We start from the raw sequence: 144,179 nt of genomic DNA, 5'->3' as shown, positions 1-144,179 counted from the left end.
TTAGATTACTTTTCGAAAAAGTCAATTAAAGAAGAAAAATACTTGGAAGAAGGTTTATTGCATCTTTAAGATATCGCTAAAAAACAAGGCGGAAAGAGGTCAAAAATAAATTTAATAAATATTGAAAAACTATTTGCGGTTTTTCAGGTGAGGATAAATATGTGTATGTCGGTCTGCTTGAACCGTCCTTCCCCGCCCCTAATAACTTTTGAGAGGCTAATCCGATTCGAAGAAAAGTTGTTTATTCGAAAGAGCTCGGAAAAGGACACCTCATTGCCATTTTTTGACTTGAACATTTCTTGCTCAATTTTGAATAGTTAAAAAATTTAAACATTTGCGCCTATGGAGAAGCTTAAGGAATATTTTAAATCTAAACTAAAAGGCATATTTCCTTGAAACCTGCTTTGTTTAAAATAAAAAAAAGAAAGAAAAAAGCTTTAAGCAAAGAATATGTACAAAAACAAACGTTTGAAATAAAAATTTAAAAGTCTTAGTTTTTAACGCCTTCGGTATAATTTTATACCTTATTATCTAAAAAGACAAATAATACTAAAAAGTAGTGTTTACTTCTAAAAAAATAGGAAAAGTGCGTAGATTCTGAATATAGTTTTAAATTTTGGTTTAAAGAAGTAGGGAAAAAGTTATAAATAAAAATCGAAATGCCATCTTTTGTTGACTTAACATAGACTAAAGTTTTAAAATGATTGACTGAATCAAAATCAAGTGAATTTAAAGGGCAATTTATATTTTTAACTTTTGATTTAACCTTTATTTTAGGCAAGGAAAAGTGATAGGAAATTTTCAGTGCCTTATTTTTACCTGAAAGAAAGAGCCGTAGACTTTTTTTTTTGATAAAAATTGTTCATTTTGGTGTACTTTTTCATTAATATTGCTAGCCGCCTTCGGTACCCGGCTCACGCAAGCCACCTGCGGCTGGTTGGAGTACTCCACCTTCGGAGGTGTACAAAGGGCTGCAGACTCCGAAGAAAAATGGCCGACTCCGACTCCTGGATTTTGAGGCGTCCGACTCCGACTCCAACTTATTTATTTATTTATTTATTTCAAATCCCCCCCCCCTCATGGGAAAGGGGAAAACCCCTAAACAGATATTGAATCCTTTTGTGAAATTTTTGCGTTGTATTCCGTGTAAACCTTAGATGCATAGTAGAAAACTACATCTGTCATTCCAACTTACGCAACGTGCGCAACGTGCTTACGACGCGACGACGGCGACGCTGAACGATAGGATCATTCATGGCCCCACTGAATAGAGACAGGCCGTGGCAATCGCTGTTGGCTCTACCACGCATCCCTGTTTCTATTACTTTGCGATTTCCAATGGCGTCTCTTGCGGTCAAAATGGGCGACGTCCAATCAAAAATATAAACAAACTTTATAACATTGATTATGATTGGTGGATGCATGAGCTGCATTGAAACGTTATCATTGATTGGTGGATGTATGAGCTGCATCGGTTTAAACCAGAAAAGTAAAAAATCGTCAAGGCCCGTGATAACTGCATGGGACTGAAGAGCGACGTTGAGTTGTTGAGCTCCTATATATGATACTTTTACTAAGGACAAGTAAAAATGACCGAGACTTAGAAGCTTGAAGTTTATCGTCCTTTTTTTAAAGAAACTTATTTTTAAATTTTGAAGTTTTTGAAAATTTTATTTAATTTCAATATTTATTTTTTCTTTTAGAACATTTGCAGCAAGGTATGAATGTGAGTTAAAACAAAAACCTTTAGTATTTCCAAAACCATCACTACATCTTTTTATAAAAATAGCGAGAATAAAAAGAAAATTCAAATACTACCATTAACAAAAACTAAAACTGATCCAAAGCCAAAAATGTTTATTACTTTTTTTTTGTTTTGTTTTATTTTGTCATATTTATTTAACATTACGATAGCGATCTTGGCAATAGGGAAAATAGTGTTCATTTTGTTTCCAGCTTCACTAAGTTTCAATTTCAAGGCATAAAAACCATGCTTTTCTACTTTTATCAAAGATTTATTTCCTTAATGTTCTTCGCTCTATAAAGATTGCATAGTGGTATACCTTTAATCCTTAGAGAACTATAAAAATATGCTATTTTAGAAAATTTGACGTTAGTCCTTATCGTATTCCGTTTCATGCTCTTTTTTCTTAAATGAAGAAGAGCAGTTTTCAAAATGTTTTTACATCACCTGAGAGATTCAAAAGACTTCTCTGTATCTATTCATAATCTAATATGCTTAAATGGGATGAAATGAAAAAATAATTTTTAGTTTAAAATTAATTCCACAAAGACTACTACGAAATATATATAGAATTCAGTTGAAATGCAATTTCGACTTGCTTAAGTATAGTGATATTTATTTCAAAAATCTCAAGTTTTATTTTTTGCAAAGGGCTCCTGAAATAAAATAAAAAAAATTAGCAATTAGTAAACAGTTTACCCCCTGTTTCCTCTACAATGAAATTTAATTCCCCCTCTCATTGAAAAATTCCCCAAAATAAGGAAAACCGCAACGGGTTTCTCTTCCGGTTCACCGACACAATTTCTCCGAAAAAGAAAAATTAGATGGATAATAAAACTATTTTTAATGGATATTTATAAATAGCAACTTGTTAAGTTATTAAGAATATTCAATGTTATCAGATTTTGGATTTATAATAAACTAGCGGTACCCGCACGGCCTTCCCCGTGGTAAAAATTTCAAAGGACATTCGATTCACCTGTATAATTACAGTTAACTTCTCTTACTCGCATAGTAAATTTGTTTTTCAAGATGTCCACATATTTTCGGTAGATTGAAAATTTTCCTCCAACAACTCCCGGTAATTAGTCTCTTTTACTTCAGCAGCGGTATTTAATGCGATAGAAAAACACAAAACAAAAGCATGGTAGCACGTAAAATATGGCTCAATATTGTTGACTCTCTCTGAAAATGTGTGAACTGTAAAAAAAATTCCGAAATGTTACTGGTTATTTCCGTCGAACGTCTCTCGATTTCACAAGTTTTCACATATTTCCCCGTAAAAACAAGTATCTTCACAAAAAGTTTCCTGAATCGCTATAAGTTGCACGCGTGCAGACTTTTCACTGTTGTGGAAAATATATTTAGCAACCAGTTTAAAGTTTGAATGAGCGTGTTTATTAAGTGTATCGGCTTAAGGTTGCTTACGGCCTGTCCAGATTGACTAAGCTCCCAATGAGAGCGAAAAAGTCAATGGATAGCTACAGCTTTGCAAGACAGGAATTGCAGGCAAGAGATATGCTTGGTTCCTTCTTGCATAGCTTTGGCCGTGGTCGTTCTGATTTTTATGGAGCCTTCTTGGTAAATCAAGAAGGTTCTAATCAATTACACTAAACCTACTTAACTTTTCTAGAAGGTTCTGGAGACATGACTGGCTTTAGGAGGGGAGATTTCGCACTTCTTCAGAAAATTTCAAGGTTAATTTCAGAGAGGTTACTGACTTTTAGCGGAAAACGTTCCTGGTTTTTTTCAAAATATGTTACTGGAAGAAATTGGGCACATCAGCTGCTAATTATTTTCGATGAACGTTTCTGAATCGTTTTTACAGTGTGCTATTAAAAAAGCAAAATTAGGCCAAGTTCGTTATTAATAGAGGAAATTCTCACCAGGTTTTTTTTTTTTTTTTTTGTTAGTTTGTTTTTTAAATCATTTGAAACTGATGTTAATTTTCAGTTATCTATGGGAAAGGTGATTTTGGGACTCTCTGGTGGAGATTCCATAAAGCAAAATTGTAAGCTACTGTGCTGACGTTAAGGAAAGGGAGTACCTAAGAAGAAGGGGTTCAGGGAACGTCCCCCAGGAAAAAAAAATAATTTAAATCTTTTAAACGCTATTTTAGGGATAATTTAGGGAGAAGGAGAGGAGTTAAATTAAGGAATCTCCATCGAAAATGTTTTGAAATTTAAAGCTCCTAAAATGTTCTAAACCTGTATTTTTGCACCTCTTTCCAATGAAATCAAAATTTAGTCGATAAAATAATAATTTAGAGTTGAAACATCCATTTTTGGGTCAAACAATTAAATTTTGAATTAAAAGAAAAGAACTATTCATCGAATTTTTTGCGAAACGGTCTGTAAACCTTTGCAGAACTAATCTTGACAAACTGAAAAATTCAACGAAATTTTCGAGTTTACTCCGGACATACTAATTTGGAGTTTATTATATTTGAGTGTTTTATTTATATTAAGACTAGAAAGTCGCCCATCAAGGTATGACGAATGAAAATTGCTTCTACTCTTCTACATTTGAACGAAGTCATTGCTTGTTTGATGATATTTCGACAGTTGAAATTTTAACCCCAACACCAGTAAATTAACCCTAAAATCCAGTAGATAGCGTTAATTGCTTTCGTTTCTTCATTCCCTTGAAATGAGTCTTACCAGTAAAACAGTTAAGTTACCGGATCTAGTTCAGCCTTGCACGGTAAAGCCATTCCCTGCGTGTTAAACATTACCAGAACATATTATTAAATAATCCTGCCGTGGCGCGAATTTAATTGTTGAATCACGCGGGTTACTCGATCATCGGCTGTTATTTATATCAGGATGTGCTCTTCTGATCTGCTTTGAAAACTGATCCAAATACATTTTATTCTATTTTAAATAAAAAGTCGCTTGTAAAAGAAAAGAAGAATAGGGATGCAAAAAATGCTTAATCCCTCCTCCCCCCTCCCGTTTAAGTTCCAGATCTATTAAATCTCTAATAATTTCAGAGGGTAAAATTCAAAAGGAAAAGGAATTCTCGTATCGGCGAATCAGCGGGGACACCTAGTAAACGCTTCACGAAATATCTCGCTTTATGATCTAAGTCTCAGAAAAAGAGTTAAGCATTTTACAGGATGGATCTACGTTTATCACTAAAACGTTTTGTTTTCATCCTTTTGGGAACTAACTTTTTTTATGACTAAAGTGAATAGTAAAAAAATGACAAAATTGGTCTCTTTCTCTTTTTTTTAGAAGAAGCCCTCGTGAATTACACCGTTGAAAGTGGAAAAATAGCATTGTTTTTAAATTTTATTAAATAGCAAGAAGGGTTCGACTGCACAACAAAGAAGCATTGTCGCAGAACATGTGAAAAAAAAAACTGCAGTTAAATTTAGTTTTAAGCTTTTCACAAAAATGCCTAGGGAAATTCAAGCTTTTAATAGAAAAATAAATCAGAAATGGTTTAGTCTGGTGACGAAATAAGATTACTGCTAGTTGATTTGCTTCGGAGACGTATTAACTCTTTCGAAGCCCAATAGCTTCAAAGGAGCCACTTTTTTCCCCCAACTAAAGCAGTGGCTTCAAGAATTAACTAAAAGCATTCAAAAAAAAAAGGGGGGGGATAGCCACTTTAATGAATTTAACGTAAAATATAACTGAAATTGTATGAACGCCTAGATCTTATATATGAATAATAATACATTTGATTTAAATAAATAAAAACAAGAGTTCAATAAATTATGTAACTATATGTTGAACATATTAACAGACTAGAATCACCAGCACTGCAGCAACAATTGTAAGTTAGAGTAAGATGACAGTAACTGAGGCGTTCTATTTCTTCGAATTTAGTCAAAATGGAAGAGATAGTTGCAAGCTTTTTGGTGTTCTAAAGCGCATCCTACTAAAAAGATAAATTTAACATCGTCATTTGGAGGAGAAATGCGTCAATGCATATTTTCAAATGCAGCATTTTTTTCGGTTGCACCTTCAAAAATTGCATGTAAATTAATTAATATTAATTTATTTTTAATTAAGAAAAAATCCAACTGAAGTGTTGTTTAAAACGCTTTGAAGTTAAAACTTAGTGTTATATCGCTTAGAAAGTTTTAGCATGTATGACTCATTAAATCAGTTCTATCTTTCAAGCTGACTTTTGTTTTATATACTAACGATCTGGCTTAATTTCGAAAATTTGGTAAAATTTAGACTGACAAATTCGACTTTTTGTTGCCATTTTTGACATCGAAGAAGAAAAGAGCGTCAAAATCATAATGCTTTTTGAACTTAAAATAATACGAAGTTGCTTATGATGATCAAAAGGTGCTTATGATGATTCATATTTTTTTTCATATAGTTACAGGTATGTACATTGCAACACCGATTTTATGTCCCTCGAATCTACGTTTAACATTAAACCCGAATTAACATTATTTTCACCATGTTCCAGTTCTTCCGTATAGTAATAATGTTAATTTAACCGGGATTGTAAATTTGATGTTTATGGAATTTACTGCATTTTGCGTTTTTCCAGGAAAATAAAAAGAAAAGAAAATGTTGAAAAATGAGCAAAATGTTTCCTCGTGCTTTTTTAATGTCAATCTATGTTTCTGAAAGTTAATTAAGAAAAAAACAGAAATGCATTCCGCAAACCCCTACCTTCTGTCTAGGCAAAGTCAATCGGCTCCATTTACTTAGAACTCATTGACTAAAAAACAATCTACTACTACGGACTATTTTTAACCTAAACGCTAGGATTCGCAACAAAATGTAATAAAATAATCTCAAATGTTATGCACAATAATGTTCTTCTTATAAAATATAGATATTATACCTTCTGAAAGAGCTATCTTTACTATCTTTAGTTTTATATATTTCCGAACATTATATTTTCCCCTATTTTACGCTGTTTTAACCCAGCCCCTTGAGAAACGTAAAATCGGGGTTTCTCTGTAATTAAAAGTTTTGGCTTACAAGAAATCAATCAAATTCTGATAGTGTGACCCCGGGAAACATTTATAGCCAGTGTTGGGTCGGTGTGGATTGCGTTTATTACAAAACCGATCATAAAAGTTGGAGCACACCAGGACGGTAGAGGTGGACCACATTTAATGTCGAACAAAAATAACAAGAAAATCTTAAATCTCAAACATAGCTTTTGAAGAATCGGATTAAAGAAAAGTAGTAAAACATATATAAAATTTAAAAAACAGAAAGAAACAAAAAGCAAATTAAGAAGAGAAAACTTTTAATATTCGCCTACCTAGAGCTCCGACATGTATATAACCATTTAAAGAATATGGAATGACGATGATGACTATCGAATACGCTGAAGATTAGAGGGTGAGCAAATATGTAGGAAGTAGCAAAAATTACAATCAGACGAAACAGAAAGTAGATTGACAGTAAGTATTTTGTTTACGTTGGATTCATGAAGGGTAAATGTTCTCAAGTATTACATTTGAATCTATTAATAATTTAAGAAACGTATTAATCCAAAGATAATGATAATATGTCACGCAAACATAACATTACGTACTTTAATTGTATGTTAATTTAATTTTTGTGTAACGAAAGTTAAAACATAAATTTAATGTATATGGGGGGAGGGGGGGTTCTGATGTACAGTTTTTAATCATGTTGTAAGAACCACCAGAGGTACTGCTACAACTTGGATCCAAAGTTAAAAGTTTAAAAATTCAGGAAGAAGTTACTTAAAAGATTAGAACTCCTGCAATCTGCATTAAGATTTTTTTTTAAAAACAAACTACAGCATGTACTGTATGTATAAAGTGAAAATAGAAAGTTATGCAAATAATTTGTACATGTACAAAGAAGAAACGTCACCCATCTCTTCCGTTATTGCCCTAATTGTTAGTTTTTTGAAAACTTAAGAATGTGAAATTCGTAGGGAACGTTTAATTTTATGACTGTCCATTTGTGAACACACGAAAAACAAGAAAACGTACCCCTCAAATCAAAGCTAATAGAAAAATACGGAGCAAGATATTTTGTTCCATTACCATTACTGATGAGAAACCTAAATGTTTTAAGATTACACTTAAGTTATTTAACCAATGATCGAAAGTAAAAGTCATATTTTTTATGCTTGCCAGTCAATCAACGCTTGTATTTTCGGGTTTAAAAATAACAATTTATTTTTGAATATCTTCCTGATAGAGTATTTGAATATTCCATGTAATGCATGAAACTGACTGGTTCATTTTCCTTTGATTATGGCAAAAATATGATTTTCTTTTTCTTCCCATTTTAGAGTTGCATTTCGTCAAAAAATCCAATTACCTTTTGAAAACACAATAGAGTTTTGCGTTCCAATACTATGAAAAAAATCTCAGTACATTGAACTGCGATGTATGAATATTTGTGTTCGTCTAAAATCATTTTCCATGTACAACACAAATGTTTAGTTTGCATTATATTCTGCATGAAGGTGGTCTACGATGCATATTGATAAAAAAAGAACAATTTTTCCCAACATGTCAAACTGCTCACTTACGAAAAGGGATTTCGCTCTATCAGACGATAATGTTCCTTTCCCGAAATTTTAAGAACTAAATCCCGAAACTTTTGAACATGAGATTCCTACTTGTCGAAATACTGAAAGTTTAAGACGTAGTCTAGACTTTATGAAGTTTGCAATGACAGAACATAAAGCTTACTTATACAACCCAAATTCAAAATAATAGAATATCGGAACTGTTTGAAAACAACATGTCCCTGAGTCGGAAAAAATGAACACATGCAAACTAAAAAGACTAAAACTAGTTATTCATGAATGAGTAAATAAATTTAAACAACTTTTCTGGTATTATTTTTACAATTTATGGATCATTAACTCATTGGAAAAATAGATTTTTATATGGGTCAAAAAATTAGAATAATCTATTCATTCTATGTGAATTTTAAAAAGTAGCGAAAATATTTGCATACCTGTTGTCCTATAGTTTGTCACAAGTATGGAGTTTGGCGTCCGGATAATTTTACGCTCTTTTAAAAGCCTTTTATTATTCAAAATGGGTCGTCAAGGTGGTAAATAGGAAAAAACTAAGTTACATATTGTATGATTTCTTAAAGTTAGAAAAAAAAACTATCCAGCTCAACTCAAATGAACGTTTTACGATCTATGGTACGTAACATTTTAAAGGAATAAGAAAGGACTGACCAACTAAAAAGTAACCAAAGTAAACGAGGTAGAAAAATTGTAACACCGGGCAGAGATGATTCCAAGTTAAAGTAACTTGTCCAAAATAATCGTTGAAAACTGCTTCTTACGTCCATAAGTGTTGGACAGAATGTATAGTTATCTTATCCACGCCAACAACACTTGGACGGTTGTATAAACTGCAGTTTTAATTGCGGATCTAAAAAGTAAGATCAAAGATAAACATGATGCAAAAACTTGCACGACTCTCCTGGAGCAAAGAGAAGCTCTTACGCTCAACAATGTTGGAAAATTATTATATTCACTGATGAATCTTTTTTTTTTTTTTTTGGAATATCTGTGAACAAAAAAAAGTTGTTCGGGTTTGACGTTTAAAAGAAAAGCGTATGAAAAATCTTGTGCGAGAAGTTCTCTCCACTTCGACACATCCTTCTCAGTTTGTGGGTGTATCAGGGCTTTTGGAATTGGGAAGTTATATATATCTGAAAATAAAACAAAGCGTGACTTCCGTTGTTTATCAATAATACTGCATGATACTTCATCTGAGGCACAGCAGTTACACATTTAGTGATACATTTCATCTTTCATCAAGATTCTACTCCGAGTCACATCGCTAAATCGACTCATAGATTTTAAACAGAAAGAAGTTCGGTATTAAACTGGTCAAGCAACTCTACAAATCTCAATACGATCAAGATTTTGTGGTACCATCAAATCTAAAGAAATCGGTTCAAGACCTGGTGCCTTCCAAAGAAATTGATCTCGTTGCCGCGTTGAAGATGGGGTCAGAAACGATTAATGCAAACAGGAGGCAGAATCCGTGTGAGAAAGGATTAAAGCATTGAATCCAGCAGAAAATGACGCATTCTAGAATTGATATTGTTTCTTTTGAATGTGTTTTTTCCCCCTTTAATTTGAGTATTCTATTTTTTTGACTCAATGTAAATGTTTATCACTATAAACTTTTGAATTATTCTCTCTAAGATTATTTTTAATTGAGTATATTTGAAATGAAATGCATGCTTTAAGGTCCAAGAAAGGTGGCACGTCCATTTAAATACCTAATTTGCACTTATATTTGATTAGAATAAACGTTTTCCCAAAAGGTGGGAAGTGTTCTATTATTTTGAATTTGGGTTGTATTCTTCATCAAGTATTTTATTTCGGCCTTTGTTTAAGAAATAGAACATATTATAAATCTTTTGTCTTTTCTGGTTTTTAATTTACAAAACCTTTGAAGTAAAAAAAAATTTACGGATGCCATTAAAGAAAATTTAACACTACATCTATTTAGTAATTCAGGTCATAACAAGATAGTTTCCGAAAGGAGGTAGGTATGATGCTATTTATATTTTGAATGTTTACAAATTTTTGAAATGTTTGGCTGATATCAACACCATTTCTTTTGTAAATTTAAATTTAACGTAGTTCCATTCCCTTGAGTAGAAGAAAAAAGCTTTGTTTAATTCTAGAACACGTGCATTAGGGTGGGCCGAAAAAAATGAAAGTTTGATTGATTTGAAATAACCGCCAAAAGATGTATATTTGTGTAAGTACAATAAACATATAAAATACTATCAAGTTTGAAAAACCCCTTGAGGCCTCTACCAAGGCTTGAATTTCCCTAAAAATAGGAACAAATGGTCAATTTTTAAATTTTTTCAATGAAAATACAAATGCCAAAAATTTTTGTTCTAATACCATTCAAATGCTTCCTTTGAACATTCTTTCCAGATATCTTTATAATTATTTACATTCTTTACTGTTTTTAGTTCACATGTAAGCCGTAAAGCTTCGCGAAATTAACCAAAAATTCAACATTGCAATATTTCTTCATTTGTTGCCCAGTTAGTATGTTTTTGCAATGAATGTGCAGGATTCAGCTTTTAGTTGGAAATTATATAATATTAGCAATTATATTTTGTTAAAGTAACAGCCCAGAGGAGGTGGTCACATTTCGTGTTCCATTCTACTCTTCATATACAAGAAAGCAACTTTATCTAATTCTTAAACTTAAAAAAAATATATGAATTAATAAACGTATCGTTCTTATAGTTTTATTTTCCTCTTTCTTTTAAAAAATAAACGGATAGCTATTTGAGGGGGAAAATTTTCAAAAACAGAAGTATGCTTTTTATAAAATTATTTTCTTTTTTTAAATTGGAATCTGGGCAAGGTCGGCATTTTGTCGGCAGAAACTGGTTATAACTGGTAAAAAACGACAGAAAAGGGCAAAAACTAAAAACCGTCTTTAATAGTCCTTGTAGTCTTTAATAGTGGCCACCTAGCTTGTTTTCATTTATTGAAAGCTTTAGAAGCTTTAAAATTTTTCATAATAGGGTTGTTTCCTTTAGAGAAAGTACTACTTTTAGTCACTGAAACCGATAGAATAAACAATAAGAAATAACATGGAGCCAGAAAAAACGTTTATTTTCCCAACAGTTTTTTTTTTTTTTTAATTTAATTTAGTACGTCCGATTTTGGAAAAAAAGGCGCGATCTTTATGATTACTTATAAAAGTACGTCACAAGTGATGTACTTTTGGCGCACTACTCCATTGGCGCTTTGAATGTTTACGCTTTGCTGTCAATCGCATTGCCTGAACGTAATTATAAAGAAGCGAATTAAATATTGTGCTCCACGCTTGCTATCACCCGCGTTACCACTACATGAGAGTAAGGAAGCGGCTTAAAGATTGGGCTCTGCACTAATGGCATCAGTGAATGGCATTTTATCACTTGTGACGTTATGTGCAGAAGCGTAAAAAATTAAATTCAATCTTCGCACCGATCAAAAATAGTTGCTAAAAAATTAAATTTTGTTTAATTATTTAAAAATAGTTGAGTCCCACATTTTTAAGTATGCTCTATCAGAAAAAATGCTTTTAAAATTCCCGAAACAAAACAATTGTCATTTAAAATTGTAAGCTGCGCACGTGCATACAATACTCGGAGCAGTTTGAGCTGAATGGCGTTTGTTGCTTTAAAATTATATTTGTTTATCTGAAAAGCAGTTTTAATTTTTCATGGTTGAATTTTTTAATTTATCTTATTAGTTTTTTTATGTTTTCAAACGGCCCTTTCAATGTAACAATTAAAACAAATATTATTGTAAAAAATAAAACAGATTAATCACCATTACTGTAGCTTTTTATATACTAATGTTTCTCATTTTAGGTATTTTTAATTTAAACACCTACGCTCAATCATTAAGTACTTCGAAAAAAGTTTTTATTTTTAAGTACTTAACTTTTATTGGTACTAAAATAGAGTTTCTATGAGTTTCTTACTTTGTTTATAATCCCCAATCAACTGCAGAGTTTCGTATTTGCTTTTAGCAATTAATTTTATTTTACTCGTAGCTTTTGGAAGAATGAAATAGCAAAAAGTTAAGAAAAAATATTACTAAGTTTTTTACAATCAGTCAAAGGAAAAGAAACATTTAAACTGTTTTTAAACAAAATCGGTTAAAGGAAGCAATAAAATAAAGTACGTAATTGGAAGGTACTAAGAGCTAGAAATGTTAAGATTTTGTTGAAATTTCAGCTAGAAAACGGGTACTGTAAACGATGCAACGTTGCTATAGCAACTTGGGTCAACGTGGGTTAATTAGATATGCGAAAGCGTTGAAAAGCAAGTGTGACTTTTTTTTCGCAGGTTAAGCATGATTTAAATTAAGTAAAATAAAGTACTTTCTGAAGAAACTTTTGAAGTGTTTTGCTTTGACTGAGCCAAACATTTGAATATTTAAAAACAAGACCAAACATTTTTTTACCAATGGAAAAGTATCATTTAAAAGAAAGGTAAAAGCACTCAAGTTAGATCAAAATGATTTAGAAAGTTTTCAGGTGAAAATATCAATAGTAACTAGAAAAAAAACCACGGAATAATAACAATAAATATTATCGTTGAAGTTTACTTTTTTCTGATATTACGAATATGATTAATGTGTCATTAAAAATACCATATACTAAGCCCAAATGTGAATTGAACATACAATTATCATTTTAAACTTGTATTTTAAACACTCTCCTAAGGAAATCAGGTGTCCAAAACACTTTCCAATAGCAATTTAATATTGAATATATTTTTTTTTAATTGCAAATGGCTTGTTCGACCACTTGAAAAAAAAAAAAAAAAAAACTCATAAAAGCCACACGTGGCGTTTAGGTCGCAGGCCGTGTTGACTTGAAAATGTTCATTCCGAAACTTCGTTGGTAAATGCTGTGTAAAAAATTCTAACGATTTGAAGCAAAATTTTAGTTTATAAAGAAAGTTTTGACTCCAAACAAAAGTATATAGGAAGCGCACCAGCATTCGGCCGGTAGCCAGAAGTTGGTCACAGTGCATAAAACATCCTATAAATATACAATATATAGTATAACTAGCTGCCCGCGCGAAGCATCGAGAGTGGTCATTCAAAAATCCGATTTTTTGTTTGAAATATTTTTTTGAAAAACAATAAAACTTTGAATCGTCTTTGCTCTTCGTCGATGGTGGTGAAAAATATTTTTAAATCACACCCCTAAAATACCCTTAAGAATCATTATTTATGCCACTGCGTGTTAAATTCTGATTTCAATGCAACACCGCTTTTCTGATTTCAATGAAAACATCACTGTAGTTCAGAATCCTGTAATTATTTTAGATTCTAGTCTTGGATATTTGTATCAGAATTCGCCCAAAGAAAAAAAGTAATTCAAAAACGACATTTTCTACCTTATGTCGGAATCGAAAAAGCGATTTTCGCGTTCTTAACCCGACTCAAACCAACTCAACTAATGGGCCACACTGTCTCTGCATAAGTTATATTGCGATTTACCATTTTTAAATAAATATTTTCCCTTTTTCGATTTTAATACAACATTACTGGGATTCCAAATTTTGCGAAGAATTTAAATTAAATATTCAAGAAAATTTGCATTGGAATTTCACGGAGGAAGATAAGTCATTCAAGAACGAAATTTTTTGGCCCATGGAGGATCGAACCCATGACTACGCTTAGTAAAAAAAATAAGACGATTCGAATTTCTCGAAAAACCACCGCGTTATGAACCGATTATTTTTGACCGAGAGCAGTGAAAAAGATTAAAATGACACCTTACGTAAGAAGTTTGATAAATTACACTAATCAACAAAAAAGAACTTTTTGTATGCATCCTGGTTTTAAATAGTCAATCCAGACTAATTTTGGGTCGAGAAAAGCGAATATGGTAGTGGATTCTTTTTATTAAGCTCTTGTTTTCAAGACACACAAAAGCCCCCCGGAGGAAGATGCACAGCAACCACACTCTGATTTAAAGGAAATGTTAAAAAGGAAAAAAAAAGAATCCTGTACTATAAATGTTATTAAATAGTTCCTGTTTCATTATACAATGCTTACTTTTCGGAAAGCAGTGGCTGCTTTTGTCTTATTACTCTAAACGCTTCAACGCTTCATTTTCGATTGCTTTTTTTTACGTCAAAGAAGAACCATCTCTTGTAATAATTCAGCAGCATTTGGTGAGCATTAACTCAGCCCAAAAGTGCTGATATCTGCGTTCCATTTTAAAGATATCTTGGTGAAACCTTTCCTCATCGTGATCACTGATCATAGCTAAAATTTTTAAACTATCCTGGAAGAAGCAAACAAAATAGAGTTTCAGAGACACATCATTCAATGGACACACAACTTTTGAAGGGATTGATTGACCAACTGTTTTTAGTTCTAGTCTTCTCTTATGCTTAGAAATACTTGTAATACACCCTTAAAGGCTTCCGAGGTGTTTTTTCCCCCCTCGCATTTTTTTTTTTTTTCCAAAAGTGATTTTCATAATTTCGCGTATTTGTAGAACCGTTAAAATTTCTCTCCTTGACCCTAGCTTCAATATATCCTTTAAATTTCCCTCTAAGGTATCGAAAAATATTCTTTGTTCACAGCTTTCACGAAGTTCTTCATTATTCTCAGCAGAATGAGCAAGGGTGGAAGCAGAAATGGGTGGATCTACTAGAGGCTAATTTTGGCCATTTCTCTTCCCAGAATTAAAATATCTTGAAGTCTATTTCCGTTTTTATGTAGTGAGATTTTCTGTCCCAACCTGGGGTCGAAGTTTAGAAGACAGTCAGTCCCATGGGGGGTGTTTCTATCTTCCAGGAAAAAAGAGCATTAGTGAGAATTTACTATCCTAGTTTGCTCTGTATCTTAAAAATTAGAGCTGATCTCAATTTTTTACGGAGATTTTCGTGTTTAGTGAGGCAAAATTCTTCGTAAATAGCTATTTGTGAGCCGGATGCTTTTTTGGTGTTGACTAGTGTTATTAAGGAAGTTAAAACAAGTTTCCACAGAAAATACCTTTGAGAAATAATACATTGTCGCTAAAAAGACAAATGGGCGCATCTCAGAAAAATTAAAAAATGAGTTATGACCTCCACAAACATGTCCAAAGTCTCTGCAAGAAATAGTAAAAAAAGTTACAGTCCTTCACGCTGGTGGCGATTCTCAAGCGATACAGTAAGCTGGAAATCCTTAAATCGATTTTCTGCAAAATGCTTAGATACGCCCATTCGTCTTTTTAGCGACGATATATAATTTAAAATCAACTATGACGCATTCCCGCGTGTATTTACCTATCACCGTCCTTCAGCCTATAGCTGTACGCTGTAGGTAATTTTTCTTAAATAGGTAAAAAATTCAAATTTTGCTCTTAAAAAAGATCGAGCTACACAAGAATTTATTTATTCATTTATAAGCTAAACAGCTTCACACATAGATAGGTTGCGTTCGACGAACCTCACCGGTCGACCGATGAATAACCGGTTACTAACCGTAGCGTTCTATCATCGACCGGTTACCATTTCAAGCTGTTGATTGGTTGATTGAAGCACGTGATCATTAGCTGTCATGTGATCGGTTAACCGGTAGCTACCGGTTGAGCTCGTCGATAAGGGACTGCGTGCGAAGCACCTTGCCTCCGGACACACACAGGAAAGATTTACAACACAAGAGAAGGAAATAACACCCAGGGCACCGGCCGGAATCGAACCCACGACCTCCGGCTTAGGAAAGGAAGCTTTACAAGCTACACAAGAATAGAAGGTAATTCTGAAACCAGATCCAAAGAAATGGTTGTCATTAATTAAGTTTCTAAAACAGCCAAAGATAAGACTGCATACCCAAATAATGACAATACTGTGATTCAATTCTAAAAATATTTAATTTGAAAACAGGATTCTTGCAGTAGACACTGGAAAAATTGAGATTTTAAAGTAAGAACTTTATTGAAACTAAACTAACAATAAAATTATCTTTCTTCGTTCGTGTCCATGAAATAAAAGACATATTAGTATGTTTATGTGAAAAAGTTTATGGGTGTAGTTTCCTTATAATATAAATTGTATAGGCGATGACATTTCCCATTATGGGAATATGATGACACAACAGTGATACATATGTCAATGAATAAAATTTATTTGAAAATATTTGGTAAAATTTAAAAAGTATATACAGTGAAATCCCATTGCAACGAATACCAAAGAAAAAAATATTTTTGTCTTAATTTCCACTCCATTGCTTTAATTCTATCAACGAAATCCCGTTACAACGATCAAATTTTTCGGTCCCTTAACATACTTTATAACAGGATCTTGCTGCATTATTCGGTTTTGATCATCATCAAATTACAAAACTCATAAATAAGGAATAAATTGTCGCCTTTTAAACGCAAAATCATTCTTTTCATTTTCTTCAATCGAAAGATGCCGCAGTTTCGTACCGTCAGGATTAAAACGGAAATCGATACTGCACAGTTGAATAAGCATATGGATTCAAATGTACTGTAAGCTCGATAAGTGTTTGTTTACTTGAAAGTCAACCTTATATCTATGTATTATTCATTGAAAAACATTAGCCTTTTTTTCCGTGACAGAAAGTATGCACGCAATCCAAGAATAATGTTTTCACGTACACAACAGTTCGGACTTCTTAAGAAATACGATTGGCCTATACCGAACATCAGCTTTTGAATCTCGATTCAACGTAGGACACAAATTTCCCCTGGGTCAAATTTTCGTGTCCGAGCGATATGAAAGTGCAAAAACACCACATCCACCCGAATATTTTGTTTTCTTGCAAAATCTTCCGCAAGAGGCACTTTTTTTTTTTTTTTTTTTTTTTTTGCACGTATGTGAATAAACAGAAAGCTAATTTCATGAATCAAACAAAAACATTTCATTTTATATGAATAAAACTGTAAAACACGAAACACATTATCAGGAAAGTATAGCGTCTGCTTTAGGCGAATTAAATGTTTAAATATTATGCAAGTGTTCCTGTATTTCTGTTGCAAGCAGGACCTAATTTGCATAGGAGTTCTCGGGAGCTCAAATCGTGTTCGCTTCAATTTTATGTGAATTTTCAAATTAGGACGTAATTCACATTTTTTAAGCATTGAAAAACCAAGTTTTGAATATTGTAGCTCTCGGGCGCTTTTTCTCGTTAGAAATTAAATCCTGGTCGCAGGGATTCGAAACTTGCCAACTAAGCAATTAAATAAAAGTGTTACTTTTGGAAATTCTTTTCTGTCACAAAAGAACTTGACTACCTTCCGTTTGGACCAGCCGCTGGAGAGGAATGAGTATGCAAAATATGATGACCGAATTCTGTCAATGAATTTTAGTTGAGAAAAGCTCATAGATGAACAATATGAATCATGCCGGTAAAAATCGATGCAGTACATAAAAAGAAGTCATTTTATTGGTTACTTCAGTCATAAATTATAGTTACTTCTAACGGAGGAATTTATTGTGGGTCGTTCCTAATTAAATATTTTAAAAATAATGGTAATTTTTAAAACATTAATTAATCAATAAAATAGTAATTAATTAAGCAAGAAAGGCAAACAATTACTCATTTTTAATTAGACAATCAATATTGATACATTTACACAATGAAATGCAAAATGATCCTGAATTTTTATAATTGCAAGCCATGGTTCGACAATTTACGTACACTTGAATGAATGATGGATGACGGGAAAAGGGAGCGTTCAGAAAGAACGCAAACACCGCCGCCTCTGGTCTATTTAGTCTATTGTACTATCTTCAATAGGACCCTAGTAGCAGAAACGAATTTCAGCAGTTGTCTAACCGACATATCAGTATCTCAGAGCCGGACTAACGTAAGTCCGAAAAATGCGAATTTCCCTTTATTGGAGCATTTTATGTAGATCCCTATTCCGCACCGAGCAATGTGAGCGTAATTCTTTTTTGAAAAAATCCTTTCTAATTGCTTAACAGCGTCAAAAAACCTCGCGTCCCATCCTTTGCCAGACAATCGTTTTCCTTCTTTCCTGTAAAATAGCGATTATGTGACTTATGTCAGTCTGACTCAGTTATAAGGCCCTTCCCAGGGATCCACGCAGTGGTATCCTAAATATTCAAATCTTTGTGCAGGATAATAGTCACATTCCCACAGTACATGAATAGAGCTTTCTTTTGCATTTTGGCATCCTCTACATGATGCATCATCAGTAATACCAATAAATTAAGGTGCCTATTAAGAAAGCAGTTTCCGGTTAGTAGACCACTGGACATTTTAATCTCTTTCCTATTTAAACCAAGCAGCTCCCTGGATTTAAACCCGGGAAGTCGCTGGTTGAGGACTTACACCTGTTTCTGAGGGTCAGACCAAAGCCACCTTCCCAACAATTCACCCATAAGTAGGTTCTTTGCAGCATCCCTAACGGCATAATAGGGAAAACCAAGGGCAGGCTCAGATCCCACAAATGGTTGAATAATGGAACCTTTCTTAGCTAACTGGACAGCCAATTCATTGCGATGTTCACGCGATGTCGCGGTGACCCTGCACAGGGAAACCTTATTGCTACTGGCTAGTCTTTCCAATGGATTGTGGCACTCCCATACTGTCTTGTTGAGAAGCAGTACTGATCAAGAGCTTTTAACGCAACTTGGCCTTTACAGAAGATTCTTATATCCTCACCGATTGCGCCTCGCTCTAGGCAGTTAGTTTCACATACCAGAGTGGCTAAGGTTTCGGCCTGGTATTATACAGTAAGTATCCAGCTTCCCAAGTGAAAGAAATAGCTTTGTGTTGCACCAGAACCAGTTTTGGATGTTATCTTTGATTTACCCGAGAACCAAATGTTGTGTGTTTTGCCAACAGTTTTATGGGTATCCCTCCGTTGTTCTCTGGATGAAAACACAATGGTATAATTGACCTTAAAACTGAATTGTTTTAAAATCCTCTCAGAAAGTATCAGAAAGTAAAGAAACTTAATAGGCTTTGTACAAAGTTTATCATACAGTAACAGGTAATGAGAGGGCTTTCAGAAGTTCACGAGTTTAAGGCGATAAGAACACATGATTGCTTCCATTTCGACTTGCTTTTGTAGTGGAAGTAAACCCTGAAAAAGTTCAAGGCTATGTGATAGAGTTTACCTACAAGGTTGAATTATTGACTCTAACAATGACAAGTCTTAGTCCTTTGCTGCGTACGTAAGTCACCGTTAAGCTTTTCATAGCCAAATAAACAGAAATCAGTTTGTTGCAACTGTGTTTGATAAGCATTTCTCCCAATAAGTGTTTGCACTGTAGCCCTTAATGCAAAAGCAAAGCATCTGGCGTGCATATCACTTTCATCAAATCAAAACCAAAACTTATGTTTTGAGAAATCAGTTTTAATCGAAGTCCATCAGCAGCTAGTTCTTTCCTCGTAAAAATGTATGTGAAAGATATTTCCAACAGTTTTAATTGATCATTATTTAAGTTACTGTATCGCAGTCTCTTTTACTTGTGCATATTTTTGGGCATTAGTGCAAAACACCGAACAAGCTGTAATTTATTTTGAGCTCTTGAAGAGCAAACTTTACAGTCATCAGGAGTTTTTGTCGAATGACTTAAAATTTTGAAACATTGTCGTATGAATCATCGATTTACCTATGTTCTCTTCCCATCAAGCTGCTTAAAAAAATCGCATCATTTTTTTCGAAAAAAGCTTCCGCAAAATTACTGAAAGTATTGAACCATTTTAACCGCGTGTTGGGGAACAAGTGCCATGCCACCTACTATATAAATTTTTAGAGTATTTAAACTAATAATATATTGCTGAAAGTTCCTACCGCAGTTGTTAATAGTTTTGGAATTCAAGAGCGAGTTGTGATTTTGCTGACTTCGTATAAATCCGTCATGGTCAAAGAGATACTTGCAGTAATCTTATATCTCACACAATGCTGATATTTTGATACAAAAACCACTTTAAGATGCTACCATGAATGATTTTTGGAAATTTGTTAAGTCTGTTACGTCTTGCAGTTGCTTGTTGGACGTGTTTTTTTCCTGTTTTGGCAAGAGTATTTTTAAAGTTGGAAAATTTCGTTTTCTGTATGGGATCCAATAGTTTCTAAGTTTTCAAAAAAAAAAAAAAAAAAATCGTTCATTTTCATATGTATTTAATAGGACATCTCCTTTTCATTCAACATTAAGTAAGCATTGCGTAGTAGATTTTTTAGCAACTGCACTGCTGAAAATATTGTGAAGCACACAATCTCCACTGCTGAATGAATTGTCAGCTTTAAATCATTCTATCATACTTTTTGTCCGCAATAATCCTCAGTTGCGTTTTTTCATTCTATTTGTATCCCCTTTAATGTCAGACTATTTCAGGATATAATCAGCATTGATACAGATGTATTCATATTGCCTAAGTATTACTGGAAATAACTAGAAATTTCCCTAAAAAATTTCAATGGCGTAATCTGCGCCAACGCCTCGTCTAGGTGGGCACCCCTAATTCACTTAATCTATCAAATATGAATGTTTGGAGAACCAACATTATTGAAGCGCTTAGCATCAAAATCAGCTGAATGAATTTTCAATTTATTTTTTCTTTTCGTATTTTGATTCTTCTCTGTGTATAATGTATCTTCACAAAGTGATTTGGACCGAATTCTTCTCAATCAGATCGAAAACCGCTGCCCCCTTTCCCCGAAAACACCTGTGTTACTTCAAAACCATTTTAATCTGGCTTCTACTGCATGACTACTATACTGTAATGATAAATGTACGATTAACATCGGCAACACAACTATAATGAATTGTATAATCAACTCGTATTTTTGATTGTGCAGGCCAGTAAATTTAAAAAAAAAAAATAAGACATCATATGAATTTAATTAGAATTATTTTGTTTTAAAAAGACCGATTTATTTCAAAACCAGCTAACCAAACGAAAAAAAAAAAAACTAATCTTTTGAAAAGATCAATCAGCAGAGAGTGAAACGCTCCCCCGTATTTTTTTTAGAAATGAATTGAGCTGCTTTTAACACTAAATGCCTCATTTCTTCATTGACAGAAAAAAAAGTGGCCAATAACTAACTTTAAGAACGATTAAAAAAATCCAAATTTATTTTCAAGCATTTTTTCTTGAATGGAAAGCAGCCAGACAGTGTTAAAATATTGTTTTGGTATTTTGTCTTTTATTTGCGGGCAAACGAATCCAGAAAACTTAAACGCTGTTATGGATTTCTCTAGCTCGGTATTTTTTGGAACAGATTGCCTAAAAGAACTGTTAGTATCAGCACTAAAGCTCTTGCGAAATTTCCAATCACTTAAAAGGAAAGAAACTATTCCCAAAACCTTTTTTTTTTTCTTTTATGTATCACATTTGCATCAGAATACATTCTTGATGTAAGAAAGTAAACAACTTAAAAGAACTGCGACTCGTAAACAGTGCAGTATTGGTTTTTTGTTAAATGTTTCGGAAAACAAAAAATTTTAAGAATATAAGCATTTGAAAATATTTTGCGCAATAAATGTTGAAATCTTGAGTTGAAATTTTTTGTCAGTATTTCTTAGCGAAGAATTTACAACTTCTCTAAATTTTTTCTCATTAAGTAATTGGCTTATAGTCCAGCGTTAGAAATGAAGGTTTCTCTAAAAAAAAAAAAAGCTTTGAAACTTAAGTATAAAAGATGTTTTCAAAGACATTGTATCAGGGTCATTCTCGAGAAAATTGTACAAATCATATAAAAAACTTTGAACTTTGTTTTATTAATTTTAATAATAACCATCTATTAATCATATTTTTAATTGACTGATTAATTGTGCTTTATAAAGAACCAATTATTTGTACATAAGACATTTATAAAAGGGTTCGATTTTTTTTTTTTTTTTTAAGTACAAGAAGGTGAATATTTCGTATTCTAGCTCATTAGCGTCATTCTAGCGTCATTAGTGGTTGAAATCTGATTTAAGATTGTGATAAAATGCAACAATATGAATTATCAGGTACCGTAAGCGATACTTTTACTTACTGGCGCTTTTTTGAGTTTGTTTCGTTTAAACCGGAAAAAAAAGATTAAATTTCGGATATATTTACTAGTACGTGTAGCTACGCTCTTTTTATGTAATAATGTATAAGCACAAACTAAATTTCAATTTATGATCGAGTTATAAATAATAGTAACTGTCACAAAGTCATTCCACCTGATTGTTGGGTCACCAAGCGCAAGGAACCTAAGGCCATTAGGTTTTGGCTCCCAATTTTAACAATAAGATTTTGCCTCATAATTTTAGCTACAAAATTTTGGCTCATAATTTTAGCTACAAGATCTTGGCTCATTTTCCACACCTTAGAGCGGAAAATGAGACAAATCTCGGTTATAAATATCGCGTTTGTTACAAGATTAAATTTGATGTATCGCATACTTTTTAATTCATAGATTCAATAAAAAAGCATTAAGATAAAACTTCTATTTGTTCTCATTTTAATACTTTACGTAATTTTTTTAAAAAAAAGTGTTTCAAAAGAATGAATTACATTGATTACGTAACAGTTAAAATTTAAATGTTTTTAAATTTATACCTCCTTTATTAGTTTTTCCATATTTATTTTTAAATGAAAAGAAGCAATTCAAAACTAAATAACATTTTTTTTTGTATTTGATGTATCATAATCCAAGAAACATTCATGCTTAGTTTACAAGCTTATAAAAGGTTTCTCAGAACGTTCCAAAAATGTGCACTTGTGATTCTAAAAATATACATCGTGTCAGAAAGGAGAACGGTATCGGCAGCTAATGCCTGACATGTTCCATGTGCGAGAATTTGCTAAATATCTGATCCGAAAACAAGGAGAGACTAAGAAAGAGATAGAGTACAGGGCTCAAATCCCCTTCACTTATACTTGGTCGATTCAACTGGCAGGTGTGACGAAGGATTATTTTACGCAAATCAACTCCTTCCTTCTAAGAAGCACGATAAAAAGAAATTGTTCCAAGAACACCTACTTATTCTTGATAAATACTCGATTCGGAATAACCACTTTACTTTGAGTTGCAGAAATGTATTAAAACCTTAACAGAACTTCAGAAAAGTCCGTTTTAAATATTGACATCAGAGAATGCATTTCAAATTCTATTGCTTATTATCAATTGCTACTCGCCATTTTAATGCATAATATGCGCTAAGATTTAAAAAGATTACGCATTTAGTAATTTTACGGAAGGTTACGATGTCGAAGTACAGCTAAATCTTTCTTTAAAAAATTAACGGTTGCATAAATCTTTATATATTAACTAGCAAAAATACCCGGCGTTGCCTGGGTTAGCAATAATTATGAGAAACAATCGTTACTTGCATTTGTTTTCTGTTTTAAGTGAAAGAACTTAAAACACACCTTTTTGACGTGATTTAAAATTTAGCTTCTTTCTTACTCATAAAACTAAAGTAGCAGTAAGTAAAAAGAGCAAAATAGTATTCATTTAGAAACGAAAACACAAAATTTAAGCGTATACAAATTTGAAGAATTTCCGAAATATGAAATTAAACTTCACATGTTTAAAAAGATTTATCAATTAATACTTATTTTTTTTACATGGAGTCTTACTTTCTCTGTATGGCTATTGAAGAACGAACTGTTTAAAAAATGTAGCCGCGCGCCCAGTGATCCCCCTAAACTTGCTTTAGTTATTTTGGAAATTTTCAATTATTGTGGGTTCTTGGTGCGATTTAAAATGTTGCCGAATTTGCGGGAATCGTTTTGGGATGCCTTGGATAATGCTCCCCCTCCTTTCTTGGTAAAACGGTATGTTACTAATTTTTGTTAAAGAGATATTGTTGCCATATGCTAAGATACTTTTGGTCACCATAAAATGGCACTAAACAATTTCATCCGAAATGTTTCCAAAATAAGTAGTAAAATTTGGCAATGGTTTGAATTTGTGCACAAAGTCACATTGATGGAAGTTTTTGTGCTCTTTATGAATTTGCCTAATTTAGTTGCTAGATTATTTTACAGTAAAAAAGTTTTTAAAGATTCTTTGATTGACGATATTTTGTTTAGATGATGAAAGCTGACAAACTTTATTACGTAGTCTTTGACTTCAAAAACCGCGACAGTTGAAAAAACTGCCAAATGCATCCGCTACTGAAATCTGTCTGAATAAATTTTGGCGAGGTTTCTGCTGTTAGATTGGATAATGATTAAAAAATCCAATCAGCACAAATAATAATTAAAAAAAACCATTAATTACACTAAAGTTCCGTTTAAATGGAAAATAATCAACCAAATCTAGTTATTAGTAGACAATCTTGGGGGGAAAAACATTACTTTAAGATTTGACTTGAGAAAAGCCTCAAACAGTCAGACGAAACACAAAAACATTCAACATTTCTTATGAACTGGGAGTTGAGATGATGCACTAAATAATGAATTGGGTTGAGGAAAGCCTTCGAACATGGAACAAAAAAAGCCCATAACTCGTTTTTCATACAACTTAGAACTTTCTAACAGATGCCATCTTCAGCAAAAAAATAAGCGCTTTCGATGGACACATAATTTTAATATGTGCACGTATTTTTTCACCGTCATATTGGGGCATTTATGCGAAAATTTGGACAAATTAGAATAAAAAAGGAACTATCAATCGGATTTTTTTCGAACTGGTCTACAAACCTCCCCAGTACCAAAAAGAACAAACGGTGAAAGTTTCAGCCAAATCTGCCGGGTAGTTTCTGAGATCTTAGGGAACAAATTTACCAAACTCCATTTTTATATATATAGATAGGCAAGCCGTTTCCTTTCGGTACCAATTTCTCCTCTGTTTGCGAACCGATTTCCTTCATTCTTTTTTTGTTCGGTAGCTATTGCCGAGTTTTAGTGTCATCAGTAAACATTTTTGCAATCGAATGCTAATTAACGGAGATATTCATAAAAAACGCATTTTCGTCCTAAATGGCTCTTTCTACGCGAACGGATGGTCCAATTTGTTCGAATTTGATATGGTTGGAAAGGTCTTTAAAAAACACTCCTAACGAAAATATTGTCAGGGCGCCCAAGGTCCAATAACCTAAATCCACTAGATAAAAAGTTATAAGCGTTTTTTAGTTAGCGAAACACAAAAATTTTAATTTTATCTCTTTTTCATTGTTGAAAGTCATTGTTGGAAGCGTGAAAAATGAATTTTTAATCGGTTTTTTAAACCGCTCTTTCTACACAAAAAATTCATTTTAGCACTTCGAGCTTGGTATGGTTGGAAAGCTCGTACAAAATACTTTGAAACACGTTCTACCTGGTTTACCGTTCGAAAACGCCAAACCGCTAGAAGCGCTAGAAAAACGCTAGAAGCAATTAAAAGTTAGTGAAAATTCATTGTTATTTGCTTTTTCACGCGACACAGCGTGAAAGAATTGCTGGATAATATTGCGGTGTTGCCAATTCTCGCTTGAGCATAAAGAAATTTGTTTTTATTATTGAGGCATTTTGGGTAACTACAGGCATCTTATCTTACTACTATTATATATGCGAAAGTTTGTCTGTATGGATGTTTGTTACTCTTTCCCGTAAAAACTACTGAATGGATTTTGATGAAACTTTACAATAATATAGCTTATGCATCAGAATAACACATAGGGTTGTTTTCGTCCCGTTATGGGGGGCAAAACCCCCTTAGGGGGGCAATAAAACAATTTTCGTATAAATTCTCCAATATGGGGATGAAAAAATACTTGCACATATTAACATTATATGTCCATCGAAAGCTCTGATTTTTCTGCTGAAGATGGCACCTGTTCGAAATTTCTAAGTAGAATGAAAAACGAGTTATGAGCTTTTTAGTTCCATGTTCGAAGGCTTTCCTCAACTCAATACAATATTTAATGTATCATCTTAACTCCATGTCGATAGCGACTATTGTTGTATTGTATCTTTGCTTTTCGTGACTGTTCAAGGCTTTTCTCAAGACAAAGCTTGAAGTAAGATTTTTGCACAAAATTGGCAAATAATACATAGATTTGGTTGATTATTTTCCATTTTAATGCTAGTTTGAGGCAATTAAAGGTTTTTTTATTTATTTATTTGTGTTGACTGGGTATTTAATCGATCAGCAGGAATCTAGCCAAACTTTTTTTGTGGAATCATTTCAATAGCTAAGGCACTTGGCATTTGTTTCAACTGTTGCTGTTTTTGAAGCTAAAGACTACGCAATACTATTTTTCGGTTTTCACCATGTAACCAAACATCGCCATTTCTTTAATATTTATTTCTTTAAATTTGTTAACACGTAAAATATTTCGTCAACTAAATTAAGCGAATCCAAAAACAGCACAAAAACTTCCATTAATTTGTCTTTGCACACAATTTCAAACAATTGCCGAATTTTTACTGTTTATTGAAAACATTTCGGGTAGCATCATTTTATAATCACCAGAAGTATCTCTGTATTTGGCGACTCTATCTCTTCGTTGAAAATGAGTAATACACAACTTTACAAAGTAGGGAGGAGGAGCCTCATTTAAGGTATCCCAAAACGATTAACGCAAAGTTAATAACATTTTAAATCGCAGTAAGGGATTACGGGCAGCTCCACTTTTTAAAAGTTTGTACGTCTATAGCAATAAAGAAAAGGTTTTAGACTTATGTTAAAAAAGAAAGAAAAAAAAGATAAATCTTTTTAAACAAGTGAAGTTTAATTTTATATTTTGGAAATTCCTCAAATTTGTATATGCTGAAATATCGTTTTTACGTTTCTAAAAGAGTACTATTTTGTTCTTCATACTTATTGCCATTTTACTTTTATGAATAAGGAAGAAGCACTATTTTTAATCATTTTTAAATCTATTGTTCAAATTATTTAATCAATTAATATTTAATCAGTTAATTTATTTATAAATTAAAAATTATTTAATCAAAGCGGTGTCTTTTGAGTTATTTCAGTTACAGCAGAGAACGAATAAAAGTAGCGATTGCTTCTCATAATTATTACAGATCCAGGCAACGTCGGGTATTTTTGCTACATACAATTAATTGGTAACTAAATAAAGTCATGAAATAGTCTGCCCCCTACCCCCCAGTTACCGTCGAAGAAAGATTAATTTTTCGCCGGAAACGGCCAAATACATGCAAAACATTTTCTTTATAGCATCTTCTGTTCGGAATTTAAAATCATATCTTATGAATATAGATTAACCAAACATTTTACGCAGTTTCATAAATTTGGCAAGTCTCTGCCGAATGTATGGTACTGTGGTCCTTTGGCGATAAATAATGGATTAGGATTTATTATTTTACATCTTAACGTTGCTTTTAATTGCAAGAAATGTAAAATGATATTTTAAAAACTTATTTGATAGGCAGAGTCATGATAACGTGTTCGAAACGAGTGTTCAAAAATTTTGACGCTACAACCATTACAAATGTTGCATTAAAATGTAAAAATTCCGCCAAATTAATTTTTTTAAAAAGATCATTAAGTACTATGAGGTATTGAAGTTAAAATTAATCCGCCAAATTAGTGAAACAACACTCTTAAATAACATTAAAATTAATATTAAAATGTAAATTAATCCACCAAATCCTTTTTTTATCTCCAGTCTTACCAGTAGACTACTTTAGTGCATTGGCGATTATTTAAAAGTTATGAAACTTTTCATTTTCTTTTTTCTTTTTTGTGTGTATATTTTTAAGAGTTAATGACGCTAATTAGGATTTTGGGGAATTAATGTCCCTATTTTAATTGCGACAATGGAGAATATTGTTCTTTCTTTCTTTTTTCTTTTATTTTGTTTTTGTTTTTTTTTTTTTTTTTTATTTGTTTTTTATCCTATGACACCTGTACTGATGAAGATTTTTGGAAATAATCATAACTGAGAAAATCAGAGGGAAATGTTATTTGAAAACGCTGATAGAGACCATTCTAATAGAGACTTTTGGGAATTTTTCTCTTTGCGAAATGAGAAGTTTTTTGTACTATTATCCTCATTTAAATGGGAACTATAAAAAAAAACTGTTGTACTTACTCTGATTTTAATGGTATTTTTACTCTGAACTTTTTCGTATTGTAATCAGGACCGTTTACGTTATTTAGAAACAGTTGATTTCCTTCTGGTGGGGATTTTAAGGGTTTGATGTTCTGACTCTAAAGGGACATTATTAGAAGGGATTCAGGAATTGTAGTGATTGTTGATCCTTTTTTGGGACAATTTCTACGGCAAGAAGTTATACATTATACGATAATTTAGATTGCCGGTGTAGCGTTGGATGTTATGTATTTGACGGAGATCGGGATTATAAGGAACTTTATTTAAGAATAGTTGACCTCACTCGAATTGGATTTTTTGAGAATTACCCGAACTAACTTCTTTACAACTCCTGACCCTTTTCAAAATTTATTTTGTGTGAATTTTTGAGTGTCTTTGCAGTTTCGCCGACATTTCATTTAACCTGATTTTCAGTTTTAATCATACCTTTTGATACATTTAAGGGGGCAGGCAATTTGAAATGTCGTCGAAACTAGAGAAAAACAATTTTTTGGTAAATATTTGACCTCTGCCTGTAACGACCATTAACTTGAATCAATTGAAAAAAAAAACTACATCAACGTGAGCGAAGCCGCGGGTAAAAGCTGGTTTAAAATATTTTCTTATGTTTTCGCGATTTTAATGTTTAAATAAATTATTTTACGGAGTGAGGGACGACTTTCAGTTCCAGCCCCAATAATACCTGCATTTGCTATCACCATAAACAGATCTCAAGGTGAAACTTTTGATAAAATTGGCGTATTATTACGACTTTCAGTGCTTTCGCATGGACGATTATATGTTGCCGTGAGTATTTTATATTTAACGGCAAGATCATGCCTACTTTTACAAAAAATATTGTTTGTACAGAAGTTTTACGTATTAAGGGAGTTTTGCGGCAACATTTCATTCAGAACGACTTCCATAATTGTGAAAATGGCGAACTTTATCCATTTTGGCACCAATGCCAGGACGAGAAATATTTTTCTTTTGCATTCGTAAAAAATGAGTACAGAAATGTCTATTTGCAAGGAACTGACTACGAATGAAGTCCCTCTTTAAGGTGGGGTTCATTAAAATGTAACCGTTCGTGATAAGGCGGAGGAAATAAATGACAAGAGGAACATACATTGGGGAGAATGGGACATCAAGCTTTTTTTTTTTTTTGATAAGAACGTTTATGAAAAACTGTGTGATATGTGGCAAAGGGAATAGGTGTTATGGTGAAGTGTGAAACATTGCGACAAATGGTAGAGAGATTAAAAATTTTGAGAAGTGAATTTTTCAGTTTTCCCCTAAACCGTAAACAAATCACAAACACGATTTTTGAAAAAAGTACACTATTATTGCGACGTCCAGTGTTTTTGAATGGACAATTTTTTAATGTAGCAAGTAGGATTCGTTCATTTGACTGTTTGGAATTTAATAATTCTAACGGCAGAGGTCAAGGCAACTTACTCAATAATATTAATCTTATTAAAAGAAGCATTGTTCATGCAGAAGTTTTACGTACAATCTGAGTTTTGCAGGATCATTTCATTCGGGAAGATTCGATAATTGTTGGATTGGCGGGCGCTCTTCATCTCTTGGCGTCAAATTTTTGGCACCAATTGCAGCTCGAGAAATGTTTTTACTTTGCATACGAAAACAAAGAGTAGGGAAATGTATATTTGCTTACGGTTGCCACAAAATAGAGGCTGACTACGAATGAAGTCCCGCTTTAAGGTGGTGTTCACGAAATAGTAACAGTTTGTGAAAAGGGAGAGGAAAGACATGACAAGAGGGGCATACAATGGGGAGAACGTGACAACGAGCTTTTTTAATAGAAACGTTTGTGAAAAACAGCGTGACATGTGACAAAAGGAAGAGGGGGTATAGTGAAGCGCAAAACATTGTGACAAAGGGGGGAGAAAGTCGAAAACGTTGAAAAATGTGACATCAGTTATGCACCACCCTTAACCATAAACAAATCACAAAGTGACCTTTTTTAAATATTGTACTATTATTACGACGCCCAGTATATTTGAATGGACAGTTATGTGTTGACACGAGAAGAGTTTGTTCATTTGATACTTGGAAATTTATATTTCTAATGACGAAGAAGCAACTTACTCAATAGTAGTAGACGTTTTATAAGTAATATTGTTCATACAGAAGTTTTACGTAGTATAAATTGAGTTTTGTGATGCTTCATTTCATACGGGAAGATTTTGAAAATTTGATAATTGGTGTTTTTTATCCATTGGCGTCAATTTTTTTTTTTGTTTCCAATGCCCGAGCGAAAAATGTTTTTCCTTTGCATACGTAAACAAAGCGTAGGGAAATATTTATTTGCCTAGGGTTAGCACAAAGCAACATGATATCCAAAATAAAATTATTCAAGCCAGCAATTTGTCGACCACACCAATTTCCCAATGGGGTTGTTTCCTTCAATCAAAAGTACTACTTTTAAGCACTAAAATAGATAGAATAAGAAAAAAAAAAACTTTGAGCTAGAAAAAAAAAATTTTTGTTTTCTCCGCAGTTGTTTTTTAAAAACTTTTTTGAATATCCGATTTTGGAAATAAGGCGTGGTCTTTATGACGCTATAAGTAATGTACTTTGGCGCGCGACTCCATTACCGCGCTAAATATTCATGGTTTGCTCTCAACCGCGTTTTCTGGTTATGATAATTTGCGCTGTGGCTAATAGCATCAATGAGTGGCATTTTATCGCTTTTGATGCCAAAAAATTATTTTCAATCTGCGCACCGATTAAAATAGTTGCTAAAAAATATTAAATTTTTTAATATTATTTAAAAAATGGGTAAAACCTTTGTTTTTAAGCATCTTTTTTCAGTAAAATTACTTTGAAAATTTAGGAAACGACCCCATTACCGAAATGTCGCCTTTCATCCGTTTATTTCGACATTAACAGATAAAAAGCAAAATTGGAATAAATTATTGTGGTACTGTGTGCTCGTATAAAAATTGTATGTTTTCAGATATGCAGTAAACATGAGTAAGAGTAGAAATAAAAATGTTGGAAATAGTTAAATCATACAAGTTTTCTCAAATATTCATTTATGAATATGGTCGAATTTTTACCCTGGGCGAACACTAGTGTATATAAATCGATATTTATGTTTTGTTTTTAGAGACATTTCATGTTTTATAGTGTTTTTCTGAGGGTAAAAATGCAAGTATAGTTTGAAATATAGACAGAGAATATTGTAACTGCTACCACTTACCTCCGATAAATTGACCTCCGATTAATTTAGGTTTAAGTGATTCGATTTGATTAAATAAACGCTGAGGAAAGTCAGTTTGTAATGTTTATAATATGTATTAGCAGACTTCCAGTCTATGAATTTCTCCACTTTCAACTCAAACATAAGTGATAAGTGATCTCGTCCAAGGTTAAGCGTTTTTTTTTTTTTTTTTTTTTTTTTTTTTTTTTTTAACATAACATGTGAGTTTTAAATGAGCAGTTAGTAAAATAGTAAAATTAACTGATTTACTGTAAAGAAACAGAGAACATATTTTAGCATATTCTGTTAAACTAGTGTTAAGTTTTGAATATTGATAACTACTTTTTTTTTCTTTTAAGTCCGTACAAAAAATTGGAAAAAGCCTCAGCATCCTACTTATTCACAATATGAATAATTATTTTTATCTCATAGCTTTACTATTTCGCATGAGAAAAAAAAAAGTGTGTACTTTACTCCTAAGTTTCATGCATTTTCGCGGTAGATTTATTCCAATGCAGAATCAACCCAATCTCATAGTATTGTCTTAGATAAGCATGTCTTTTTTTTTTCTTGAAAAACCTAATATGACTTACACAAAAAAGTTGTTTTTAATTATTTGATATCTCAACAGCTTTGTATCTTTGCTTGGTGTTTTTTTCCCCCATATTTTTTTAGCTCAGTTTCATTTACCGAACTCCAATATAACTCCAAATATATGTGTAGTTGGAAAAAATAATGAGATCTTATGGAACAGTTTGAAAATTTCGGAACTGAAGTTAAATGATGTACCTAAAATCAATATTTCTTAAAATTTATTTAGATACATAATTTTCTTATAAAACATTTTATTTTATAACTGGCGTCGATAAATTGCTTTTAAGTAATACTACTGTTTCCTTATAACCAAAGTGCATATTTAGAAAAATAAGAGAATTTTTTACGAAATACGCAAATTTTATGTATATATTTTTTAATTCTTATTGCATTTGTGCACTATTTGTTTTTAATTCTGTGTTATTAGGAAAGAACAAGAGGGTTAAACTATGCAAATAAACACAGGGCTTACGATAGGAAGCGATGAAATTTGACAATTGTGTAAAAGTCACAGTTGAACATAGAATTTCATTAGTAAATATAGAGGATATCTGCGGAGCATGCAGCATTATTCTTATAGCATGTAATCGGCCATAAAATGTATGTAGAGAAAATATCAATAATTCATTTAATAAGTAGTACACAAACTATGTATCCAGCTTAATATGTAGATTTTCTTGATTAATGCATTTTCAAATAGTAAAAGTTAAACTATGAAATGACTTGTCTTCAACAACAACATTACTTGAAAATCCGCGTAAAAAAAAAAAAATTGTATAATCAAATCCGCGTAAAAAAAAAAAAAAAAAACCGCGTAAAACGACGGTCTACTGTAGTTTGTCATCACTTCATACGTGATGGAACTTTTTGTTTCCTTTTTCCAAATTTTCGGAATCAGACACTTAGAGCTTGTGTGCGTGAGCATATTGTTTATTGCTATTATTATTATTATTATTATTTAAGTGCTATAAAAATATTGACTATAATAACTGTATTTTGCAGTAAGTTACCGCCCTAAGCCAGAGCTAAGACAGAAATACATAAAATGCACCGCCAGCTCAGTCATTCTATCTGAGGACTTCAGTTTCGTTTTTTAGCGCTCATCAGCCCGGAATAGGAAGTAACTGATGACCGCAGCAATGGTGCGGTTCAACTCAAATATTCACTCGTCTGGTGTGCTAATTCTATATTAGCTACCAATTTGTTTAGCTTTCTTGACTCCCTTAAGATTGTTTTCGTCTCTTGCTCAGTTACTTCCTATTCCGGGCTGATGAGTGCTAAAAAGCACGAAACTGCAGTCCTCGGATGAAATAACTGAGCTGGCAGTGTATTTTATGTATTATAATAACTGTAGTCATGGACGTTCCGACCTTAAATTTTTGGGGGAGTGGAAATTCTCAATTTGCGGAATGGAACTCCAAATTTCGCCGAATGAGGACAATTGTGCCGAACGAAACACCAAATTTCGCCGAACAATGATAATTTTACCGAATCGAACTCCACTGTTCGCCGAAGGATGATAATGTTTGCTAAATAGAGCCTTAATGTTTGCCAAATGATGATAATTTAGCCGAATCGCCAGAGAAAGTTTGCCGAAGATGGAAATTTTTGGAAGGCCACAGTGACCTCTCGTGGCCTCTCATCGGGGCACCCCTGACAGTAGTAACACTTTAAAAAAAGAATTGGTGTACATGATATTTCTTACGTAGAAATCTAGAAAAACCATTGAAGGTTGTGCAAAGAGATACGCAAAAAGACTTAACTTAGACTCTAAACCCTCATCACGTAGCGTTCATTAAATTGATCGAGTTGGCAGGTGCGGGAAGCAAGATTCTATTTTTTGAAGGGTAATCCTTTTATGACTCGAACATTACAAGGCTTTTGTTTGAAACATCTACCCACGTTACGGATTGCATTGGTCGGAGAAAAACTGCTTCTCAAAATTCGTTAAAAGGAGAAATTCTTCTGAAAGACGAAATATTTAGTTTATACTGTACAGTACAATCCACGCGCAGTCGAGTTCTCTTATAGTCAAATGTTGAGAAACTTATTCAAATTTTAAAATATCAAGTACTGAATGCAAAATTAAAGCTTATATTTTACTTGCATGCTTGATTCATACTAGCTCGTTTGCACATCTAGGTAAAGGTATGAATACGAGACCTGTTGGGTAAAAGAAAAGCTTTTAAAATTTAAAAGTATTTTTTCCTGATCAAAATAATACTTTTAAACAGGACATGATATCTCCTACGTATAAATCTAGAAAACCCATTGAAGGTAGTGCAAAGAGATACACAAAAAGACCTAACTTCGACTCTAAACCCTCCACTAGTGTGTTCACCACTGGTGAACACATACTAGTGGTGCTCACTTTGTACTGCGTAACGTGTTTCTGGGTTATAATTGCGAAACAGAATTCGATTTTTATGTGGGTATCAAGCTCTCGAATTTTGCCTAAGTGCAGAAAAGGTAAACTACGTTGAGTTAGTTGAGGTTAAAAAAAAAAAAAAAGAATTTCATTGTTTCAACTTTAAATCCATCCCTTTCTTTTGGATGAATTGAAATTATTCATTTTGCCCATTGTGCCCAGAGTAACTTGTCATGTGGAAGGTAGGTTACTAAAAAAATCATTAATGAATGTTACCTCCCCAGATATTTTTGATGTTGAGCAATTTAGGTGCTTCCATTTATCCTACAAATACTGCCTTCTGGAGTTAATGGAAACAACTAAATTTTTTATTCTTCCTATTTTTTGAAAGATAAAATATCGACGTAGATTACACTTTTTCTAATGTATTTTGCATCACTTCAGCACAAGGTTTAATTTTTTGTACGATTTTTTCTTTTTTAACCGACTTCAAAAAGGAGGCGGTTATCAGTTCATACCGTATGTATGTTTTTTTTTTGGTTTGTCCATTCACAGCGTCTCACCTAGTGAACCGATTTTGATGATTCTTTTTTTGATGGATAGGGAATGGCTCAACTTAGGTCCCATTACTTTGTTTGACCATATTTGTTCTTTGAAAAAAGTTATGGGCAAAAAAAAGTAAATTTTATGCAATTTCCATATTAAATGATTAAAATGATATGAAACCAATTGTTATAAAAGTTTGGTGCCACATAACAATAACATTAATAGTAATTGTAATAATAATTTTGAATAAAGGCTTCTCTGAAGCAATACAGTGATATAGAGCCGAACTTCTTACAAGGTAACTTCTTACCTTTACTGAAATATCTACATTTACACTAAAAAGAATGAAATAAAACAATTTTGAAAAAAAAAAAATTTTTTTTTAAAAATAGAACCGACTTCAAAATTGCTCTAAAAAGTGAAAAATAATTTTATTCTTTAAACACCATCCATAATACTTTTAAACATAATTTTTGAAGTTGGCGCAAAAACGATCGATAAAATCATTCACAGCCATAACTCAGTTACAACTATAAATTAAATCAGGCCCAGTTTCTTCACTACCAAATGCATTACGCATTGATGGCAGCATATTTGAGTAACGATATAAATGTTTCGTTCCTAACTTTGGATGATTTTTTGATAACAATATGAACGAAGCATGGTTACAATGGATTTTACTTTTTGTTTTTGCGCCAACTTCAAAAATCATGTTTAAAAGTATTATCGATGGTGTTTAAAGAATAAAATTATTTTTCACTTTTTAGAGCAATTTTAAAGTCGGTTCTATTTTTTTGTTTCTTTTTTCAAAATTTTTTATTATGATATCCGCATACGTTTGGAGTCTAGTTGGTGCAGAACAGAGGTTCTCAACCTTTCAGGCTCTACGTCCCCTTTTGGACACTGACACGAGGCAACGCCTGCCCTCCCTTTTTCCACCATTATTCTGTGTTTAACACACGTAGTACAACAAGAAAACTGAAGGTAATTTGGACAGCTAAATCTAGTTAAAAAGTAAAAATCTGGATAATTTCACATACAAAGTTTAACCTTCCTACAGAAAGCTTTATTTTGAATATATTTCACAAATTATAATAAGAGCATGTGAGGTTAAGATGCAAAGAAATAAATACACTTTTTTTGACATAGTTTAGGCTCTGTGTAAGATTGGTATGCTCTTCAATTACTTTCACAGCATTAATGAGGGGTTGGCACTAAATTTAATATTCACATATGACCAAAAAATTCAGTAAATTGGTTTTTTTTCTTTTATTTTGTCTTTTATACACTCATACCTAACTTAATATTTTCCTACGCCCCTCTACGGGGTGCGGCCTTCCCCGTAAATTTGTCTCACCAGCGAGTATTCGCAACGTGGTGCGGTTGTTCGACTCGTGAATTGAAGGCAAAGCTTGGGTAGCAGATTGCATATTAACTTTAGTATAGTCAAACTGCATATTAACTATCTCTTAGAAGCTTGGAATTCATTGCTAAGAAATTTACTGAGAAATGCTGTTTGGAGAAAGTTATTAAATTATTTAAAACGTTGATTCTCAACCCGTGGTTCGCGGACCACTAGTGGTCGGCAAGCAATTTCCGTGTGGTCCGCGAGCATCTAGTGAGAATTAATCTATAACATTTTTATTGTTGAAATTAAATTTATGCAAGAGAACTTTTGGATTCATCTCACTTCACCTAATATAATCGCTGTAAGAATATTATTTCGATCGTATGTGATTCGCTTAGGATTCGGAAAGGTACTTGGTTGTTGTTGTTGTTGTGTGCCAGCTAGGTTGGCAATTTTGGGAGTTGCCCTGCTTCACTTTTCCAACTGTACCGTAATTTAGTTGTAATAAATAGTTAAACACTGGTTTAAATTATAACTTTGAATTATTAAACATTTTAAATTTTTAAATACAAATCATTTGAATCTCATTGTATGTTAACTAACTGGATTGATTTGTTTATAGGAAATTGCATCCAGGATTTTTATACATCCAGGATTTTGAGATCAATTGGTTTTAATAAATAGTTTAAACAACAAAATTATTTCAGGAATAAGTACATTTCACTCTCATTTTTGTCATAATTGAATTTTAGAGAGAGCAAAAACAGCTCCAGATAATTTGAAAATTCTCACTAAAAGGAATAAAAATGTCTTTAAAACAACTATCGCCATAGGGTAATGCTTTTTACAAAAACTTTTAAGAAGCAAAGGTTCAGTGCATATTGTATCGAAAAATGACAAAAAAAAAAAAAAACATTATACAATTGTTTTTGTAATTCAAAACTTTCCTGGGGCCGGGGAGGGTGTGCACATAGTATAGTTCAATGCACGACAAAAGTGATTCGCAACGAAAATCTTTCAATTTGAGCTGTCTCAATAATTGAATATACTTTGAACTACATTTCGTATTGACGTCTTAAGTAATTTATTTTTAGTCATTTAATAGCTCTTGCTTAAAGACTTTTTACTTCTTAGTTGAGCAACATTAATTGAAATACTGATAATAAATCTTTAAGGAATGCAGATATAAAATTTGGAAAACAATGAAATATACCTTTAATTTATATTTAAGTAGCTGCATTGCCCGGCGTTACACGCGCTACCTCGAAAGTAAAAGTTTCATCCAGTGACACATGTTTAACAATCAGGTTTAAAGAAGAAGGGGGAAAAATAGCATAAACATTTCCCGTCAATGCGTAAAAAGCACAATTTTACGACTCAAAACTTAAATTTAGACATCATTAGATGTTTACGTAATCCTTCTGGATTTACTGGCGAAACCCCCAAGGTGGCTCACACAAACCCGATTGGAACGGGAAAAACTTATGTGAATTCCAGAGCATCAAAGGACCGCTGTGCCATGTTTGGGAAAAATCTGACGAAAACTGGATTTGCGTAAGGAAAACCCCCCGTGGGGTGTATTTGCCTATCCTCATATGTAGGCGAAAAATCCTATGACAATTCCTGATCATCAAAGAACCGCTGTGCCAGATTTGGCAAAGATGCGACGAAAATTGGATTTGTATAAAGAAATCCCCTGTGTGAGGGAGGGTTGTGTTCATTGTGAACGAAAACTACCCTAAGTGAATTCTTGAGCATTAAAGGACCTGTCTGCAAAATTTTTGTAATCATCCGACGGAAACTGGATTTGCATAAGGAAAACCTCCGTGGTATGTTTTCGCACCCTGCCCCAATCCCTGATAGGTAGGGAAATAATCGTCGATCCAAATTTGGCAAAGATCCGAAGAAAACTGTGGATTCGTAAAAGGAAACCCCCGGTGAGAGGGGGGGGGTCCCACACTGTTCTATTTGAATTCTTGAGTATCAAAGGACCTCGATGCAAAATTTTGCAAAAATCGGACTTAAACTGGATTTGCATAAGCAAAACCTCCGTGGGGTGTTTTCGCACCCCACCCCCTCCCTCATAGGCAGGCGAAAAGCTCCCTATGAAAATTCCTAAGCATCAAAGAACCGTTGTGCCGAATTTGGCAAAGATACGACGAAAACTGTGGATTCGTATTTCGTAAAAGAAAATCCCCAGTGGAAGGAAGAAGGGGGTTCCGATTGCGAACGAAAACTGCCCAATGTGAATTTTTGAGCGTCAAAAGACCTATTTGCTATAGTTGGCAAAAAGCTGACTTAAACTGTGAATTTGCAAAATAAAACCGTTATTTAGATAATTATAACATATAATTCATTTAAAACTAATATTTTTTAATGATACACGCATTTTTTTTAATATTGATTTTAAAAATGCAATTAATTTTTCTACAGCATATCCAATCCAAAATCCATATTACGAGGGCAAACCAAAAAGTCTTTACGCCTATTTTTTTACCCAAAATATTGCTGTGAATACAAAGAAACATATACATTCCCAGCAGTTGACAGTTCCTTGAACCGTACCAGCCGTATCTGCCTTTTGCTCCAATGAGCGGAGCTGTTGTAAGTCATTTAAGATGGCGGTTGTTCTTCAAACGTTCACTGCTTATGAGCAGCGAAGTGTTATTTGTTTTCTATGAAGCAAAGATCAAACGCCCATAGCAATTCACAGGGAAGCTCCACGTACGGGGAAAAGGGTCTCACTTTGAGAAGCACTGAATGGTGGTGTCGTGAGTTTCAAAAAGGTCGTGAAGAGTTGCATGACAATGTGCGTTCAGCCCAATGGTGATTCCACAGGCCGCCGGAAGAATTCTACCACAGGGGGATCTCTGATTTAGTGCTGAGATGGAACAAATGTCTGAACCGGTGTGGTGACTATGTGAAGAAATAGTGTAAGTGACATAGTTTACTACGTATATTTGTAAATATCTGTATGTATCTCTTTTTGGCAAATAAAAAATAGGCGCAAAGATTTTTTGATTTGCCCTCGTATTAGGTAAATCAATTATCTCATCAATGTCATTATTTCACAAGCCATTTAACTGAAAAGCGAATACGAAAATTTCTTCACTTTTTCAATTCCGGTACTTGATGACGACTCTTAAACTGAAGTCAAAAAAAACAAAAAGCAAACAAAACAAACAAACAAAACAAAAGAGCTGCAACGAACTACTGAAGTAACTTAAAGTATGCTCGTATTCACATTGCTACAATCATTACGGTTTCAAATCCGTTAATGCGTAGAACTTACATAAAAACCCTATTTTCGCGCATGCATCCAAAACATCCTTCATCTCTGTATATGCCGCTTGTCTGACGACAAGAGAGAAATTAGGAAGTTTCAGTTTCGTTTGGGGTGGCCGTGTTTCAATGTCAGCATAGTTTCAATGGTGCCGTGTGTTATGAAGGGGGTTAATATTTTTCCTCTTAATTTCGTAATCAAAGTTATATTCGCTCAGAACTGAGAGAGATGAGTTGCGCTTCTCTAGTGAGATAAATGTGCGACAAGAGTAATCTCATTGGGATTTTTTCGTTTTTTCGTTTTCCGTTTTTTCTTAAGTAACAATAATTCTGTTCAGTATTTTTCGTAAACATTTTATTCAGTGTAATAACAATGGCTTATGTTTCATTTTAACTATGAATCGTGTTGATACCTCAATTGGTTAATTTTTAATCGTTGCATTAAGATGCTTTCTTAAACAATAAACATTCTCTTTTAGAGGCAAACGAGAGGCCATGTCAGCTTTGTCAGAAACTAGGTGCGCGGTCCTTAGAAAGGCTCCGCTCTGAATCGCAGTAGTATAAGTTTTGAAAACTTTGTAGGGGGGGGATCCAGAGACCAAATGACAAAGGGGCAAACATTTACCTTCGGTGACCTTGTTAATTTTTCCTTTTTACTATAATTCAAAATTAAATATTAAATAACTGTTTGAAGAATGCAGGTAATATCTTGAAATTTCAAACACTCACTCATCACACAAAGCTATGAAAGATTATATATTTTTAAGTCAGTATTTTAATTTCTCCGCAATTAAATCCCGTATTTTCTTTTCAAACGATATATAGGACGGATACAAATCTAAATATCGTTATTGCGGTAGTAGATATATATAGATATATGAAGTATATCGGTATATCGCCCTACCCTACCGCCATGTGATGTCCCCGAATTTCAACCTCAAAAACCTCGCTTTTCTCTTAAAAAATATTTTTGTGAATATGTTCTGATAGCACAAATTTTAGTTCAACTTTATCAAGACCGCTATTAAAAAAATACTAATTTAATGATTTTTTTTGTTTCATTCCCCACGCGCAATTAGTTGAATCAAAAGCTGTGATGTGTGTATGGCTTCGGAGTGATAAAGCGGGACTAAGAGTGAAATAGAAAAGTTCTGTAGAATTGTTAATTAGATTTGGAAAGTTCGTTTAATAGGAACTTTTCTATTTTCAAGTCAACTAACGACCGTGTAAAGGTTCAGAAGTGAATTTTTAACTCTACAACATTTAATCCGGAAAGAGGATTTGTGTATTTCAAGTGCTAATTATCGAAAATCTAAGCTATTGATATTCTTTAATGTAATTTTTAGATGCTAGTGAAACTTGTTAAATGATTCTTCATTATATTGTGTGTATAAACAGAAATCTAAAAACTTTAGTGATATGGTAGATCTAGAACGTTTTCGATTTTTAACACTTCATTGTTCATTCAAACCCCTCTATTTTTCGTTCAATGGCGTTCTATCATACATACATCTGGAGTTGAACAATATGACAGAAACTCAGTAACTGCTACTGAAATTACAAATGTGAATAAAACAAATAATAATAAATGAAGTAAAATTATTGATATGTATAACAATGAACAAACAACGTATAGTTATTTTTTTTTACTATTAAATATTATCAAGGGAAAAATAGTTTTTTCAAACACCATTATCGGAATAAATTGAGGCAGTGAGAAGCAAAGAGGTATAAGTGAAATTTTTAAAGTTTCGACTAAATCGCGTTTAAAATTCAGATCCTAGGTAGGCTTTCATCGAATTTTTCTTTTCTAGACCATGCTTTACAGCAGCACCTACTAGGGCTAGTAGTGCTATTTCTTGCCCCTAAGTAGAGAGGTACTCCTATCATTTGTTATGGTTATATCCAAATTTTCATTTTTTCACTTACATCCCTTTGCTTCTCACTGCCTCAATTGATGAATATAACGTTGGTTGAAACAAATCTGCAGTGAAAATTCTGTACCTTAAGACCAGACTTACCTAAATCACACTATCAATCTTTTGCAGAAGAGATTAAAATCGTTTGCCTGGTGCATACAAGGGCTGGGAATTGCGTTCTTACACTACTAGTAAAAATTTTTAAAGATTTAGACATAGCTCAATGCGGCATAAGATTCCACTTATAAGACAGCAATAACCTGAAAATTGCCGTAACGTACATTAGTGTGGTAAATAATTATTGAAACAATCGAATGTGAAATATCGTTGCAAAGTAAAGCTCTATTAAATACACTTAAAGAGGTCTGACTTTTGATTGAGTGTAAAAAATGCATCAGACATAAAAGCTTATTTATTATTTATAATCTAATTTACTACTTAAAATGTTCACTGAAATTGAACAAATTGGTTGGTCAAAAGTGCAGTATTCCAGCACAGTCCCAAAGCCCCGAGGCTCTGGGATCCCTCTCCCCCAGTAATCCCTCGTTTAAAAATAATTTGACAAAGTTTAATAATTTTTAACAATTATTTTAATTGGTGTGTAGATTCAGTTTCATTTTTCACGCTTCTGCATACGGCATCGCAAGTGATGAAATGCCATTCACTGATACCATTAGCGCAGAGTGCAATATTTAATTCGTTTATTTACTCACGTGAACTGGCAACGTAATGGTTGATAGCAAGCGTAGAACGCAATGTTTAATTCGCTTCTTGATTATCATAATCTGGAAACGCGGTAGAGAGCAAGTGTAAGCATGCACCGAGCCAGTGGAGTAGCGCGCCAAAATTCATCTCTTGTGACGTCATAAAGACCACGCCTTACTTGAAAAATCGGACACTTTAAAAAAGCAATTAAAATTTAAACTTTTTGAAAATAAAAGTTTTTCCTCGCTCCATTATTATTATTATTATTACTATTATTATTATTATTAGTTTGCTCATTTTACAAACTTCAGGGACTAAAAGCAGTAACTTTGACTGATGGAAACATTATTGAAACACTAAAAAAAAATCCCCTGAATTTAAGCACTAGCTTGTCTTTTTCAACAAAAATTGTATAAGACCGGACCATATTTTCGAAAAAACACGGTATTACGCTGTATGATTTGTTCATCTGCCAACTCACTGTCAGTGAACATAAAATAACTAGTACCTCGCTACTAAATGTTGCACGGCTCATCACGCCGTTTTGCTCACCTCATTAATTCATGACGTCAAGTACTGATTGCAGAAACGTTATTCGAAAATCATCTCTAAACGATTACAGATAAAGTCGTGACGTGTCAATACATTTTCCCCAACTGCCTGTGAATTGCATTAAATACCAGCGATTTGGTAAGCGAATAAAACCTTCCAAATTCTCAGGTTAAATGTCGCGCAATTCATGTTGTTACTAAATTGCGAATTTTAACATACATTTCTCCAATTAAAATTAATTTCACATCATTCTATGATCTTTTTGCAATCTTTATATAATATAATCTATATCTTTATATAATATACACAAACTACAAATTTGTGTGTCCAGTGTAAACCCGGAAACTCCTGGACTGATGTTGAAATTTTTATAGCTTGTCTAGGTTAGTGGTGGGAAGGTTTACAGACCGTTTCGAGAAAAAATCGATGGATTCATTTTTTATTCGAATTTTATTTTTTGACCCAAAAATGAATGCTTCTTACTGGAAATAATTATTGTACCAACTCAAACTTGATTTTACTGCAAAGAGAGGTAAAAAAAAAAAATACATTTTTAGAACATTTTTCAACAAACGTAACAAAGAACAGAGGTGGTAAATTAATGGGGAAAGAAGTTACAAGCATTTTAAGTGTTTAAAAATCTTTTTTTTTTTTTTTTTTTTTCAACATTTGCATCGTTGCCATTTTAGTTCCAATGTCTATTTCTACATTTTAAACTGATTTCATATTCTATAACGAGGTTTACCTTGATTTTTTACACTCAGATGTGTTTTCGCCAAGACAGGAAGTAATATTTTCGTATTTTAAAACGAGGCGTATCTTAAGTTTTTAAGACTTATTTTACTACTTGTTTTCGACAAGACACTAAGTAATTTTTTCGCCAAAAGGATCTACACTGAAACCCCGATTTTACGTTTCTCAAGAGACCGAGTTTAAAAAACGCAAAATATTGAAAAACGTAAATGGCAGGAAATACATAGAAAGCAAAAATCGAATAGAAAAAAAATAAAGGCATTAAAGATGACTCTTTAAAAAGGTATAGTATCTATATTTTACGAAAACAAAATTATTACAGATATCATTTTAGATCATTTTAACAATTTAGTTGCGAATCCGGGTGTTTAGGTTAAAAATAGTCCGTGGATTGCTTTTTAGTCAATGAGTTCAAAGAAAATTTAGCTTCTTCCAGAATTGAAATACTTTGCAAGTAATTTTGTCCTGTTCTTTATGATAAAGAAAATGGTTTTTCACTATTTGTAAACTCTTCAATGCAATATTGAAAGAAGGGATTATCTGTGCTTCCTGTCCTTCTCGTGATAAATATAGTACTTTGTTTACTCACAATTTTCCTTTTCAAAATGATTGGCATTAAAAAGAATGATTTCACCAAAATAAGATTTGGGATGTAATCTCCTTTTTCAGGCTAAAAGCCATCGATGCTTAACCACATGGGTCTAACCACATCCCCAACTCTCCCCACCAACTTATTTTTCGGGTACAAGAAACTGAATGATCATAATGAGATATTATTAAATTCAAAAGCTATTTTAAATCTTTTCAAAAGTTTCTCAAATATCCGGTATTTTCAGGGAGGTCGTTATTTCCTCCATTAATGTAATGACAATATTTTTCGAGTACGCCCACGGGAAAACTCATGGGGTGAATATCCGAAGTTAAGTAGTATTCCAAGGAACATCATCAATTTTAAAAAAGGAAGCGATTTAATTTTATTTTGACTGCCTCAATAAATTTTTCTGTACCTATCTTTAAATACGTTCTTATGTTACGGCAGGCCTTTTACAGTGGTTTAAGTGCTGTATTTTATCTTGTTGGTAAACCATTAAGTCAAATCTAGCGATTTTCAGTGAGAAATGGAATTTATCTTTCTCGCGCTTTGCAGGTCATTGTCCTCTTACATTGCAGACAGTGGAATCGTGCGGTGTTTTCATTGTCTCACCAAATCTTGAAATTTGGTGCTTTTCTAAAAATTTTGGCTGATTTAAGACCTAATATCAAAATAGGGACACGAGGAAAGAAACGTTTTAAGTCAAAAAAAAAAAAAAAAGTCTTTAAGATTGCTTCCTACTTTGTTCTACTGTTACACTATTCGTGTAGTTCCTTGGTAAGAATTTTAAAGCACTTATGATTTATAAAATGAAGTTATTAGTAGAAATTTAAACAATTTTTGACATTCTTCTTCTATTTAGTTTTTATATTTCTACAAAAACAAATGACTCGCTACACTGCTGAATTCTTCTATCATTACAGCTGGAATAACATCGCAATTTGACCAATACGAAAAACTGATGCCTTTCCGCTCCGCCAATGACTTCTTTACTAATTTCTCCTTGGATTCGGCACTGTCTGGGCAAAGAATGTTACGCAATCGAAGGAAAACAAGATTGCAAAAGTGATTTTTTAGAAAGGGCTTCTGATTAATCAAAATAGCAAATAGAGCAACATATTTTTCTCGAACAGTCTCATTTGATTTTAAAAAAAAATCAGAGAAAACATCGTTAACCTACATTTTCAGCCTTTTGAATATTCGCAGTAAAATTAATTTTTCTTAAATTTTTTGTTTGAACCTAATAACTGAAATCTCTTTCCATTGAATACATTTTAGGAGCTCATGTAATCTGCTATAACCCAGCTTTCTAGTACAATTCAAAACCGGAGCTTCATTTTCTAGCCAGTTTTCAAACGAGCTAACTTTGAGCTGCCATAGGTATGTTGATATTTCTATCAACAGTTCTTCAAAGTGGCCACAATTAACACAATTTATGATAATAAAATGTTAATACGGCTTGTCCCAGGAAGTTTTGAACAGTTTTGCGATACGATTTTGCTTTGCATCCCCTACTTCATCCTAAATGTTGATGAAGTAGACTACATTAACATATTGCACATAAATAAAAGAATTGGGCTTTAAAATAATGTAAATTAGGTTATTGTTCTTTTGTTAAGAAATCCTTATGAATTGAAGGACATAGAAGTGTGAAAAAGTAACATCCAAAATTTTGCCGGATTGGTTCAAAAATAAGAAAAAATCTTAAAATGAATTAGCAATACACAATTGCTGGGCCTCAGTATTTTAGTACTGAGAGTAAGATGACAATCCAGATTCTGAAAAAAGCATTTCCGCTGAAACATTCAGCCGCACATTTCATGTCTGTCCGGGTCTTTGTCAAAGTGACGATAGAAGTTTATTTTTCTTCCATGAAGGCACAATAATATTCACTTGTATGTCAATGAGTGCCTAAGGAAAAGCCTATTTTGCTCTCTCTCTCTCTAGAAAAGCACAAAAGTTACGTAATCTTCGTGATTGATTTAGCCTCTTCACATTACTCAATATTGGCAAACATGGTTTTTCTCAGAAAAAAGACACAATTAATCAGTAGATAAGAAATCCAATCCTTTTAATACTGCTGAACCGCTCCTAGTGAACATATGTGTTGTTATTAAATAAAAAAAAGGATGGAAAATTAGCTGAAAATTTCGCAACTTTCAAGGCATTATGGTTCAAAGGGAGCACAGGATCATATCCTTCAGCCATTTCTTCGCGGCGTCTTAACAATGCCAATCATGGCGTTATTGGGCTACAGTCTAATTTTCTGGGGTTATCAAATCACAGGAAAAATTACGAAACACAAAGACATTTTTCTTTTTGAATTCTTACACTCTTTCAACTACATAAACTAGGCTTTCTAGCAAAATTTACAATTTGTTTGTACTAGTAAACCACAGTAAAACATAAAGAAACAAAATTTACTGTAAAACAAACTCAAGCGACTTTGACAACACCTTTTTTTGTGACAACTGTTGCTACACTTTTACCTGTTGATAAGCTTGGGTTTTTTGATAAAGTCACGATCAAGCTCATTTTTGCTGTCTTATTATAGACATGGGAACTGGTTCTCTGTTCCCATGTCTATGTATCTTACACATAAAAAGGGAGGAATGGCCTCATTGGTCTATGGCTTAATTTGACGCATACATCTTATAAGCGTAGAACGTAGAAAAAAATAAGATTGATTACATTTTATACTGATGACTTTTTTTGCGATAATTATTCTTCCAATCTTATAATCTGAAAGTAATACTCAGAACTTCATAAGACAAACTAATCAAATAAGCATAGAAAGCATTTTTGATAATTTTTTCTGCTTTCGAAAATAATTTGCTGGCGTTGACATCACACGCATTGTAAACTTGTATAGGTATCTCATGCATCACTTTGAAACTTGTACAAAATTATTCTCCTCATCCCAAATTAGATGCCACATTTGAATACTTTTGTACATACTATTGATACCGATGTTTTAATTATATATTTGAACATTTTTTAGAGATTTCAGGGTGATATGCTATCAATTAACAGCATTTGCTTACCAAGTATTTCCACCGAACCGCATTTAATTTGCCCCAACTTAGTTTAAAAAATCTATAGATCCATAACCCACGCCTCATTTTGTATGGCCTTCACCTCCAGTATAATTGAACGTTCAGTTTGATTTCAAATGAATTCATGATTCATTAGTTACCCTACAAGTAAAATTTGAGTTCCCATTTCCAATATAATGCGTAGAAATATTTACGCCTCTGTAAAGGCATCTTTTTTTTTTTTTTTTTAAGGCTTTAAAAATATTTAGTTTTCTCTTGGCGATGTGATCAAAGCATAAAAATATATTGAAACATAAATGAAATTCGAGATACAGCTAGAATTGTTCCAATGCGCGCTAAAATACTTTGCGATTTTTACAGAGGTGAAATTCATTTTGGAAGAGAAAACACGAAACTATTAAACACTTTAAGTCAGGGGTTCCCCAAGGGAGTGTGCGGAAAGGGGTGGGTGCAGTGGAAGGGTCGTAGTATAAATAAGTGTAAATTTAACAAAGATTTACTTGGATGTCATGAGAAAATTCTTATCCTTTAGGGTGCTGCGCATTGGAGAAGTTTGGGAATCCCTGTTATATATGATCAGTTCCACGAAGAAATAAGTTTTACACAAGAATTAGAGGAGATATGGCAGGGTAAGAAAATATGTGTATTATTTATTTTTTTAACATTCAAAATGGTTGCCGACTTGAATGTCAAAAAACTACAGGGTGACAAGAAATAACTTAGACACACATAATACACCATAACTTTAATACTAATGAAAATATTACGACCAACTGCAAAATAAATATGAATACATCATTTCGTCTAATATATTTACAAATTTTCGAAGTGGCTGCATTTAGGTTTAATACAGAGCTTTAAACGTGTCACAAAATTTTCAACTCTGGGCCCGCAACTCACTTACTGATAGTTTATCCCATTCCTTGCATAAGAACTTCTTTAAGAATGCCAAAGTTTTAGGAAGTTTAGCACACAACCTTGTCTCCAGGACCTTCTTGCACTGTTGAACTGCGTCAACGACCCCAATCTAAAAATTTGGGTTGGGAAATGTGATAGTGGGAAAATATCACTTATTTTTGTTGATCAGGGGATAAAATTAGTCAAGAAACATATCGCGAATGCATTTTGGAAGACGTTGTATTACCTTGGTCGCAAAAGTTCCTTGGAAACAAAAGATAGACCATCCAACAGGATTCCACGCCTGCATACAGAGCTAAAGGCACTCAAGACTGGTGCAAGACACATTTTCCGGATTTCATTGGAACTCAAGAATGGCCACCGTATTCCCCAGATTTGAATCCAATTTATTTTTCACCTTTTAAATATATTAGACAAAATAATGTATTCATATTTATTTTGAAGTGTGGTCGTAATATTTTCATTAGCATTTAAGTTATGGTGTATTATGTTTGTCTTAGTTATTTCTTGTCACCCTGTAAATATCATTCAAATGTAATACTCTTAAAATTCAAGTTATTTTTACCCTCATATTCCAGAATACAAAACTTTTATTTAAAACAGAAAGCGTAAAAATTCATTTGATTAAATTTTTGACGCATTTTTCCGATTTTTAATGAGTGAAATAAGCCTTTAAAAGCATTACAAATATCTCTGAACGAAACTTGTCGGTTACAGGTACCATAAAGCATTTGACGTTCTTATTTCATAAAGCAAAACTTTCCTACAAATTTGAAGGTTTTGGGTTAATATAATGTTGTGAACTTTTAGGGCACCAGTTATGATCAAGCATATGATCTTAATGTAACATCCAACAAGTAAAATGCTTTAAATGGTAAACAGTCCGCCATTTCTGATGCAAAGAAATAATTTAACCTTCCAAATACAGTAACTTCAAGTAACAAAAAGCAGTCCTGTTCACTAATAGGATCAACATACAGTTTCTCGATATTTATATCAAATTATGAAATAATCCTCGTATATGTCAATATTAAAGTAACTTTATACGTCACAGCCAGAAAATACGGTATTTAAACCAGTTTCTTCAACCACGATGAGCAAATATGATTCCTTTATCCTTAACCACTTTCACTTTTTTATCCTTAATTACTTTCATTTAGTGTATTTTTAACATATATAGTTTTGATTCTAACTTTGAGTAGTTGCATATTCTGTAATGCATCATGTAACATTCTAACAGAAAACTGAAAATAAATAACCTAATTTGATAGTTATACACCTCCAACGTATTGAATTGTTACAAGCAGAGTATACGCATCCAAATTTATAATTAATAGAATTTTAATATTGTTAATGTAGGTTATATTATATTTGAAATCTGAAATCATCTTGAGATAAATTTTGCAGATTTTTCCTCGTTAAAAATGTATTATGATACCAGTCGGCCATCTGTTTATCCACATGGAAACCATATATATGTATCAACGAATTAAAAATTATGCAATGACTAATTTATGTGATGTACATTTCGTTTACCGTACGAAGAGAGCAGTTACTTTACCTTTTAAGTTCGAACTCGGAAACATAGCTTTTCAAATTGTTTCCGAGTCATTCCACGTCAGCAGACCTAATTTTTCAAATCGCACCCACTCGAGCATCTCCGATTTCGCTGAAATTTTATGGAGGCGTAGATATGCCTTTGAAACTAACCTATGCAAATTTTCAGCTTCCGAGGTCCAAATCCTGAGGATCTAGGATCTCCGAAAAATGTGATCCAAAATGGTGGATCAGATTTTCGGGTCAAAATTGCCAAGTTAAGACAAAGTTTACAAAACATTTTATCACACCGGAAGCCTGAAATTTTAGGCTCTTAAAGTACATTTGGCCTTTAATAAATTCAAGTATTTTTTGTGAATTTGAGCGCATTGGATTTTGTGTGCATGCGCGTGAACTTGTGAAAAAGCGCGATGGGGAAAAAATTTCCTGGATTTTAGGTTATTATAAAAATTTTAACAAATTTTTTTCAATAGCTCATGCTTCGTAATTCCATTGTAAAAATACTTGTTCTTAATGGGATACAGTTGCAGAGCTTAAATATCTTCTTTCTAAAAGATAGAACAGATTTTTTCCTTTTAAAATAAGTTTTTTCTTCGATGGTGTTCTTTCGTTTAAGGATAAGCGAGCTGATGTATGCATCACATGACTTCCTTTTACTCCAATTTAATGATAATAGTAAATCGGAGTATGCAAAGAAACATTTTAAATATTTTCACCCCAAGTTTGTTGCGAACCGAAGCAAAGAAAACATTTTGTTACATATAAATTTTCCCAATATTGGCAGTTTTAATGTGATTCAATGGTTAACTCTCGAAATATGACCAAATTGAAACCAGATTCTTTAAAAAAAAAACCGTCAAATTTGTCGCCAAGTTGGCGATAAAACTTGCCGACCAAAAGCTTGGCGATATATTGCCAAGTGTTTGCCAAATTATAACACCACTTGAGTTTGTATTGAAATTAACTATGATTTGACCCCAAAAAAGTGTAAAAGACCCGCTTTGGAACATCCAAATGCAATTAAAATTGGAGGTGCACAACTAGACGCCACTAGGGGTCTACGTTCCAAATTTCAACTTTCTAGAACATACCGTTTTTGAGTTATACGAGATACATACGCACATATATACGTACATACGGATGTCACGAGAAAACTCGTTGGAATTAACTCGGGGATCGTCAAAATCATAGGCGGATTTACGGGGGTGCCAGGGGGTGCGGCGCACCCCGAAAATTTTTGGTTGGGTTTTGAAAAAAAATTAGTTTAGTATATTTCACTCAGAAACGCAGTTGGGGGAAAAAAATCATAGCTGCTATACTAGTAAATTTACTTGAATCCAGTGTATCACCACACGTCGCTAGTGAAAGAATAACTGTGCTCATATTAAGAATTAAAGTAAATTTATCCATTTGGAGGAAAAAAAACTAATAAATAATTTCATGCAAATAAAGAAATTTCTCAAACAATTTATTGTTCAGTGCTGTGTTATTCTGTAGAATAATTGCATGTTCTGTAATTAGGTATTTATTCGTATATCAATACAAATTCTTCTATTTTAAAACAACAATGGCTAATAAAGTCCAAAAAAACATGGCTATTGCAAGAAACTTGATCAATAAAATTTACACCGAAATCAACCGAAAACCGAAAATTTTAAGGTAAAATATCAAAATTTTTTGAAGGAGGACTTCCGGACATTTTACTGCAGTTGTACATCCAGGAGGGAAGGGGCACAAGACTGGTGACCCTCCCCACAAAATGCTGAGTAGATGTTTTTACAAAAATATTCAGTATTATTGAAGAGAACAGAAGATCTCATTTTGGGAAAACGCAGTTATTTTACGAGAAAAAAAAAAAAAGAAGGTTGTGAAAAAATCTTAATTTCTCTTTCAAAAAGAAATATTGACATATAAATTTTTCAACAGCTTCAGATCATTGGCGGCGAATTGTGTGCCTTCTCGCGCAATCCTCTTTCTTTCATATCTCCCCCTCCCCCCCCCCCCTTTTTTTTCTATTTCGTTTTCATTTTTTCTATTGGTCCTCAAAATGTTTCTTCTCCAAATCTTGGGCTTCACTTTCGCAAAATTTCCAAGGAAGATCTTCTAATCACCTAAATATATCGAAAATCGTTTAAAATTTCGTTTTTGGAGCTTCAGTTTTGAAAAAGTGCAGTACCCCTAACGTTACCAAATATGGTCTTACACTCATGTGTTTAAGACTTTAATTTATGAAAATATTCGAACAAGGGCCTCTCACCCTCCTTTCTCTATTATCATCAAAGAATGTTAATATTTTGGTTTTAAAACTACTATTTCGAAACATTTAAGTGGGAGAATCCTTTTTTTTTAATACCATGGATTATTGCAGAAGAACTTCATTTTTAGGACTTCAATTTCGAAAATTTTCCAGGGGAGAGCTCCAGAACACCAGAACACCCCGTCTGGTAACAGCATCAAAAATTGTCCTCCGTAGTATTTTTGGAACTTCAACTATGAAAAGTTAAAGAGGTAGCGTGGGGGAGGGGGTTACGTATTTCTATCTGCTTTTCAAAAAATCGATTGGAGGCAGTCTATGAGTCTCATTCATAACCCAAACTATAAATATGGACTATAACCACATTTATAAGACTAAAATTTTTAAAAATAGCCTTGGAGCCACACGTACCTTTCTTGCCTCTAAAATATCACCAAGAACTGTAAAACTCCGTTTTCAAAACTACTACTTCAATTTTTTTCTGGGACGTGAATCCCACTCCAAACCAGTAGCTGGATTCACCCATTGCTTCTAATATCGACTTTCGTTTAAGACTTTTTCTGCAGTTTGAAATGTTAAGAATTGCCCATCCCCTAATCTTACTAAATATGGTTTACATCGTGTTTTTTAGACTTAAAAGTGTGTCCCGCCTTAAAATTATTTTCTGATTTCGCCAAGGCCTTGTTATTCCGGAAATACCCCCCCCCCCTCTTCAGATCCCTGTTATTGTTGCACCCCCAAATATTTCGGCCTAAATCCACCTATGGTCAAAATGGATACTTCGGGAGTCTATACATTCTTTGCCATATATCCACGTGTGGTCGGGTTGAAAAAAAAACTCAATATTCATTCGGGAGAGAGCAAAATGGAAATTACAGCCGATTTTTAAGTGAAAATTTTTTCACGATATACAATATTTCTTTTTATTTAATTTTACAAAAAAGGAAGCATTGTATTCGCAAAAAACGTTTTAATCAAAAATCGATCCTAATTTCCATTTTTCTCACCCCCGAATGAATGTTGAGTTCTTTTTTTTTTTGACCCGACCACACGGGCATACATAGAAAAAGCTGCTGTACCCACAAAAGGTTGTACCTACGGATGTTGGTCGGGAAATTCCGGGTATCGTCGAGGAGGATCCTAATTATGGGGTTCAACGTGTGTGTCACATCCCTTTCCTATACCCCAAAAAAGTTTCAACCCTATCAAACGAACATTTTAGATGCACATTTTTTCGGTTTTAGTAGGAAGAAATAACAAGAGCAATTTTTTTTTTTTTTTTCGTCCGCCGTGTACTGTATTATTCATTTTTGTTGTAAGTATCATGATTCCCTATATTTTGAAGGTTTTATTTCCGATTCTTAATGTTGTAAAACTGTGGTCTTGTCGATGTGACTGCCTTGCAAAACCAAAATGGCATACCTTTGTACCCACGGACAGCAATTTTTTTGTTGCCTTGGATCACATTTGAGTCTTCTTACTATGTGAAGTACCTCAAAATGGTGCCTTGTGATCAATGTTCGAAATTTGCTTTTAACAATAATGATGAATTTGAAGTAGGGCTTAAAGATATAGTGTTTAAGTAACCCCCACCTGTTGTAGGATCTTCAGACGGTCAATCCCATCTGTTTTCATTTGATGTCGACTTTTCTAGATTTTTGTTGATTTAATCTAAACTGAGTTTTTTGTTTCGGTTGCATATAAATTGAAGTTATTATGCAGGTAAATAGAGAGCCAGCCATACTATCATTAATCTATTTTTTTATTTTTGTTCAAAAACATATTAATTATTCATAACATCATTAACTCTCTTAAGACTAATAACTTTTTTAAAGAGTTCACTGATGTTAATGATTAAGGAAAATTTAAAAAAAAGGGGAAAAACTTCGATTAATTTTCAAAGTTTAATTTCTGTTGCATATTTTATTAAAGGTTACTTTCAATGGATGTTTGAAGTATTTCAACATAAAATGGCTTATGAAAATGTATTGAGTATAATTGAGTTCCTCCAGACCTAGTTATATATTATTTTTACTTCCTTTTACAAAAAAGGAAGTATTGTATTCGCGAATAAAATTTCACTGAAAAATCGACCTTAATTTCCATTTTACTCACCCCCAGAATGAACATTGGGTTCCCCCCCCCCCCCTCCCAATCGACCACACGTGGATAAGTGCCTAAGAACGTATAGACATGCGAAATACTCGTATCCATAATGACGATTCCCGAGTTAATTACAACGAATTTTCTCTTGACGTCTGTATGTACGTATGTATGTGCGTATGTGCGTATGTATGTCGCATAGCTCAAGAACGGAATGTCCTAGAAAGTTGAAATTTGGTACGCAGACTCCTAGTGGGATCTAGTTGTGCATCTTCCCTTTTGGTTGCATTCGGGTGTTTCTAAAGGGGTCTTTTGCCCCTTTTTGGGGGGAATCATTTTTAATTTCGATGTAAACTCAAGTGGTGTTATAATGTGGCGGACACTTGGCAAAATATCGCCAATCTTTTGGTAAATATTCAATGTGATTCAATAGTCTACTCTCTAAATATTACCAACAGTGGCCAAATTGAAACAGATTTAAAAAAAAAAAATCGCCAAGTTTTGTCGCTAACTTGGCGACAAATTTGGCATTTTTTTTTTTTTTTTAATCTGTTTCAATTTGGCCACTGTTGGTGATATTTAGAGAGTAGACTATTGAATCACATTAAAATTGCCAATAATAGGGAAATGACATTAAATTGAAGTAAAAGGAAGTCATGTGATACAGACATCAGCTCGTTTTATATGTCTATGGGTACAAAGGCACCTGTCCGCGGGGTGAACGGGTTGTTGTACCCGCGGACAAAAAGTTGGTTTTTACGAAAAAAAATTTAAGGTTGAAAGCTTTTAGATTTTCAAACTGACAAAAATTGCCAAATTAGATGATAAACTGTAGATTCTGCCAGAAAATGTTTCCGATCGATTATCCATTCCCAAAGACCAGCAAAAATGTAAAAGTAAATTTAGTCCGTGGGTACAGCAACTTCCCCTACCTAAGAACGTATAAACGCCCGAAATACCCATTTTGACGATTCCCCGAGTTAATTACAACGAGTTTTCTCATGACGTCTGTATGTATGTATGTGCGTATGTATGACGCATAAGTCAAGAACGGTATGTTCTAGAAAGTTTAAATTTGGTGCGTAGACTCCCAGTGGGGTCTAGTTGAACACCTCCCATTTTGCTTGCATTAGGGTGTTTCTAAAGGGGTCTTTTGCATCTTTTTGGGGGAAAACATTGTTAATTTCGATGCAAACTCAAGTGGTGTTATAATTTGTGTCGGACACTTTGCGATATATCGCCAGTCGTCAAGTTTTGTGGCCAACTTGGCGACAAATTTTGCCGGGTTTTTTTAAAATCTAGTTTTAATTTAGCAACTGTTGGTGATATTTAGAGAGTTGACTATTTAATCACATTCAAATTGCCGATAATGGGAATAAAATTAAATTTGTGTAAAAGGAAGTCATGTGATGTACACAATCAGCTCGAAATGAGCTTGAAATTTTCTGTCTGTCGCAACGAATTGTCATGTATAAGAGCAGGTTGCGAAAAATTTGATCACACTAGAAGCCTGAAATTTAAGGGATTTAAAGTACTTCTAGTTGTCAATACGTTCTAATATTTTTATGAATTTGAGTTTTGTGCAGCACGCATGCAAAGTCTCAAGAAAAATGCAGTGGAGAAACTTTCTCCTGGATTTTAGAATGTCATAAATTCTGAAAAAATGATTCAAAAGCTTGCACTTAGTAATTCTATTGTCAATATACATGTTTTTAATGGGTTATAGCTGCAGAGCGTAAATAATTGATTTTTTAAAATATATTGGCACCCAAAGTGGCTGTTAAAATCATTCACATGAAAAATAGTCTATTTTTTAATGCGCTGTAGCTCAAGTTTGTCATCTTGCACCTTCTTTTCGTTGATACCATTAGAAAGAACATATTTTTTTTCCTATTAAAAGAGTTTTTCCTTCACGATGGTGTTCTTTCAGATAAGCGTTTAAAAAATGAGCTTGAAATGGTATTTGTCGTTAGCCGAGAAAATCACGTTCTACAATAAATAAAGAATAATGAATGCCCTGGAAAGCGTCTAATGGGGATTTTCAACTATTATAAGTCAGAAATTGTTTTTTTATTTATCTTTTAAAAAGTTCTTTTGCAAACAAAAAATATGAGGGGAAACAGAAAAAATATCCTGTTCTGGAAGGAGGCTGATACATCAGACAGAACAAGATAATTATCGTTTTCTATCATATTTCATTTCCAAAGTAATTTTTTAAAAGATAAATAAAAACGAATTTCGGACTTATAACAGTTTGCAAGATCACTATTAGTCGGTTTCCATGGCATTCACCATTCTTTATTTATTGTAGAACGAGATTTTCTGGCTAACGACAAATAGTATTTCAAGCTCATTTTTTTAACGCTTATATGAAAGAACACCATCGTGAATGAAAAGTATTTTAATAGGAAAAATATGTTATTTCTAATGGGTACCAACGAAAAAGAAGGTGCAAGATGACAAACTTGAGCGACAGCGCATTAAAAATAGGCTATTTTTAATATTTAATTGCCATTTTGGGTGCCAATATCTTTTAATAAATCAATATTTATACTCTGCAACTGCAACCAATTAAAAACATGTATATGACACAATAGTATTACAGAGTACAAGCTTTTGAATCATTTTTGTTTAGAATTAATGACATTCTAAAGTCCAGGAGAAAGTTTTTCCACTGCGTTTTTCTTGCGTCTTTACATGCGTGCTACACAAAAGTTAAAGAACTCAAATTCATAAAAACACCAGAAAGTATTGACAACTAAAAGTACTTTAAACCCCTTAAATTTCAGGCTTTCAGTAGGATAAAAATTTCCGCAACCTCCTCTTAAACATGGCAATTTGTTTACGACAGACAGAATTTTGGGCTCAATTTTTTTTCCTTAAACGAAGGAAAACCCTCTATGAAAAAACTTATTTTGAAAGGAAAAAATCTGCTCTCTTCTAATGGTATCAACGAAAAGAAGATGCGAGGTGACAAACTTGAGCTATAGCACTTTGAAAATAGGCTATTTTTCACTTGAACGGTTTTGATAGTCACTTTGGATGACAAATCTTTTAGAAAATATATATTTAAGCTATGCAACTGTAACCCATTAAAAACAAGTATGTTTTCAATGGAATCACGAAGCATGAGCTATTGGCAAATTTTGTTAAGATTTTATGGCAACTTAAAGTTCAGGAAAATGTTCCCCATCGCGCTTTTTAACATGTTCACGTGCATGCTACACAAAATCTTACGAGCAAAAAACTAACAAAAATACTTGAATATATTAACGGCCAAACGTACTTTAAAAAGCCTAAAATTTTGGACCTTCGAGTGTGATAAAATTTTCTGTAAACTTAGTCTTAAACTAAATTTTGCACAAAAAGATAAACCGTCATTTTTGGATCATATTTTTCGAAGATAATAGATTTTCAGGATTTTGAATCTAAGAAGCTGAAAATTTGCATAGGTTAGGTTTCAAAGGCATCTCTACAGCGCTATAAAATGTTATCCAAATCGGAGATGGTCTAGCGGGACCCGTAGGTGTCTTGACATGGAAATGACTCTTTCATCAATATATCCTGAGATAGGATCTACTTTTAAAAAATATTTAATTACGTTTGCTGTCCCCGAAACAAAATGTCGCGCTCAATGCAACATAGTTAAAATAAAATATAAAGATTTTATGCTTTAATTATACTACATTTTAATATTTTAAATTCTAATATAAAATATAAATTTTTCAACTATGTGTAAAATTGAAATATTTTACACTTTATTTGGAATAGTTGAAACGGCTAGCGGAAAGTAATTCGTCAATGAAGTAATGTTTGACAATCAGGAATTTGGATATGAAGCTGCCAAAAAAAGCTGAAATAATGTGGTTTATTGCGACAAGATAATAAACAGCTTGTTTTGGGTATACATTTCTGACAACCGTAATTATACCTATAAATAAACAGATTAAAAAGTTTTCTAATCAATTTTTCCATAAATGTACTGTTTGTAAATCTAATTTATGTGAAATTTTACATTTCTTCTCCCCCCCCCCCCCCGAATTCTTCTGCAGCTCATTCTGAGTACTCTCAGCTCATAGGGCTAGTGAATGCGATCCTGAAATTGCAAGCCTAAAACATATCGTAGTTATTAAACTATATCGTAGTTATTAAACTAAGAAAAGCATTAGGTGACAATATTTATTAAGAATTTGGGTTTTACAATCTTTTTTTAATTGCTTGTTCCTTAAATTAACTTTCATGATGTGCACTAAATGGTACACGATACTATACAAAAAAGCTTTCTTGGCTGTCTAGCAATATTTCTTGAAAAAATTACCAAACTTTTGTCTCTCACTCAAAAACATAAAGACAGTGTGTTCTTCTTTACTAATAATAAAGATGAAAGTCTGGATCTCTGGATGCTTCGATGTCTGGATCTCTGTGACGCGCATAGCTCCTAGACCATTCAGCCTGTTTTCATGAAATTTGGCACAAAATTAATTTGTACCATGAAGGTATGCACCTCAAAGCGATTTTTCGAAAAAATTGATTTTGTTCATTTTCTATTCCAATTTTAAGAAGATTATTATCGAACAAATTATCAAAACATGGACCAGTAAATTACAATAACATGAACGAACAAATTACCATAGCATGGGCCAGGAAATGAACATAGCAAATTGGCGAGAAATTCATCAGCCATTATTAGTAAATATACAAGTGAACCAAATGACGTAATAATTTTTTACTATACGGGGAAAGAACACGACGGTGGTGCTGCAGAGGAAAGCGGGGGACATGCCTGCACACAGACACAAACACAAACGCCTACATGCACACACACACACACACCCGTGATTGCGAAAAACATAATTTGAATTCAAGATGTCAAAATGCAAATATTTTTTTTAACTATATTGAAAATTACCTAAAAACTAAGCGCCTACTCACAGAAAAGGAAGCTGGAGATGTTTTCTGGGGTCACAGCCAACGAATTTTAAATAAAATTCTCGGATTAAACTTTTAATTCTGCTACTCACTTTACTTCCTCCCCTTATATAACGACATTACTGTAAAGACATGGTCATTCCACTTTTCCAGTCTCCTAACAAAGCTGTCTAGACTGCAAAATATTTCTTTTTTGCGTAAGGAAGCACTAAATCAGTCTGGAATAATCTCTTTTGTGGAATAAAATCCACCCACTTTGATTGGAAAGTACAAAAATTTGAAATTGAAACTTTGTTGAATATATTTTGCTTAATTCAAAACACAGATAGTTGAAGCGAAAAAGGTTCTTGTGCTTGAAAAAAGTAAAAATAAAGTATTAAAAATGACGGTTAATGTTTATACTTAAAATTAAAGAAATATTTCGATGTGAATAAACAAAGTTACAAATTTTAAGAATGAAGACTTTCACGGCCGGTGTCATTAATGTTGTTTTGCCGTGGTCTGAGTGTTGGTTCCACAAACGTTTCGACCGCATCTGCGGTGGTCATCTTCAGGGTTTACTTGGTCGAAGCTTCCAGGAAAGCAACTTCCTAGCAACTGATGCAGATTTCGACGTGTTGTCTCTATTTTTGTGGGAGGGGGGCTAGGGGAAGGGAAAGCTAGCTCGTCCCAGATAAATAGTGACAACACTTCCAAATCGGCATCAGTTGCTGGGAATTCGCTTCCCAGGAAGCTTCGACCCCGTAAACACTGAAGATAAGATGACCGCCGCAGATGCGGTCGAAACGTTTGGGGAAACAGCACTCAGACCACGGCACAACAGCCAGGAATCTAACAACATTAAAGTTTCAAGTTGTTTCTCCCTTAAAATGCTTAAAATATTGGGAGAAAATACTTTAGCTAAAGATTTTATTGAAGCAGTATTGCTTATTAATCATGGAAAAACAAGATAAATATGCACATAGCGAAAAAATCGTTTATACGTTTCTCTTTATACGTTTTTTATCATTTAAACGTTTTGTAAATTGGTCCCTGCAGAGTCCAATACACATTTACGTATGACTATTATACGTTTTTTTTTTTTCATTTATACGCTTTTTTCACACAATCCCTTGAAAACGTATAAACGGTGCTTCAACGTATCTATTGATGCTTAGCAAAATGTACTACAAAGATTCCATGCAGATATTTTAGAGTTACAGAAATTCGTTTCAAAATAAAAGCTGTGCCAAACTACGTTCAAGGAAAAGATAAACCGAAAGCAAACAAAAAGCTTACAGATGAGTTTTGGCAAGATTTTTCTAAACTTCCTACCAAAGACGATGAGTGTTTTTTTCCCTTCTTTTTTTTTAATAAAAAAAAGTTTATAACTAATATAACAATTGTTTATTTTAAATATTTGCAAAATGATAACTTTTTGACAATTTTTCATTGCATAAACTTGAATTTGTCAGAAACTAATCCTTTTGTTTTTGATAGTTATTGTCAACAGCTAATGGGGGCTAAGGCCAACTGTGCCCAGCTCAATTTTAGCGACCCTGAGGTCGAAACACAATTTTTCTGGTTAGGTGGTTAGCCGGACCGGAAGCCCCCAGTGTTTAGTTTTGGAAACAAGTTCTTTAAATTGGTGGATGAAAAACTAGTGCACAGTGTTATAATAACTGATAAAATTAACCAAGTGAGACATAACAGGAATAACCAACGTTTTGTAGCACAAGTATATAGTCAAAGACGGATCCTGAAAATATTCAAGGAGGGGGAGATTGATTTCAGATACTTCCCTTCCTTGAAAACTATCTCAAATTAGTCTCTTTTTTTTTTTTTTTGAGCAATCAAATTGCTTATTGTTCTCATTTGACTGTTTTGAATTCCTATGATTTTATTTTCACCCAGCCTCCCTCTGCAGCACCACCGTCGACCGGCCTCACGATGCTGCTCCTCTAGCGAAAACAGGGTCTCTAGGTTGCGTCCAAATCCTACACACACACGCATACATACACACACATACACACACATACACACGCATACATACACACACATACACACACATACACACACATACATACACACACATACACAAATACACATACACGCACACACTCGTGATTGCGAAAAACATAATTTGAGTTCCAGATGTCAAAATTCAAATTAATTTTTAATTTTTTTATTTTTATTTATTTATTTTTTTATTTTTATTTATTTATTTTTTTATTTACTTATTTATTTATTTATTTATTTTTGACCTTTATTGTTTCTAAAAAATTCCAGGGAGCTGTACTGAACCCCGTCCTTAACGTCCTTAATGGTGTCCTATAATTGCTTTTCCTTTTGGACTCCAAATGAAAAAACTTTCCAGGGGAGAGCCCAAATACCCATCGAAGATCGTCAAAAATTCAGTTTTTGGAGCTTCGAAAAAATTCATAAACAAAGTTCCGATCCTTTTTCCTATAGTGTTGAGAGATGTGCTACAATTGCGTTTTCAAGACTACAATTTTGCAAAAATTCAAAGGCAGATCCCTCTTATTCGCAACATTATTGAAGATCGTTTTACGGTTTGGAACTTCACTATCGAAAATATGCTGAGAGAAAGTTCCTACATCTTGGCTCAAGGAGGGGGCGATCGCCCCCATCGTCCCTCCCTCGAATCCGTCCTTGTATACAGCTTACTGCTAAAAGACGGATGCTAGGGAGGGGCGGTGGGAGTGATCACCCCTCCCTTGAAGGACTCTGCACCGTCAATGTTTAAGAATTGATGCGCTAAAAACGCAAGTGTGGGCCATCTTGATGAGGACATCTTTGATGATACGGCAACGTATGACGTTCGAAACTCTCTCCCGCGGCGACTTTCGAAACATAAGTTTCAAAAAGGCAATTTCAGGATATCTTTTGTGATAATTTGAGGAGGAGAAGTTTTCAGGCCTTCCCCCAGACATATTTAAAAATTTCAGTCATTAAGTAGCGATTGTAGATTCACGAAGGTTTAGGGGAAAGGATGAGTTTTCAGTTTAATTTTTTGAAATTGAGGTTCCGCAAAAAACGCAAGTTTAGACGATATTCGATAATGCTAAGGTAAGGAGGTTTCGAAACATTATCTTGGAGTTATTATGACATTGAAGTTATAAAAACGCAATTTTAAAATGCCTTTGGAAGCGGAAAATGGGTCCGGAACCTCTTCTCCTCCTCTTTGACTAAATCTCTAAATTTTTGTTGTTTCACATAAAAATTGTGTTGCAACCCCCCCCCCCCCCCCCCAAGCATGTGTAAATCAGATACGCAGTAAGAGGTTTAGAGACAAGTAAAAAAAATCAATCACCCCCTCCTTGAGAAATTTCTGGACCCGTCCTTGCTTACTGCACACACGTATTTCGAGGTTTCGAGCTATCTCCATTTTAATGCAAAATTGTGAGCTTTTCAATATAAAGACATCCAGTAAGTTTGGTTTTATATCCAAAAGCTCACACTTTTACACTGAAAAGGGGGTTCCTTGGAACCCCCAAATACGTATATGCAGTAAGCTATATATTTATGCTACAAAACGTTGGTTATTCCTGTGATTTCTCGGAATAAAGGAATTCAATTATTTCTAAAGTAAAACTTAGCTTCATAAACACTTTTGGACCTCCTGATTGAGGCCCCTCACACCTGCGACATTTTAAATAGACGACTTCTAACACATATAAAACGTAAAATATCGCAAGCGTGTCAAAGAGAGACAAAATTGCGATCTTTATGTTCTTTTATGCAGCTGTCTTACATATCGGGCAAAAATTTTTTCAAAGAGGATTAGGGAAAAAGTAATAACAGAGCTATTAAATGTATTCATATAATTTATCAGATCCTGTGAAAATCTTATCGGATAATACCCACACTGGATGACACTTTATTACCCTTGTTATTTTATTACCCTTGAAAATGCCATATTTAGACAGCTTATAAAACATAAAATGAAAATTTACATACGTTTTGTTTACGAACGTATTTGATTAGATTTGGTTTCATGAAACTGAATGGAATATAATGTAAATAAGTCTGTCCTTTGGTTTATAAAGTAACGTTGCATCCCGAAATGATTTCTCACTTGCGAAATGTATGTTTTGCATCGAAATCATATGAGTAATATTGAGAAGTCGTTCGGAAACAGAATCATTTATTTTAAAGCAAATTACATTTATCAGTGGCGTACCTAGGATGGGTGACACCCTGAGTGGCAATTTGTGGTGACACCCCCCCCCCCCTCACAAACGCAAAATGAAAGAAAAGTCAAAAAATTCTATATAAGCATGAAATTATAAAACTTTCAGTCGTAAGTTCTGACATTATGAGCCTAATCTTGATTATAATATTCAACCCATGTTGTGGGGTTGAAGAGAAGGGGGCACCGGGGGGTTTACCCCCGCGAAGTTTTCAAATTTGTAGAATCAAAAATTCATTTTAGTTTCAGATTTTTCAGAAACTTGTAATTCCACTTTGGGTGTCACCCCTCAGACGGGTAAAACTCGGGGCGGATCGCCCCCCCCCCCCAGTAGTGACGCCACTTCATATATATATATATATATATATATATATATATATTTAAAAAACAACTACGCTGAGCTCTAGTGCGTCAAAAAAAAGTCAACTATCGATAACTCGAAGTCTTATAACTCGAATGTTCCTTTCTCTCGAAGTTTTCATTCGGTCCCAAAATAACTTAGTGTTTTCAATACAAATGTTGTCTCTATATCTAGAACGTTCTCCTTTTAAGTCGAAGTTTTTACAAAAGTTTAGTTTCCATTTTATACATAAAAAGGAAACCGAAAAAAAAATCTTCCCCTTTTGCTTTGCTTATAAGCTTGTGTGAGGAGAATTTATTTATTTAAAACAGTGCTCCTTACTGCGAACAGTTGTAAAATTGAGTGAAAAGTAGCGGAAAGGGCCATTTTTTGCTTTGGCTAACGGCATAAAATTTAATTGCCTGCTAATCTTTGAAAGACCATAAATTTTGATAAAAATTAGAAAAAAAAGTAACCTTTATTTTTGGAGGATTCAGGTAATTGTGTTTTGACGACATAAATTGCCTTCGAAAGAAACAATGCTTAAAACTGCTTTAAAAGCTGTGATTTCAAAAACAGCAATGATAATGAAACCAGGGTTGCCAGATTTAAGAACAGTAAATACGGGACAAGCTTCTAGGAGTGAAAGCGGGGGGGGGGGGATATTTTTGAGGTTTTGGGCAATTACTGGACCTGGTGTATTTTTAAGGGGTGCTTTCCGACGTAGAACGTCACTTCATGATAAATCTGAAAAATTCAATCGTAACAAAGCATTAAACATTACAAAATGTCGCCGATCAAAGTATAAAAATCGTTTTCATTGCGACTGACGACGCTTGCACAGAGATACATTTCCAACATTAGTCAGCGAGCAAGGAGGAAGCAATCATTCGGCTCCTGCCTCCAAAACGAAAAGAATTTTTGCGTTTGTTGCCACATGATTTTTTTATTGCTCTTTATATCACTTTGTGTTTTACTACTTTATTTTTTCCCTTAAAATAATGTCTCTTTTCGTAAAATATTTTTATTAGCCAGAATACGGGACTTTAGCCGTCCCGTATGGAAGTTCCCCGGGACGCAGGACAATTTTTCAAAATACGGGACTGTCCCTTGAAATCCGGGACGTCTGGCAACCCTGAATGAAACTAAAGTGACCGACGAATGAAATCTTTTCCTGAGGGAGAATTTTGCAAATAATTTTACAGCAGTATCCTGCAAAATACCGAAAACGTGGATCAGTCGGAACTGTGTTTACAAATTTACTAACGTTTTAAGATGCGTGTAAGTTCTGAATTTTTTTTTTTTTTTTAAGTATCTCAAAAACATTTCTCTAAATATATTTTTATCTACCACAAATGATTAATTTTATCCAAACTATATGTGTTATAGTCTATGTATTACGTAGTATTTCTGAAAAAAAAAATATTGAGAAAGCTGTGGAATAAAACATTCGATTACTCGAACTACCGGTCACTCGAAGATTTTATTTGGTCCCGTGGGACATATCGAGAATAGACAGTATTATAGAACATAAATTTATTTTGCAATATTGCTAGGTGATATATACCATGAAGTTCTCATCGTTATTTGACTTTTATTAGGGACATTTTAAAAATTAAAGTGTTTTTTGAGATATATAAATGCAGGAACGTGTTAGAAACTAATTGTTCTGAGGGATTTACAGTCAACTATGACTGATTGCAACTTTTCCAGATGAACAAATTATATGAAAAGAATCGTAAGTAAAAGAGAATAAATAAATCATCCAGTAAATTAAGAGTAGATATTTGTTACATAACACTCTTCGAAGGTAATTTTAAGTTTTTCCATTAGATTTTTATTACTTTTTAACTGTTATCAAACGGAAGAAAAATAATGAAAACGCGATAAAACACATCAATAAACCATTTACTTGTACACCAAAAATAAATTCGATTGCAGCTTTTTTAGTGAAAAACAAAATCCTTAGAACTTACTGAGACAATCAATCAATTCCTTATCTCCATCAAAGAACGTATATGTTAAAAACGTAACAAAACAAAGAACGTTTATGTAATGCGTTCAAAAGAATGTATTTCGATGTTAAATAGCTTTTTTTTTTTTCTTTTTTTTTTTAATACGTAGCTTCTCACACCCTTGAGAAGAAAGGTGACACTTATATTCCTGTGGCAGGTTAGACGCGCGTCCGTCATTGTGGCAGGTTGATAAGGACAAGTAATTTTTCAAATGCTGAAAATTTAGTTATTGCTTACGGATAAAACGGGGGCATTTCCTAAGTCATTTTAGTGGTCAAAATCTATTTTTAGCTAATATGATCTTGACGAACACTTGGAGCAGGAATTAGTAACTGGAGGGAGCAAGTCCGATCATTGGCTTAGCAAAAGCTGAGGCAAAGACGCCAGGTCATGTGACTCCACAACGATGAATGGTTGACATGTTTTGCGTGAAACTAGCGAAAGAAACCTAATTTCTTCCAATACTTTGCTTTAAAATTTATCACGTGACTTGGGATCTTTGTTTCGCGAATGAAAGTCTTCACTCTCTCAATTTTATCTCTTCTCAATGGATAAATAGATAGTCAAATCCCACATTAATGATTATGACGTTGATAATTAATTTTTGCGGCTAAAATCTGACCTAGAAACAGAAGTTGGTTTAGAAAACGAATCTGAAGTAGGCCAATTCTTCTCACCCTTTAAAACGAATCAGTTCCTAAATGGAAAAATAACGTAAGAAACATATTTTAGGAAAGAAGAATTTAGGTTTATCTTTTTGTATTCTTATTATACGGATCATTCTCCAGAAAACGCAGCTTTTGAACGCAAATATTTTTTTAGAAGTAACCATAAACAATAGCCCAGCTAAGTTCCAATTATTTTACTCATAAATAAAAAAAATTTAAAAACTGCCTTGTTCACTAAAATAAAAAAATAAATAAATGAACTTTTAATATTTAAAAATCGAAACCAATTTAATAGCAAAGTAGTAAATTTGTTAAATGGTGCAAACAATCAGGTATTTTAATGAATAATGGGAATATAATATTAAACTCTCTTAATTAAAGTGCGGCTTAATTAGAAGTTTTAAATGTATGTTAAAAAAATACTATTTAGTAAATTTGAGGATATACTGGCAATTTATAATTTTGGTTGAATGCCTATTATTGATGTATACTCCATAACAAAAAATCGACGCACCAAGAAGCAATCATCCGATTGCTTTGAAATTTTGTATACATGAATATTTTGATCAGATATGCAAATGATTAAAATTTGGTGTCCAATGAATGAATAGTTTGATCTCCAGCGCATCGAAACTGCGCATCCAGCAGATGCATATAAAGAGCAGTTTTTTACTAGTTGTTACAACTTTCGGTTTGATTACGATTCAGATTACCTTTCAACATTTTAAAAATGCCTCTCCGCATGGTTCGTGCTCATTACGAGAAACTGTCAGAGTTTAAAAGAGGTCATATCATTGAATTGAAAGAGGCCGGTTGGTCCAATCGAAGAATCGCTCGTCATTTGAGTCGAAGCGATGCGGCGATTCGAAGATGCTGGCAACGATGGGCGGAAAATGGCAGAGTTCAGCGTCAGGATTGTAGCGGACGACCTAGGGTCACAATAGATCGTGATGACAGAGTGATTGTGCGATCAGCTGTCACAGCACTTTCTTCATCTTTATGAACCATCAGACGTTCAACCCAAATGCTAGTGTCTATCATGATCATTTACAGACGGTTGAGACAACGAAATCTACGCTCGCGCCGACCGTTACGCCACCTGCCACTGACGCCTACACAAACTGCCGAGCCAGATTACAGTGGTGCATGGCTCGATCAGGTTGGAACGGGGTCGACTATGGACGTATAGTCTTCACGACGAATCCCGCTTCCAACTGTGTCATGATGATCATCGAAGACGCGTTTGGAAACACCCAGGGCAGAGGGGGGATCCTGATTTCACTTTTGCACGCCACACTGGCCCTCAACAAGGCATTATGGTCTGAGGTGGCATTTCCTTTGATAACTGGACCCCTTTGGTCGTAATTAGAGGTACACTTACTGCACAGTGGTACGTCGACGACATCCTAAGACCTGTTTTGCTGCTGTTCCTTTTGCAGTACTCTCGGCTGGTTTTCAGCAGGACAAGGCCAGATAACATACGGCCCGTGTTGCTATGAACTGTCTGTAAGCTTCTCAAACTCTTCCGTGGCAAGTCAGATCGCCAGATCTCTCTCCCATCGAGCATGTCTGGGGTATGATGGGATGGCGATTGCATTTGGCAAGGAATGTTGATAACCTCGTCCGACAATTGGAGCGAATTCGGTCGGAAATACCTCAGGACACCCTCCGGGAGCTTTATCGGTGTTTTGCCACGCCGTGCTTCACTTTGTATCCAGGCTACAGGCGGGTCAGTACCTTATTGAACTTGTTGCTTTAACTCTGACATAAATAATTCAATTGTTCTGAGAGTTGAATCATTTTTTATTCTGTGCATTGTCTTCCTATTCACCAATTTTCGTCTCAATCAGATCACTCCTTTTTGGTGCGTCGATTTTTTTTTTTTTTTTTTTTTTTTTTTGTTATAGAGTGTATTTCCCCTCCATCATTCATTTTCACCTCAGAAATAATGACATTGATAAGGTCTTTCACGGAGGGGAGGAATTTTTCATTAATATTGGCCTAATAGATACATTTTTCAGGGAAAATTTTTCTTTCTTCATTGCTACAATGTGCAGGGCCATTCCATGAAAACAGGTATCTTGATGGTAAATTTTAAAACTCTTTATTTATGAGAAATTTTGGTGTTATTGAAAAGTTAAAATGTTAAATTTAATGTTTTGAGTAAGATATCAAAGTTTCTTTTTTCTGGAATAGCAACACATTATTCTAAACATAAGAGTCCAGTTGCGAGCAAGCATGCTGCCTTTCAGCGTCAAATTTGAAGCTGAGATTCGCATTAAAAAAATCGATTGAATTTTTTAAAGTCAAGTTTATAGGTAAGTCTAAACTTTATTGTTTTCTTATTATTAAATGTTAAGATCCAAGATATGTTCTAATAACTATACTAACACACACAAAAACATTTTTGTGTCCTGCACGTGAAGCAAAAGATGAATATTTTTAGTTTGAATAAAAAGGAAAGTCATTTATTTTGTGTGCTTATTATTTCTAATGCTAATTATTGATGTACTTTTATGTTATGACAGTTTTAGAACTTTAAATAAATTTTATTTGGAGAAAATTCTGAAAACAAAACTGTCCCGCACGTGACGCGTTATACAAACAAGCGTAAGATAAACAGTTACAACTTAAAAATCGTGATTGAAACTTTTTTCCCGCATAGTTAAAGATTCTAAAATATATTATTCTGGAGTAGGAAGTCGTTTTTTTTTTTTTTTTACATAAGTACGACTATTTTTATGCACTAATCAACCGTTCATGATGAACATATTTTTAATCTTGAAAACTTCATAAAGGAATACTCGAAGTATTTCAATAGTTATTTGTTTTAAAAATTGGTTATTTTTAAAACAAATCACAAATACATGTTTATTAGAAATACATGTAACGCTGCATGAATATAATAGTAACAAAAGAAAACCATTTTCATATTTTCTACGTACGGACTTCTTGTATAACAAATATAGTTTTTGTATTGAGTTTTCCCTTTTCATTCCTCTTTCTTTTTTTTCACTACTTAATAGTTGTTTCTGTAGAAGGCAGACGATAATTTTACTATTTACTAACTCCGTCTAGCAGCTTTGCACGGTCTGTCTTGAAAATAAAAGGTATGTCAAGTGACGCACATGTTGAACCATCAGTCTTAAACAAAAAAAAAATCTGTAAAATTTCCCCGACAGATTGCAGAAAAATATCCAATCAGAAAAATATATTGCAAAAACGAAAGATTTTTAATCCCTCGATTACAGGAAAAGCGTCCAACGCATAGCAAACTTAAAGCTGTGCGGGGATTTCGAGGAATTGTTTTCATTATTCTAATGGAATTTTTCTTCAAAATATGGCTTTATCATTATTTTTACGAAGTTAGAACTAAATATTCAAATATTAACAAAGTTTTTTACTTGTTTGACCGAGATGGAAGGATTTAAATCTACTAGTGCAAAGAGAATGAAAAAGATAAGAAAAAAAGCAGCGTTAGAAAAACAAAATTTTTCAGAAGGAAGAAAATAAAAGTATTAATCAAATAAGAAGGAGGACGAAAGACAACATGACAGAGGATGAAAATAAAAGTACTTATGAGTGGGAAAGGACGAAGTTGAAAAAAAAACTAAGTTCTGTTTTAACTTCAGAATCCTCACAGTCAGAAGCCATCTACGAGTTACACGAATTCTTCTGTACCGCCCTATACTGCTAAAAACAGTCTTTTAGCAATGCTATACACTAAACAATTAGAGCATATTGCTTCAGTTACCACGAAAACGGTGTGCTGTGATGCAAGGCTTACAGAAGGCTTACAGAAAGGAGGCTGTTCTACTATGAAAAATTCCTGAACAGATGCACTGTTACAGCCAGAAATTGTTCTACCATGTTGTACACTACGAAAATAAAAAAGGATCCTTTCTCAACAATAATGATAAACTTATGACGTAAACTTCGTCAGAAAATGCTATACTGTTGTGTGAAGTTTTGTATAAATGTCGGTGAAATTACTAGAGCTAATCTTCAGAATGTGTTCCATTTCATGTTCAAAATAGTTCTTTATAGTAGCTTATTAATTTATAAATACGGTTCATTAAAATACTTTTTTTGAATAAAGTATTTAGCAAATACTCTATTTTGTGCATTGACTCAGTTTCTGACATTCAAAAAATATGCCCTTGCATAAAATTTGTAAATGTCCCACACGTGACGCTATACATCATATTTTTTACAACAGTTTAAATCATCATTTCTTAGGAAATTATATGGGTTTCATTTACATTGGAGCCTTGACTTTTAATACCTTTAGTTTGTTCTGTCATCACATCTTTATTAGAGCAAAAATATCAACTAAATCCTGTAACAAACGATAAGAGGTTGACTTTAGATGTCCCGCACGTGACGCTTGCAATTTTTTCTTTCTTTTTTTTTTTTTTTTTTTTTCAAGCAACAAAAATATGTAATAAAAATATAACTACGTCTGACGTTTGTGCTAAAGGTAAAGATAAGAAAAAGTGATATCTCTAGTTTGTTAAAAATATTAAGCTTTATAACAAATTTTTGGAACAAAAATGGAGTCCGATTGTCCCGCACGTGACGGTGGAATGGCCCTGCACATGTTAAGTATATGAAAACATGTTCACTTCTTTTTTTTACATTTATTTACATCCCTGAAATTCAAGTTCACGGAGATGAGAAGTTAGCATAACCACACTAAGTTTTTAAAGCAAAATCTATCTTCTTGTTTTTCGACGAAAATCTCACAACTTCAACTACGGCTGAAAATAAATAAAGGGCTCCTTTGTAACATGGAAAATAAAATTTGATGTCATTACTGCCACGTGGTAATGAGGAATGGCATTTTTGTTTGGTAACGGGGGTGAGAATTTATTGTGTGACATGACTGTTTGTCATACCAAAGCGAACTAAAACACAATATTACAAAATTAAATATACTTAAACAATTGGTATTTGAGACACTTGTGAAAGGAATAATAAATAAATAAGATTATGCTTTTAATCAAACAAGTTATTAAGCAACATAAACAGTCCCACACGGTGTGTCACATGCCACAGAGGTGAGAATTCACATGTTATGAACCAAAAATATATTGAAATAAAAATTATTAATTATTAAAAAATTAATTTTAATATTATTAAAAAATTGATGACTGGTTTAAATAGATATAGTTTTCGTGAAATTAAAAATCATTGTTAAAAGAATTGTTTCTTAAAGTTTTTACTGTAAAAGGCGTGTGACGGAAAAGCTACTTTTTGAAGAATGACCCATAACCTTCCTTACAGCAAGCAGGTAAGCAGAACATGTATGAATCTCTTACTGCTATTATTGTCTTTTGCATCTTTAAAAACGACCCTCATTCTCCCAAATTCCATTAACGACCACTATTTTCAGGAACGAAGAGCTGTCGCTCCAATGTCTTTCTAATTTACAAAACCTGCCGAAAATTTGGAGATTCCTGCAAATTTGAAGATACCCGCAGAAAATCTGAAGAATTACTCAGTTATTGAAACAAAATCGTGAAAACCTTATGACTGGACCACTTTTGCTTAGACAACCCTATTAAATCGTGTTTTTATATTTTTATCTACATTTCTATACATAACTAATGAGGAAACTCGATGAGGGTAGGTCAACCTAAATCGGATGTTCGACCATTGGACTAAGCCCTGGCATTAATATTTCCAACTGCCCCTTAGTCCATTTTTCTAAAATATATGATTGGATTAAATAAAACTAAAATAATGATTAGAAAATGACATTTCTACAAGAATTTTAGAGGTCCTCCTACAGCCTAGATGATGTCCTCAAAAATCATTTTGCTTATACCGATTGAATCAGAGTTTGATGTTTTGATGATCATATAAAATGCAAAAATGAAATGACATTTATTTGAAATTAGGGCAAATTTTTGAATTTTTAGTCACATTTTCTTCATTCCAACTATTCTCATTACTTTTTTTTTGCTTTTGAATAATTGCCAACGAAGAAAACTAAATAATGTTATACAATAACTTTAGAATGAGAATATATTTTTATTGACTATTTATTGTGTTTTTTTCCCATTAGTTTAAATAAATATTTCTTACAGAATCAAAAAGTGAAAAAAGCTGAAATTTAGGCTATTTTTGTAGAGTATTGGTTCAAAAGCATTTTCTCTCTTCCTTTGTCACTTTATTTACTATTCTTACCTTTTACATTCTAACCTTCACAATAACGGAAAATCTGAAGTTATTCAATAACATTTAGCCCAAATTCACTCCTACGTTTTAGGTTTCTCCTACACTTTTGCGTTTAGATATTAGAAAAAGAAAATACTCTTTTCTATGCTGATACTACGCCACTGAGATACTATCCTTCTTTCCGAGCAGGCGCATGCGTTCGCTCATCCCCCTCATTGGTCGCGTAATTCGGGATCCAAAATCTGCCGGCTAAACTATTCCTTTCGAACACATCTCGACACGCGGAGGCATGGGCAGCAGGCAAGACGGACTCAAGTGCTGGCTGACCGCTGCACTGCTTATGTTCACCGCACTCGCATCCGTGACCATTTGTGGAGCCGAGGAGCACCACCTGTTGCCTCTAGATGAAGGAGTGGATGAGAGGGAGGTCAGTGTTTTTTCGTTTTGAAATTAAAATTTACGAACGCGTTTTAAGGTTGCGAAAAACTGGTGGAAAATCGTCGCAATGATCCCGCAAATGAAAATAGTACAAATTATGTCCGACACCTTTGATTCTATTTTAAAATCAATTTTTATTACTACTAAAAAATTAATTCTAAATTGAATGAATTTTTGTATTGTTTCTACATATATTTGTGTGCCATTAAATATCGATAGTTTGTAGATAGGTAATTTGTGAAATGTTTTCACAACTTAGTTACACTCCTTTCAAAACTGTTCTAAATTTAAAGAAAAATTACAAGTGAAGAAAAAAGGAAATGGAGCGATGACTCTAAATCTGTTATTCTGTGTGAAATTTTAAGAGAAAAGTAACTTTTTTTTTAGTTCCTACTATTAATTAGACATTCTCCCTGTACATCTATTCATATATCTTGTTCAAATTTTCAATCGTTATTAAAATACTTTCTTTTTCATCTACTCAAGCTCAAATACATTTTTTTACAGTTGTAGATGGCACTTGATGTTACAGTTTCTTTAAATATTAATTCGTTTACTAATTTAATTTATGTTTTGCTACTCAATATTGTAATTCTGTCTTTATATATATATATATATATATATATATATATATATATATATAAATATATATATATATATATATATATATATATATATATATACATAATTTTATTAATTGTAATTATTTAGTAAAAAGAAATTATAAAAACTATTTTTAAAAAAGTTGGTTTGCTAAGTAGAAATTTACTTTTATTTATATTAATTGTTTTCATTATTAAAACAAATGTAAGTGTGGACATAGAATAACTTAAACTAACTATGAGAAAGAAAATTTAACACTGTTGACTGTTGTGCTCAAAAAAAGTGGAAAAAAAAAGGATAGAAGTTTTAGTTTTCTTCGTTACTAAGATTATTTTCAAAATGGCAGCAACAGAATACACAATATGAGCTATAGAAAATGTTAAAACATAAGTTTAAAGGAATTATTTTTGTTGCCTTTCAACGCGATCTTAAATCATATTTTTGCTTGTAATGATTTGAAGCTAGAGCACCTCCTTCCTCTTCCAAAACTAAATATTTTTACCCCTCATATATTACTTATTTAAAAACCATTGATATTTGATTATACTCAAGAGGTAATTAGTGAAAAAATATGATGAATTGGTGGTAAATATTAAAATATATTACAAAATTAAGAGGTGTCTGACATAATTTGTACTGTTTGAGCAAAAATGACAACTATATCGTACATTGCCTATTAATGTTGACATCCCTAAATTCGTAAAAACTAGAAGCCGCATAAAAACTCTTTAAAAAATACTAAGCATTATCAAAAAATAAATATTGTTGTATAAAAAATGGGAATAAGCAGTATGAAAATATACTAATTCTCGACCGACAACCTAATAAATTTATTAATTGTTGCATCATTATTGCTAACTGAAGGGTTTGCAGGAACGAAGAGTTAACTCCATTTTTTGGTAGTTTGGTTCAACAAGGAGTTATCTCCGGCTGATAGTTCTCAAGTTCGTTTGGTTCAACAAAGATCTCCGACTGATAGTTCTCGAGTTATTCGCTAGAATGAGTTAGCTGCTTCATTCGCTTGAGGCAACATAGAGTTAACTCCAGGAGATTTCCCAACAATCAAAAAATGGAGTTAACTCTTTGTTGCTGCCTGTAGTGCCAATACTAATTCTATATTAGCTACCAGTTTGTTTGAACTCTCTTGGCTTCGTTAAGAGGTTTTCCACCTCCAGCTCAGTCACTTCCTATGCCGGGATGATGAGTGCTAATAAGCACGAAACTGCAGTACTCGGCTGTAATGATTAAGCGGGTGATGAATTTCATGTATACATTTCATGTATACTTTATCTTTTCTAACAATAAAGCTGAAAGTCTCTTTGTCTGGATCTCTGTGACGCGCATAGCGCCGAGACCGTTCGGTCGATTTTCATGAAATTTGGCACAAAGTTACTTTGTAGCATGGGGGTGTGCGCCTCGAAGCGATTTTTTGAAAATTCCATTTTGTTCTTTTTCTACTCCAATTTTAAGAACATTTTCCGGAGCAAAATTATCATAAGATGGACGACTAAATTACGAAGTTATTATGACGTGGAATGGGAAAGCGAAGGAACATAGCCAATTGGCGAGAAATTCATCGTCCATTATTTGTAAATATACAGGCGAACCAAATGACTTTTTAATTTTCTACTACGGGTATTACATTATTTAAAGTTGTCTTTTTTGTGTGTGTGTGTGTGTTTTTGACTGCATCCCTTATTACCTGTCTTTTATTACCCCGACCTCCCCTAGTTTTTGCTTTTATGTTGATATGAACTTTTAATTTATTAACAACTATTCAACTTTTAATTGGATGAATAGTATAACAGATTTTACTACTGCTAATAAAAATGCTGTATTGATGAAAATTATGTCAATTACTTCTGAATACAGCATTAGATTCCACTACTTTTTTTTAAGGAGAAGGGGCTAAACTTCCGTTGGGCAGTTCTATATTGCGTTTTTTAAACATTTTTTAAATATTTTCCTATGCGGATTTCATCGTTTTGCTTCTGTAGTTTTCTATTTTATATATTTCATCTACACCATCGGGAATTTGAAAAAAAAGCACAATGGCGTCCAAGGAAAAAAAACGATTTAGTGGATTATATTTGAAAACTGTATTATTACTTTAATTAAGAGCTGTTCATAAATGTCACACTTTATTTAACAAATTTGACGCCCTCCCTCCTGCGTCACAAACCGCTGTGTATCACATGGTTCGGGCGTTAGGATTTCGGCGTTTTCTTCCTCTGTCTCTATTCTACTAGAGCACAACTTTTGGAACCATTTTTAAATCGACATAACTCAACAACGTACTGTAGAAATTTTTCTTAGTCTCAATGGTTTAGGGGATGGATGGGAAAATCTCACTTAAGGGGATTTTTTTCCCAGAATATTTATGAAACGAAAAGTTGACGTCCATTACAATCTAATCGACTGAATTTTAGAATTAAAAAAAAATCCAATATTCATAAAATTGCTCATTTCTATATGTTGACGGAAATTTTTATTTTTTTTTCTTTTATTCAAGTTTGATTGTTGAACACAGTACGTCACTTGACACAATTTCTATTTTCGAAGTAGACCGTGCAACGCTGGTAAGCGCGTCTAGTCCCAAATAAATTATGAAATGAAAGCAAAATGAAGTCACAAAAGTTGACGCTGCTACTTTAGAATGAAAATATAAAGAAAAAGAAAAGCATTTGAATTCAAAAAGGGGCCATCCACAAGCGGTGTCACGCTTTGAGATAGTAGGGGAAGGGGCGTAAAATTGCGGCAATTTGTGGCAAGAGAGGGATTACAAGAAGTGTGGCATCACAAATATTTTATAATATTATGCATATGAAAAACAGCGTGACAGGGGACAAGAGGAGGGGGGGTTAAGGAAAAGAACAATAAAACTAGGACATTGATGGTTCGATGTTTAAAAAGACTTAGTTTGAAAAGTATTTTTCAATGTACTTTAAAATAAAACGCGGAAGAGATTTTAATTTCTATTACTTCTTTTAAAAAAATTTCATTTTTTAAGTGTGTGTGTGTGGGGGGGGGGGGTACTATGATGCTAGTCTTCCTTTTTTCTTTCCAAGTTTTGATAATGTTATGTCTTTGACTGGAAGCTCTCCAAAAGAGAAATATTTTTTTTCTCCTTTCGTTTTGATTTAATTTATGGAAAGTCATTAACTGCTTTTAAGATGCAGTAGTTGTCAGTTAAGTTTCTTTTTTTTTACCTTCTTTTCCATTGATAACACTTTTGTTGTAATTAAAATTTTAACTCTATTTAGTTTTGCATCTTTTTCGTTTTTAATGTTCAGCTTAAATGAAGTAGCATTGTCTCAACTGAGATGACTTGCAATATTATTTTAAAAATTTAACAGCTGGATTGTAATATCATGAGACAAGAAACTTGGCATCGTCTTGATAGAAACTTTTTTTTTACTACAAAAATGGCATTTTATATTTAGTAAATGATTAATTAAATCGGTCAATTCGAACATATAAGAGAAAAGGGAGCAAACTTAAAATCGAAACCATTGTACGTAGGATCAGTTGGGGTAATGGAAAACAGAATTTCAACGTTTTAAGTGAAGTTGGTACATTAAAATCTTTTTTTTAAGCGATTTTTCAATTTTTATGTATTTAAACTATTCAAATTAAGAGTTTTCAAGAAACACCGAATTCATGCTTCTATGTAGATTAAGAGTAAATCAATTTACTTTTTTTTTTTAAATCTACATACAAATTTTTCTCTCAAACTCGATTTTCTAAAAACTCGTGTTCTTTTTCCTATAAAACTACTTTACGTATTACTTCGAAATTTTCACCACATTTATGGGTTCGCAATTATACTGTAGTGAAGTTTCGGCTATAAGATTCACATTTTTTCCTTAACAGCTGTTTTTGTATATTCAAAAACTGTCTTTAAAAAAAAAAAAAAACAGAAGTTTTACAGAGATTCTGTTACGATTGAGGCAATACAAGTCTTTGAAACCTTTTTTTCTTCACTCCTCCAGAATATTTTGCCTAATAACTACTGAGCTGTGAGTGGTGAGCATGGGGAATGGATTCACCTTCAATGAATCGCAGATATCAGGTTCATTGAGCTAAGTTAATGCTGGTCAAATATTGCTGGAATATTACAAAATATGATCCTTCTTTGACGTACAAAAAGCTATCGAAAATAAAACGTTTACATCAATAAGCTCAAAGCAACCGCCGTTTTCTGAAAAAAGAAAAAGCAAAACAGAACCTATTTAATTACATTTAGTGCACAGCATTATTTTTTTTCTTTCTTTTTTTTAATTTACCTTCAAGTCAATGGATGGTTGATGTGCATTTTTTCCTGTGTAGGCTTTTGTGTATCGTGAAAACAAGAGTTAATGAAAAAAACTCATTTACGTATTCGTTTTTTTCGACCCAAAATCTTTAGGAATTGACTAATTAAAACCAGTGTGCAGACAAAAAAAAATCTTGTTGGGTATTGTAATTAAAAGAAATATTTCCAATGGATAGTTTCAAGCTAAGCTAAATGTTGACTGACAAAACCATGCTGGAGGAAAAGGGAAAGACTCATTGAACGAATTGGGTTTCTTCATGTATATGCTATTCTCTCATTTTTGAAAGTACGTCGAATTTTTCCCTTCTAACAGTGAAATAAAATTTTTGTTAATGAGATATAAATATTCATTGCAGTGTTATGCATAAATAATATTAGTTAAATTCGTTGCCGAGATTATCGAAAATTAGGAAGCTTGTGTTGCTCAGTTGTTGTCTGTAAAGGAACATTAAGTCCCCGCTGCTTTTTGTTTAACGAAGCTTATTACCAGATTTTTCACTTCTTGGTACCAATAAAAAGAACTTAAGATATTTTGAGAGCTACCATCAAGTTATTGTTTCATTCTTTTATTCATTGTGCATTTTTTTTTTTTTTTTTTTTTTTTTGTTTAGGTTGCTTGTTGTGTGGGGAAAGAGGGACACGCGTGAATATTTTTTTTTATTTTTTCATTTCTTTAATCATCAAAAAATTTTAATTTCTCAGCGCAAAAATAAATGCGCTTGTGAAGCAACAAAATTATGAACCCCCCTCCCCCAATAAAAAATCTCTCGCTATGCCACTGCACCAAATAATTATCAAACTAAACCAAATTTATTTGAAATCTTGCTAGTCTAAAAGGTACACAGGACTGATGACCGATAACAGCAACATTTTTAAGATTTTAATAGAAAAAACGCCTATTCTGTTTTTTATTTACAAACAAAATGACATTCATGACAAGTAAGAAGAAGGAAAACTAAAATTAATTGAGGAGGATAAAAGTTTTTTGGTAGCAGCAATGCTGTGAATTTAGAACAAAGTTAGTAGAGTTTTTGTAAAAAGAAATGGAATAAATTGGCGCCTTCTGAGCAGCAAAAATTACTTAACCACTTTTGTTTGCCACCGATAAGCTCAGAATTGGTCAATGCACGTGAAAATGGGTGTAATGAATCTAAAATAAGGTTTAAAATAGGCCTTTAAAATTCTGACGTTGATTTTGAAAGTATTTCAGAACAGAAACAATAAACCGCAAGTTGTCTTCAAGATTTTCTTCCTACAACGAAATAAAAAATTGCTACTACGTTGCATTTTATGTATCAAATAGCAAGCATCATAAAGCTCCTTTATGTTTGCGTCATATACGCGAAATAGGATGTTGATGCGATAGCGAAATTAAATTTTAATTCTCATTATTTTGATGCAATTCTCTATTTTCCTCTGCATACGTTTTTCATGAAAAAAAAAGTAGGAGGTTCTTTCATTTCAAAAAAATACTAAATAAATAATTTGCACCTTTGAACTGCCGTTCTAAGAATGAAGCTCAAAGCACTCTTTTGGGCAAGAGAAATTCCGTAAAAACAGCAATAATCCAAACATCAAAGCTAGCACATGCACCCTAAATTAAATTTGTTTATCGCTGTTTATATCTTATTGATCTTTTATTATGTTTTAATTTTATTTTCCGGTATTTCTCTATTTCTTTTTTTAATCTAAGGATTTTTTTTTCCTGTTTTAAAGTGCCTTTTTAAAGATATTACGCTATGTTTTCATTTTGTTGCTAAAATGTTAATCAAAATTTACGTAATTTGTGAATTACATTTCTATTTTTTCTCTGTTTTGAATCTAAAAAGCACTATTTTGGCCAAAACAACTTGCTTTTTCATCAGCAAAGTTTTTAATATTTTGGAGTTACGTGATTGCATTTAATGAGTATACAATACCAAACTTTTTTAAGCTTTTCGGTTGTAACTTAATATTTCCATTTTGAGTTTACAATGCTTTTTAATGTTTTTTGTTCGAATGCAAATAAGCAGTTTCCAAAAAGTTGTTTCTTTTAATCAAACAAATTAATTCCTTCCGATTTCTGCCGATTAAATATTTCTCAAAGTTTCATGAAAATAACAAATTTACTTTCAACTTGAGTTTTGTTTTGTCTCCTCTCCCGCCGCATGAATTTTATTTAATTCAATCATATTGTTTTCATTAGTCATATTCGTACTTTATTACTATCCCTATTATAGACACTAGTTACTTCCTTTTACATAGAAAAGGAAGTATTCTATTTCCTTCTCTGTTACATTTTTTAGATACTTAGGCCTTACTCTAAGTAAAGTGTCACAAACTACAGAAATTACGGTTGGTATTTTCAAGATCATAATCTTTTTTCCGCACAAAACATACTTTTTTAAAAAATTCAACGTGCCCAACTAATTTTTATTACGGTTTGTTTGATGAATGGGACAGTCGCCCTAACCACTTCTCCTGTCATATGCTTTGCTTCTTAGAAATCTTGCTGAAAAATAGAGAATCGGAGAGAGAACACGTTAGCTGCACTGTAGTATAACGTGAAAAATCCGAATAAACCTAGGTATTTCGGATTTTTGAATTGTTCGAATTTTTTAAAATAAAAAACATTTAGTAAAATAGAATATCATTTAAACAAATAAAGTGATTGTACAATATGTACCACCCCTTTTACATATATACTAATTTATATTTTTTAATAACTGTAAGCAATTATTAATTTCATGAAATGTATCTGCTCCTTCGCGATTGTCGAACAGTTCATCATGGGTTTACTCATCATGGAAGTGTGTACGAAATTTTGACATTCGGATTTTTAACATTATACTGTGTTTAAAAAACGTCATACTGATGTATTTCATTTTTGTCAATGATAATGAACACTATACTTCACCAAATGGGAGAAGCATATTTTGTTTTTTATAAATCCGCTCAAAAAGGTAAAAAGGTATGTTCGATTCATTTGCATTCTTATACAATTAAAATAATATTGTGAGAACTCTGAGAAGTTGAGCACCGACTCAGACAATGTTTACCTCTTTTTCGGTAAATAGGGGGGGGGGGGGAGGTAATTGGCGCTAAGTTGAGTTGAGAAACTTTCTTAGTAGTTTTTCAAAAATATTCCAACTAAAATCCGAGCCAATAACATGTCTATTTTTCACTAAACTCCCCTGAAACAGGTAAACATAGTCAAGGTCAACTCTCAACTAAACAGAACTGCACTATACATGCATTCTTCAAATGCTAGAAAGCCAATGTTGGTATACGGGAAAGTAGACTCGTTCAGTTCTGGACTGACATGTTATTAAAAGTATTTTATGCCTTTTATTTACGACTAAAAGTATTGATGTAAATCAGTTTCTGTCAACTGCTAAGCACTAACTTTAATAATGACTCACTAGTGAATATAAAATTATTTGTTAAGCTGGAAATACACTATATGACCATAAGTATTAGAACACTTTGAAAAATTTACATTTTTAAGGATTTCTCAAGAAATAAAAACCAATTGCTTAGGCACTTTTGTCATAGAAAAGATACGCTCCAGTTGTCATTTTCAATAAAAGTTATGTAACCCTTATGATTTGGGAATCAGTAACAAATTGAGGAAAACAAAAATGTTTTGATCATCATTCACTGTAAATAACTGAGAAGAAGATGTAAATTCCAGAAATTAATTAGCTTACTATGTACAATTATTTTACATCTTTTCGAACAAGTATAATGATATTCACGAATATATGAGCATTTCTTTCAAAACTACGAATTGTATTTGAAGGTTTTTGGCTCATAACAGGTTAACGTTTTCCATGAAAGCTTACCAAACTTTCAAAATACTTGATAGCATACAAGAAAAGTATAATACTAAGATTTGAAATTAAAATGTTGAAAATTCAATAAAATGTAGACATTTAAATCAATTAATTTTTCACTGCGCATGCGCGAAAAATAGCTAGTCATAACTTTCATAATCTAAACCCCAACTAGATTCTTCAACCCATAATAAAATTCCAGTTCAATATCTTAAAAATTCAGAAAATTATTCATCGATCTAATGAGCCGAATTTCAACAGTTCTTGGAAAGGCGACGAATTGTGAGGGGTCGTCGCAAGTTTCCAACGTTTGCTTGCAATCGTTCAGTGTAATTCATTATAAAAATAGATTATTTGCGAAACATACCTCACGTTTCGTCGCCTATCCAAGAGTTTTTCAAATTCGTTTTATACAACCTTAATTGTATAAAACGAACATTGAAACCAAATTCATGTGTTTTGAGCTAGATTTGTGTAAAAATTATTTTAATTACATTAATAGAAATTTTCAAATTACTTATTACCCGACTTGAAACTTTTAATAAGCTTAACATCTTTCAATATTTTCAATGTTTGCTCGAAACATGTATTTTTCTTCTTTTCTCTTTCGTTTTCTGAATTTCTTTGTCAGTTTTCCCCCGTTTTTTTTTTCTTTTTTTCAAGTTTTTGAGAACTTAACATTTTTATTGAATTTTAGTTGAAACATTTTTATTAAAAACCTTTTTTTTTCAGAACCTCGAAGGCAAAGTAACGATACATGGATCATTTGCATTTCAGAAAACAAAAGTTCATTAGCAAAAGTAAAGAACTAAAAATTAACATTCAGTATCACTAAACACTTTCAATGAGGACTTTGCGTGATTATGTTACAATTTTTTTTTCTTTTAAATGCATAACATCTTTTTTAGACTAAGGTAAACAAACTAAAACAGAAAAAAATATAGCTAGCGTACGATGAAATCACATGCATGTAGGAAAACAGCAAATGCTTTTATTTCAACTATTTTATTTATTTTCTGGCGCAATTTTGAGCTTTATGAATACGAATATTCTTATTAGTTTTCAGAATTATCCATTCGAATTAAGCAGTATGTAATAGTCTTAAAACCATTAAAAACTCAATCTAAAAAAATTCTTACTGATGCATTTTGATTTATTTATTTTTCTATTTATTATTTATTTTCAAACAGAAAAAAATATACTACAACTTACTTTAAAAAGATGTGAAGATCTTTCTTTTTTTTTTAGTTTATCTCCCATTTTATGACTTTTAAAACTACACCATCTGAAGCTGGTGCCTCATTCACAACGCAAAGAAAAATACTTGTAGTTTTTTTATAAGTGTTCTTCGCATAAATCTAGACTGTATCGATTATTGTTACTTACTAGTTTTGCCCTATGGTACGGGAATCATTCTGGAAAATGACGTTTGGAACTGAAGTAAAGTGATCCCGGATAGTAAGAAGCCATTTCTCCTCCAAAATGCCAATATACACCTGAGCGTTGACTGTTCCTTGCACAAAGTGAAGCCCAAAAACTCCTTGATCAGAAAAACATTCCCAAATCATCTGGGATACGGGGTGTTTGACTGTGTGTTAAATGCAGTCAGAGGGATATTCCTATCCTTTGCGGCGCGGGTGATGCAATTGTTTTTACCACCACTGTATAATGGCACATATACTGCTATCTGCCGATATAACTTCCACCACCATAGCCCCACCCCAACTCACACACCGCTCTCTCCAAATACGGGAGGTTGATATGACGGACTCTGTAGTTAGCTGGATTTTCTTTTTCCTCCACAGTAAAAAAGTCCATAGTTTTTTGGCGACACGAGAAAATTGTTTTGAGAATAAAATACTGAATTTAATCTGTGAATTTCAAGTAGTCTTACCATGCTTTTAACGCTGAATCTATCAGTTCACTTTTAGGTTTATCATGTCTAAAACATTCATTCTAACTCTTGATTTATTCTGAAAAAAACCACTTTAAAATATCGAATTATAGATGATATTTCAACCTAATGTTCTTACTTTGTCAACTTCCTATTAAATCAGGGTTTTGATTTAATTTCTTCCTTTAAATCGAGGATTTAAAGAAGTTTTTTGACAGCACATTCATGCAATCATTAAACCGGAGAATTAGTCAAAAATATAATAGTATGGTGATTGATATATTTATAGAACAATATTTTACTCAAAATTTTCGGTCGAAAATATTTAAAAGCTTCAAATGTACATTTAAAAAAATATTTTCAAAGTAGAGAAGTGAAGAACAACGAAAGTCAGATGTCGTAAATTAATAATATTTTATTTACCCAGTTAGACTTCTTAATGTTTATTTCCTGGAAAAGGGTTTCTTCCATTTTCTACATCAACTATGTAGTTGTCCCAAGCAGCTTAAAAGTGATATATTTCCCCTCTTTTCTAATTTTATCACCAAACTGAGTTTCAAACCTTCTTATTTCTTTTTTTTTAATTTCATATGAGTACATGTATAAACTCATAAGCTCCTTGCAAGAAAAAACAAGAAAATCCCACATTAATATCAATCGCAATTAAAATCTCCTTCCAGCTTTTTTATTTAGTTTCATAAATAAGTTTTGGGAAGGCGTTATTATTTTTCATTTCCTAGTTTCCGAAATAATAAAATTAAATTTCAATATACGTCAAAAAACGAATTTAAAAAAATCGCTCTTCTGATTATCTCTTGTCAAAATCCACACTTTACGATAGCTTGGGTATTTTTAATATTGAAAGGATTAGAGCTCGGTGTTTCATAAATTGAAAATACAGTGATATTTGAAATTAATTAGATGGGAATATGGAAATGCAGCCAAAAGTTTTCTAAAGATTTTGATGATTTCGAAAATATTCTGATTTTTCAGATCAAGTGTTGAAATATCATGCAAACACCATATAAACAAAGAACGAATTTTTTGGAAAAAAAAACATTACATTTCATTTTGTCATTGCATTGTTACGGTAAATGTGATAAATTGGTGATTGTATATAATTACCGCTGCAATAAACTTGATCCACTTTAGATTACACTCCTGATAAATTTCTCCAAAAAACTCTTAAATTGCTTAATTTATGAAATTTTAAAGAAAATTGATTGCATTATTGTAAGAGCAATTTTATAAAAATGCGTTCAAAATTTTACTTGTCTCTGAATGTAAATTTTCGATTTACCACAGAAATTGAAATTAATTTCTGACAATTATATGTAAACTTCATGTTTTTTTTTTTTTTTTTTTTTTTTTTTGAGCGTTCAGGCGGGGGGGGTCTACAAATTGCCACCCCGGATGACATAATCACCGTTAAACCAAGTAAAAGTGATCCAATTAACTGTTTTTTTTTTCCTCTACAGTCGCCGACTTGTAATGGAGAATGTGATAAATTTGGATAATTTTTCTGAATAAGGTCTTAATTCCAAAGAAGGGAATTTTTTTAAACCTTCCCTGAAAATGCGTAGTTAAGAATTAGAAAAACTCCGTAATGGCTGTTAAAAATACAGTAATATTTCAAACTAAAAAAATGAGTAAAAGTAAAACTCTTTTACTTTATTTTCCCCCCATTAGATATTTTATAAAACACACTAAATATGCGTGCAATATAAATTGCAAATAAAATTGAAAAAGATAAACTGCTTTGGTAATATTACTTATGTATCTTTTCTTAAGAGCTCGTTCAATATTCTGTGTTTGCCACCATGACCTACTGATAAATGTGCTTCATGAATTAAGGTAAACATCTCTTCAAAATACAAGTAAAATCTAACATTGTAGCTGTCTTATTTACGGGATAGATTAGTTTTTCAACATTGACAAAACTGTCATTACGTCATATCTTTTTAGTCAACGATACCTTTTGGAATTTTTTCCAATACTTTTTTCCACTAATATTTTTTTACTACAATTCACATTTTTAAACGAATTATCATACTTTTATTTCATCAACAAAGATCTGTGTACTTTTTTTTGGAATTCATAACAGTTACTAAAACATTAAAATGAAATGCTAAAGCATATCGGCTATTATTAGATACTCTATAGAAGAGAGAAAGCAAACATCCCGAAAAAAAAAAGTCTTGCCAGCACGACGTCAGAAATATAGATGAACAAGTATGGGATCCAAGTTGTACGAATTAATAAAAGTATGGTTAAAATAAAATAACCGAAAAATTGAGCCGATGGTACATAAAATAACTGCTGTACGCAGTAAAAATTGTGTTTTGAATTTTAAAGAATAAAACATAAAACAGAAGAGAAAATTGCCTACCAAGATTCATTAGTACGCTAAATCACATTTTATTTTTGTATTGTACATTTAAATGGCTATCCGGATTAACCAAAAATCAGTTATTACGGTTTTTATTAGTGGGGGGTTAATGTATTGAAATTAAATTAAAATCCTACTAACATGGTCAATAAATGCGCAGGCGCAGACAAGTGCATCCGACATAAAGCTCTCGTCACGTGGAGACACAATATGTGATAGAGAAAGTGAAGTAGCTGAGCAAACTGAACAAATGTTGGCTAAGTATCGACTTTTATTACATTCCCCATTACGAGTCGGAGATTCTATAAATTAACCGGCAAATGTGATAAATATGGCTAAATATTCAATAATTTATCACATTTACAAATTTTAGTGGAGATGGTACAAAATCACCGGATTTATCACATTTACCGTATTATATATATATATATATATCTTCTTTATCTTTACTAATAATAAAGCTGAATGTCTCTCTGTCTGTCAGGATCTCTGTCCGGATCTCTGTGACGCGCATAGCGCCGAGACCGTTCGGCCGATTTTCATGAAATTTGGCACAAAGTTAGTTTGTAGCATGGGGGTGTGCACCTCGAAGCGATTTTTCGAAAATTCGATGTGGTTCTTTTTCAATTCCAATTTTAAGAACAAAATTATCATAAGATGGACGAGTAAATAACGAAATTATCATAACTTGGAACCGTAACATGGGCACAAGCCAATTGGCGAGAAAATTCACCATACATTATTTGTAAATATACAGGCGAACCAAAAGAACTTTTAATTTTCTATTACGATCAAAGCCGTGCGGGTACCACAATTTACTAATAATGAAGCTGAAAGTATCTCTATCTGGATTTCTGTGACGCGCACATAGCACCTAGACCGTTCGGCTGATTTTCATGAAATTTGCACGAAGCAAGTTTGTAGCATGAGGGTATGCACCTCGAAGCGATTTTTTAAAAATTCAATTTTGTTCTTTGTCTATTCCAATTTTAAGAACATTTTCCGGAGCAAAATTATCTTAAGATGGACGAGTAAATTACGAAATTATCATGATGTGGAATTGGAGAGCGAATGAACATAGCCAATTGGCGAGAAATTGATCATCCATTATTTGTAACTATACAGGCGAACAAAATTACCTTTTAATTTTCTACTACGGGCAAAGCTGTGCGGTTACCATTAGTAAAGAATAAAACTAGGCATCAGGTTTTGTTATAAATAGCAATGTACACATTTTCGTAGCATGTGGTTGATAAATTAAAGTTCTGGAAGGCTCGATTTTTTTTTCAAGCGCGTGAAATGTCGGACTTAGGCCAAATTGTTGGAGCGCTTCTAGCTGAAGCAAGTGTAACTGAAACATCTCAACTTTTTCACGTTTCTAGATTTACAGTATCTAAAGTCATGACAGTACACACTACGCGGTAAGACAAGCTCCGGCAAAGCAAAATAGTGGGTGGAAAAATAAATTCAGTGAAAGAAACCGACGGTTATTGAAGCGGATTGTAATGTCTAAAAAGTGAACAATAGCTGCAAAAGTGACCACAAAACTCAATCACTATATATATATATATATATATATATATATATATATATATATATATATATATATATATATATATATATATATATATATATATATATATATATATATATATATATATATAATATATATATATATATATATATATATATATATATATATATATATATATATATATATATATATATATACCATTAAAAATAGGCTCCGTAACTTTTGTTTCAATTTTTCTTGGGAATTTCCCTTCCAGATATTGGAAAACCATCTTTGTTCACAGCCTTCACAAAGTTTTTCATTATTCCCAATAGGATCAGTATGGGTGGAAGCAGAAATGGGGTGAACCTACTTGTGACTCATTTGAGGCATTTCTCTCCACGGAATTCAAATTTTTTGAAATGCAGTTGTGTTTTATATCGTGAGATTCTCCATCGCAACCAGTTATCAGAGTTTAAAAGACGATCTGTCCCATGAAAAGTGCTTTTATATGCGGGGGAAAAAGTAATGTAATTGAGATTTCACTACCCCCGTTGGCTCTGTATCTTGAAAACGAGAGCTAATCTCAACGTTTTATAGTGATTTTCGTATTTATAGAGACAAAGTATTTCGGAAATAGCTGTTTTTGAAACGGAATAATTTTTAGTGCTGAGTAGTGTAATCACTTTCTCTTTAAAACGATATGTAGCATTTTAAAATGTGTGTTTAACTTTCCCTGTTAGTGTGTTTTGAAAAAAAAAAAACTATTTTGGTTAATTTCTGAATTTTTTTTCAAAAACACTTTTTTTTATACTGTTGTACTTGAGTAATATATTCGCTTTCACTTTTGAGTTTTGCAGGTATAGATGAGGCATTTTCAAAAAAGAAATGGGGATTTTTTTTTTAGTCAGTACACAGTACGAATCTTTTGTCACTACGATGAAAGATTACTTGCGTAGAAAGATTTTGGATGAGAAAAGGGCAAACAGAGGATTTTTTTTTCTTTAATGAAAAAACAAAATTCTTGCATGAAGTGGCAACTAAAACTGAAAATGGGGCTATATAACTAAATTAAAAGAGTCTGCTGACCACTTGCTACGAAATAAACTCTTTGAATGTTCAAATCTACCTTTACATACACAGTTCCTGAAAAATTTCCTTCATTATTTTCAAGCGACTTTGAAACCCGTCAAATTCAAAGGTGTTAGCTCTCTTTTTCAAGGAATGTAGTTCCTAATGATCACCTTAAAATAAAACTGTTTCTAAAAAAAAAATGTTTAAAAGTTTTTTCTCTTTAAAACGCTGTAGCAAGAAATATTAAACCCATATTTTCAAATGATGTAAAGAAAAAATGTATATCTTTCAAATAAAAAATCGCAACAAAATATCGTGCACCGTTCCAGATTCAAATTTTTGTCTAAAATCACAAGACAGAAATGTTGAAATATTACACATATTTTTGTAGGCAAGCTAATTACATCAATTCTGGCCAATGGATATGTGGCGCCACCAACGCCCGCTAAGAGATGCACCTTTTTCCTTTGTGTAACTCGTACCTGTCGATACTTTTCACTTAGTGTTAATAAATTCAACAGAAGAGTAAAACTAATATTAATGACTAGAAAATCGCCCGTCAAGGTATGGCGGGTGAAAATTGCTTCTACATTTGAACGAAGAGATTGCCTGTTTGGTGATATTTCTATAGTTGAAATTTTACCCCTAACGCCAATGGATTAAGTTTAAACTCCGGGAGATAGCGTTCATTGTTGACCACTTTTTCGTTTCTTCATTTTCCTAAAATGACACTTTTACCAGTAAAGCAGTTAAGTTACCGGACCTAGTTAGCCTTGTCTAAATGAAGCAGTTCCCTGCACGTCGAACATTGCCAAAAAATATTATTAAATTATCATGCTATGGCGCGAGTTTCATTGTTGATGACGTCATGAGTGTTACTCGATCAGTGAATTCGCTATTATATGTATGAGGATGCTTAGAATACAATTCAAAGACTTTATTCACAGCTATTGTTTTCATTAAGTTTTTATTTCGGGGGATTAAAAAAAACTGAGGAAAACCATTATTCGATTAATAAAAACACTTAAAGTTGGGCTTTTTTTTTTTTTTTTTTTGTCCAGCAGAAAAATTGCGCTCCTAAACAAATTATTCTTTTCAATTTCAATAGTTTAAGTTTCAATTTAACTTGAATGTCATTCCTTTAGCTTTGATTTTCTAGAAGTCTCCAAACTTCGACCAGCTTGCCAACACCGTCCCATAAAACCACCCTTTATGTCCACGGAAGCGATCAGAATATGTCCATTATACGTCCCTCGGCTCTGTTTTGATCATATTGTAGGATTTACGATGTAAACAAATCATAGAAAGGCGTCAGTGTTTATGGGGTGCTAATTCAAATAAATCATAATCAGTCAGTTAGAAATCGGTATTTCTCGTAACATTTTTTATATAGTATCTACTATGTCAGTCAGATTTCAGAAAAAAAAACTGAAATAATTGATAAATGAAAAGAACGGGGTTGTTTCCTTCAGTCAAAAGCACTCTACTTTTAGTCACTGAAATTTATAGAAGCAAAAAAATAAATAATAATAATAACATGGAGCCAGAAAAAACTTTTATTTTCCCAACAGTTTATTTATTTAACTTTTTTAAATGTCCTAGTTTGGAAACAAGACGTGGTCTTTATGACGTCACAAGTGATGTTCTTTGGCGCGCTACTCTGTTGTCGCACTAAATGTTTAACTTTGTTGTCAACCGCATTGCCAGGTTATGATAATTTGCATTGTAGGCTAATGGTATCAGTGAACGGCATTTCATCACTTGTGATGTCATGTGCAGAAGCGTAAAAAATCAATTTCAATCTGCGCACCGAGTAAATTAATTGTTGAAAAGTATTAAACTTTGTCAAATTATTCAAAAAATTGTTAAATCTTATGCTTCTAAACATGCTTTTTCAGAAAAAAAATACTTTTAAAATTTCGGAAACAACCCCATGAGTTTTTCTTTTAAGAAGATTACATTGCAAGTTGCACAAAAGTACTCTCTGTGCCAAAAAGATAGGCATGAACATAAAATACTATTCATTTAAAAAATGAATGTGGAAATTTTTATTTCATATGTGTATAAAGTGTGTAAACTTTTTATAAAGCACTACATATACAGATAGATAAATTTGTTGCTATTCTGGGGTGAAGAGTTGACATGTGACATGTCTTAAAGTTGCGAGTTGAGATGTATATTTTGTTTTACTTTTTCCAAATTTTTTATCTTTTACCCGATTAAGTGCATTAATTTGCAATTTTTGTGCTTCAAATCGTTGGTTAATTGGTTATTTTAATTTACATATCATTGAAACAACGTTTAAAATACACGGATAGCAATAAAACTGCAGATATAAGTTCTTAGGGATTGCAAGAAGTTTCCTTTTCAATGCAAAAGCTTATGGATGAAAATATATTCGAGAAAAATATTTCATCCACAAACTCGTTTCTTTGCATTGAAAAGAGGCTCCTTGAAATCCCAAAACACGTATTTGCAGTCTTATAGCTATTTGTGGATTTTAAAAGTTTTTTTTTTTTTTTTAGACTTCTCATACTAAGGTAAATATTGATTGGGAGTGTTTCCTTCAGTCAAAAGTACTACTTTTAGTCACTGAAATTGATAGAATAAGCAAAAATATTAACATGGAGCCAAAAAAAACTTTCATTTTCCCAACAGTTATTTGCCTAATTTCGGAAATGAGGAGTGGTCTTTGATGTCACAAGTATTGTACGTTGGTGCGCTAAACTATTACATTTTGCTGTCAACCGCGTTGCCAGGTTATGATAATTTGTGCTGTGCGCTAGTGACATCAATGAATAGCATTTTTATCACTTGTGATGTCACCTGCAGATGCATAAAAAATTAATTTCAATTTGCGCACTGATTAAAAAAATTGCTAAAAAATATTACACTTTGTCAAATTATGTAAAACATGGTTAAATCTTATGTGTTTAAGCATGCTCCTCCAGAAAAAAAATACTTTTAAAATTTCGGAAACAACCCCATTTGCATTTTAATAATATTTGTTCAATTGAAACTATAATGTGATTAACATTTAGAAAAATATTTTCTCTACGACAAAGACAAGTTTTTACATTTTTTTGTATTAAACCGTGCCCATGAACATCATTCAAGGATTAAACTATGCATTTTTGCGTTGGCTCATCTGACGTACGAAACATATTTGCATGCCAAAACAATCCTGCCGATTTCATGGAAAATGTATGAAATGCATTTACTTTAGCAGAGCCTATCAATAATAAAACACTTTCTCTTTTTCGTTTCCCCTTCAGATCAATTGTAAGTTTCCCCTTTCTTGATTGCTGATTCGACGAAAATTTTCCTGCGAATTTTGTGTGTTAAATTACTTTCTGTGTAAAAATCAACATCAACCCTATTTCTTTCTTACTTTGCAATTTCTTCACTTCCGCTGTTATGGTATTGCTTTTTTATGAAAAGACTATCTCTTAACTTACATTATCTTATCATGATCCTGCCTTTTGCTTCCGGTTTTTAATTGTTGCCTGAAACAATGAATAAATGAACTGTTAATCAATTTAACAAATCAGTTTCACGGCTGAATTTAAGCAAGCATATATTTGTGGGCGTTTTTAAAAGCTTTTTTTTTTTTTTCTTTTTTCACTATACTTGAACAAAATTGCTGTTAAATTCGAGCATACAAACCAGAAACCTGAAAAAAGATTACGGAAAAAAATGCTGTTCTATCTTGATGCGCAATACGTTTAGATTAAAATAAAAGCATATACCGTTTTTTCTTTTCTTTCCTTTTTTTTTTTAATAAAGATAGGTAACAAGAAAACATGTTTGAACTTTCACAAATTTTCACCTGAAATATGTTTTAAAGCCAAAAAATTTTAAAATAAAACATTTTAAAAAATCTTTTAATTATAAAGACTATTTCTATAAGCTCGGTTTGCGCTAAAAAGTATGACATAAAATAAATACATGGTTTCTTGAATTAAACAATAAAAAGTTGCAGTTGATCCTAATATATTTATATTTAGAGTAATTCTAAAGCAACCAATAAAATTTAAATTAAAAATTGAGAGAAGAAAAATTAGAGGTGGTATAATAAAAGCCATTCGTAAAAAGCTGTATTATCGTCCATTTCTTCTTTTCTCAATTTTTAATTTAAAATTTATTGGTTGCTTTAGAATTACTCTAAATAGGTATTGAGATACATTGCAGCGTATAAACACCATTTATACCTGCATAAATTAGATAAATTGCTTCTTTTTCATTTTAATTGTCTATCATTAGTTTATTTATAGAATACCTAGTTATTTCATTTTAGATAAATTGTTTATTTTACACTTTAATTGTCTCTCATTAGTTAAATTATAGAATACCTAGTTATTTCATAGAATAACTAGTTAAAGTGTCAAATTAATAACATATTACACACTTTGACGGGCACGATCAGTTATTTCATGGAATAATTAGGTGTTCTATAAAATAACTGCATAATACACTTTAACAGTAACATATATATACACAACTTATTTTTAAGCAATTCTCGTGCTGTTATAAAATGTCTCAAAATAATTTTGAGGCACTTAAAAATTTCATTTCAGTAAAACTGTAGCAAATCGCTTTAAAATAAGGACTGCTTAAGTATGTTCTGACAAGATTAATAACTAGATGGAATTATTTTCATAAGCACATCAATATTTAAAGTGCAGCAGTGAGAGATAGCAATTAGCATCTTTGTTTACATTTGTGCTTTAGAATACATTTCCGTCATAGTTTATGCAAATTTGATATCGGGAACAAGCTGTAATTTCCATTAAGTAAGGAAAGTTATTTTTCTAAATTTAAACGCATAACTGAAAAGTACTTAGCTAATTGTTTCAAACTGAAAATATTTGAGGCATAAGCAACATCATCCTTCCCATTAGTGGGTAATACTTCAATCAACTATGTCAAGTTTTCGTAACTAATAATAGTAAAAATAAGATGCATTTGTATTAGTGTGAAAACAGCTTAAATACTTCCACTGCCGATCTAATTGAGATATAACTAATTTCAAACTTGCTCGGTCGGAACTTGCTACAATTTGTACAGTAATTTCTCGATCATTTTGGTTAAACATATTTGTTTTAATGAGTTATGGAGTATTTTGCACTTTTTCTTTACTAGCTTAGGCATTGTATCACTAATGTCCTGGTAATGTCAACAGTACGATCAGGCAATCAATTATAATTATATTATAATTTTGGGTAAGTTTTGGAATGAAGTACAAAAGTATCTTGCTTATTCTGATCCAATCAGAACGGACCCCTCGCATGGTTCAAAATTTGAACAATCATTTCAATTAGCATTGACTTATTCACTATCATGAGATTTAGAAAGATTTTAGTCTGATAAGATAACAGCTTAAATCTGCTTTAATAAAGTATTGCTTGAAATTTGTTCCTTATTTTTACATTTATGTTTTCAATTTTGAATTCTTAAATTTGTAGTAATCTATGTTATTCATAATTTAGTTTTATGTTTCGTTTTTTTTTTCTAACGTTTGTTCGCTTATATGTTCAAACATGAGCTTCGTTTTAAATGTTTTTTAAAAATACATTAAAGGTTAGAATATACTGATGGTTAGCGACTAAGAAATTCAGAAAATAAATTTGATATTGCTATTACTATAACCTATTATTTTCCTTTCACACGAAATAAAGATATTTTAGTTTGAGATAATGGTTTCACCCATTATAAAGGTATATTTGAAATATAATGAAACCTAAGTCAAAAGCGGAAGATATAGGTAGTTTTACAAAGTCAGTGTTAGTATATACGAGAAAGTCAATTCGTTTGGTTTTAGATAGGTTGACTGTCTGTAATAAACTTGAATAATAATGTTTTATTAAAGAAAAACTTGTGCTTTCGTGCTGAATTTAAAATAGTTAAATATTTCATCTGAAATTCCCTGTAAATGAAAATAGTTCACTAAGTTTTCAAAAATTAAAGCTTTTAATAGCAAACAAAAGTAATTTTGAAAGAGTAGTTCACTTTCCAAAATCAAAGTGCTAATTGTTTACTTATTTCAAGCTTCTTTTCGAAGACTTTTAATTATTTTTTTTTCTTTTTAATGCATGCTGTTTTTTTAAAAAATATCATACAACGTATAAAAAACTGAGTACAAAAAATTAATATTAAGTCACAATCTTTACATTAGATCCAGGCTTATGAGTGAATTAACAAAATCATTCATGATAAAATAATGATTTTGAAAGCAATTTATGGTTGATTTTCTTTTTGTCATGCGTATGAATTAAAAACGAAATATGGTGTTACTCCTAAATTCATAAAAGAACCTTTTAACATGGTTTTTTCTTCCTTCAGTTTTCAAGATATGCTTTTCATATAAGGTTTTTATAACGAACAGAAACCAAGCTCTCTAAAAGGATTTGTGTGTGTGTGTGTGTGTGTGTGTGTTAATCTGTTTTGAAGAAACGCAAAGCTTGAAAATTTACATAACAGTGAAAGGAATTTATTTGAAGTCGAAAAAATAATAAACTAGAAAAGGAAAAAAAGCTTAAAAGTAACAAGCTTTCTACAGACAGCTGTCTGTACCAATTAAGAATATGCAGTAGCGCATCGATTTTTATTCCGTATTTATCTTCGCAACAAATAAAGTAAAAATAAAATCTTGTCCATTTTCCCTATAACCAACTGCTTTTGTTGTTAACCAAACATCATGAAACTAATTAATTCAATTTGTAACTAAAAAATGTATCTCCCGGCAAATAAACTGACTCAACTCGAAATTGTGGGGAAACGTACTACAGTACCCGCCACTAATAAAATCACTGGATTATAAAATCAGCCGCTTTTTAAAATCAAATCTGGAAGAACAGAATCATTGCAATATCAAAACATGTTAAAACCATCTCTTAATAAAATCATTATCGCCGTTTTATAAAATCATTTTTGGACATCTTGCGTACAAAATTGATAAAGAAGCACCAAGAAGTGAAGTAGACGGTCTCTGAAGATGAGGAAATCTCGTTGCCGAATTTCCCCTCTTCAATAGATGTCAGAAAAGCGCTTGATGTTTACGTTATACTATGCACTTTAGAGCAAAGAGAAAAACATAACGTTGAAAGTTACAATGCATTTTGTAAAACCTTGAACGATATTGAATCCTTATTCTCAAATTCTGTTAACCAAGCTGCAATACGCCAATATTTTAAGACCCGTGTGTAAAAAAATAATTAAAAAAACCCCTTCATGGTTAGTTAAAAATGACAACTGTATTTTGAAATACTTCAAACAAAAATAAATGACGTAATTCATTTCCTTTTTAAAAGTATTTAAACTTCAAAACCTTTAATTTTTTTAAATGTAGGTATACCGGTTTATAAAATCATCCGCTTTATAAAATCAAATGTCCTGAGAACGAATGTGATTTTAATAAACGGCGGTCACTGTAACTCTTGATTTAAAATTTATATTTAATGCTCTTTCTTGCCAAAAAAAAATCGTACAAAGTTAACTTACGTAACTGATGCGTGGTGGCGTAAAAACGTATAACTAACAGTAACCCATCATTAACGTTTCATAATTTTGAAGAACATTTTTCGAACTTTCAGTTTGCGTTATCAGTTTAGACAACAAAAAGTAACCAGTAAATATCCCATCCTAATTATTTAACGCTTACTGTAATATTTGAGACGAAATCGCTTAAAACTACCTTATTGTGTAAACCTTTAATTTTCTCGAATGCTGTTTTTTTTTTTTTTTCAGTTGTGTCACTTGTTGCTTCCACGGTAGGGCGAGGTCATTAGTAACAGACAAGGGTCCAGTCACAAGTTCGGATTTAAATAATAGGGCGAGCCTTTTAGGTGAGCAAAACTCATATTGCTGATGCCCATGAATACGGTGAAGCCATCTAGTGTTTTACTAGTGTATTCATGAGCCAGTTGGTATTTACAAGGCAGTGGTGGAAGGTTATGAACAGCTACCACGAGGTCAGCTGGTATTTCATTTTCATTTGAATTTAATAAGGCTTTAGTTCTAAAAATAAAAAAACTTCTTGTAAATTTTGAAGAGGAAAAAAGAGTTTTGTCCATTAATCATTCTTTCGCCATCCTCTTTGATATCCTTTTAGCCTATCTGTTCCTGGGATCATCAGATTTTTAAGTGTCTGTTACTGGGGGTCAGACTTTTTTTCGAAATTGAGCAAATGAAAATAGAATTAACTAATTCAGAGGATCCAGAAGCTGCCAAACGTTAGATGAGATGTTGTTACATGAGAAAAAACTAGTTTAAAAAGTCTAAATACATTAAAAGACACAAAAAAAATGAATTAACATGAGAGCGAGGTCTTAAGCATGTCTGTGACTGCTGCCGTTACCCTACGATTGGATGCACAAGAAGTTGGATCTAATTTTTCGACTTTTTCCCCTTATATAGAGAGAACTTCATAAATACATGGTTTTTATCCTATTATATTATGCACTTTATTTTTCTGTGAACAAAATGCATCTTTCACATGAAATGTACTCTCGTCTAAAATCTTCATGTAAAATCTTCGTGTAAAATCTTCATGTATTTTTTTGGTGCTGATTTCAAGGAAAATAATCAAAATTTTCTAAAACGTCTTTTTTTTTGGGGGGGGGGGGATTTGAATTTTACGTGGAGTTTCATCAATTTTCAATAGAATCTATTGAAATTTTTTTAATTTATTCCACCCCTGTCTGATTATTTTTCTACAGAGGTGAAACCTACAGAAATTTGGAGTGTTAACCTGTCTTAGGGTTATACAAATGTATTCCGGAAAGTAAAAGAAAGTTAACTTCGAGAATAATATGAAATAGTCAAGTAATGTAGAAAAAAAATTCAAAACGAAGAGGATGAACTATATTTGGCAAGAAACAAGTTTTAATGAGGTATAAAAAATACTGTGAAACCTGTATAAATTGCCCTTATTTTGCTGTTAGGTACTTTAGTGGTCAACTTATAGAAAGTAATGATAAAAAAATTTCTGCGTCGTTACTACACCATGCACTGATTTTTTTGGTAATCAAAATATTTTTTCATTTTTTTTTTAACTTTTAACCCTACTTTAAAATTTTAACTAAATGCTTTATTCAACAAATATCTGAAATTTTGTTAGAGATTATTTACCTGCATGACTTAGAAATAATCATACAAATTTGAAATTAAAGTAATTTGATCAAAATAAGTAGTCTAAAAAGTTTCTTATTTGATTCAAATAACTCCTAAAAATACATAATCAGCTCCAAACATAATTTTTCATTTTACTTTTCTCAAATATTATTACATTACAAGCTATTTTTCAACAAAATGGTTCATGTTGTAGTTTGCTGTATTTTATTCAACTTGTCTTACATCATAGCATAAAAATATCCTTGAAAATGGTTTCTAAAAAATTTAATCAAGTGGTCAACTTACAAACGGATTTTACAATAGTCATGGCTCAATTTGGTGTACATTAGTGGTCGAAACAACCTGATGGTGAAGACACTTGGTCAAATTCCAAATGTTTTCCTACATTATATAAAATTGGAGAAAATCCGTATTTGACAAAATTTAGTCAACTTAGACAGATGGTAAACTTACAATGGGGGGGGGGGGGGCAATTTCGTAGGTTTTTCTACATTATAATTAATAGGACTGTTACCACACTAAAACTTCTGTTAAAAACCAAACTAATTTCCTCGTTGTTATTGTGACATGATCTTTTACGTTTTAAGTCTTTACCACAAGAACAGTAGATGCCTTTCTACTACAGTAAACTACTGATTATCCGCGGAGTATGGTGGCACGGTAACCTTGGATTAGCGAAAACGGCAGATAATCCGAATAATAGGTAAAAAACGATGCTACTGTATACAATAACTAAACAATATGAACAACACTCACACGAACATTTAAGATAGTTAAAAACATAGCTACATTCTATCTACTAAAATTGAATGTAAAAAAAATTACATATGCAAACGCTAAAACAAGCAATGACACAATCATAAGTTTTAAAAACATGTTATGACCGTTGCAAAAAATAGTGAAAAGACCCGCGGATAATCCGAACTGCGGGTAAACCGACGACCGATAATCGGGAGTTTTACTGTATTGCTTGGTGTTTTTATCTCTTCACTTCCTTGAACAAAGTCAAGAAAGCATTTGCATTCATGAAACATTTCCAACTCAAATGTCCATCTGAATTCATATAGACCGTGATTCAATTTTGATTAGTTCTTCCGTCATGTCTATACATATTTATGTATTTTAAATGCACTACGTGCATGTCAGACGTTACGTGTGTATGCTTTATCTTGCCTAGCTCAAAAATAGTTAGCCGTATTAGCTGAAATTTTGATACACCTATACAACGTAGAGTTGCTCATTTCCCATTTTGGTTGCTATCAAAAGTTTCAAAAGAGCTCTTTACTCTTTACTGTAAAAGTTAATGCTTACATCAAGTCGTTTGCCAGTCGAGATATCTTCTTCAATGCATTGCTCAATTCAACGCCCTAGTATAGTGCCATTGTCGAGTGTTGGCGACGCATACTATCATGTGTATTATCTTTTTATAGCTATACTACGCGCAGTTAAAAAAATAAAAATCTTTAGCCCAACTGCCCCTATGTATTTTTAATCAAAGTTAAAATACATTTTTGGTACTCCATTTACTTGTATAAAATGTTGTATGCTATGTTAAAAAACTAAAATTCGGAAACTAAAAATCAATAATTAAATTAACTTGGTTCTTCAGAATCTCAAAGCTTTTTATTTTCAAAGTACCCGAAAATCAATATTACAATTTTTGAAACCTATCAGCTTAAAAGGTTCGGAATAAGTTTAGACAGGGTTAATGTTATTATTTCATGCTTCAAAACAAAAACCTTTTGTTTTTATAATCTTGCGTATTTATATTGTTTAACATTTTTTGCTTGAGACATAATTACAAAAAACTCGTTTTAGATAGAGAACAAACTCGAATTGCTTCAAATAATAAAGGGTACATCTATCATTTTTGTATAAAATAAATATTAACACTAAAAAATGCAATTTAACCTTTTACTACAATAGAGTGCAAGAATATCATTGAAAATATTCTTTTTTATTCGGTTTTATGAGAAAAAAATTGTAATGATCAGAAAAAGAATCCTCTTAAAAAGCAAAAAGTTATTGCGATCTCTCCTTTTCTATAGAATAGGGTTCCCAAAATGGATGACCCAGCCTCAAAGTGACCATGGTACCGTGAAACCTGTGTAAGTTGACTACTTGCGGGGCACTAGGTTAGTGGTCAACTTAAACAGGTGGTCAACTTACAAAGGTTGATTTATATGATAAGGGCAATTCCGTGCCTGAAAAAAGTGGTCAACTTACAAGTGTGGTCAACTTCACAGGTTTTACTGTATTATTATGTATGTATATAATTGAGATGGAGTTGGGTGCCGTGAGAAAACTCTTAATTCTTCAAAGGTTGCCGCGAATCTTGAAAGTTTGGAAATTCCTGCTCTAGAACGTTATTTTGACATAGCTTAAACTTTACTTCCATTCATTTAAAGCGGCTATAATCAATGTTTCAGCCAATTTTTATAACTGAGTTTTTTATTCAGCATTGTACCAGAAAGTTTTGCACAGTTTTACAAACCAATTTTGAGTTGTAGTGTCTGGTGGGGGAAAGTGGTCATACAATCATACATCAAATAGACTGTTTTCCATAATAACTTTTTGAAACTAAGTTTTTTAGAAACAAATTATAGCCTATATTTCTTAATGAGAATCGCTATCAATGTTGGAAAAATGGTTAAAATCGGTCCAGTAGTATTGAAGATTACCCTGTACATACTTACATCCTTACTTACAAAAGTAGCCATATATATATATATATATATATATATATATATATATATATATATAAAATATATATATATATAGAGAGAGAGAGAGAGAGTAGTATCACACGTATATATTCGTAAATTAAACTTTCTTATTATTTACTGTGAAAATATACACAAACACATACACACATACACACACATACATACAGACACCCACACATGCACACCCAAAAACATACACACACACTTACACACACAAAAACATACACACACACATACACACAACTACCCACACATTCATGCTTGCACACAGACACAAACACATATGCCTACACACACATACACATACCCGCCCCCGCGCACACAAATTCATACACACAACTACCCACACACTTATGCCAGCACACAGACGCAAACACACATGCCTACACACACATACACATAACCCCTACACACAAACACATACCCCCACACACAAACACACACGCCTACATACACACTCGTGATTGCGAAAAACATAATTTGAATTCAAAATGTCAATTTTTTTTTTTTTTTTTTTTTTTTGCTTAAAAACAAAGTATATATTCTTAATGAAGCACAGATGATTGTCGTAATTTCAACAAATTATTTGTGAGTTTAATATTAATATGTGTTCAAAACTTTCTGGGACAAGCTTCGTTTGCTTTTAATAATAACGTTTTATAGGTTTCCCCTATTTTTCGCCGACACGAAATTTCCTTCTCCCTGTTTTTCAGTTTCAACCTTACCTTTTGATAAATTTAAGAAAGTAGGAAAGTCTATACATATTTTTGTCGGCGAAAGTATGGTAAACCTTTTAATAAAGCCTTCCACTTGAAATGTTACCAGATCTTTCTATTTTAGTGTTTAGTAGATTATTTTTACTATTTGCTATATATAAATTACAAATTACGGATTTTTTATTTCTTATTTAAAACTTTGGAAGATTGAAGGACACTTTTGACAATTTGTTGTCAGAATTTTAAAAGCTAAATATATTTAAAGAATTCGAACCTTTGAGTAGAACGCTGCCAATAATTCTTTCCAAGACATGAGTCAACTTTGTATCAAGTCTTGCTTGAATTCGACATAGTGGATGGATATGTACGGTGTTCGAGCAAACAATCGAATGTGCAAATAAAAAAATTAAGTACCTAATATAGCATCTGTAACTATGAAGGTCCGATACATAGTAAATGTCGGCTTTCGTGAAGTGCATATTCGAAGATTTGCTAAATATTGACTTACAGCAGCAAATAACGACATTCGTCATGTAGTGAAAGTGAAGAAAGATTGTAGGAAAAAAAACATCCATTTTTCATTTGAAATTTTGACGTCTTGAATTCAAATTATGATTTTCGCAATCGCAAATTGCGATAGGACCCTACTTGTTGAATTTTTTGTTCCTACAAATATAATGGAATGGAAATGGTCAAGAAATTTGCACCCGTCATATAATGACTAGTGATTTTCTGAATAGGTAATGCGAGACCTATCCATAAAAAAAGAAATAGTGATGAGAATGCGGTAATAAGGATAAAGATTTCATAGCCGATATCTTCCAGTACACTTCTAACAAGATTATTTGCAGTGTATAACGTTATGTATTTTTATTTCTTATAAATCTTAAATGATGGGAATTAGTAATCTGGAAATATGTATTTAGATGAAATTTTTGCTGTTTAAGTTCATCTATATAGGTGTTTCTCCTGGGAAAACGTTAATTTTACACAAAAAAAAACTTTTTTTGATGTAAAGTCTGCTTAAATTAAGCCCTAAAAAATGTGAATCAAATCACGGAATGGGACTATTTGGCGCGACCGTTTCTGCCCGAAACCCATTTCGGCGCGGCCGTTCTGGGCGCGACCCATTTCAAAACGACCTGTTCAAAAATTCATTTAGATTGGTGGTGGAGATTCTTTAGATAAAATAAATGAGATACAAATGTAAAGGTGATATATAATATATTTATATTAAAGAATATAATGGCTTGAAGCAGAGCAAAAGGAACATTAAAGCTTTTCCCCTGTTTGTCTTCATTTCTGGCTCTTTTTTGGAATTTCTGATCCCGTGCACAAAAATTGTATTTTAAATTAACAAATACTTTTATGCAAAAATACTATGCGTTGGCTTTTAAAACGTGATCCTACTTGAGGCAATAAAAAAACGCAAGTGATGCATAAATATTTGTAGTGTAAAAAAAATTAAGAATTCTTGTAAAAAATAAAAATATTGCTTCTAAATTCTAGATACCTACTTTTTAATATAACAATTAACAATTAATTTACAAACTAATCATAGTAAAATAATAATTATAAATATTTACTTATTTTTTAACACTTACAATATCCTGCACTAATAATAATATTACGGAGAGCGGCAATGAGAACTGTTCACTTGTGCCCCTAGAATCAGTGTTCACAATTGCCCCATCGTCTACTTTAGAGCTAACCCGCAAAAATAAAGAATTTTAAATTTAATAAAAAAAATTAAACATTGTCATAAATTCACTTGAATGTTCATACAATGGTTCGTAATACTTAGGTTTAGCATTGTAGTTTTAAAAATATTTTCACGTGAAGAAAACAATGGAAATTTTTTTTCAACACCTGCTAAAAACAAAGAAATTGCCACCACAGACACATAAAATGGTCATTTCTACAAATGTTTGTCCAAGAGGTACAATTGGTACTGTCCTCATTTGAGAATTTTTCTACTTTTTTGCTTTAAGCGATCTTGGTAAAACACACCATGTTCACTTGAGCCCCCTTTTCCCCTATCTTTTATTTTTTAAGTTTTTTATAAAGTTTTATGAAGTAATATTTTTAAAGATGTATTTTGTTTTCTTTTGTATTATTAATTGATAAAATAAAAGTTTAAAAACATCTTCATAATTTTTCGAAGTAGATAAGTTAGGAGACAGTATTGACATTTTTTTATGCAATTTAAATTCCCATGACTCATTAATGACTCATTAAATTTTAATTGAATTTTTTTTCGTTGCTGATCATTAATTTGTACACTTACTTAAATGTCTTATCTTAATATATAAAAATCTTTTGTGCGGACGTTTGTCACCATAAGGCTTTTAAACGGCTGGATCGAATTTGATCAAATTTTTTGTGTGTAATTGAGTTGTGGCAAGCATGGTTTCGAAGCGAGATGAATCGATTTGGAAACGTTTTTGTAAATTACTTAATTAATTTAAACATTGGATGGTTATATCTCCGAAATGATTAATATTTATTTTAACCTATTGTTGAGCGAGAACTGAAATAAATATTTAATCCGTTGCCAAAGGACAATAAGAAAGCCAGCTCTGCTTTTTGTAATGAAATTTCCTACTGTGATACATGTCAATTGAGAATAGATAAAACGTAGAGAGAGAGTGAGTGAAGCCTTTTTTCATTCCTTAAAAGAAACGATTTTAGGTCCATTGATATATTTTATAGTAAAGTACTGGAAAGTTCATGCAAAACGTGTGTCTTGTCGCCGTAGTTGAACCATGTGACCAGATCGGTGCTTTAGGTTTTCCTAACCAAATGATCAGAAAGTAATGTACATAGCAACATTTGTTTCTCGGCTCAAATCCATCTAAGTTTTGGCACCGATGTCAAGAATACTTTAAGGATTATCTACCTAATCAGTACATTATTAAAGGAAAAGATGATGGAATTTAAAGACGAAACAAATTTGATTTTCGTCCAGATAAATTACAACAGGGTAGTTCTGTAAACAAAAGATCAGTGCAGTGGAAGATCTTTATCTTTGGTGGAAAGAACAAATTAGGCAATATATGAAGTTTTAAAACGTTTTCATTCAAAAGATCCGCTTTGCTTACTGATCGGCTGGATTACAGGAACGTGGTGGCTTGACAACTTTGGACATAAACAACAGAGTTGCTTGATTATTTGTTTACATTTTAAAGCTGCTGTTAATGTGATTGCATTTTTAGTTCATTTGGCGAAATATTTCTAATTGCAAAGAATTGTTTTGGGAAACGATTTCTTTTCGATTGTTTTATTCTTTTTCATATGAGGGATGTTGCAGCGTGATTTCCCGTTTGTTCTAGATGGGTAGTTAGTTTTTTACACTTAATATCTGAGGACGATTTTTATTTTTTGAGTATGAAGGAAGGAACAAACCATACAATCTATGAAGACCTTTCAAGTACGCGAGAAAAAATAGTTAATAAAACAACTGATCATCGGGCATTAGATAAATCAAGTTGTAATAAATATACGGATTCTGACACCAAGCAGCTTAACACATTTTCTTTTTTCTTTTCAACAAAACTTTTCAAACACTTGACAGTTTATTGAAAATTTTCCACTTTTCAATTTACAAAGTTTGAACAGAACAACGTCTGTCGGGTCCTCTAGTATTTACATAAAAATTAAAAACTGTAGACTAATAAAGAGATGAATTTTTCATATTTGTCATTGGCAATAGCAAGGCTTCAGTTGATTATTGTGCCTAGAAAGAGTAGTGTGTCGATCGACGAAGAAAAAGTGAGGTCAGGTCTGAGGAAAATCCAGATAGCGCTGCGCTCGAGGGAGTACGTTATGCTCCTCAATCAGACTCGTTTTAAATCAGCGATTGCATGCTGATTTCGCAGTTTAAAAGCCCCGTTTTTTGAGTTGAACTTATTTCAGCGCAAAAGACAAATTCTGTAATAAGTGCTATTTGTTACATGGGTGTTCATTTATTTTTTGAAGCATATAAAATTACCTAATGCTAATTTATCTTCAATGAAAATAGTAGACTATAAGTCTTCAATTACTGCGCGTCTCTTATTTCTCTACTAATAATAAAGTCTCTCTGTCTGGATTTCTGTCTGGATTTCTGTCCGGATTTCTGTATGGATCTCTCTGACGCGCATAGCGCCTAAGACCATTCGGCCGATTTTCATGAAATTTGGTAAAGTTAGTTTGTAGCAGTGAAGTGTGCACCTTGAAGCGATTTTTCGAAAATTCGATTTTGTTCTTTTTCTATTTCAATTTTAAGAACATTTTCCGGAGCAAAATTATCAAAAGATGGACTAGTGAATTACGAAATTATCATGACGTGGAACCGAACCATGGGAAGAGCGAATGAACATAGCCAATTGGCGAGAAATTCATCATCCATTATTTGTAAATATAATAAATCAAATGACCCTTTAATTTTCTACTACGGGCAAAGCCGTGCGGGTACCGCTAGTTTCAAAATGAAACTGCTTCTAAATTCTTGAAGATAATTAAAATTATCAGGGCTTCTCATTCTGAATCAAAGAGTCGGAGTGCTTGAAAACGTACCGACTCCAATCTGTTTTTTTTTTTTTTTTTTTTTTAAATTTTCAAGGACTTTCCTTACATTAAAAAAATAATAGAATCACTGGCTCCGATCACATATATAACTACATACTAATTTGCAAATAACTACAATTGGCAAACAGCTGGCTTGATTATTTGTTGAATTTTCGGTAATACTTATTAATCAACGTCAAACTGCTAGTTGGCTTACTTTTAAACGTTCTTTAGAACCTGTGAGCAAACGGTTTTGTTGTCGATAATTATCGAAATAGAAGTAGTTTTTGAACCTGACGTTATCACTGTAAAAAAAAAAAATATATATATTAATTTATTTTTACCTTTAATCTCATATGTAAAATAGCGAAAGAAATGTATCCTTAAAAACTAAAAACAAATGGGGAACCTCCTCGTCCGTCTCCTAGGGACCTCATTGACTCAGAAGTCGCTCCTTTCTGCTTTAAACTCATGCTGGCTATATAAATGGGGCTCGAGTCTCCCAAGTAGCATTAAAAACAACAAAAAACTGCGCCCTAAGCCATCTCGATTGATAATGCACACGATTCTAGCTTCAACGTTAATAAAAAGTTTTCTGACATCCGATACTGATTTAAAGACAGGATAATCTACTGTTACACCTTTGAATAAAATAGTAGCATCGATTTGTAAATTTTCTTCTACTTCACTAATGATCTTTTTATCGTCAATATTATTTTTCACATAATTTTCATTATATACAAAAACTACAATATTTGGAGGTTTTTTTAATTTCATACAAACCCAATATTCGTTAGACAAATTAATATGAACAATTTCATTTATAATAGATTTATATGTGGTAATTTCAGTTTCATCTGTGGAAAGATCAAGTTTTTTTTTTTTTCAAATAGGGAACATTTTTCTTACCTTTGCTTTGGTAATTTTTTAGTAAAGTATGTTGGCAGATTTGGGAAAATTTTTGGAATTGCCTCATCTTTCAAAAAAGGTTTTCCCCGAGGAATCAAAACTTCCTCACCATTTATAATATGCTTATAATGCGTTTCAATAAAATGTTTTTCGAAATGCGGAGCACAAATTGAGCAATATTTATCAAAAACTTTATCTAACCTGGGAATTAACGAGTTCCACTTTAGTTTTTCTTCATCAAACGAAAAAAGCGAAACTTTTTCTTTGCATGTTTTGCACCCACTTTTGCACCCTGGTACGAAACAAGATGAAGCTTTACTTCTTCTAATGTTTAACTTTGATGCCTCCATTGAAAGCCTTAAACGCTGTTTCATGAAATATTCACGAAATAAAGGTAAAAAAGAGAAACGCGGAACTAAATTGTAACAAAATCCCGCGTCTACGAAATTGAACGTGCACCTCGACCGCACTGCCATCTAGCGCTTTTCATACAATTTGTCTTCAAGAATCGCGGTGAAAAAAGCGCCGATCGGCACACTACTCTTTCTAGGCACTATAACTTGATATGCGTCTTATCAGGATCAGTCATTACTCAAAAGATCAAAGGCACCGACTTGCCTGTAAGAGAGCGCTGTAGTATAACCAGAAAATCCTTTGTTTACATTAGTTAACGTATTATTGCTGCTGTAAAAAGTGATGCTTCTTCAATCTTTAACGTAAAATTTCATTGACACGGTTAACCGATTGCAGTACAGGGTGAATCGATGCCAGAACGGCGTACCAGATCTGTTTTTCAGGGAAAATAAATTCCCTTTTCATGTAAAGCTGGTCCCAATTCATGTTTCAACTATTTCCCATTGGCTTTCACTTTAGGGATAACGCAGGGCCTGATCAACGCACAGTCCAACTGGTTTTATTTGGCGAATTATTTTATTTTGTTTTGACTACAGATCCATGAAAAAGTCAAAATACAATTTTGTTTTGACAAATAAATAAATTAGATCATCGAAAAGCATTCAAAAATTTTTTACTTATATTTTTATTACATATATATATTTATTACATATACATATATCAGTAAAATGTTTGAAAATCCGCTAAACAAACTACGATTAACAACAATAAAAGCTTTATTTTATTGAAACTAAATAAAATAATAGTTTAAAAAACTAAAAAAAAAAAATACCTGTTTTAGTAGCAAAATGAACTAAAAAGTTAAAAATAATCTTTGGATGACAAGTATATAAGGTAATTGACCAAACACTTAATTTTACTGTAATAAAAAAAAAGTTTGGGGGGCTGCCTATTTTATATTTTTGCATGGATAACAAGAGGAAGAAATTGAAGACAACTGATAAGAAGTCTAACTTTTTAGTTCATTTTGATACTAAAGCATGTTTTTTTAGTTTTTTAAACTGTTATTTTATTTTTTACTTTTTAGTTCATTTTGCTACAAAAGAGTGTTGTTTTAGTTTTTAAACTATTATTTTTAAATAAGATTTAGATACTAAATATTGCTAACACTTGTAACTCTTATATGAAATCTTTGTGCGTGTGTTCGATTTTATAATGGAATGTATCTTAGTATTGTATTGCATTATTTGCATCAGACATTTTGAATGCTTTCTGGTAAATCTATGTGCCAACATTGTTACACTCCGCAGCTCTGTTTTGTACGTTGTAAGTAATTCTAATAAGCCACTGTTAATTTGTCTAAAGGAAAGTTGGACCCACAAACATACAAGTTAAGCTAATAAAAGCGTGTTAGAATAAACTCATAACTTACCGTTAATAAATTAATTTGATTATAGAATATTGCATTGTCATCGGGTCTGAGGTTGCATTCCAAATTTTAAAAGAATCCAATCAGAAAAAGTGGGCGAAAATTGAGTTGCAAGATTTTAAATTTAATTTCGGTGTAGACGGGATTAGAACACACGCCCAATGATTCTCGGAGGTATGCGTCAGCGAAGACTCGCGCCTTAGACCGCTCGACCACGAACGCTCATAAAGTGGTGGAATGTACTAACAGTAATAAGAGACTAGCTCTTAGTCCAAAGGAGAGTTACTCACAAACATACAAGTGAAGCTAATAAAAGCGCGTTAAAACCAAACACGGGGACAACATTTAAAATGAAAAATAATCGCCAAGATTTGAAATGCATCATGACGCACATATATGTAATCTTTTGACGCCACAAAATTTGACAACAATTTGGCATTATTTTTCTTTTTCTTGCAATTTAATATTCACATTAAAATTGTGGGGAAATTATCTCGGCGCCGAACATATCGAATTGGCGAACACTTTTTCTATTACTAAAATTGCTGCCGTCAATGTTTGCTCTTCTAACATTTTGATGGAACTTTTATTGTCTTTTAATTAAATGATACATTTATTTGGCGAAATATTTTACTCTTTAACTGAACTTTGGCTGGATTACACATTACAGTAACGTGGGTTGCTTCCTAATACTGTTTAATTTAGATTTGACGGATTACTTAACTCTTAAATAACTTAATTTGTTTTCCCAAATAATTTTTATTTTTCATTTTAATGTCACTTTTTATGTTACTGAATGGCTTTTTTTGCAATTTATTTTTTAGGAAATAATTTAAAAGTTTGTGGAACTTTTCATGTTTTTTAGTGGCCTAATTTATTTATATGGCGAAATTTTCCCCCATTAAATTTCCTCATAACGTGTAAACATTTGAATACCGTTTATATTTTTAACAGGTTTGTTTTTATGTGTTTTGATAGTCATTTTTTTAAATTTTTATTGGCATGTTTTTCTTGGTGAATCATTATTATTTCAATGTGCTTTTATATAATTTAAATTCTTGTTCTTTAACATACAACGTTCTTCTTAATGATATAAATTGTAATGCATATTGATCGATACTAAAGATCAGTTTCATGGCTAAAATTTTATTTGATATGTTTTCTTCATATTTTTCTTTCAAATAATTGTATCTCTAAGTATTTTTTGAGCTTTTTATTAGTTCTTATTGTAAAAAAAAAAAAAACAGATAGTAAACTGAGTTATTCACCATTTTCAAAATATGTCTTTTAAAAAATAACTAATTTTTAGTTCAACTTTAAAGTAAAGGGAAAAAATACTAAAAAAATTTTTGAATGTTTCCATAAATAAATTTATGAACTAGAAAAAATATCCGGTGTTGCCTGGGTCAGTAATAATATTCAGTTTTCTGTTGTAACTGATAAATATGTTTATCAATTGAGCTTGATGAAACATATGTAATTAATTCTTGCAAAATAAAACTTAAAAAAGAAAAACTTTTCGTTGATACAATTTATTGGGTATAGTTCATATCTTTAATAGACAGTCTGGTTTCGTGCATAAGATGTAATGCTTAATTTTATAATGTTACGCATAATTTCATTCAGAACCAAATTTTCCATGGTTTTTCTTTTCGTTTTTTTTTTTTTTTTTTTTTTTTTTAATTAATTGAAAGCAGAAATTTGAGAATTACGGTAACCGGGTCGCATTGGCGTATTTTTTCAAAAACTGCCAAATTTGGCACCTACGACTCGATGTAAACAAAGTACTACAATGTAAACAAAGGAAATCATCCAATGCGAGTTTGACCCAAAGAAAAGGACCGGAACTTCGGATTGCTCCAACAATCACCTTGGGAACTACAACTGTTTGTTAACTTTTTCTTTCTCTGATCACAACCGTAAAGAAAAAAAAAAGCATTAAAATTCTTTTTTCCTTTTTGAAATATTGCAAAATATGAAAAGAAACAGATAATTAAGCCCTTTTTTTAGTAGAACTATGTTATTTTTCTTACTTTGAAATTAAGTTTGCAGAAAAGACAAATGAGAGATAAATTTTTTCCAGATGTTAACATAAACGTGGGAAGTTAAAGTGCAATATCTACAGAGATGAATTTCTGAGACATTAAAAGAAACGTGTTTAGGATTCGATACTAACAATAGCGAAATGATGGAATTTGACGGGTTTTTTTAAGTGGAAAGCAAATAAGCAAGCTTGTACAAGAAAGTTAAAATACAACGCATGACAAAAATGCGAAAATAATTTTAAAATAAAAATTTGCCGATACTGCTTTTTAAGTTCCCATTGCAGTATAATATTAAACTCGTTTTTTCCTTTAATTTGATGAATTTTTTAAAGAAAAAAATATTTAGAAGCGGAGGTGTGAGAAAAGAAATAAAAATGAGAACGAAAAGGTTCATGACGTATACGGTGTTACACTTTTTATCAACATGTTTAATTTCCTAAAAAACATTAAAAAGAAACAAATGTCTACCGAAATTTACAACAGTAAAATTGGGATAGAACACGACATTAGTCTGAAATAATCTGAAGAAAAACCATTAAATGTACTTACTGCTAAATTAAGACTTAAAACGATCTACTAAATAAGTTAAATCACATCAAAAGATCCATTCAGAGAACGTTTTCATAACTAAAATTATAATTCTAACTTACTGAATAAATTATTACGATAATTAATACATTTTAAATTTAAGATAGAACGATAAAACATTATGGAAATAACTTACTGCGAACACATTCCAAAAAAATATCCAAAAGGTATGAAAAACTAATGCTTAAATCTATAACTTAAAAAAGTTAAAAGTGACAAACATGAGGCGATGTAAAATTTCATAAAATGTTTCCAAGATCTAAAAATTGAAAAATAAAATTAATTTGAATTTTGACATCTTGATTTCAAATTATGTTTTTCGCAATCACGAGTGTGTGTATGTAGGCGTGCGTGTTTGTGTGTGGGGGGTATGTGTGTTTGTGTGTAGGGGGTATATGTATGTGTGTAGGCATGTGTGTTTGTGTCTGTGTGCTGGCATAAGTGTGTTGGTAGTTGTGTGTATGAATGTGTGTGTGTGGGGGGTATGTGTATGTAGGCATATTTGTTTGAGTCTGCGTGCTGGCATGAATGTGTGGGTAGTTGTGTGTATGTGTTTGTGTATGTGTGTAGGTGTATGTGTGTGTGTACATGTGTGTGTGCGCGTGTATGTAGTTGTGTATGTATGCGGATGTGTGTAGGACAAGGATGCAAACCTGGAGACGGTTTTCGCTATAGGAGCAGCATCGTGAGGACCCGGTCGACGGTGATGGTGCGGAGGGTGGCGGTGGGAAAATAAAATGATAGGACATCAAAACAGTCAAGTGAGAACAATAAGTAATCGTGATTGCTCAAAAAAAAAAAAAAAAAAGATTTATTGGACAAATAAATTACAATTTTGTAAAAGTGAATTCTGAAATGGTTGATTGGCCAAACGAATAGCAAATCAACTTTGGTGTAGAGATAACCAAAATTGCTCCGTCACCAAGGTAAGGTAGCGGGTTGCCAGAGTGAAATATTTATCGCCGTGACCCGGTTACCGTAATTCTACCCAGAAATAAAACCTATTTCCCCCCCTCCCGAAAAAAAAAACAGTTCAACCAAAACATTTTCACATACGGTTTCAAACAACTAACTTCTTTTTAAGCTCGTTTGAAACTGTTATTTAATGTATTGATTGCAATAAATAAAATGATCAATATTCAATATCACTAACTCCTTTTTGGCCAATTTTCTCAGTAAAAGTCAGAAAAAGAAGAAAAAAGCATGAAAAGGCTTAATGCATCTTAAAAATATCGCGAAAAACAAAAAAAGTCAAAAATAAATAAAATAATTAAATAAATATTGAAAAATTAAAAATTGGAAAGTAGGGTATTGAGATGGGGAAAAATGTCTGTCGGTCTGTCTGCCCCCCCCCCCTAATAACTTTTGAATGAATAGTCCGATTCGAAAAAAACTTTTTTATGTTCGAAAGATCTCGGCAAGGACACCTCATTCCCATATTTCACTTTTTGATTTGAACTATTTTTTGTTCAATTTTGAACAGTTCAAAAAAACTTAACATTAGCGCCTACGGGGAAATTCAAGGCAATTCCGAACTGTGAGGCGAATTTGCTTCAAACTAACCTTGCAGGGAAAAGCTTTTGACGAAAAACTTGTAAATAAAATATCTTTTTGATTTGAACAATTTTCCGTTCAATTTTGAACAGTTCAAATCCCTTAACATTAGCGCCTACGGGAAACTGAAAGTCAATGTAGATTCCGTACTTGAAGGCGGATTTACTTCAAACAAATTTTGTTGGAAATAGCTCTTGACGCCAAACTCCAGACATCGACTCCGAGAATTTAGGGGCACTTGACTCTGACTCCTGTGCCCGACAATTAATCGGACTCCGACTCCCCGACTTCGAATCTGACTTAGTAGCTTTGGCAAAAATTTATACACGGAAGGACAAATGATTGACTCCGATTCGACTAGATATTCGACTCCGACTCCTTTACCCCCAAAACGAGATTGACTCTGACTCCGCAGCTATGGTTTTGACTGTGAAATAATTATTGTTGATCTGACTTGTTTTTATTTTTACGCTAAAGTTTTAATTTAGGCATTCAGTTTTCGGCGAATAAACTCGAATTCGGAACTCCAGCGCTCGAATACGCTACCTTGCGGTGATTTACAAAACTGCAAATGAAACTAAAACATTGCCACGTTGCGTTCCATGTGTGTCTGCTGACGTAAACACAGGCAGTTTGTTCTGAGTATTTATTAACGCAATCGATGTGTCTTAGTTTGCTTTCAGCTACAGAAATTAATTCGTCCCTTAATAGTATTCTCGAGCTCCTCAAAATAATGTTAGTTTTCATTATTTCCTTAATAATTGGTGAAAGCGAAAATTCTGGATTAACAAACTTGGATAACGTTATACAAGGTAAAAAATTTTATTGTTTTGTATGAATTTGTAAGAATATGGGAGTTTTTTTAATCTTAAATTAATTAAACTTACCATATTTTACAGCAGCATTTAGTTGGAATGGACAGTATGCAAAATATTTTCTTCAATATATTATCGTAGAACAAAATGAACAACCGAGAAAGACTTTACTTTATTCCTTTTATTCTCAGCTGAAAGGTTTCGCCAAATTTGTTTAGGGTTATAGTTTTTGTATAGTGCGAGCAAAGTAGCCTTGACGAGATTTCGCGTTTTTAGTTAAACCATTTTTAATTTTTATCATGAGTGGAATAAAATGGTAGTAAGATTACAGAATTCGATAAGTGAAAAGAAATAATGGTCAATCAATTGAAAAGAAAACTACCACCATCCGTGAGAATTTTGTTGATGATTTGCATAACATGACACAATTAAATCGTAACTCAGAAATTAGAACAATCGAAACAGAAAATTTTTAAATTAACCGATTCGGGAATTCGAGAGAAATAACTTAGCTACAAATGGAAAATAATAAGCGCTAGCCAAGCAAGGCAAAAAAGTATCATCTTCTTTCGATAACAATTTGTAATGTCATATTGAATTTTCTAGTTTTAATTGTTATTCTTGTCAGGTCACAATTATTATTTATTTTTATCAAGAATTGATAAATATCGAATTCAACATCGTGGAAATAGCTGCTTAGAACTACGAACTACGTAGTTTGCATTAATCTTTGACGTTTAGTAATGCTTCTTGAATTCTCATTTCTTTCTACGTGGACCAGAATATCCACAAGACTTTGAAAATTAATTTAAAAAGAATAAAGCGAAAAAATCATACGTACGAACAAAAATCACAACACTTTTAGCATTTTCTTCGTTACCATGTGCGTTTGTTTTAGTTTTTAAGTCCGCCATTAGACACTGACTTCAGTGCCCCCTATAGTTCGTTGGAGTTGCGAATTCATTTATGTTTCTACATAAAGATATGCGCAGACGATTTTTTTTTTTTTTTTTTTTTTTTGACAATGAAAATTATTTTTTTAAGTTGAAATTTTATTGTTTTTATTTATTTTGGTAAGTGCATTAATTCATTTAAAAAATTGTTTTTGGCAACAGGAGAAAAAGAAACGATTTTTTTTTTTTATATGTATTTATTTTAATGAGTTTATTAATTTTAATTATTGTTTTTTCGTTTTGAAAGCTGCTAAAGATTTTTTAATGGAAAAAAAGTGTATTAGCTGCTTTGTTTAAAAGTTGCTGCTATTTTTTATTTTTTTTTGTTAGTTTTTTATTTTTTTTTCATCTAATTTTTTTTAGATGAGTGAGGAATATTTTATTCCTAGAAATCAGCTTAAAGTATTTTAAAAATATGTTTGAAAAAAATTGCGATTTTAGCCATTTTTGAGAATATTGATCAGGTACTAGAAAGTAGTATGGGTATACTGGAAAGTAGGCTCGTCTAGTTCTAGACAGAACTTCTTGTTATATTAACTAAAGATTCGTAGTTACATTACTCAAATAATTTTGAAAATGCTTCATTGCGAAAAATTGGAATAGTTCATCACAAATTTTGTTTCATTAACAGAATTTTACATTGATTTAATTAGTACTAGATAAACATCTTCCTCGGCTTATATTCATGTGATTTTGTTTTAAAAGTTAATGTTTCTTGAAAAGAAAGTTTCATATTTTTTTCACTTTTTACCTAAAATATCTTTTCAAACACTTTTCTTTGGCAAGAAATAAATCCGCTTTTAAATTAACTGGAACACTTTTGAACTCAATTTTGTTGAATATTCACTTTAAAAATAAACTTGATCTGATATTAATAGTTGAAAGTTGCCACAAAATCCAGCAGATGTCGCTGGAGTCTGACCGAGTTTTTTGTTTGATTAATTGATTTCATACTACAACTTTTGTTGAAATGACTAAGCCTGATAAGACGCGTATCAAGTGAAGCCTTGGCAAAAGTTAACACGTTGAAAAAATCACCAGTAACCCTGCTCTCTATAAAGTTTTAATTTTTATAGCGTGCTTTGAACACAGTTCAAGAAAAAATTTATAAGAGTACGAGGTACAAATAATATTTATTATGTAAATATTATTATTATATATTGCGTTTAAGCTTGTGTCTTTTTATTTCCTGTAACTCTTCTATAACACTAAATTCTTGACTATTTAATAACAAAAAATAAGGCAATAATACTAATAATAATAATAACACATTTAAAAAAAAAAAGTAATTTGCAATGAATTTGTAAGTCGATTACAGAAAAATAATAACTGTAAGTGTTTTGAACTAACTTTCAAAAATTCATAATTTTTTAGTCAATAAAAAAATCAAACATTGCCCTAAATTGACCTTTATGTTCATAGATGGGTTTGCAATAGTTAAGTCGAGCTTTTTGGTTACTTTTAAAAGTGGTTTAACCTGAAGACGACTAATGAAAAAATTTCCAACAGCTGCTACAACAAAGAAGTAATCGCCGCAGAAACACAAAACGGCTCAGCATTCATTTAAAAAATAATAATAATAATGATAAAATTTAAAAAAAAATTGACAAAGAGGTAGGACTCCTTATTATATTGTTTGATTATGTTAAACCTTTGAATGTCATTTATAAACTTTAGCTGTTTGTAATTTCAAACGCGCTACGTTTACTATTGTGAGTATTTTTCCTTACTCAATCCGTCTAACTGTGAAGTGTCACTTGCATTTTCAATAATTTTAATTGATATTAAATCTAGGTATACGTTAATGTACAAGTCCAAGGTCTGGTAAATGTCGACATTAACGGGGGTATATGAACAATCACATACCAAAGACATCGGTGAAAGATCGAATATTTTCGAGGAATTACCGGTGAAAGTCGACATTCTACAATTTCGGTCTTTTACTGTAACATATATCCATACATGTGTGTGTGTGTGTGTATTAACCAACAGCGAAACCTTGAAAACAGCGTAAATAACCGTATTCCTTCCCGGAATAAATAAACCGTATTCCTTCTAGAAAACGCGTTTTTTAAAAACTTGCGCGATAAAAATAGGATTGCGGAGTCGGAGTCATACTGATTTTGGGGTAAAGGAATCGGAGTCGGGAGTCGAAGGTTTAAAATTTCAAAAGTCGGAGTCGGTCATTTTTCCTCAAAGTACGCAACTCTGCCAGTGCTTGCGGAATCGGAGTTGGAATTGGAGTCGAACTGATTTTGGGGTAAAGGAGTCGGAATTGGAGTCGAACTGATTTTGGGATAAAGGAATCGGAATCGGAGTTGAAGGCAATTCCCGGAGTCGGAAGTCGAAGGTTTAAAATTTCAAGAGTCGGTCATTTTTCCTCAAAGCCCGCAACTTTGCCAGTGCTTGCGGAGTCGGAGTTAGAGTCGGGGTCGGACTGTGAAGGAGTCGGAATCGGAGTTGAAATCAATTCCCGGAGTTGAAGTGGGTAATTTTTCTTCCGACTCCGCAGCCCTGCATAAAACTTACGTGCGACATAAAATACTACTTCCCAAAGCATCGAAAAATATCTAGAACTTAGTTTTATACGTACATATATAAAAATGACAGCCAAATTTTAATTCCGAAAGTTCAATTTTTCAAAATTGCATCTTAGAAATCCAGGGAATGATTTCTGGAATCTTTATGAACCGAAAATATTTTGCTATAAGCAAATAATTAAAGACACAAAGTATTGTTCAACTGAGTCGAATTGCAAACCTTAAATGAATTTCTCACCTTTGAAAACTGATTGCACATGGAAGCAAATCGTCTTAATCAATTTTTAATCAACTGTATAGGAATTAAATATTCAAAAGATCCAAAGTCTTTCAAGAAGCATTGAATTACTCAGTACAATACCTTAGTAAAGACCTTTTGAACTGATATAATCAAGTGAAATTATTTATTAACAAAAGCTATTTACTCTTGGTATTGTTTGATAATGATTAAGATGTCATAGAGGAATTTTTCAGCAGACAAATAAGCATGCTTCCTCTAAAAATATCTGTTACTAAGCGGTTAAATTAAAATGTTAGACATAAATAAATGGTTCCTTGATTGCCTTCCTAATTACCTGTACATGTTATATTATCCTTTACTCAATAAATTTATTTCCAGTAAGAATACAATTGTTTTGAGTTTTGATTTGAAATTTGTAAAGTTTACATCGTTTTAACTTGAAGTATCTGCGCTTATTAACCGATAAAATAGTTAACTACTTTTAAAAAAACTAGCAGATTTGAATAGGTTTAGCCAGAGCTAACCAACTGCTACGAAAATATCGTAGTTTCTACGAATTGTAGCTTTAAACTACGGTCCAAAAATTACGATTTTCTGTTTTTTTAGTTTATAATCCAAAAACGAAAGAAGAACAAAAACAGCATGAAAACTAAACCGGCATGAACCTAAAAAAACAAACCTAAACAGCATGAAAGCTAAGATCAGAAAATCAAACTTCTATACGTGTGCTGACGATCTCTGCGTAAAAAGAATTGCTCTTCGAAAGGTGCATGATGTAAAGATGGATCGGCTTTTAGATCGCGACGCTGATCCAGTCATTGAATCTTCGGCAATAAAACGGGAAAACTGCCGAAAATTCCGTGAAGAATATAAATTTTTTTATTCCATATTAATATTTTCTGTATCATATTTGAAGTTTGTTTAGTATCATTGTTTTTGTTTTTCATACTGTTGCAATTCATTACTGTTTAAATCTGCAGCAGCGCCCCCCCCCCCCACACCGCCCTGCAAGATATTGCTACGATTTTAGATTTTCAAAAGTTGGCAGCTCTGGGTTTAAACCGTAAGATTCTTAGCGTTAGATTTTGTTCATAGCTCATTTTTCTTCTAGATAGCTGACATCAAAGATTAAAGCTTTTTTCGAAGATACAGGTATAGGGCTACCAAAATTACATATTAGGGTACCAAAACTACATATTAGGGAACAGGGCTACCAAATTCTTCTTTTAAGGATGTAAGAATGAAAGGTTTCTTATACGTTTATTATGTTCAAATCTTCGTTAGTTGACTAACTCTGTCTCTTTCTTTGTCTATCCTCTGTCGTTTTTACTTAGCACATCCCTCAGACAAGCCATTTGTTCTCAAAAATGTTCTCGAATAACCCCTAACGTAAACTTCATCATTGTCATACCAGAATATGATTCCGAGAAATTTTGAAAAATTGAGCTTATTACAAGCAAGAAATGTAGTAAAAGACAACCTTCATTGCACAAATTTTATTCTGTAACTGTTTTTAGTCTGTTTGGAGAGTTCTCTTTATTTTTGGTTTCCTTTTTGGTTTCGATGTAAAATACTTTATTTGATTAACTTATTAATTAAGCTTATAAATAGTTAGCAAGTTTAACAGCATGTTTAAAATTTTAATGTAAATACATTTGAGGTATGTGTGTGTACTTAGTATCTACGTAAAGATACATTTACGCCGCAACTTCACTAAAATTGGCGCAGAAATACTTTCATAACAGTTGGTAACATAAGTGTTTTTTAAAACTTCAAACAGCTCCCAACAGGTCAAATTTTGATTAAATATCCGTATATTAATACTACCACGAGTAAACTTCTGCATCTCTTCAATCTTTGAATTCTTCAAAGTACGTGAAAACTTTTCGAGATAAAATTGTGAATGATTTTAACTGAAATAATTATTGCGTGTTAATGTGACTTGTTTTTATTTTCACTCTAAAGTTTATTCAGTTTTCGGCGGATAAACTCGAAGTCTTTATGTTTCTACATAAAAATATGCGCAGACGTTTTTTTTTTTTTTTCAATGAAAAATTTTTTAAGTTGACATTTTATTATTTTTATTTATTTTGGAAAGTACATTAATTCATTTTACAACAAGGTTGGTTGTTCATTTTACCACTAACAAACTTTTTTTTTAATGTAATATATTTAGTTTAATGAGCTTATTGATTTTTTTTTTCTCTTTGAAAGCGGTTAAAGATTTTTTTAATGGAAAAAAGTGTATTAGCTGCTTTGTTTAATAAGTGCTGCTATTTTATTTGTTCGTTTGTTTATTTATTTATTTTTTTACGCATCTAAATTTTTAGAGGAGAGAGGCATATTTTATTCCTAGAAATCAGCTTAAAATAATTAAGAAATAATTAAGAAATATGTTTGAAACAATTTGCGATTTTTGCTATTTTTGAGAATATTGATCTTATGAAAGTTGATATGAGTATACGAGAAAGTAAGCTCGTTTAGTTTTAGACAGAACTTTTTGTTTATCTTCCAGACGCAAATGAAATATGATCTCTACCAAATCACTTGATCGCGCGATTTCTAATATAAAATATCGACTTGGAAAACATTACGTAAGAATGGGTTTGACCGCCCCCCCCCCCCCCCAAGTAAGGGCATGTAGAGATTTTTCCAGCCCCATTGGGACCCTTACGTAATCAACGAATGGCCCCTTACACAATTCGTGTGATTCCGTACTAAGTAAAGAGTAAAAGCTGCTTTAAATATTTTTAAAAAAAATTGCTACATATTTCGATGAATAAACACTGGTTTGGGATTTTTTTAAGGTATTATTGTGTTAGTGGTTTCTCTTTCTTTTCTCAATAAAACACGCAACCATTTAACGAACTCAAAAAAAAAAAAAAAAAAAAATCATCGATTATAAAATAATACCTTGTTGCAATCTAAAACGCAATAGAACATAATCGAACTTCAAAGCATAACAACTTATTTATTCCGTAGCTCAACAAATTTAATCATAGAGTTCTTGGTTTGTGAATCACGAAAGTTTTAACATTGCGTTAGTTTTTTATTGAATGCTATATGGCAGTTCAATAAAAAACTAATTAATTCAAAAAAGGTTTCGATAAATCTTTCGACAGCTAGAACAATTCATAGAGCTCAAAACTTAACTAAATCGTGTGTTTCAAAACTTTTCTCTGAAAAAATTTCAGTTGAGAGAAATTCGCTAAATTTTGCAGCTGAGAGATGGGAGCTATCTCAGAACGGGGGAAGTCATTTGGTAATTACGGTTATCATACGACACCATGCGCAGGGGAAAAATTAGTTTACTTAAGCAGATAACCACCTGTGCAACTTTCCTGCCATAAACAACAACATGTTTAATTTGAAGAGAGTAAATTTTAGCAAAAAAAGCTTGACTATAAAATGATTAAAATCTTTGATGAAAATAAGAAAAATATATATTAATGTAACATCTCAATTTTGTACCTGTGTTTACGCAAGTTATTTCGATGGCTGAGATGAGAATTAGTGGTTTGTTATAGTTTAAGTTTCCTTGCTTAAACCAGATTGAACTCGTTCTATAAGTCTTGTGCCGTTCAAATTTGTATATACATTGGTTATAGGGGAGATATAAACTATTGAAACTATTTTATTTAATATTTTATTCGCTGATTCCTTAAATTCATAAAAAGTGATTGCTATGTTTCAAAATTTGATTTCTTTATGACACAAACTGCAAAAGATCTTAATAAGCTACGGAGTGTTTATATAGTTTTGAATAGATAAAAAAAATATTTAAAAAAAAAGTATTTCAGATGTATTCATAATTTTTTCTTTTTAAAATCCTTTTATCATCAAGCTTGTTTTCCGATTCGTGCAACATTAGTTGAAGGCATGTTGTTGGCGCTAACATCAAAAACAGAAAATGGCGTCTATGAAGAAAAAGACCCCCCCCCCCCCCTCAAACCTTTCGTTTGACACATATTTTCAATTCTACTACGACAGTTTAAATTCACATAAGAACTCATATGATCAAACTCTTACCTTCCCGGGGGTAAATCGGTCTTCTGACTTTGAAAATATCTTATATAATCTTTGAATTGAAAACACGAATACCCGTTGCAATACTGTAAGAGTGTCTTTACATAATGCTTTGGATTTCATAAAATAGGATTGATTTATAGAATAGGTCAGTTTTTAAGTTCTAACTCGGTGAACACGAATTATACTAGGCACAAGTTTCGATTCGACAAACCTTTCCTCCAGATATGCTTGTTTCATTAAGACGTAGGCGTTGTGAAAAAAGAGCTTGGTACTTTATTCTGAGAAACGTTACATTTTATAAATCTAATATGATTGATATTCCGTTTCATTAAGATTTGTCTATGTTCGAGGCGCAGAGAGAGGTGTTGAGGGAGCTATATAACGCAAATAAAAATCGTTCCTTTTCAGTCATATTGCCAACCTTAGCATTTTAAAATAGTATATGTATGTGTAAGGACTATTATCATCAATCCCTCGTCCCCAGAAGAAAACTCTGGTTGCCTACGTACCACATCCCTCCTCAGAAAAAAATATGATGCATTGTAATGATGCCAACCTCCTTAACCTCAGGAAAATATTCTGGCTCCCCTAGGGGCACGTACATAACATAGTCTGCAATTCATGCAATGAGCTTGAAATTCATTTTTTTCTCTTTATTAGTCTTGTGCTCTCTGCCCATGGTTGCTATGAAATTGGCAAACGCCCAGTTAAGACGAGGTCTATCTGAAGGAGGCGGAAGAATAATATTTTGATGCGCGTGTTTCGCTTATTTCAATGTGATTCTGCTTAATTTGTCGCCGAACACACATCTACATAAGCCGGCATCCCAGAAAACTGATAGATGCGTCCATTTCCGCCTGTAAACCGGACGTTGTCCTTTCCGTCTCATCGGTGGTCAGACTGTACTAGACTGTGTAGTGTTTTGTTGTTTCCAGCTTTCATACTCAGTCACATTTCTCGCAGGTAGAAGAAGCGGATGTGGAGCCCTTTCGAATCTCGAAGCGCCCGACGGTCCTCCTGAATCGCCTGATGTATGCCCTCCAGAACGTGATCCAACCGAGCAGCGATGTAGTCAAGCAACGACCCCAGACGGAACTACAGCGCCGTGGGTATCCCAGACATTGGAAATGCTACTTCAACGCCGTCTCTTGCTTTCGGAGGAGAAGAAAGAGGAGCCTGGTAATGAGAATCAATCTACTTCATTTCAGGAAGAGTTGTATCTATGTAACCGTTAAAGTATGAAATCTGTTATTTTATAGAATACCTAGTTATTTCATGGAGTAACTGATCGTGTCCCTTAAAGTGTAAAACTCTCTTGTATTTCATGGTTCAACTAGTTATTTCATAGAATAACGATCTGCTGCCCGTTAAAATGTAAAAAAATCTATATTATATATCTTGCACGACAAATACATATACTTTCCACCCCTGTGTTACCCCAAAAATGTTCGTGTAAAACCCAGTGTGTCAACAAAAAATGCTTTTGTTTTAGAAATAATATTCTTTATAATTCCAAGTGTCATTTTAGTAATCTTTGTTGTAATAAATGATTTTATGGTACGTTTTCATAAATACCATTTATACGCTGCATAAATTAGATAAATTGCTACTTTTTAATTTTAATTGTCTATCATTAGTTTATTTATAGAATGCCTATATATAGTAATTTCATTTTAGATAAATTGTTTATTTTACACTTTGACTGTCTCCCATTAGTTAATTTATAGAATACCTAGTTATTTCATAGAATAACTAGTTAAAGTGTCAGATTAATAACATATTACACACTTTGACGGGCACGATCAGTTATTTCATGGAATAGCTAAGTATTCTATAAAATAACTGCATTATATATTTTAACGGTAACATATATATTGCTTGCTCATAGCCTGATAATAAGCTCCCATTCGTTTCAGAAATTTTTAGAACGAGACCAAATTCCAAACTGACTTGACGAGAAAAACACACACACACACACACACACACACACACACACACACACACAAACAAACAACGACTTGTGGTTGCATTTTTAACAGATTTAGGGTAAAAGCACCAGTAGTGGGTCATTTCAGAGATCGGTTGTTGATTTTTGTTAACCTATAAATGTCAGCAATCAATACGACAAAACCATTGTAAAACTTTAGGCCACACCTTTCTGATAATAATTCACTAACTTGTTTCTGGAAAAAAATATTTTTATTTTAAAAACCAATGTATTGTTAATACGAGAAAATGCTCCAGTACTCGGCCATAGATATCCAGTGCTCGGCTCAGTAGTCTGCCGTTTCATTCTCATTGCTGTTGTGGGGTGTGAGTGAATAAATTTAAACAAAATTGAATGCGAAACTCTGACAGTTACAGAATTAATTATTCCAGTAGTTACGAAAGAATTCCGCATTCTTGACGTCTTCGTAACGTTTTTCGTTATACTATCTTCTAAACTGCAACCAGTTTGTATACTCATCACATGCATCACATTTTTTATTCTTTATCTTCTACATCAGCGGTTCTGTAGGCAGGTTCGTATTGTCAGTTTTTCGGGGGAGGGGGACAAGAATATGAATTCAATGCATTTTATACGAAATAAGCATCAAAATACAAGCGAAAATGAATAATTGCATTATGTTTTTAAAATCCAGAGAGGGGGATTATCCCTCCCCCCTTCGATTGCGACGGGTCTGTATGTAGGTAATTTGAAATTGAGAAATGAGTTTAGCGTGAAGATAATCTTACAACTTACAACAAGAATATTAGTAAACGATGAATAAACTAATGTGGGATTTGCAGCTACGTAATGCGATTATGAAGCAAACTCAGCATTATTTTAAACAAGAAATAAATTTTGATTTAATAGAGAAGAAAACCCAAGGAATTAAATATTTGATTATAGAAAAAAGCAGTAATAAGAAGTGGTATTAACATTTGAAATAAACTAATTCAAATAACTTGAGCTAACGTAACTATTGAAGTATCACTTCTTAATTCTTTACAATTAGAATGTTTATTAATTGCGGAATGAACACCAATTGAAATAAAATCATTTGTTTTATGAATTTCATCAACATAAGAGGGTTTGTAACGAAGAACAATAAATCACCTTTTGGTAATGACATGCCGAGTATTAGAGCTTTTATTCTAAACGCAACGATGGACTGAATTTACAAAACCTGTTTTCGATAGTTCTAAATTAAAATAAACATTAGAAATAAACATTATTTTAATTGCTATTTAATAAACTTTAAAAAATCTATATTAAGAACGTAGCCGACTCCTGGGTAGATCAAACAAACAGCATAAAACCAGTGGTAGAACAGCCATGGTCGACTACTGGAAATGCAATAGAATTCCATACCCAGTGGTCGGCCACCCCTTTAAAAACGATTAAGTCTAAGGTGGAGATGTTTTTTTCATTCAAACATTATGTTATACAATCCATTAAAACAAAAGTAAAATCAAATTTGCAGTATAATGAATAAAAGAAGGGTACTTAACATTTAAAGAAGATGTGTTTTCTTGTTGAAAAAAATAAGTAGAATCGCAAAGTAGGCTGACGGACACATCATTTAAAATAAAATGACTCGTTACCACTTAAGAAAAAAACCTACAACTTAACTGTTATTGGATGATAATTGGGGACAGGTAAATTTATGTGAATGTGTCAAATTCGATTTTGATTTATGCATATAATATTAAGCAGTTTTATGTCCTTGTGACTGACTTCTGGAGATAGGCCGACTACAGAAGCACTTACCCTATTTGTGCTGTGCATTGTTTCATTTTACTGATTTTGCACCCGAACAAGAACGGATCCAAAATTAGGCAAGGAGGGAGCGATTTATTATTTTTTACTGGCCTTTTTCTACATAACTGATTTAGTCATGCATGGGGAAAAGGGAGAACCTTTTTATGAAATACATAAAATTTAGAGATGTAGCCAATGTGGGGGGGGGGGGAGGAGTATGGAGGTTCTAAGCCTATTCCCTTCTTTTTACGTCTGTAAAGGCAATCTAAAATTGCAATTTCGAAACTTCAACTTCTTAAAAAATCCGAGGGGAGGGGCGGGAATACGTTTCGAAACCCCTTTTTTCCTAACACCATCGAAGGTAGTCTAAAATTGCGCTTTCGAAACTTTCGAAAAATTCTGGAGCGAAGTCCCTAAACCCCATTTCTTCTCATCCGCGTTTGTACCTGAAACGAAAGAGTTACAAATTTGGAGATAACTAGAGTAAATTATTGGTATATAACTCCAAAAGCCGCACCCAGAGGGGTGCTTAGGAGTCAGGATCCCTCTGAAATCATAAATTGTAGTTAGAGGGTCATATACCTGCCCTGACGCACTTAAAATTGGTAAGAGTGGATACTTGATCAATCAGGAGACTTCTTCTATACCCTTTTTTAAGAATTTGGAACTAATTTAGTTCTCTTTACACTGATGAAAATTCATTTTTTCCCGCAATTCAAATTTACGTAAGCTTTAGATCAATCTATACTACAATTTTCTACTTAGGGCTACATAACAAAGACTCGCAGCTTAGCTTTCTAGTAAGAAATAAGTTCCTTATTTTTGACTTATGTCTGATCATTGAACCTTAAGTGAATGACTTATAAGCTCATAAGTAGTCGCCCCAACTAAAAAGCCAAGCGTCAAAATAAGAGTGAATACACAACTTCAAGGCGTAATTTGACGATAAATACTCGTTATTTTGTTGGAAAATTCTGAAGAGTTGCGGATTTTTTATTATTTTTAATGTTTTGGATTCTTTTAATGATTGAGCTTCAACAATGTTTTTATTTTATTCATCTGAATTCTTTAGAGGAATAATTGTACCTTCGCGAAAAATCAGAATTTAAATATTAGAAAATATAATCTCTAACTCTAATCATACATCAAAACGGGTAATTATGTATAATTTCCACCATTGTATTTCTGCGGTTCTAATCAGTCTTCATGACGATCTATACCCTGCTCTTTCTCTTGACAAACTTATAATGAACTTTTCTAATGCAACTGAATTTTGAAGGGTGAATCAAATAATGGAAAGAGATTTTTTTAGGTTACTAGCTGCGTCGCCCGGCTTTGCACTGTCTACCTTGAAAACAAAAGTTATGTCAAGTGACGCGTGTTCAACAATTAGACTTGAACAACAAAAAAAAATCAGTAAAACTTTGCGGCAGATTCCGGAAAAATAACCAAAAAGGAAACATTTTAAATCTCCTGATTACAGGAAAAGCCTTTAAAACAAAAGCCAGAAGTTTATTTTTTCATATTTAAGAAAAAAATGGCAACAGATCTTTCATCTCAATATGATTTTCTTCACGCTATAAATTTTAATAAAAGCATCCTTACGGAAAGTTGAGATGAAGCACTGAATAATAATTTGAATGGAAGAAAGCCTTCGAAAAATAGGGATTTTACGTCGAAATCTGAATATCATAATTAATAGTTAATTGATGTCTTTACTAAATATTATCCGAGGATTATGTTAATCAGCCAAACATAAAGACAGGAAAATTACGAATCCATCGATACCTGGTTCGATGGCCAGTTTACTGGCGCTTGGGAGAACTGACTCGTACATAGATATTTAGATACATAAGTACATACATAGATACGCTCAGTTTTTAATTATATAAGATTGCACTATCAATCGTACAGTTGATGATCGAATGCGAAATAATGAGTGTTTCTAAAACAAGAAGGAGTGTGGCTCAATTTTTGATCCTGATACTTAGATGAAAAAACGATTCTTAGTGAAAAATAGTTGAGCTAATTTAGCTCCTTTGTAATTAGTATGGTAAAATCACACATTTAGCAATTGAATAATTTGAGCATCGAATATTTTACGCAAGTTTTCATTTATGTTTGAATCCCGGGCAAAGAATTTTCAGCGTGCGGTATAAACCTAATCTCAACTGAGACTTTAAAAAACGAATAATGTCAACCACACACACGTTAGCTTTTGCACCCTGAGAACTTTAAATGGAATGTACCGATAGCCCGGTTGCTGCATCCAGAGATTGCAGTTTCGTCCTTATTGTGAACTCATCAGTCTGGAATAGTAAACAACTGAGCTGGAATCGATGTTCTCTCATTGAAGCAGAGAGTACCAACAAACTGGTAGATAAATTAAACTTATATCGCCAGCGGGAGTTCGAAGTCGTGGTGCGGTTCAACCTTAGAGCAGGAATTAGTAAATGGAGGGAGCAAATACAATCATTTGCTTAGCAAAAGCTGAGGCAAAGACGCCAAGCCAAGTGACTCAACAACAATGAATGGTTGACATGTTTTGCGTGAAATTAGAGAAGGAAACCTGATTTCTTTCAATGCTTTGCTTTAAAATCTGTCGCGTGACTTAAGATCTTTGTTTTACGAAGTCAAGTCTTCACTATCTCCATTTTATCTCTACTCATCGGGTTCAACTCGAAAATTGAAAGCAAAGTTTGGGTATTAAGCAGTGAGTTACCGCCCTTCGACCAGGGCTAAGGCAGAAGCCTTTAAGCCTGAAGACCTTAGCCTGCCTTGTCTAGTGGTCAGAGAAGTCTGACTGCGACAGGATGGTCCGGGTTCGGATCCCGGTTCGGACATAGACGTACTTTCTCTCTCCTGTCATCGTCCTTTATTTGTAGGAATGTGTTGTTGTGCTGGGGATGGGTTGCCTACCCTAATAACGAGTCCTTGTGGTTGCGTCTACTGTAGAAGTCGGACTTCACGCCAAATTACGGTACAATCGGAAAAATGAAGCAGCGCACCCCAAATCGCCAGCCTAGCTGGCAAACGACAACAACAACAACCTTAGCCCTGGCTCAAGGGCGGTGAATGGGGTGGTTTCCTTCAGTCAAAAATACTACTTTTAGTCATTGAAATGGATAGAATGAGCAAAAAAAATTACATGGACCCAGAAAATACTTTCATTTTTCCAAAAGTTATTTTTTAATTAATTTTTTAAGATGTCCGATTTTTCAAACAAGGCGTGGTCTTTATGACGTCACAAATGATGCAATTTTGCGCATCTTTCTACTACGTTTACACGTTATGATAATCAAGCAGCGAATTAAAATTGCGCTCTACGCTTGCTATCAACCATATCGTTGCCAATACACGTGAGTAAAGATGCGAATTAAATATTTTGTTCTGTGACTGGCAACATTGAATGGCATTTCATCATTTGTGAAGTCACACGACAGAAGTGTAAACAATAAAAGCGCAACGATTTAAGAATTTTTTTTAAATATTAAATAAATTATTTAAAAATGGTCAGATCGTATGTTTTTAAGCATGCTCTTTCAGAAAAAAAAAAATACTTTTAAATTTTTGGAAACGACTCCATTACTGCTTTATACGAACTTGTTTCTTTTTCAGCATACACGTCATGGATTATCTACTTTTCCGAGTTATTTATTTGGTTTTATAATTACAGGAGTCAGCATTATCCGACACCCGACTGTGAAGAAGGAAAGTTTCCAAGTGGATGAAGCTGTGCTCGAATTGGAACTGAACTCCCAAAATGTTCCCATGAACTACTCCCATCATAAAGAATTTGAGTTTACTTTGATATTCGTGTTTGTTTTTCTATATGTCTTTGAATGAATTCTTTTGGAAAAAAAACTGCTACATGTGCCTGGAATTCTTGAAGAAAACAAGATTCGAACTCTATGCATTTTACGGGGATCGATTAATCAATGATCAATGGAAAAATAAAAGAACTTTTTGGCGAGTAGTATTCTATTAGCAATGCAAAAGTGTAAAACTTCAAATCGTGCAGTCAAGGACCCAAAAATATCTTTATAGATTATCTTTTTCGACAACATGAAGCATAAAAATTATACTCAGTAACACCTATAATTAAAAGGAGATGAGCAACGTTTTACAGCACAAAATTAACAGATACACGTGTTTCAGGTTTCAAGGAACCCCTTTTCCAGTGAAAATAGTGAGCTTTTGGATGTAAAGATATCCGGTAAGAGCCAAAATTATGTTAAACACTTGTAATTATTTGACGATCCATTTCTTTTTCTGGGTACTGCAATTTAATTCCGATTCAGGTTATTTTTTGTACTGCAATTGTGTTCTACACAAGTTTTATCCATTAACGTCCATACAGATTTTCGGTAAACCAGGGATTTTTTTTTTTTTTTTGGCATAAAATTATTTTCTGGTGATCAACAATGAACACTATCTACTGGAGTTTAGGACTAATCCACTGGAGTTAGGGTTAAAATTTCAACTATCAAAATATCATCAAGCAAGCAATTGCTCCGTTCAAATGTAGAAGCAATTTTCACCCGTCATACCTTAACGAGGGATTTTCTAGTTATAAAATAATATTGCGTAATATTAAAAGCATGACATTATTCATGCAGATGTATTCGAGATTTAAATGCATTTGCAATGTTTTCAAAGTATTTCGGTCGCCAAGTTTTGTTTTCAACTTGGCGACAAATTAAGGCGATTCTTTTTTTTTTTTATTATTAATCTGGTTTCAATTGGGTTATTGTTGGTGATATTTAGAAAATAAATTATTGAATCACATTAAAAATGCCAATACTGGGGAAATTACATTAAATTAGGGTAAAAGGAAGTCATGTGATACACACGTCAGATCGTTTTTATAAAATCCTATACAGCTTCTAAAAGAAATAGCTAAAACAGTTTAAAGAAGCATCTTCGTTATTTGTAATTTACATCTTTGCTCAATGTGGTTGTTTCCTTCAGTCAAAAGTACTACTTTTAGTCACTAAAATTGATAAAATAAGCAAAAAAAAAAATAATAACATGGAGCGAGAAAAACTTTCATTTTCCCAACGCTTAGTTTTTAATTATTTTTTTAAAATGTCCGATTTTGAAAGTAAGGCTGGTCTTTATAACGTCACAAATGATGTACTTTGGCGCATCTGTCTGCCGTGTTTCCACATTATGATAATCAAGAAGCGAATTAAATATTGCACTCTACGCTTACTATCGGCAGAATCTTGAATATTGAAAGCGCACACAATTAAAGTAATGTTTTTTAAATATTAAACTTAGTCAAATTATTTTTTAAATGGCTAGTTCCTATGTTTTTAAGCATGCTCTTTCAGAAAAATATACTTTTAAAATTTCGGAAACGACCCCATTTGCTATGAATTTTCTTTTTTCGAATCAACTCCGCTTAATCGGGTAACGAGTAAACGAACACCCCTCTTGTACGAATAGAACCTTCCGGTATTGAATATTTCCCCACAGACACAATGTCAAAGATCCCCGCTTAATATCATAACTTCCCCCCGATAATCGAATAATATTAAACAGCTTTCATAAATAGTTTTGCTAAAATGTTTTAATGAATCTTATATCTTTAAACGAGCAATTTTTGTGGGTATGTATATATTTCGTATCTCAGAAACGGCTCTAACGATTTGGGTGAAATTTTGGATTTAATTGTAGTTTTGCATTCTAAGTTCATCTACATCAGTGTTTTTTCTGTAAAAACGCGATTTTTTACAAAAAACAGTTTTTAATATAAAGTCTAACTAAGTTAAGCCTTGAAAAAAACTGTGAATTGATACATCAGGCAGACGATTTGCAACCATAACAATGAGAATCTGTCTCTTCTCGTTTTAAATTTTTAAACTTGCTTAGGGTTGCCAGGTTTGGCTTATATTTGCTACTTTGGCTAATTTCAATCACACTCGGCTAAAAATAAATTCAAAAGCATTATGTAAGTCGATGTAAGGTTTTTTTTTTTTTTTTTTCAGCAAAACTATTGCTTGACTGTCTTACTTTATTTTATTTACTTATTTTCTTTTTTACACTTCAAATAATTTTATATGTTTTTTTTAATCACGCATCTAAATTTTATTTCGAAAAAACATGTCTTGAGACTGTTTATATTTTGTGGATCATCGGTTTTTATGGATAGCATGCTGTATTTAGCATTTTCTGGCGTAAAGTGATCAACTACACTAAAAAGTACTTATTCCAAATGAAAATCTTGATCGGGATAAAATCGTGAATCGCAGCTCTTTTGATAAATGACAGGAAAACTGTCTAGTGGAAACAAAAATGTAACCGATAGTTTAAAGCAAAATGTTGATTTAATTGCATTCAGAATCTTCTTTGTTTGGTACTTTAATGTTATAAGAAGGTCGCGGCGCATTTTCAATCCAATTTTCATATTTATTGTCGTCATGTTTGTTCTTAGAAACTACTTTTTTTGGCAATACCGTGCGTTAAATATTTCACTATTCACTATTCAAGAGTCACAACTGACTTCAACTGCATTTATGTCGAGGACTGCATACTAAGTGCCTTGCCTCCATTGCTTTTATATGCCGATAGATGGCAGCACCATCACCGGATCGAGCAGTTAATGAGAATTTAGAACTAGTTCAAGAGCTAATAGCTACCTGGTACTAGCACCCCCAGAGGTATCGTTTCACTTGGAGGACATTGAGACCACGAGCATATTTAACGTCGCCCAGTCCCCTTTAATGACGACGGTGGGTCTTCGACCAGCAAGGATCGAACCCGAGGCCCTCCGGCCCCGAGTCCAATGCCTTACCGATCAGGCTACCACGGCCCCGTTAAATATTTATACGCAACCAGCTCAGAGTTTCCCTAGGTGTATATCTGTGGGAGAGAGGTGGCCTATATTCAGTAGTAGTCTTCTTACAGCTGAAATGATTATAATGCTGATCAAGTGTTTGCATGCATATCTCTCGCTTCTCGGAAGCATATCCAAAGACTGGCGAGAACCTTAATATTTCGTTAACATGATGCTTTTCAAGTATATTTGAAAAAGTATCGAACCTTAGAAAAAAAAACAAGCTGACAAAAAATAATTCTTTTAAAGCCGAGCGAGGCTCGGTCGTCCAGGTACTGAAAAATAAATTAAGTAAGAACAATTATTGACATAAAAATATAAAATAATATTTTCCACCAACGACGGGCGAGAAACACAACATTCACATTCCATCAAAACATTTCTACTCTTCTAACTACTTTTGTCCTTAATATTGCAAAAAAAAAAAAAAAAAATCAAAACGCTTATTGTAATGGGGTTGCTTCCAAAATTTTGTAAAGTAATTTTTTCTGAAAGAGCATGCTTAAAAACATAGGATCTGACCATTTTTTAAATAATTTATTTAAGTTTAATATTTTTAAAAAATTACTTAAATCGTTGCGCTTTCATTGTTTACGCTTCTGTCGTGTGACATCACAAATGATGAAATGCCATTCAGTGTTGCCAATCACAGAGCAAAGTAGCTTCTAGATTGTCATAACTTGGAAACGTGGTAGAAACATGCGCCAAATTGCATCATTTGTGACGTCAAAAGACCATGCCTTGTTTTCAAAATCGGACATTTTAAAAAATTTATTGAAAAATAGCTGTTGGGAAAATCAAAATATTTTCTAGGTCCATGTTTTTTTTTTTTACTCATTCTATCAATATCAGTGACTAAAAGTAGTACTTTTGACTGAAGTAAACCACCCCATTGTTCAAGAATATCGATATCTTAACTTTTTCTGGCATTGTCAGAAACTTTCTATTTTTGTTTACTTTCGACAACTTTAGATGAAAGAGCTCGTTTGGTAGCTATTCTATTTTATGAACGTTCATATGTAGAATGAAAAAAAAAAAAACGTTGAGAATCGGAGCGGTTATTTGTATAAACTAAAGCAAAGCGTTTTTTAGACGAATACAGTGTGTGAACTTCCGTTTTCAGTGATGCTAAAAGAATGGAAAGTCCATTCACGGACCCAATATTTAGTGTCAACGAAGCCCATTATAACGCTCCGCCGCTCCCTTCCAAAAAATTTCATGTTGCTGGTGAGCAGTTTGCGTCAGCAATAAAAAATTCATTTCTCATGAAAAACTCGCGTTATAGCCATTTCGCGTGACTCGGATCGCGTTGTAGCAGGATCCGATTATATAACGTTTTTAAATTATTGTTTTTAATGAACGTAATGAACCAACACAAGCAAGACAAAAAGTCCAATTTTTCGTGAAAAAAATGTTTTTTTTTTCTTTTCTTTTCTTTTCTTTTTTTTTAAATCATAATATTAATTAAATTATCTGCATCAATTTAAAAGGAGATAATTCCGGCGGCAATATTGATTTATTTTCTCCTAAGGTCAGCAAAGAGAAGGTGTTTTCACGAAGTATAAAATTATTTTAATCGTAAAAAAGAGAATGACATGAAAATATTTATACGCCCTGGAAGGCAATGAGATTCTTAAAAATTAGAAGATGTTAATTCTTAATTGAATGTGAGAATAAGGGATAATACATGCGTAAATATCAGATTAGTTAGGAACATGAAAACTCCGTTTACTGATTTAGAACATTTGTGTGAACAGAATCCGAAACGAAAGTCAAATTGATTAATTCATTAAATTTTGTCTGCTATTCCTTAGATTGTTCGTTGCTGGAAGTACTTTAGAAATGCTAAACATAATGGAAAAAAAAAAGATTTTTGTAATGAAGTGGTCATTTCTTACAAACATATTCGAAACAATGAAGGTTAAATAATATACTTCGTTTTCCTTTTGCATGCATACTTAACATTGGACTAAAAATTGCAGTGCAAAACTTTTTTTTCTTTGCTAATACAGTAGAATTCTGAATTTACGAATTTCGACGGACTAGTGATTAAAAAGCACACCAAGTGCAATAACGTAAAACCGAGGGCAAGGGTAAAAATGTAAGCGTGCTTTTTTTTTTTTTTTTAATTGACACTTTTCCAATAGATTACTGGGAAAACTTGTACTATTTCTTTGTTTTTGTTTTTAGATACAATTTTACGTTCTAAACTAACAATTTTTTGCGAATTTGTCTGGACCTGCATTCGTCAATAAAAATTGTTTTTCAGTTTTTATGCTTTGACAATAAAGACAGTAAGACGAAACAGAAAGAATGTTAGAAGGGCTTCAAACAGCTAAGGATTTTTTTTTTTAAATCTTGATTTTAAAAAAAATAGAGAAATAATTTTTAAAAAAAACTAAAACAAAAAGAAAACGTTTGCGAATCTTGTTGGGGAAGTATTATTTTGATCTGTTTAAAGAAAAAACATCTTAAGAGAATCGTACAAAAAGAGTAACTTAATAGCTGGAATATTTTGACATTAACGGCATAGGTAGGTTTGCCAGAGGTCCCGGTTTGACCGGGACAATCTTGGTTTTCAGACAAAATTCCGGTGTCTCGGCCGGTTTGCTTCACGTCCCGGAAAATGATAAATTAGACTTTAGACAAAAAAGTCTAAAAAATAATTAACTGTGAAGAATTATATAGTATAATTACTTTGTCATTTGTAACATTAATATGTAAAATTAATATTGAATTAGCTTGTGAAGGTATTTACAACAATATTAAAACCAAAAGAGTTCTAGCTAATGAAAAGCATGTAAATATTGTTCATTTTTTTCCTTATTCAAAGTGTTTCTCCTTTCTTAAGTAACTTGAAAACATTAACATGTTAGTAATAAAATGTTTAAATTTATCTGCTTTGGTCATGCTATATTACTCCTGGTTTTGGTTCACAATTTAGTAACCATTTATGCATATGCAAAATGCATTCATATCTATATATGAATGTTAATTTATGTACTACCGTCTAAAAAAATCAAGCTAAGGTTATTAACCTTTTTGAATACCCGCGTCACTGGGGGAGGAACGGAGGTTTCTTTTCTCTGATGTCCCAGTTGAACATTTCAGAAACCTGGCAAGCCTAGGCATAGCCATTTTCATGCACCAACAAAAAACAACGTCGAAAACGAGATGATGTATGAAACAGAAAATATAAAATCGAGGTTTCACTGTAATTATATTTTATAAAACTCCTTCATATGTAATTTATCATGGAAACAATAACGCATTTGAATAATATTTTCTAGCATTTCCAAAAGCTTAACAACTATTACTAATCAATTGAACAAATACCTGTTTCAAGTAACCGAAGGAAGCAACATCGTTGAAAATACCTAAATAAGCAGAAACGTGTCTCAAGCTTCAAGAAACCTCTTTTTCAGTGCGGAAATGTGGGCTCTTGAATGTAACCTCTCCGATAAATGCAATGAGATGGAGCAGTAGACAGTTTAAATAGTCAAATAACCAAGAGAAAATGAAACCTAGAGCCGAAATCTGTTACATAATTCCAGAGGTGTAGGAACTTGGTGGAAGTAGGGGGAGCTGAGACACATTATTCCATAACCAGAAAGTAATTTAAAGGGGGGGGGGGACACTTAAATTTTTTCCCCATAAAATATTAGCTTCTCAAAGCTTTTCTCTCTCCATCTCTCACTCTCTCTCTTTCCCAGCAAAATTTTCAATCATATTTAATAAATACATTGTATGTAGAGATAATGAGGTGATAAAACTCTGGTTTTGAAAGGGGATCGGTCAGTACTCGAAGATGAGCGCATATAAGGGAAAAATTCAAAATTCTTGTTCTAAAAACGAGTTTTTAAGCGATTTTTGGAATGTTAAGAGGAGAAAAGGTTCGAATAAACTTCCCTGAAAATTTTTCGAAATTAATGTCTTAAAAACGGATTATATACCATATTTGTTGTCGTTAGTGAAACTAGTAATATGACTCGAGGGATTGTCCTCGATCGAATTTTCAAATCGATTTACATTTCCCTCTCAATACTTCGAATTTGAAGATCCAAAATCGCTATTGTAGACAATCTTCAATGATGTCAGGGGAAAAGGCTGCACTAGGGTTCTACTCTGGTAATTTTTCAAAGTTGTCCTAGGGAGCGTTCTTCAATGATGTTATCAGAAAAGGTTCAGAGGTTCCTTCTCCTTATTTTTTTCGAAATTATAATCTCTAAAAAAGCGACTGCGGATGATATTTGTCAGCGTTAGGGGCAGGTCCCGAATAACAAAATGTGAGGCCCTAGGCCTGCAAGAATTAATAAAAATTCTCCTTTAAGGAAGTTCTTTTCTAAAAAAAATGTCATTTTTTTTATTATTACTTTTAAAAATACATGGAATTTTTTCGTATAGTTGTAATGTTATGCATAATTATTTCAGTAATTTGGGGCCCCATAGGCCAGGCCAGTTAGGCCGAGGTCTAATTGGCCTGTGACGTAATCAGGCCCTGATTAGGCGCCGGGCAATTTTTTGAAATTGAATTCCCCCAAAAGGGAATATTATTTAATTTCCCATGTTGTTGGAGAACAAGGTATTCGGGGACTCTCTTTCGGAAATTTTCAGGGAACCGAGTCCTGAAAATAAAATTTTAGGCGATCGTCTGTAATAATTTTGAAGGAAAGGGAGGACTTCGGCAGCGTAACATTTAGAAGACTCTCTTATTTTCTGAGAACTAGGAAAAGGGAAAACGATGAAACAGGAGGGTGGAGAATCAGAACGTTGGAAATGTGTTAAAATGAAGTGTTCGTTATATATTTTATTGTTCAGATAAATTTTAGTAAAAGTCTTTGAGAGAAACTATAAAATATAGTAGGAGTTTTTTTAATAAATGAAAAGTTACAATTTTGGCATGAAAATATATCTGGTGACAAAAAAAATCGTAAATTAGGAAAGTAAAAAATTTGAATAAACGTTATATTATGAACGTTTATATATTATAAACGTTTTATTATGTTCAAAATTTTTCATTTCAATGAACTCTAGCATTTTTAAAAATTGATTTTTACGTAGTAACTGTTGTTATAATCATTGAAAGATTTTAGGAATATTATAATAGTGAAGATCTCACCGATTTTGATTTATGTGAATTTTTGTTCCTGTAATGTTCCTGTACCTTTAGTATTCTTTGAATGATATTTATCTTTTCAGTTTTATAACTTTATGAAAAAAAATCTATCCCTGACGGTTTAAAATGAAACAAAATAACGGACACATTTTTTTTTTTAATATTTTACAGTGAGATAGTTCTAAAAATTGCGTTTTTTTTATCACAGCAATGATTTGCGCCTACAAAAGTAATTTTTGAGTACGCCACCGATTTATGTTGTTTCTTTTGATAATATTTCCCATTAAAAAAAATAAAAAATTTGTTTGAATAATATCTATTTCGAGCGCTACAGGGTCTCTATCTGGCAACAAATTACTTTCGGTTTCGATAGATCATCGAACAATAGCATTTTTGCGATCTGATGGTACCTTTTTATCGAAACATAGAATTTAAACCCGAAATATATGTACGTTCATGATCCCTCGAGAATTAGTTTAGGACTGTTTCTTGTTTTGTAACTACATAGACTTTTGGGAAGTCTTTAAAGATTTTTCTTTGTTTGGGGCTTAACTTTTTATAAAGGAGTAAAAAATGATAAAAGACAGAAATAAACGACGGAGTAAAAAAAATTAATTAATTTGCTTGTAAATGGGGATCCCCCCCCCCTCCCCGAGTTTTTTTTATGTAGGTAATTGCAATGAATAAAGAACACGACCACTTGGTCCTTTAGTTTAACTTTCACGTTATATTTTGCAAGTTTATTTTAATCAACCAGTTTCAAAGGACTCCGCTGGAAATTCTTTATATTGTGCCTTAAGGAGTCAGATATCTTAAAATAAGGTAAGTTTCTGGAAAGTTGAAAGCATTTGATTTGAACAAGTTGCTTACCTTAGTAACCTTTTTTTATAGTTATGTCTGTAGCACCTTTTATATTATTCATATTTAAATGCCAAAGTGACTCACTATCCTTTTTGTGATAACGTGACAAAAAAACGGCATGCGAGGCAAAACTAATAAAAATGTGAACTAAACTGCGATGCCGCTCCCGAAACACGAGCTCAAGGTGGGGAGCAAACCCCTATCGGTACTGGTACTGATTTTTGCAGGCCGCGGGGCAAAGCCCACTTTTCCGCAGCCGGTATTGTAGCTTGTCGAAAATTCTTTTAATCTTCTTCTGGGAATCAAGAAATGTGTAAACAGTGAGAAAAAGGGTGAAGTTGGACTCAAGTGCACTGACCTTTCCCTCTGTCCCCAGGTTTTGTTGCTTATTAGGTGGAAATTCTTAGAAAAGGCAGATCACATTTTTGAAATCAGGTTTGAGGTAAACAATGTACGACAGAAAGCTGCTGTGCGAAAATTTTTCCGGGGGAGCTGAGCCGGTCTGAAATATTCCAGGGGGAGCTCAAGCTCCCCCAGCTCCCCCGGCTCCGACGCCTATGCATAATTCCCGACAAGAAAAAACTATTAAGTAATAAAAAGCACACACACACACAAACTCTATTACTTATAGAACTTTCAGAGAAATTTATTACTTAAGTGGCTCTCCACAAATGATGTAACGCTTTGGGGGGTGAGGGAGGTTCCTGAAACTGTGACAGTTTGTAGTCAGCGGGAAGGAGGGGGCAACAAAAAGTGTGACATCACGCATTTTCTACAAGAATATGTTTATGAAAAATAGAGTGACGTGTAAAAAAGGGGCTGTGAAACTTTGTGACAAAGGGGGGTCAAAATTTTTATCAAAAAGTTTTTAAAACTGTGACATCATTTGTAGACAGCCCCTAACGCTTGTTTCTTGACCGGAACTATGTAATAAATTTTCGGCTCCAGGGTTCCATTTTTTCCTGAATGTTTCGTTAATCTCCAGTCTTTATTATTTAAGTAATCTATTGCTCCTCCTCGCTGTGTTCATCAGATGACTTTACATCCAAAAGCTCAGCTTTTTGCATTGAAAAAAGTGTTCTTTAAAACCACGAAACCTGTCTACAATCAGTTGCTAATTAGTGCTTTTTCAACGTTGTTTTCTACTGGAAAATCATTAATCAGTTAATACAGTAAAGTTATTAAGTAAAAGCGATAAATTGAAATAACTGGAAGGTGAAAAGTTTCTGCGCCTTGAAAATTCTTTTAATACTACAAAACAGTGCTCCAATGTTATTAAGGCAAAACACTTGAATATTCCCAAAAAGAAAGAAAAAACTCTGATTTTCCAATGTTTTTTTTCCCCTCAAATAAGTACGTTGAAAATGCAGTTTTCCAACATTCATTTACGATGTACTGTATGAATATCGTGTAAATTTGTAAAAAAAACTACTGTATGTGATGTATAGATTTGTTGTTTATATGCTTCATTTTATCTGATGTTGTTAAACATGAAACTGTTTCCTATCTATTTTCATAATGTTAAATAGAAAAGTGGCATTATAATCCTTGATGTTCCTTTAGAAACTTGAGGTGATGTAAATTTGTATTTATGTATTAACGTATGATTTGACACTTGATTAAAAAGTTTAAACCAGCCATTTGACTACTTTTTTAACACGCTTTTATTAGCTTCACCTGTAGGTATGTATGTATCTTGTTACGGAATCTAGCAACTCAAATTTCGCCCACTTCCTGCGATCGGATTCTTTTGAAATTTGGCACGCGACCTCAGACTCGATGACAGTGCAATATTCTATAATCAAATTAATTAATTAACTCTTTTAATTGTTAGTTTCCTCCAATTTTAATCAATATTTTGGCATAAATCCAACAATGTGAAAAAGGAAAAATTTTAAAAAATACATCAAAAAATGCTCGCAAAAATTATTTAAAAATATCTACAAAAACCTTTAATTTTTCTGCATCAGACAAAATTTCTTCCAATTTCCCAAAGTAATTAATTAGAACATGAAATATTATTGTTTTTAACTAATTTCATGCCAAAATTTAGGTGAGCCTTCAATTGGAAATTCATTGCTGATCAGACTTGTTGAACAAAACTTTTATTCAAATGCATCTCAAATTTTAAAAGTAATATAAATATGATTTCCCCAAACATACATCGATGACTCACAGTAGCTTCCCATCGGGGTGCCCTTGTCTTAACTTGAAGATATTACCTCGCACTCGTTTTATAAATAATTTCGTAAATTAAGTCCCAATCTGATTCAAATTTTCATATACCGCACAAAAAAAAAAAAAAAACTTTGCCTGATAATTATCCAACATAACACTAAAAAACAGAAAAATAAAATAGTAGTTTAAAAAACTAAAAAAACACGCTTTCTTAGCAAAATGAACTAAAAAGTGAAAAATAATCTTTGGATGATAGTAGTTGACCAATCACTTAATTTTAATGTAATACAAAAAAGCGTGGGGGGCTTCTTATCAGTTGTCTTAAATTTCTTCCATTTGTTGTCCAAGCAAAAATGTAAATAGACAGCACCGCACGCTTTTTTGTATTACATTAAAATTAAGTGATTGGTCAACTACTATCATCCAAAGATTATTTTTCACTTTTTAGTTCATTTTGTTAAGAAAGCGTGTTTTTTTAGTTTTTTAAACTATTATTTTATTTATCCTTAACACTATGGTTAATCGAGGTTTAACTGTATTTGGTACATATATCATTTTGCTAGTTTTGATTACAAGTTATACATATTCAGTATGTAGGTCACGTCTTCGAAACTTTAAATTATCATTTTTTCGACGTGAAAATTTTTATGAGAAGGCTTTGAAATTCTGATTGGCAAACTTTTTGTGTGACGGATGTGACGTAGTTGTTTTTTAAACTGTTGCCAAAAACAATGAAAAATAATAGTAATAATAAAATTAAAATGCTTTCGCTTTTTAATTGTTGCCAAAAACAATAAAAAATATTATAAAATTAGGTCTTTTAATAAACTTAACATTGAGCATTTAAACTGTTCAAGTTATGCACGTTTCTTCGGTTCACGTCAAATCATCAATTTGAAAGCGTAATCCCCATTGCTTGAGTTCTGCCTTGAAAATAGTTTGTTGACTTTTATAAACAAAATTAATTTTATTTTTACTGTTATTTTCCATTGTTTTTGGAATTAAAAAGTGGATTCAGAGAAGTTTAGTTTTCTCGTTGTTTCTAATGTGTTTTCTTCAATAAGTAATAAAATTTTGTTATAAATATGCTTTAGTCAGGTGCAGAAAGAACAAGAGCGTGCCGTGAGAGAAAACGTGCGGTTAAAGTAACAGTTCAGGCTATAAAAAGAAAAGAAAGGCAAAAGTTTCACTCCTGTCATATGTTTTTTACGACAAACAATTCATCTCCCCCCTCCCCCCCCCCATCCCCACCTTTTTCTATTTGATTCTTGCACAACTGCTGACTTTATTTACCTAAATGAATAGATTTTCAAATAGTTAAATGAATAAACATATAAAAAGACAAATATGATGGCATTAATTGAATAACTTAACTTATTAGTGAAACAAGAGCAGTTGAATTAATAAGTTGATCGAGATGTGTTTTCCCTTTTTGCAATATATCTGACATAGCACAATGAAGAGTGTTTCACGAAGAATTATATTCGTGCCAAAACCACTATTTTCAATCTTTCTCCCTTCTCTTAGTTTCCTTATATTTACTATAGTCTATCAGTTAGCACCCAAAATTTCGACAAATAGCGTCATTTCTGCGATAAAGCTGGGTGAGGTGTCTTTTTTTTTTTTTTTTCAATTTTTTGCGTAGATTACGAATATGCTAAGGTGGAAATCGAAATCGGTAGCTTTTGTACAGTAATTGCCAGAAGAAAAAAAAAGCATAAAAAACATCAAATTTTGAAGTTTTGGCTTTTTGTCAATTAGAGTGACTTTTACGAGAAAAAAATCCAAATGAAAGTTAGTCAATCTTTAATTATATACTGGGGGCTCCGTATTCTGCTTGATTCACTCGCTAACCCCCGTTCGCCGCCAGCGGCGGTGGCTCAATGCCGCCTGCAGCGAAAGGCAATGTCTAGCAAAAATAAAACTCACGTTGCATTTAATACATGTAACTAGTTAGTCATCAATTAAGTACATAAGGGGGGGGGGGATGCTCCCTCTGCTCGATTTGCTCGCTAACCCCCGTTCGCCACCCACGGTGGCTCAATGCCGCCTGCAGCCTGTAGTTAATTTCTAGAGAAAGAAAACTGACTTGTTGCATTTAATAAACAAAAAAGAGGAAAACATTTTAAAAAAATATTCAAAAAAGTATGCTATATGAGTGTTTAACTATACCAGGGACAAACATAACCGGGTAGCATTGTAAAGGCTACGCTGATCCTAATCTCAACATTATGTCACTGCCAGATTAGGTCTCCCTGAACTATACTTATGTTGAGTTTTATAGAGATGCAACATTAAAGAAGATGAACATTTAAGATTCTCTTACTTTTTAATTGGCTTAAAAATCGTTGTCATCGTCACTCCCAATCTCCTCACAATATCCAGTATTTATAACATCGTGACTATCTGCATCATATTCTTGAATGGCACATAAGCAGTAGCAGATGACAGTACATGGCAGGTTGACATCCGAGCATGGACATACTCTTTGTTACAACTAGAAGACGGTTAAGAGTCAAAAGAATGCACTTGTTGAACTCGATTATCGACAAAATACAACGGTTTTTTTTTTTTTTTTGATTGAATGTCCTTGCTATGGAAAAGATAAAAAAGGTCCATTCAAAATGATGATCACCACATCATTTTATGTTGAAACCTTTAAAAACCTTGGTGAAGAATGGACCGTAAGTGAACGCTTGAATGCAAGCCTTTGTTTGTGAAATGTACAGCGGTTCAAAATCTGGAGACATGAACAAGCTGAGGTATGATTGGTACTGCTCTAAAAGAGGCTATGTTCTGCCTAATCTCTTGCCTCCTCGTAAATCTACATTGAGTCTCCATGTCAAGAAAGCCAACTACCAGGCTGCAATATGGAGAAAATTTCTTGTTCAATATCAGTTTGTTCCAACGCCACACAAACATGGTTGGAATGCTGAAAACGATAAAATTGTTATAACTTGGCTTGGGAGTCGACCATCACCCGAGGAAGTCATTGAAATGATATCGGGCAACAAATACAAAGTTTGCCAACAAGGAGTATGTTCATGCTTGGATGTCAACCTGCCATGAACTGACATCTGCAACTGCTTATGTGACAAACAAGAACTTGATGCAGATAGTCACGACTTTATAACTACTGGAGATTGGGAGTGACGACGACAACGATTTTTAAGCCAATTAAAGTAAGAGAATCTTATATATTCTTCTTCTTTAACATTGCACTTTTATAAAACTCTACATAAGTATAGTTCAGGCAGACCTAATCTGGCAGTGACATAATGTTGAGATTAGGATAAGCATAGCCTTTACAATGATACCAGGTTAGGTTTGCCCCAAGTATAGTTAAAAACTCATATACAGTAGAGCCTCTCCTAAGGGACACCTCCGAATAAGGGACACCTCTATTTAAATTTAAGGACATTTTTTTCTAGTCCCAGTCCCTTTGAATAGGGACCTCCATGTATTTGCCTCTATTTAAGGGACAGTCACGGAAAAAAAATTACAAAAAATTATGTACAAGTGCATAAGAAAGAGTGAATTTACTGGAATTCCAGTTTTACTTTTCCTCTAAAAACTAATTGAAGAACTTTAATTTTAACATACGCTAAAGAAACAAATGTATATTGTAAACCTCTTGCTGAAAGTTACATGCATGATTTGCCCACAGAGATATTTATTCAAGCAGGCTTAGCGCCAAAAGAGAAGGCACAGATACTGACAAGCATTTTACATAAAAATTGAAATGTGAACACTATTTGTAATTCACAATGTCTTGCATTGTAAATTACATGACAAGAAGCAAACTCATGCAATGAATTACTTCAAAATAATTGCTTTATGCTGCAAAACTCTGGACTTACCAAATTTTTGACTTCATTATAATTTAAAAAAAAAATAAAATAAAATAAAAACTTTAAAAAAACATTAAGTGTGAATTTTATTTAGTTGTGAATGAAAAATGAAAAGTATTTAATCTTAAATGTTAATAGTTTGCATTAATAAAAAAAAATATACTGAGTTAAAACGCTGCATGCATAAACTAAAATACCTCCGAAGAAGGGACACCTCTACTTAAGGGACATAATGTCTGGTCCCATTAATGTCCCTTATTGAGAGGTTCTACTGTAGCATACGTTTTTGAATAACGTTTTAAAAATGTTTTCCTCTTTTTTATTTATTAAATGCAACAAGTCAGTTTTTTTTCTCCAGAAATGAACCACCCGTTGCAGGCGGCGTTGAGTAACCACCGGTGGCGGCGAACGGGGATTAGCGAGCAAATCGAGCAGAGGGCGGAGCCCCCAGTATGTAATAAATTGCTGAATAACTTGTTGCATTTATTAAATGCAACAAGTCAGTTTTTTTTCGCTAGAATTTGCCACCCGCTGCAGGCGGCATTGAACCACCGCCGGTGGCGGCGAACGGGGGTTAGCGAGCGAATCAAGCAGAAGGCGGAGCCCCCGGTATATAATTAGAGAAAGACTAACTTTTATTTGGATTTTTTCTGGTAAAAGTCAC

The 144,179-nt window shown here is 32.7% G+C and overlaps 1 protein-coding gene across 1 annotated transcript; it reads left to right on the top strand.

The window, feature by feature from the left end:
* Nucleotides 1-72,589: 72,589 nt before the first annotated feature.
* LOC129234611 (uncharacterized) lies at nucleotides 72,590-128,619 on the top strand. The gene is made up of 3 exons (XM_054868641.1): nucleotides 72,590-72,730; nucleotides 121,887-122,102; nucleotides 128,345-128,619. The coding sequence occupies exons 1-3, from the start codon at nucleotides 72,593-72,595 to the stop codon at nucleotides 128,372-128,374; spliced, it is 384 nt and encodes a 127-aa protein (XP_054724616.1). The 5' UTR covers nucleotides 72,590-72,592; the 3' UTR covers nucleotides 128,375-128,619.
* Nucleotides 128,620-144,179: the final 15,560 nt, after the last annotated feature.

Source organism: Uloborus diversus, chromosome 1 (genome assembly GCF_026930045.1).
Source record: "Uloborus diversus isolate 005 chromosome 1, Udiv.v.3.1, whole genome shotgun sequence".
In the NCBI taxonomy this organism is placed as follows: Eukaryota; Metazoa; Arthropoda; class Arachnida; order Araneae; family Uloboridae; genus Uloborus; species Uloborus diversus.
The sequence above is the reverse complement of the archived record's forward strand: the minus strand, read 5'-3'. Positions and strand labels throughout refer to the sequence as shown.

What these genes read in the sequence shown, in the direction of transcription:
- LOC129234611 (XM_054868641.1), top strand. Translation starts at nt 72,593, where the DNA reads ATGGGCAGCAGGCAAGACGGACTCAAGTGCTGGCTGACCGCTGCACTG. An exon ending in AAGGAGTGGATGAGAGGGAG is followed by an intron (nt 72,731 to 121,886) that starts GTCAGTGTTTTT and finishes CATTTCTCGCAG; the next exon opens with GTAGAAGAAGCGGATGTGGA. An exon ending in GGAGAAGAAAGAGGAGCCTG is followed by an intron (nt 122,103 to 128,344) that starts GTAATGAGAATC and finishes TTATAATTACAG; the next exon opens with GAGTCAGCATTATCCGACAC.